Source organism: Oncorhynchus nerka, linkage group LG9b (genome assembly GCF_034236695.1).
Source record: "Oncorhynchus nerka isolate Pitt River linkage group LG9b, Oner_Uvic_2.0, whole genome shotgun sequence".
Classification (NCBI taxonomy): Eukaryota; Metazoa; Chordata; class Actinopteri; order Salmoniformes; family Salmonidae; genus Oncorhynchus; species Oncorhynchus nerka.
Window position 1 is genome coordinate 14,640,138 of NC_088424.1, and position 120,144 is coordinate 14,760,281.

General features: G+C 44.2%; 5 protein-coding genes, 1 long non-coding RNA gene, 1 other non-coding gene and 1 pseudogene across 9 annotated transcripts in view; 5 read left to right on the top strand and 3 right to left on the bottom strand.

Moving 5' to 3' along the window:
- The window catches only part of LOC115114321 (5'-3' exoribonuclease 1-like), a 26,492-nt gene extending 13,660 nt beyond the window's left edge, over nt 1-12,832 (bottom strand). Inside the window, 29 exon segments of the mRNA XM_029642458.2 lie at nt 117-186; nt 1,961-2,093; nt 2,261-2,317; nt 2,573-2,708; nt 3,152-3,241; nt 3,388-3,534; nt 3,642-3,757; nt 3,871-3,969; nt 4,303-4,416; nt 4,563-4,725; nt 4,893-5,024; nt 5,236-5,339; nt 5,446-5,538; nt 6,831-6,948; nt 7,046-7,215; nt 7,310-7,429; nt 8,254-8,410; nt 8,514-8,603; nt 8,804-8,961; nt 9,054-9,191; nt 9,362-9,429; nt 9,538-9,706; nt 9,897-9,984; nt 10,136-10,221; nt 10,695-10,805; nt 10,921-11,030; nt 11,184-11,281; nt 11,409-11,641; nt 12,410-12,832. Of these exon segments, the coding sequence (XP_029498318.2) occupies nt 117-186; nt 1,961-2,093; nt 2,261-2,317; nt 2,573-2,708; nt 3,152-3,241; nt 3,388-3,534; nt 3,642-3,757; nt 3,871-3,969; nt 4,303-4,416; nt 4,563-4,725; nt 4,893-5,024; nt 5,236-5,339; nt 5,446-5,538; nt 6,831-6,948; nt 7,046-7,215; nt 7,310-7,429; nt 8,254-8,410; nt 8,514-8,603; nt 8,804-8,961; nt 9,054-9,191; nt 9,362-9,429; nt 9,538-9,706; nt 9,897-9,984; nt 10,136-10,221; nt 10,695-10,805; nt 10,921-11,030; nt 11,184-11,281; nt 11,409-11,641; nt 12,410-12,484 (3,443 nt within the window). The 5' untranslated portion in view covers nt 12,485-12,832.
- Nucleotides 12,833-14,989: 2,157 nt separating this feature from the next.
- On the bottom strand, nt 14,990-29,486 carry LOC115114322 (uncharacterized). 2 transcript variants are annotated; one of them, XM_029642460.2, is made up of 6 exons: nt 29,188-29,486; nt 28,842-29,036; nt 24,691-24,843; nt 24,308-24,400; nt 22,467-22,493; nt 14,990-16,348 (listed from the first exon to the last, which is right to left on the bottom strand). In XM_029642460.2, the coding sequence occupies exons 1-6, from the start codon at nt 29,243-29,245 to the stop codon at nt 16,239-16,241; spliced, it is 636 nt and encodes a 211-aa protein (XP_029498320.1). In that variant the 5' UTR covers nt 29,246-29,486; the 3' UTR covers nt 14,990-16,238. The 2 variants fall into 2 exon arrangements, with proteins under 2 accessions (XP_029498320.1, XP_029498319.1); XM_029642459.2 differs by having other exon boundaries at nt 24,691-24,966.
- An 8,982-nt stretch (nt 29,487-38,468) lies between these two features.
- LOC115114323 (uncharacterized) lies at nt 38,469-43,734 on the bottom strand. Of its 2 annotated transcripts, XR_003861223.2 has the most exons (4): nt 43,535-43,734; nt 43,254-43,392; nt 41,638-43,171; nt 38,469-38,557 (listed from the first exon to the last, which is right to left on the bottom strand). It is a non-coding gene; the product is annotated as an uncharacterized LOC115114323 (long non-coding RNA). The 2 variants fall into 2 exon arrangements; XR_003861222.2 differs by having other exon boundaries at nt 41,638-43,392.
- Nucleotides 43,735-57,253: 13,519 nt separating this feature from the next.
- LOC115114324 (protein phosphatase 1 regulatory subunit 7) lies at nt 57,254-72,491 on the top strand. Its single transcript, XM_029642461.2, has 10 exons — nt 57,254-57,826; nt 58,609-58,704; nt 61,536-61,591; nt 61,684-61,749; nt 61,918-62,048; nt 63,585-63,747; nt 67,636-67,752; nt 67,938-68,042; nt 70,206-70,292; nt 70,452-72,491. Exons 1-10 carry the CDS (start codon nt 57,724-57,726, stop codon nt 70,626-70,628), a joined length of 1,101 nt encoding a protein of 366 aa, XP_029498321.1. The 5' UTR covers nt 57,254-57,723; the 3' UTR covers nt 70,629-72,491.
- A 311-nt stretch (nt 72,492-72,802) lies between these two features.
- LOC115114325 (UBX domain-containing protein 7-like) lies at nt 72,803-80,380 on the top strand. The gene is given in 12 exon segments (XM_029642462.2): nt 72,803-72,909; nt 73,935-74,091; nt 74,281-74,348; nt 74,478-74,543; nt 74,682-74,794; nt 74,996-75,142; nt 76,625-76,715; nt 76,810-76,943; nt 77,104-77,446; nt 77,449-77,640; nt 77,923-78,002; nt 79,519-80,380. Coding segments are annotated over 12 exon segments (1,653 nt in total). The 5' UTR covers nt 72,803-72,809; the 3' UTR covers nt 79,681-80,380.
- A 12,191-nt stretch (nt 80,381-92,571) lies between these two features.
- LOC115114326 (eukaryotic translation initiation factor 4 gamma 1-like) lies at nt 92,572-118,989 on the top strand. Its single transcript, XM_029642463.2, is given in 34 exon segments — nt 92,572-92,620; nt 94,870-94,988; nt 95,216-95,302; nt 95,495-95,527; nt 96,167-96,187; nt 96,916-97,095; nt 97,330-97,429; nt 103,897-103,995; nt 103,998-104,050; nt 104,880-104,969; nt 105,569-105,647; nt 105,821-106,270; nt 106,273-106,854; nt 107,003-107,091; nt 107,541-107,721; nt 107,992-108,125; nt 108,330-108,482; nt 109,222-109,614; nt 110,712-110,858; nt 111,148-111,381; nt 111,536-111,640; nt 111,916-112,275; nt 112,586-112,715; nt 113,123-113,225; nt 113,358-113,617; nt 113,747-113,871; nt 113,990-114,162; nt 114,346-114,471; nt 114,704-114,785; nt 114,897-114,995; nt 116,021-116,158; nt 116,299-116,380; nt 116,792-116,932; nt 117,441-118,989. Coding segments are annotated over 34 exon segments (5,364 nt in total). The 5' UTR covers nt 92,572-92,586; the 3' UTR covers nt 117,623-118,989.
- LOC115114905 (small nucleolar RNA SNORA57) lies at nt 116,443-116,561 on the top strand (annotated as a pseudogene).
- LOC115114893 (small nucleolar RNA SNORA3/SNORA45 family) lies at nt 117,000-117,130 on the top strand. The gene has a single exon (XR_003861289.1). It is a non-coding gene; the product is annotated as a small nucleolar RNA SNORA3/SNORA45 family (small nucleolar RNA).
- Nucleotides 118,990-120,144: the final 1,155 nt, after the last annotated feature.

Consider the following 120,144-nt stretch of genomic DNA (forward strand, 5'->3'; position numbering starts at 1 on the left):
AAAAACTCCGGTGCTTAACGTAAAAAATAAATAAACTATGTAATAGGAAACATGCGATTGATCGAGGATTGAAACACTTGACATAGGCCTATATGAAAACAGACACGAGGCTGTACCTGATCGTAAGTCCACCAGCAAACTCTTCATCGAAAACAACCTCATACAACACCTCGGCCTCCCGATCAGCTGCCACGGGAGAGAGGTTAAACATCAGTTTAGAGACTGTTCAAAGATGAGGCTGACCGCATGTGTGTTACACAGTGCATTCGGAAAGTATTCCACCCCTTGACTTTTTCCACATTTTGTTACAGCCCTATTCTAATATGGATTAGAGATGGCCTCAAAGGGGTGGAATGAAGAGGGTTAAACTACGGCCTTAAACCCTTTAAAGGGTTAATAAGTGATGCTATGATAAGCTGTAAGGTCTCCTCGGTGTGTGTGTTAACCTTTTATGGCTGGGGGGGCAGTATTGAGTAGCTTGGATGAATAAGGTGCCTAAAGTAAACGGCCTGCTCCTCAGTCTCAGTTTCTAATATATGCATTTTATTATTAGTATTGGATAGAAAACACTAAAGTTTCTAAAATTGTTTGAATGATGTCTGTGAGTATAACAGAACTCATATTGGCAGGCAAAATCCTGAGTTGAAATCAAAACAGGAAGTCCGAAATCTGAGCTTTGTCTGTATTCACCAGAGTCCCCAATGAAATCCCCTTGAGATATTAATGATGTTGCACTGCCTAGGGGTTCCACCATCAATAGAAATTATAATGAGACTTCTATGATGTTGGGGGAGTGAATGATAGCAGAATCAGTCAGGTGTCTGGCAGTCAGCCATTTTCTGATCACGCACATTCCTCATGGTATCCACTTGCGTTCCGTTGCTCATCAAGACACAAAGGAATACTCCGGTTGGAACTTTATTGAAGCGATATGTTAAAAATATCCTAATGATTGATTCTGTACTTAGTTTGAAATGTTTCTTCGACCTGTAATAGAACTTTGAAGTTTTTGTCTGAAGTCATGCTGGACCTGCACAAGCGTTTGGATATGTGTACCTAACGCTCTAACATAAGTACCTACGTGGACATAAATAATGGACATTTTCGAACAAATCAAACATTTATTGTGGAACTGGGATTCCTGGTAGTGCATGCTGATGAAGATCATCAAAGCGTAAGGGAATATTTATAATGTGATTTCTGGTTTCTGTTGACTCCAACATGGCGGATAATTTTATTTATTTTCTGAGCACCGTCTCAGATTATTGCATGGTTTGCTTTTTCCGTAAAGTTTTTTTAAAATCTGACATAGCGGTTGCATTAAGGAGAGTGTCTAGTTTGAGAAACAGACGCCTCAAGTCCTCAACTGGCAGCTTCATTAAATAGTACCCACAAAACACCAGTCTCAACGTCAACAGTGAAGAGGTGACTCCGGGATGCTGGCCTTCTAAGCAGTGTTCCTCTGTCCAGTGTCTGTTATTTTGCCCATCTTAATCTTTTCTTTTTATTGGCTAGTCTGAGATATGGCTTTTTCTTTGCAACTCTGCCTAGAAGGCCAGCATCCCGGGGTCGCTTCTTCACTGTTGCCGTTGAGACTGGTGCTTTGCGGGTACTACTTAATGAAGCTGCCAGTTAAGGACTTGTGAGGCGTCTGTTTCTCAAACTAGACAGTAATGTACTTGTCCTCTTGCTCAATGCTTTTCATTCAAAAACAATGACATTTCTAAGTGACCTCATACTTTTAATAAGGTAGCTTTTTAAAATTTGTAATAAATTAGCAAACATTTAAAAAATAAAATATTTTCGCTATGTCATCATGGGGTATTGTGTGTAGAATAATCAGGGGGGCGGATAATTTAATCAATTTTAGAATAAGGCTGTAGCATAACAAAATGTGGAAAAAGTCAAGGGGTCTGAATACTTTCCGAGTGTACGTTTGGGTGCGCGTGCGACCACTAACCTGCCTTGATGCCGATGACGGTTCCCCTGAGGCCGAGGGGGACAGAGAAGCTCTCTCTGACGTTGACCACTCGGTCAAACAGGTGGTACTCTGCATCCGGGTCAGGGACCACACCGTGCTGCTGCTCTAAGGGCTGGAGGGAGGGACACGCACACACACACACACACACACAGGTTAGAGAGGTGTGGAGTTGGAATTGTTGGAACTCTGAACCCTTGCGCTGTTTGGAGCCAATGTCATTTTCACTCACTCTCTAGAAAAACACACGCAACAACAAAAACCGGAAAGTGACGAACTCACCCTGAAGAGCAAACGTGGCTTCACAGTAACACGTACTTTCTCGCTGCTCTTCTTCACCTGAGAAACAGACAGAGGTAAGAGTCACTACATGAACATTAAAAAAGGAAAGTAGATTAGTTACTGACAGTAAAGGAAGGGCTGGTTGAGTAGTAGTCTGCATATGCAACCATCTATATTATTGATTGACATAAAAACGAGGTTAGAGGGGATTTCATGATAGAAAAGAAAGCGAGTAGGAGTAAATAAATGATCGACAGAGAGATGATTAACGGACAGAACAGCTAAATGATTGACCCCCCCCCACCGAGTTACCTTAGCCTTCACCACCTCCTCCTCGATCCGCTCCACGATGGCCTTGTCCAGGATCTGCAGGTCACATGACGCGCGGGCGACGTCGGCGACTGGGTGGGTCTTCAACCAGGAAGTGATCTCCTTCACCTTCTCCGCGCTGCCCGTAAAACCATCCCCATCACAACTACCATCACCACCATCTTCAGTATTCCTACAACTGTTATGATCTACCTCTGCCTTGTTACATATATTAAAACGTCCTCCAAGTGTTTTACATGAGCGTTTAAAGGCCCAATGCAGCCGTTTTCATCTCAATATCAAACCATTTCTAGGTAACATTTCAGTACCTTATGGTAATAGATTTCCATTTTTTTTTTTAAATGGTCAAACAGAAACAAACATTTCTCAAGCAAGTATTTTGGTAGGACAGTCGGAGTGGTCAGACAGGAAAAAAAATAAGTCATTGTGACTGCACTGGGCCTTCGAGATAACTGAACTTGAGTAAGTGTTACAAGCATACAGGTTTAACTGTTATGAGTGTATGAGTGTAAATTATGATTGTCGAGTGCAAATCTTAAAATGTGAGTGCATGAATGTTACCCGTTCTCGTACTCCGCAGGCCAGATGTCGTCCTCGTAGAAGACATCGTCGTGACTGTTCCTGGACACCAGGCCAAACACTTCAGAGAACCTACAGGAGGAGACACAATTGCAGGTTACACACGCACACAAATAAGAACACATGTACACTTTCGCAGTTTCACACATACAGACAACACAGTTTCATAAATGCAGAGAAAAACACACAAGGACACACACACACACACACACACACACCTATCCAGGTACTCAGACATCAGCTCCTCCACAGCGTCAGAGTAGAGCCACTCCTTCTCAGTTCTCTTGGTGTAACCTGGCACCTCCTCATTCTTCTTATTGAACTTCAGGTTCAGACCAACGTTAGCCTTCTGCTCCCCATGGGGACTGAGAGAGGGAGAGCGCGTCACATGGTTTATTCAACCTACACGGCTCTGGTCAAAAGTAGTACACTAAATGGGAAATAGACGTCCATTTGAGAGGTGTTCACTCACTTCTTCTTGGATCCTCTGCCGACGAAGATGCTGCCGGAGAATCTGGAGACGAGATAGCTGGTGATGCCGAGGCGAGAGGCCAGAACGTAGCCGGGACTGTACTTCACACAGTATTTCTACCAGGGAAGGGAGGGAGGGAGTAAGCTTAGCAACGGCGCACACGTTTGGTCATGTGGTGGGGCAGGGCGAGGAGGAGTGTGAAAGATGTGTCGTTTTGAGATTGACTTACATGCTGGTTCTGTATTAAGGCTTCCATCGGTGGTTCACAGGGCACCGTGAACACTACCCACACTCGTCCCTCTTCGATGACGTCACTAGACTCCTGCACCTATGTGTCCAAGAGCAAATCATGTTATTGAAAAGGCAAAGATATGCAATTCAACAGATTAAGCCCCCCAAAAATGTCCAATAAATCACATTAAATATTATTTCTCTTTATCACATCTAAAAGTGCATACATTTTACGTTTTGTTTTGACAAATATTTATTTGCAAGACTAGATATTCAAATTCAAGGTCACAAAAAGCAGCAAGCCTAAACCAGTACTCTTCAGCAGCAAGTGTACCAGTACTCTTCAAGAGTCCCCATTACTGATGATTCCAAGTCAATAAGGAAGTGTGTAAAGCTCAAACAGGAAGTAGAGACCGGAAGCGGTACAGACCTCTCCCATGGCTCCGTAGTAGGGGTTCCCCACCATGAACACTGTGGTCGTCGGGGGAAACAGCTCCTCCAGGGTCTGGAAGCGAGTCGACGACGAGTCAAAGGCCTTGATATCCTGAGAGAGACAGACAGAGAGAGAGAGCAAAGGAGGAGAGAGCGCAGGAGAGAAGAGAGCGAGCGAAGGAGGAGAGAGAGGAATGTGAGGTATGCGTGTGTAGTATGTGTGTCTTCCTATGTACATCTCTGTATGCGTGTGCCTACCTTGACAATGGTCTGGTAGGCGAAGGGCATTATCTGCTTGGACCACTGTTTCTCCAGGTGCACCTGTCCGCTCTGCCCAGGTACATACTTCCTGCCTGTCAGCAGCTGGGCATACAACACCACCGCCGTCTCATTCACCACGATGCCCTTACGCTTACTGAAACTGAGAGGAGAAGAGATTGAGATGTATTTAGGTAAGGAGGAGAGAGGTCTGCCAAAGTCCCCCACGGCCAAGTGGTCTTATCAGCTCTGACCACAATGGGACATCTTGGTTAAATAAATCTTACCCTTTGATAACAAAACGTAGGTTTTTAACAAACGGATCCTTACTGCTCAGTGATGCCCTGGACATCCTTCACCCAGTCCTTCTGCTCCTTGTCACTGAGGTAGGTGACCTTGGTGGGGGGGGGTGAGTCCTGGTCATACAGCTTCTGCACTCCCGCCGGCTCCTCCAGGAAGAACCTGAGCGGGAGGGGTGTGATGTAGAAGAAGTAAGGGAAAGGAGTGTTTGAGGTAGACCGATGAATTTCAACGACTCGGTGTTCTTCAAAGTAACGGTCGAAAGAGAAGTGAATGAACGGCAGAGCCAGAGGCATAAAGGGTTTTGAGTGACGGTCCGGGTATAATACTGCCATCTATTTTAGGCACGAGTAGAACTCAGCGTGATTCTTACTTGCTCTCCCCGTCAGACACCGCTGTCACCCTGGCCTCCTCTAGGTGGGGCCAGTTGACAAACAGAGAGCAACCCAGGACCAGGGCCGCCACATCGCCACACACCTGAGAGAGAGAGAAACAACATCTACCGTTTCTGCTCCAGACATAGACCCAACACAGTCGTCGGCTCTTCATAGAATCAAGACCGTGTGCACGCATCTACACTCACAGGTTCCTCTTTGCTACGTGTGATCTCCAGCATCATGTTCTCTCCTCGGCTGCTCTGCTGGAACACCACCACTCCGTGCTTCTTCTTATAGAACTATAAAGACGACGGGGGGGGCAAATCTACATATGAAACATAAACAGAAGTATTCCGATGCCAAGACGGCCAATACACAATCAATACTGGGGGTGTAAATGCAGCCACATTAAACAAATTAAAAAAAGGAATCTCCTGGTTTCAATGAGACCTCAGTTCAGAGGGGTTTGTACTACGGCGTGAGATTGAAGAGCGAGCTAAACGTTGGTCGACTCTCGTGGTTCAAATCGAGATAGCTGTTGACATGACCTGGGCTCACCTTTTTAGCCGTTGACGTGACCTGGGCTCACCTTTTTAGCCGTTGACGTGACCTGGGCTCACCTTTTTAGCCGTTGACGTGACCTGGGCTCACCTTTTTAGCCGTTGACGTGACCTGGGCTCACCTTTTTAGCCGTTGACGTGACCTGGGCTCACCTTTTTAGCCTGTTGACATGACCTGGGCTCACCTTTTTAGCCGTTGACATGACCTGGGCTCACCTTTTTAGGCAGGTACATTTCTATGGCAACGAACCCTTCAGAACCCTTCCACAGAGCTAACCTGCTCTGTGGCAGGCTATTTATTCTGAATGAAGTGTTTGGGCCGCGAGGCGAGGACCAATCAAATTAGGCTCCCTCGTCATTCTCCGGACCATATCGTTCTACACATTTAGTAACGAATGGGATTCATTTGAAACTCCACGCGATAAGTGTTTTGGGGGGGGGGGGGGGGGGGGTATAAAAGGCCCGTACATTGATAAACACAGTGAAGACCATAAACAATACCATAAACAATAGCCCATTTCCCAACATAGCCTGCTTAATTTGCAGGGTAACTTCTCTTTCATTGTGATTTTCGGGCAAAATGAAAATGTGACACCGACTCGCCAACGGATTGATGTTCTAGCCTCGTCTCAATAAAGAGTTCATCGTTCGACTAGCCGCGTGCGACATAATGGAACGTGAAGCTAACTGAAGCTGGCTAGCTTTAGAAAATCCTCAAAACAGATCTAGCTTGTATACCTCTCCGGCCACACTGCGAGGGCCTGGATTATTGAGTGACCGTTTACGTAACTAGATCTTGAGCTTGAAGCATCTTTATTGACAAATCATCTTGGGACTGTTGGCCACCTGTGCCTTGTGTGAAGACTGACTGTGGGGTGTGACGAGTGGCAGAACGCTGTCAGCGTGTTTCCTGAACAGAGACAGCACATGATATTATAGTGTTCCATTTTATTATACGTTTTGTGTTGCTCTCAGATCACGTGTTCCCGATTCACACTCCGTCTCATTGTCTGTCGGCCCGTCTATTGTACCTTGTGTCTGATGTGCTGCAGGGTGGGGAAGCCGAGGAAGTAGAGCTGGCTGCTGTTGTCGCTGCGCCCCACGTGGCTCAACGACACGTGCCACGCGTCCATGGGAACCGATGTCACCCTGGAAACCACCAATCACGTTACAGTATCTTAGCCTCGTGGAAGTAGTGTGTTCAGTGTGTGTGTGTGTGTGTGCGTACGTTCAGCGTGTGTCTCACCTGACATGGCAGTGCATGATGCTGGGGAACAGTTCAGGCAGGGTGGAGGTGTAAGGGTAGTCTAGCTCAGCGTGGTAGCTGTACACAGCACACTCGGTGTGGCGGTTACGGGCCTTCTCAGCCTTGGTCATGTGATCGTTATAAGGCTCCATCGCAGCGAGCAAACATCTCTGGAAAGGAAAACATGCAAATAAATAAGTAACGTCAGAATTTTTAAAAGACACACGGAGATGAAGTAGGTCACCGAATGACATCTGTGTGCACCTCGTCGATGAAGGGGATGAGCACCACAGCCTCCCACTCCTGCTGTTTCCCGTTGAGGTCCGTCTTGAAGTCCAAAGGGTAATACTCAATGATGCTAGAATTCTCTGATGTCATCAGGTGCTGTGGACAGAACAAAACGGAGGTATCGGAATGCGGGTGTGTTATAAGAAAGTGTACATGTCATAGGTCGCCACAATGCTGCTAAGCAGGTCTGCATGTGTGCGTTACCCTGTAGCTCTGGGGAAGCAGGTCTGTATGAGTGCGTTACCCTGTAGCTCTGGGGAAGCAGGTCTGCATGTGTGCGTTACCCTGTAGCTCTGGGGAAGCAGGTCTGTATGTGTGCGTTACCCTGTAGCTCTGGAAGCAGGTCTGTATGTGTGCGTTACCCTGTAGCTCTGGGGAAGCAGGTCTGCATGTGTGCGTTACCCTGTAGCTCTGGGGAAGCAGGTCTGTATGTGTGCGTTACCCTGTAGCTCTGGAAGCAGGTCTGTATGTTTGCGTTACCCTGTAGCTCTGGGGAAGCAGGTCTGCATGTGTGCGTTACCCTGTAGCTCTGGGGAAGCAGGTCTGCATGTGTGCGTTACCCTGTAGCTATGGGGAAGCAGGTCTGCATGTGTGCGTTACCCTGTAGCTCTGGGGAAGCAGGTCTGCATGTGTGCGTTACCCTGTAGCTCTGGGGAAGCAGGTCTGCATGTGTGCGTTACCCTGTAGCTCTGGGGAAGCAGGTCTGCATGTGTGCGTTACCCTGTAGCTCTGGGGAAGCAGGTCTGCATGTGTGCGTTACCCTGTAGCTCTGGGGAAGCAGGTCTGTATGAGTGCGTTACCCTGTAGCTCTGGGGAAGCAGGTCTGTATGTGTGCGTTACCCTGTAGCTCTGGGGAAGCAGGTCTGTATGAGTGCGTTACCCTGTAGCTCTGGGGAAGCAGGTCTGTATGTGTGCGTTACCCTGTAGCTCTGGGGAAGCAGGTCTTTGCTGGCAGCGGGCAGGACTCCCAGTAGTTGCTGGAAGGGCATGAAAGGCTTGCCCATGTCAAAGGTCAACTTCAGATGGGCTATGTTCCTCACATCTGACAGGAACGGGGCGTAGTGGTGAGGGTAATACCTAGGACAGAGGGAGGTTTTAGTACACGCGTGCACAGAAAGACAGTGGGACATGGAGACAAACAGAGGGACATACATAGGGACAGACAGAGAGAGACACTCACCAGCTCCAGGACTGGACTCCATGGTAATAGTAATGCAGGATCCACTGGATTCCCTCCACATAGCACAACGCCTGATTTGCTAGAAACTCACTGAAGACAATACAAACAACAAAAGTTTAAACGAGCGTCGTGCTCTACAATGCCATTGTCTTAAGTTATTAACTAGAAGAATCATACAAGTTCAGCTCCGTTTGGGGAAACAAACTTTTCTAAGAGCATTTCAGGATCGTTCGAGGTTGTGGGAAAATATTTTGAGTATTTTGGGGGAGACACTGGTGAGGTATACTAACTCTGAGACCACCTCCACTCCCATCTTGGTCATGTAGTAGGTGCGTTTGTACTGTCTGAACTCTGCCTCAAACATGTCCTCTTCTTCACCATCCTCCTCAAAACCTCGACCAGGGACTCGGTCCTTCCCGCCATCCAGAGTAGTTAGACGCAGAGAGTCCTGCACACACACAGAGACATTGAATATGGATTTCAAGACACGCATCTGCATTTGAAGGATCTCTGCGTGTGCATTGCAGGCGCATGTCTCACCGGGTCTTTCCTCCTGGCGTCCTTGCTGTGAGCCTCCTCTGCTGCCAGTCCCGCGGCCTCGTTCAGGTACTTGTTGCCCACCTTACTCTCAAACCACTTGAGATCCACAAACACCTCGTTGAAGTGCTCCCTGTCAAACTGGGGCAGAGGAAGAGAGCGGGAAAAGGGGATAAAGAGGAAGGGATGAAGAGAGAGATTGCAAAACAGGTATCAAGAGAGAGAAAGAGAGCAAGACTGGCGTCACAATCAGAAATGCATTGTAATTAAATAATTCCACTGATTTGTGGATGTTTACTGGTCTCTCCCACCTCGGACAGTTTCTCCAGGTACTTCTCAAAGTTGCCCAGGTTCAGGTGGCCATTCTCATTCAAGTACCCTGCATGGGTCAAATATAAAGAAGCGAATCAATTTCTCCAGCCGGTACGCAAATAAAACGTATGTGTGGATTGTGTGTTGTCCGAGTACGGTGTGTGAGTGTTCTCACCTCCCAGCGTTGGCAGCACACTGATGTAGGTGCGGTAAAGGAGAGGCAGGGCGTCTTGGTTGATGTGAAGATGAGGAAGGTGAGGGATGAAGTCATTCCCCACCAGGAAGCCCATTAGGATCCAGTCGTCGATGATTCGCTCCAGGTCGTACTCAAACGAGATCTTGTTCTGTTAAACAACCAATCATCAGACATCTTACTGTGAGGACCAACCAATCATATGACATTGTTATTCAAACCATTCATAGAGAATTGATACTGTGTGTTAGTCACTTATCAGTAAGCAAGTAGATATGCATCTACTGTATTTGTCACACTGAAGCAGAATTTTATTCTGTGGGAGTATGCGTTTGTCTTACCTTAACTTCAGAGAACTCGTAGTCTATGTACTCCCTAAATAGTGACAGGTGCAGTAGATGGAAGGTTGTCTCCTCTGGAGCTGTTATTCTGCAGGAGGGGAATACATACATATAACTCTGTCTCACACACACACACACACCAGACACACACACACAAACCAGACACACACACAAACCAGACACACACACACAAACACACAAACCAGACACACACACACAAACACACAAACCAGACACACCTCTTCTGGTTTTTCTTTCCTCCAAAGCGGACCTCTTCTCTGAGTAGGGAGAAGTGTGGCTCGTGGCTGGTCAGACCTAACATCATCTGTAGTAGAGAAAGAGACTGTAGTTAATACAACACACCTTCATTAATACGTATGAAACAACAGTAGAATTCTGTCACGGTAATTGACTGATTACAGCAAAGGGCGTCAAACTAATTTTGCCCCAGTGACCGCATTCTGACTTCAATTTGGTCTTCATTTCTATACAATTTCGATCTGGTTTTAGTCACTTAAAGTATATTAAGTTCATCCCCCTCCCCAAAATATAAAAATATTAGTATTTTAGTATATTAGTAACTCAACCCATCTGCAGGCCGGATTGGAGCACGCTTGCGGGCCAGATCTGATTTGCTAGCCATATGTTGGACACCCCTGGATTACAGACATACATAGACATTCACATCTGCCACCATATACATTCACATCTGCCACCATATACACATCTCCCTAATGTCACACACACACTTCCCGACACACATTGATGCCGTATCTCCCAAACCCGCGGGCCACCCACCAGGTCAGCATCCAGGCCATAGAGACAGTGGCGTGTGTTTGGGTCGTGGCCTGGCTCTGAGTTTTCACTGCGGATAAACTCCATGATCTTGTGTTCTCCTTCTCCTGGAGTCTGGGAGGGAAACAGAGGGTCACAGACACAGACAGTTACAACGCATGTACAGTCAATGTCACTCATTCACATATGACATCTAATCAAACAAAATGTGCACACTGCCCGTCCTCACCTCATGTCCGGAAAGGTAGACGTTAACTCCTTTCCAGGCATTATCTGTGGATAGTTTGCTGTTGACAAAATACTTGAGCTGCTCCTGTAGCCTGGCCATGAAGTCCGTCCCTACAGGAGAGACATGATGGATCGTATTCAGTAGGCACAAAACTGAAGAACAGACTAAAACAGGAAGGACAACCTGAACCCCTAGGAATTGGATGAGAGGTATGAGTGGACAGATTGGTGGAGAAGTGATGGATCGTGTAGGAGGCTACATACCAGGTGTGATGCAGTTGGAGTCAAAGCGGGCCTCAGAGGGTAGGACCTCTCCTTTCTCAAGGGCTTTCTTTATCTTGTCCTCTGCTTCTTTGGCCGACCTTCACAAGAAACATGTAAGTGACTGATTGGTTGATTGAGTTATGACATTGCGTGATCCATCGCTATGCCACTCGGTCACAGACACAGCACATAAAGTACAAAGGCAGTTGTTATCATGATCTTTACCGGAATCTCCTGCCTCTCTGCTGGTTCATCTTGGCCCGGGGAGCCACTCCGTCCACGGCCATGAAGAACACCTTCCTGGGCTTGATGATCCTGAACAGCACCTCCAGGTAGTGGAAGATGTCCGCAAAGATCTTCTCCTCCGAGATACGGAAGTGGACGTCCTCATCGTTGGGGTGGGAGCACTGGTGGATGATGCCATTCATATCCAGGTAGAGGTTGTCAAACTCTGGGATCTTTAAGAGAGAGGTAAAGGGGTGTGTCAGACAGATGGGCCGACTGCTCTGTCTACTATCCATATAAGAAGGCAATAGCATCAATACTTTAATAATGGAGGGAGTGTATTTATGAGTTGAGGATAAAAAAATAAAAAAGATCTAGTGGGATTGATTGGAAACAGATATGGACTCTTGGTCAATATTCCACTAATGCATCTTGCACACCTGCCAACAAATGTGGGCTAATCTGGCACTGGTGATCTCGGTAGTAAAACTGTTACATCTGGTCGACGACTACAGTATTTGTTATTCAGAATAACGTTATATTTACTTGACAAACCAAACAAAGCATAAAATCAACTCCGCCTCGATAAAGAGAACAGAATTGAGCGTTCCTCAGCTAAACTAATATAGGCCTGCCTTATTCACTAGGCTATTTGTTATGACATCTAACTGGAGCTGATAGCAAGTAGTAGTAGCACGCAAACTAGCTAACTAATTAGCTACCTAGAAGGTAAATTGAGTCAAACACGTAGCTAAATGAGTTGGTAAATATTAATGTACCGTCAGTTAGCTAACTGCAGGTGTAATTGTAAATACAATACGTTGGTTTATTAATAATAAATCATAGCTATGAGTAGCGCGTAAGGGCAGAGTGGAGACATCGATACGTGAAGGTGAAACTGTTATGGGCCTGCTATATTTAGCTTGATAGCTTGACTAGTTACCTGCAACAGTAATATTCGCTTACTAGGTAGCAAAAAAAGTAGGCTACGGATATCATACCTGATGTTCCTTGACAACTTCACTCAGGCAAGGGTATCTTTCAGAAATCCATCGGTAGAATTTCGGCACTCCCATCTTGACCACAAACTCTTAATTTGGGGTTAAATTAATACAAATGCAAGGGTATGAGAGATGCGTAAAGTAACATGAGAAGTTGCTTCTGCTTACTGGGGGTTCCGTTCGATAGAATGGAACTGTACAGCCAGTAAAACAGTCCGGGTGGAATCAATGACGAAATAACCAAAATGCCAGCTCTCAAACAGAAAATAGTAACACAGGCCTACTCTGTGACTGATTCGCTAGTATTTTAACAACTATTAATAAAACACGCTTTATAAAAATAAATAAAAATTCTAACAAATATGGCCTTTGTTTTTCTTTTCGTTTGACGCGTTCATTCCTGTGCAATCATTTTAAAAATTCCGTCGAGACTGGCAGTTAGTATTTATTGGTTCCACGTCAGCACAAGGAAAGAGCCCATCTCCAATCATTTAAATATACACTAGATGTCTAACAGGGGGTGCTGTTTTGAAGTCTTCGCGCCTCCATCTTGGCACTCGCCCACCAATGTAATGTTGTGGGAGCTTTAGAAATGCATTTATTTTTGTCTACATTTGTTAATGTCCACGTTTATTCTATTACATACACCTTTGAAAGTACTCATGTTACTTTCCCCATTACATCAAAAACATACTTAAATGCATATAATTTTGTCCCATAAACATTTAAATGAAATACTGTAGAATTCCATTCATTCCTTCTGAACGCGATTATGGCTGAGTGGTCGCTTCAAAGCCTGTCATTGACCAATACATAACATTAGCAATCCAGGGTTATATACAGAATTGGATAGTGCTCTCTCTGAATATTATTGAGGGGATTGCGCAGCAAGAGCCCCAGTTTAGATATTCGACATACTTCTTCTTCCACACTCTACTCATCCTACACCGTTTAAGCTAGAAACACCGTTCAAATGTCAAAACGTGCAGAATGGTCTCGCTCGAGTATACAACGTTTTGATATATGTTATACTTTTTACGTTATTAAACTTTTCGGCATTTTTTTCCCCCAAATACGCTAACATGTTATTTCTCACTATTCTAAGGCTCCCCATTGTGTCATCATCACTTCCAACTAACATTTTCTAAGGTATGAAATCTTCATCTACTTCTCCGTTTCGGATTCGGAATCATGCGTGCCAATGTGTAACTAGAGCCGTTTTAGTAACCCATCGCCTGTCTCTTTCTAGCTGCTGTTATTCATGTCAGAAGCTAGCAGATGTATTATTTTCCAGACAACTACCGTTTTTACCACTAACCCAACAATTAGACAAAAATATTTTGGAATGAAATCTTCCTACACTTCTCTGCTTGTCAAATCCTAAAAACGGTTTAGAAATCGTGTGTACTAATCTCTTGGTAGAGCAATTTTAGTAACTCATCGCCTGCTCGTTTCTAACAGCTCTGTGTTGTTATTGAGATTCCATAACGGAACCGTTGCTAGGACACGTGGGCCAAAATGATGAGAGAGAAGTGACCACAACCACACAACTTTTGACCTCAACCTCACAACTTCTGACCACATCTAGTATCCACAACCATACAATTACATACCACAACCACACAAATGCTTACCATATCTAGTGACCACAACCACCCAATTATATTCCACAACCACACAACTTCTGATCACACATTTAACTATTGACCACAACTACAGAACCACATAACATCTGACATCAACCGCACAACTTCTAACCGCAACCACACAACTTCTTACCACATCTAGTGACCACAACCACACAACTATTGACCACAACCACACAACTTCTAAGCGCAACCACACAACTGCTTACCACATCTAGTGACCACAACTACACAACTATTGACCACAACCACACAACTTCTGAACATAACCACACAACTGCTTACCACATCTATTAACCACAACCACACAACTATTGAGCACAACCACACAACTTCTGACATCTAGGGACCACAAACACAATTTCTGACCAAACAAACTTTTGACACAACTATTGAACCACATAACTACTGACCACAACTTCTGACCAAATCTGACTGTCGATGGGAATTTAAAATAATTTCATAATTGGAATAATCAATAGTGCAACTTTTTTAAACTTCTTTCATTACAACAAAAAAATATTTAAGAGCTTTAGCAAGCCCTGCAACTTTACTTGTAAAGTTACCATCTTAGTTCACCCTTCCCCATCTCACCCATTGAAGTTGCACAATTTTCACAAAGCAAGCCAACCTACAAAGCTTGCTGACATGACTGAGGAACAATGAAAACATTAAGGCCCTGGCGATCTCTTCCACTGTTAAAAAAAAGGATGTTTTAAAACCCATTGTATTTCAGAAAAGGTATTAATGGGATGCTATGTAGAATGCCTCTAGCCAAGTAATAATGATACCTCAGCATTTCAAGTAGGCTTACCCCAATACCTAGCCTCCTGAGCTTGTCGCAATTCTTGTTCTTTTGAGTTGATCGGGGTGTACTATCCATCTATTTGGCATCCAGGTCAATTTTCCATTTAAAGATACTCCAATACAAAAGTTGCATTTAAATAGCTTTAATAAAGTGACAAACATACAAAGTAAAGTGATTAACAAGTGATAAAAATCATTCATACATATCCGGTTCAATGTACAATTCTGTCCCCTCAAATCATAATACAGTAGCTTTATATACACAAAAGTGCACAAAGTGAACACATTTCCTCACTGTACACATTTATTTTACCGTATTCCACCCAGAATGTGTAACTGGATCAAAATAACATTTATTCAAAACAGATGGACCAAAGTGAAAACTTTTCACATCGTTTCACCTGGCTAGCGTGCACTGCGCCCGGCCCGCCACTGGAGACGCTGGTGAGCTATGAGACAAGGATTTCCCTACCCGGGAGACCCAGTTACAGTAGTTTTGAGCTATCGAGCGTGAACACAGTGTGTCTGTGTGTGTTCATGCGTGTTACTCTGTCTGTTTTGACATAGGCTGAAAAGCAAAGCCTGAAAGGCATAGGCACTGGTAGATAAGTGAGGAAATACAAAGGTGAGGAAATACACAATCATAAAGTGCATAAAACTGTCTTCATATTATTTTCTTGTGGTTAACTAGGAACTACTTCAGGAGTTCAATTCACACACACAACAGTAAGTTATACAAATTGGAATGTCACAGTTCCTTTCATATTATAAATATTTGGTAGGCTACAATCCTCCTGGGTCTATAGGTATGGGGCCTGTTGGAAGAAGGCCCAGGGAGAAAGGGGGACCAGAGAGTTGGACGGACAAGGGTACAAAAGTTTGGGGCCACTTAAGAAATATCCTTGTTTTTGATAAATTTGCTTTTTCTTTTGTCCCTTAAAATAACATCAAATTGATCAGAAATGCAGTGTAGACATTCTTAATGTTGTAAATGACTATTGTTTTTTAATGGAATATCTACATAGGCACACAGAGGACCATTATCAGCAACCATTACTCCTGTGTTCCAATGGCACGTTGTGTTAGCTAATCAAAATTCATCATTTTAAAAGGCTAATTTATCATTAGAAAACCCTTTTGCAATTATGTTAGCACAGCTGAAAACTGTTGTGCTTATTAAAGATGCAATAGAACTGGCCTTCTTTAGTCTGGCTGAGTATCTGGAGCATCAGCATTTTAAATTCGATTACAGGCTCAAAATGGCCAGAAACACTTTATTCTTGTTCTGAGAAATGAAGGCTATTCCATGTGAGAAATTGCCAAGAAACTGAAGATCTCGTACAACGCTGTGTACTACTCCCTTCACAGAGCAGTCATCAGAGGTGGATGAGCGGAGGTGGGTTGAGTTTTAGAGGGCCTTGGTAGTCTTTTCCTGATTGTGTTTCTGTGACATTCTGATAGTAGTGGACAATGGAGCCAAGTACACCTGCAGGGAGGAAAAAGAAAACACAATTTAGGAAGATGTAAAACACACCTGAAACATACACACACAGCTAACTCCTGATGTTTACCTCAGCAGACACTACGCCAAACACCGTAAAAACAAAAGACAAAACAAAGGAACTAAGGTCAGAACGTGACACGGGTAGGCTAGTTGAGAACACGTTCTCATTTGCAACTGCGATCTGGCCAAAATAAAGCATAGCAATTCGACACATACAACAAAACATGGCCAATAATACAGTAGAACAAACGAAAACAAAAAGTCTATATACAGTGAGTGCAAATGAGGTGAGTTAAGGCAATAAATAGGCCATAGTGGCAAAGTAATTACAATATAGCAATTAAACACTGGAATGGTAGATGTGCAGAAGATGAATGTGCAAGTAGAGATACTGGGGTGCAAAGGAGCAAGATAAATAAATACAGTATGGGGATGAGGTAGGTCGATAGATGGGCTTACAGATGGGGTATGTACAGGTGCAGTGATCTGTGAGCTGCTCTGACAGCTGGCGCTTAAAGTTAGTGAGGGAGATATGAGTCTCCAGCTTCAGAGATTTTTGCAGTTCGTTCCAGTCATTGGCAGCAGAGAACTGGAAGGAAAGACGACCAAAGGAGGAATTGGCTTTGGGGGTGACCAGTGAGATATACCTGCTGGAGCGCGTGCTACGAGTGGGTGCTGCTATGGTGACCAGTGAGCTGAGATAAGGTGGGGCTTTACTTAGCAAAGACTTATAAATGACCTGGAGCCAGTGGGTTTGGGTACGAATATGAAGCGAGGGCCAACCAACGAGAGCATACAGGTCGCAATAGTGGGTATTGTATGGGGCTTTGGTGACAAAACGGGTGGCACTGTGATAGACTGCATCCAGTTCGTTGAGCAGAGTGTTGGAGGCTATTTTATAGATGGCATCACTGAAGTCGAGGATCGGTAGGATGGTCAGTTTTACGAGGGTATGTTTGGCAGCATGAGTGAAGGATGCTTTGTTGCAATATAGGAAGCCGATTTTAGATTTAATTTTGAATTGGAGATCCTTAATGTGAGTCTGGAAGGAGAGTTTACAGTTTAACCAGACACCTAGGTATTTGTAGTTGTCCACGTATTCTAAGTCAGAGCCGTCCAGAATAGTGATGCTGGACGGGCGAGCAGTGATCGGTTGAATTGCATGAATTTAGTTTTACTTGCATTAAAGAGCAGTTGGAGGCCACGAAAGGAGAGTTGTATGGCATTGAAGCTTGTCTGGAGGTTCGTTAACACAGTGTCCAAAGAGGGGCCAGAAGTATACAGAATGTTGTCGTCTTTGTAGAGGTGTATCAGATAATCACCAGTAGCAAGAGCAACATCATTGATGTATACAGAGAAGAGAGTCGGCCCAAGGGTTGAACCCTGTGGCACCCCCATAGAGACTGCCAGAGATCTGGACAACAGGCTCTCCGATTTGACACACTGATCTCTGTCTGAGAAGTAGTCGGTAAACCAGGCGAGGCAATCACTTGAGAAACCAAGGCTTTCGCGTCTGCCAATAAGAATGTGGTGATTGACAGAGTCGAAAGCCTTGGCCAGGTCGATGAATACGGCTGCACAGTAATGTCTCTTATCGATGGCGGTTATGATGTCGTTTAGAACCTTGAGCGTGGCTGAGGTGCACCCATGACCAGCTCTGAAAACAGATAGCATAGCGGAGAAGGTACGGTGGGATTCGAAATGGTCGGTAATCTGTTTGTTAACTTGGCTTTCAAAGACCTTAAAAAGACAGGGTAGGATAGATATAGGTCTGTAGCAGTTTGGGTCAAGAGTGTCCCCCCCTTTGAAGAGGGGGATGACTGCAGCTGCTTTCCAATCTTTGGGAATCTCAGACGATACAAAAGAGAGATTGAACAGGCTAGTAACAGGGGTTGCAACCATTTCGGCAGATAATTTTAGAAAGAGAGGGTCCAGATTTTGCAGCTCTTTCAGAATATCAGTTATCTGGATTTGGGTGAAGGAGAAATGGTGGGGGCTTTGGAGGATTGCTGTGGAGGGTGCGGGGCAGTTGACCGGGGTAGGGGTAGCCAGGTGGAAAGCAAATACTTATTGAAATTCTCAATTATAGTGGATTTATCGGTGGTAACAGTGTTTCCTAGCCTCAGAGCAGTAGGCAGCTGGGAGGAGGTGCTCTTATTCTCCATGGACTTTACAGTATCCCAGAACTTTTTTGAGTTAGTACTACAGGATGCAAATTTCTGAATGAAAAAACTAGCCTTAACTTTCCTAACTGCCTGTGTATATTTGTTCCTAACTTCCCTGAAAAGTTGCATATCACGGGGGCTATTCGACGCTAATGCAGAACTTCACAGAATGTTTTTGTGCTGGTCAAGGGCAGACAGGTCTGGAGTGAACCAAGGACTATATCTATTCCCAGTTCTACATTTTTTTGAACGGGGCATGCTTATTTAAGATGGTGAGGAATGCACTTTTAAAGAATAGCCAGGCATCATCTACTGACAGGATGAGGTCAATGTCATTTCAGGATATCCAGGCCAGGTTCAATAGAAAGGCCTGCTTGCTGAAGTGTTTTAGGGAGTGTTTGACAGTGATGAGGAATGGACGTTTGACCGCAGACCCATTACCGATGCAGGCAATGAGGCAGTGATCGCTGAGATCTTGATTGAAAACAGCAGAGGTGTATTTGGAGTGCGAGTTAGTTAGGATGACATCTATGAGGGTGCCCGTGTTTACGGATTTGGAGGTGTACCTGGTAGGATCATTGATAATTTGTGTGAGATTGAAGGCATCAAGCTTGGATTGTTGAGTTAAGCATGTCCCAGTTTAGGTCACCTAGTAGCACGAGCTCAGAAGATAGATGTGGGGCAATCAATTCACAAAGAGTATCGAGGGCACAGCTCGGGGCACAGGGGGGTCTATAGCAAGCAGCAACAGTGAGAGACTTGTTTTTTGGAAAGGTGAATTTTTAGAAGTAGAAGCTTGAATTGTTTGGGTACAGACTTGGATAGTAATACAGAACTCTGCAGGCTATCTTTGCAGTAGATTGCAACACAGCACCCTTTGGCAGTTCTATCGTGGCGGAAAATGTTATAGTTCGCAATGGAGATTTCAGGGTTTTTGGTGGTTTTCCTAAGCCAGGATTCAGACACGGCTAAGACATCCGGGTTGGCAGAGTGTGCTAAAGCAGTGAGTAAAACAAACTTAGGGAGTAGGCTTCTAATGTTAACATGCATGAAACCAAGGCTTTTACGGTTACAGAAGTCAACAAATGAGAGCAGCTGGGGAGTGGGAGTGGAGCTAGGCACTGCAGGACCTGGATTAACCTCTACATCACCAGAGGAACAGAGGAGAAGTAGGATAAGGTTACGGCTAAATGCTATTCGAACTGGCTGTCTAGCACGTTCGGAACAGAGTAAAAGGAGCAGGTTTCTGGGCACGATAGCATAGATTCAAGGCATAGTGTACAGACAAAGGTGAGGTAGGATGTGAGTACATTGGAGGTAAACCTAGGCATTAAGTAATGATGAGAGAGATATGGTCTCGAGAGACGTTTAATAACCTCTTGGTGTTAGGGGGCAGTATTTTCATTTTTGGAGGAAAAAAAGTTCCCGTTTTAAACGGGATATTTTGTCAGGAAAAGATGCTAGAATATGCATATAATTGACAGCTTTGGATAGAAAACACTCTAACGTTTCCAAAACTGTAAAGATATTGTCTTTGAGTATAACAGAACTGATGTTGCAGGCGAAAGCCTGAGAAAAATCCAATCCGGAATTGCCCCAGGTTTTGAAAGCGCTGCGTTCCAATGACTCCCTATATGGCTGTGAATTTACCATCAACGAGCTTACGCTTTCTGCGTATTCCCCAAGGTGACTACAGCATTGTGACATAGTTTTACGCATTTCTGTTGAAGAATAGCCGTATATGGGGGCACATTGCGTAAGTGGTCACATGGTGGCTCCGAGATTGATTCTCGCGTAAAGTGCAGAGGTAGCCATTACTCCAATCGGTCCTAGAGAAAAAGGAATTGTCCTGACGGATATATTATCAAATAGATATGAGAAAAACACCTTGAGGATGGATTCTAAACAACGTTTGCCATGTTTCTGTCGATATTATGGAGCTAATATGGAATATTTTTTGGCGTTGTGGTGACCGCAATTTCCAGGCAATTTCTCAGCCAAACGTGAAGAACAAACGGCGCTATTTCGCCTTCAAAAATAATATTTTGGGAAAAAATGAACTTTGGCTGTCTACCTGGGAATCTTGTGAGTGAAAACATCCGAAGTTCATCAAAGGTAAACGATTTAATTTGATTTGCTTTTCTGATTTCCGTGACAAGTTTGCCTGCTGCTAGCAAGGCATAATGCTATGCTAGGCTATGATAAACTTACACAAATGCTTGTCTAGCGTTGGCTGTAAAGCATATTTTGAAAATCTGAGATGACAGGGTGATTAACAAAAGGCTAAGCTGTGTTCCAATATATTTCACTTGTGATTTTCATGAATAGGAAGATTTTCATAGCGTTATGCTAATTAGTGCCAGATGATGATAACGGTCCCGTTCACGGGCTGGGCGTCACTACAGGTTAAACCAGGTGATGTCATCGCATATGTAGGAGGTGGAACAACATGGTTGGTTAAGGCATATTGAGCAGGGCTAGAGGCTCTACAGTGAAATAAGACAGTAATCACTAACCAGGACAGTAATGAACGAGGCATATTGATATTAGAGAAAGGCATGCGTAGCCAAGTGAACATATGGGGCCAATGAGTGGTTGGGCTGACTGGGGACACGGCGACTCAGACAGTTAGCAGGCCGATGCTAACACGCTAACAGTTAGTAGGCCGGGGCTAAACAAGCTATCAGTTAGCAGACCAGGTTAGCAAGCAAGCAGTTAGCAGACCGGGGGTTCCAAGTAGCTCTAGGTAGCTAGCAGGCCTAGCAGAATGGTCCTTCAGCGGACATCGCGCCTGAGGAGCCAGTTGGAATCCTTGGGCAGATTATGTCGGTATTCCAATCGTTGAGGATAGGCGGGGTTCCGTGCCCCGTACCGGTAGTAGAAGGAGTCCGGATATTGTAGCCCAGGAGTGAGCCGGGAGATAGGTCTAGCATGGGCTAGCCCCAGGCTAGTTGGTGCTAGCTCCAGGACGGAAACATTAGCCAGGAGTAGTAAAACCGGGTTGCGGTTAGCTAGCTGTGATGATCCAGATGAAAAGGTTCAGAGTTTGTGGGAGGAATTCAGGGATATGGAGAGAAAAATAGGTCCGACATGCTCTGGTTTGAAACGCGTTGTACGAACTGGCGAGAGCTTTCCAGCTAAAGGTTAGCTGATGACCGCTAGCAGTGGTTAGCTGACTGATAGCTGGTAGCTAGTTAGCTAGCTAGCTTCAGTTGAGGTATTCCAGTTTGGGAGTAAATAGAAATACTTTAGGAAAAAAAAACAGATCCACACCACATTGGGTGCCTCACGAGAGTATTTTGAAGTTGAGGTTTAGGAAAAATATTAAAAAGAACATGAAGAAAAATATATATACACATGGGACGAGACAAAGACATCTGACTGCTACGCCATCTTGGAAGTCAGGAGGACTTCGAGTTTCGTGTCAATCAGACTAAGTCTGTTGTGCAATGTACATAGAGTACATGCAAATATACATCACTCGTGTTAAAGGCACAAGTGACAGACCTACAACTGGGACACAATCAGTATTTACCAAAACAACTGTTCACAATGTTGTTCAACATGTTTGAACAGCAGCTTTCTAAATGTAGGAATGTCCAGGAAGCATGGAATCTATATAAATCACAGTCAACATAAGCATTGACACCAAACCCTGTGATCCTGAATACTACCCTCGGCCCTAGGAGTCACACATTTGACAAAAAGGGAACTACCTGTGAAAGACAAACATACACACCACTGACAGAAGCACACAGAAAGCCAGTAGCATCAGAAGATAAGGACAATGTGCCCAGTCCTGTTTACAAGGTGTGGTTTAGGAGACAGCAGTTCCCAGTCAACATACTGAACCATCTGTTAATATTGAATGTTCTATACTCCTGTTAACCAAGAAACCGATGGGGGACAATGAGATGGAAGTAAAAATATTTTACCTCCGGGGTGTCTGGAAACTCTGGGATCTGAAGAAAGAGAAACAAAACATTCTGTTGGCTCGGTTGTAGACTAGCTACATATGGTCATTGGGAATATAACGTTCAGAATTACACAATAACGTTAGGAATCAAGACGCAAAAGGAAAATATAGAATTGTATATAGAGCTTCTAAAGATGTCATTGCATGCAGTAAACGTTCTACATAGCTGACACACTGATTTAAATGTGTCATTTAAATAGAGATCATGAAAGCCATTCAGTAAATATCCCAGACTGGGCAGCAAGAGAACAACCAGTATGACATAAACTCAGCAAAAAAAGAAACGTCCCCTCACTGTCAACTGCGTTTATTTTCAGCAAACTTAACATATGGCCATAGAAATATTTACTGAGACATAAACTGAACAAGTTCCACAGACATGTGACTAACATAAATGGAATAACGTGTCCCTGAAAAAAGGGAGAGGGTCCAAATCAAAAGTAACAGTCAGTATCTGGTGTGGCCACCAGCTGCATTAAGTACTGCCGTGCATCTCCTCCTCATGAACTGCACCAGATTTGCCAGTTCTTGTTCTTACACCAAGGCACCTGCAAGTTCCCTAACATTTCTGGGGGGAATGGCCCTAGCCCTCACCCGTCAATCCAACAGGTCCCAGACGTGCTCAATGGGATTGAGATCCGGGCTCTTTGCTGGCCATGGCAGAACACTGACATTCCTGTCTTGCAGGAAATCATGCACAGAACGAGCAGTATGGCTGGTGGGATTGTCATGCTGGAGGGTCCTGTCAGGGTAAGCCTGCAGGAAGGGTACCACATGAGGGAGGAGGATGTCTTCCCTGTAACGCACAGCGTTGAGATTGCCTGCAATGACAACAAGCTCAGTCCGCTGACGCTGTGACACACCGCCCCAGACCAAGACGGACCCCTCCACCAAATCGATCCCGCTCCAGAGTACAGGCCTCGGTGTAACGCTCATTCCTTCGACGATAAACGCGAATCCGACAATCACCCCTGGTGAGACAAAACTGTGACTCGTCAGTGAGGAGCACTTTTTGCTAGTCCTGTCTGGTCCAGCTATGGTAGGTTTGTGCCCATAGGCAACATTGTTGCCGGTGATGTCTGGTGAGGATCTGCCTTACAACAGGCCTACAAGCCCTCAGTCCAGCCCCTCTCAGCCTATTGCAGACAGTCTGAGCACTGATGGAGAGATTGTGCATTCCTGGTGTAACTCGGGCAGTTGTTGATCCTGTACCTGTCCCGCAGGTGTGATGTTCGGATGTACCGATCCTGTGCAGGTGTTGTTACACATGGTCTGCCACTGCGAGGACGATCAGCTGTCCGTTCTGTCTCCCTATAGCGCTGTCTTAGGCGTCTCACAGTACAGACATTGCAATTTATTGCCCTGGTCACATCTGCAGTCCTCATGCCTCTTTGCAGCATGCCTAAAGCATATTCACGCAGATGGGCATCTTTCTTTTGGTGTTTTTCAGAGTAAGTAGAAAGGCCTCTATAGTGTCCTAAGTTTTCATAACTGTGACCTTACTTGCCTACCGTCTGTAAGCTGTTAGTGTCTTAACGACCGTTCCACAGGTGCATGTTCATTAATTGTTTATGGTTCATTGAACAAGCATGGGAAACAGTGTTTAAACCGTTTACAATGAAGATCTGTGAAGTTATTTGGATGTTTACTAATTATCTTTAAAAGACAGGGTCCTGAAAAAGGGACGTTTCTTTTTTTTGCTGAGTTTAGAACAGGATGAAGTTTAATATCCAAGAGGGGGAAAATGTATTCGACATACAGTACTGGTGCATACAAAATATGCTTTATAATGTCACTCACCTTGTTGTTTAGAGATGAGGAAGCTTGCAATAACCATGACAACAAAGGTCAGGCATGCAAACAGTGGAGCCAGGACAGTCAGCAGGGACGTTCCTGTTGAAACATACAACAGGAATTCACTGGATTCACCTGCATGACCTACTGTACTTCATAACTAGTTAAAACAAGTGACCAAAGAATGGGAACATTCTGTTGATCTTGTGGCGTGTAGTCTGACAGTGTTGTTACACCTTTTATTAAACCCAACACAAGCTTGACATACACACACGCTGTACATAAAACAGATGCACGCATGCATACACACTTGCCTTCTAATCTATACAATGCTCTTTCAGTGTACACTAAAGCAGTGGCACCAAGTAGGCCTCCTCCCGTACACTTACCTCTATTGGTGGTGGGCTCGGATTGTCTGAGCTCCTTCATCAGTTCGGTACAGATCTCATGGAGTTGCATCTTCTCCCTCCTCGTGAACTCAGTGTCCCAGTCCCAAAGCTGTTTGAGTGAGAGGGCCTGTGGTACCTCAGCTGTCCAGGTGTCTGTGGATTGGTCCAAAGTCAGGAAGTCATTCTCATTGACAAGGAGCTGGTCGGTCGAATGCACCACTCGAAATCCATTCAGTTTGCATTCACGCACACGCAGGTACTGGTAAGTAGGTTTTTCTGGTCATTGAAGGAAAAAGGGAAAGGAATGGTTAAGGATGAATGTATCCTTTATACAGAATATATATCTGATTGTATTCCTTGTCAGTCAAGGAGGTAGATTTGTCCTGCCCCATCTCAGGTAACTGCTATTGTGCCCTTGAGCAAGGCACCTGTACAGAGGTAAATTTTGTTTTATACTGGATATTCAGTGAATATTTAGTAACCTCGTCAATAGCTATTGAACCATGGCTATGAAGATGGTATTTTCTTAAATCAGGGGTGGATGGAGAACAATCCACACTTAAAAATAGATTTAGGATTTCAAATCGCTCTTACATGACTATAACAATTATATATTCTCAGGGGAGGGGGAGGATGGACAAAAATCCACTGTTGATGTATTTATTTTTAATTGAGATATTTCTTCCTTTCAATCTTCAATAGCTCTTACACCCCAACAACAAAAAAACGGTGTATTTGTCCATCCTCCCTCGATTCAGAATATATAATTGTCATAGTTAGTTGATTCAATATTGACGCGAGAATTTCAGAATATTTTGTAATTGATCAAACCATTGAATTATATTTTACGATTTCCAACGAACAAGCTAGCCATCGAAAAGTTTCAGCGTGTGTAGTTTAGTTAGCCTGCTAACGTCTTCATAGCTAGTAGCGTGGAATCAGGACATGACCAAACTGTTGCTGAGATAATGGATGTTGAAACTGCCAGGGAGAAAAGAGAGGCATTGTTGAAACTCACTCATATGCTTGCAGTGTAAAAATAGGGGGCGAATGTGATTCATACCCGAATACCCCAACCAAGGAGCAACTTCCAAAGAAGCTGAGAAGTGAACCATCAATGAGCAAGCTACAGGAGAACATCGTCCGCAGCCTCACAGCTAAAAATCAAAGAGAGCGCAGATGGATTTGGATTTGGTAAAAAAGAACACCATCAGTATCGTTAACCTGAAGAAAGCGATTGATTTCAATGCTGAGGAAGTAAAAACTCGGAAGCAGCAGAACGCAACATTGAAAATGCAGGTTGCAAAGCAGAAGAAACTCCCGAGAATGACCGGTATCGTCGGAGATGTAATCTTCGAATTTATGGAATAGCAGAAAAATCTGACGATAACATCAAAAGCAAGAGTGAAGGACATTTGCAGGGGCAATAGTCCCAGAGGAGGAGCGACATGTTGCAGGTTCTCTGGATGTAGTGCACCGCCTAGGTAGGCTGAGAGATAGGGAAAACAATCAGCCACCACGACCAGTGTTCATGAGATTCATCTCCAGGACAACGAGGGATAGGACATGGAAAAGTGCAAAGGAAAATTACTATTTAATGAAGAACAACCTGCGTATATTTTAAAAGGCAACTTTAAGGGTCATATATTGAGTCATAAGGCAGATAATACAGGGAGATTGATTATACTATTGGTAGATGTCAACCACATTCAATTCATTGTTGTAAATACTTATGCTTCCAATAACAAGTCAAGTAACTATTTTATTTTGTATTTATTTATTTTATTTACATACTACATTTCCATTGGGGTGGAGATTTTAATACAGTATTACATGATAATCTAGATAGATGGCCTCCTAAGGATAGCAATTCTGTTTGTGAGATAAGGAATATATATGTCTAAGGTTAGGTGTCCCAGATATTTGGAGACATAAGAAACCCAGATAAGATTATGTTTACATGGAGTACCAAAGATTTATCTATACAATCCTGTATTGATTTCTGGCTGATATCTGAAGATATGGCTGTACAGGTTGATAGTCTCGATTGAACCATCGATTTTAACAGACCACAAAGGGATCTCAATAAAGATAAATATGCATGGTTTGTCAACAACAAAACAGTAAAAGTTACTGGGAAATGAACAAGACTTTACTAGAGAATTAAGTATTTAAGAAGGAAGTAACAGGAATTATTGATAAATACTAGAATTGTGCCTGTGTTATGAATACATTTGGAAGTTACTGGGAGCTAATGAAATTTGATTTAAGGCATTTGGCTATTTCAATGGGGAAAGAAATTGCTCGTGCCAAGAGAAAGAAAGAATGGCATCTTAAAGGGAATAATGGATTATACTAAAAAAACGTAACTACCTAATCAGGAATTACTGGAGCTATCATCATTGCAAATGCAGTTAGACTGTATCTACGAGGAGAAGGCCCGGGGAGCGTTTGTAAGATAAAGACAAAAATGGATGGAATAGGGAGAGAAAGTTACAAAATATTTATTTAATTTAGAAAAAAGGGCAGGCGAACAGACTTCCATATGTAAATTAATGATTAATAATACTCCCAATGAAAATCCAAAAGAAATCACTCAGCATGTTGCCCAGTTTTATCAGAATCTGTATACATCAGCACTGGCAACATCCAATATGGATCTTTTCTTAGACAATATACCAAACATTGCTAAGATGATAATGATTTCAGGGATTTTTGTGATGAGTTATCTGAAATTGAGATAAGGCTTTTAATACAAATACAGTCTTAAGGACAATAGGTCCCCTGGAAATTATGGTTTAATCAGCTTTTTATTTTAAAAAAATTGTTTAAAGCATTCAATGATAAATTGATTCCTTTCATTCTTGCTATGTTCCAAGAATCAATAGAAAAAGGGGAGTTACCGGCTTCGTTAAAGCAAGGTGTAAATACTTTGATTCCCAAAACTAATAAGGATAGTCTTTATATAGACAACGGGAGACCCATTAGCCTGTTGAATAATGAGAAATTATTTGCCCTTGTATTTGCTAAGAGGTTGAAACAAGGCTTGCATCATATAATTGATGAAGAACAATGTGGTTTTATGCATGGTCGACACATTAGTAATATAACATCAGGTTGATCTTAGATATGATTGACTATAATGACCTCATCATTGATGATAGTTTTCTTATGTTTGTTGATTTTTATCAAGCTTTTGACACTGTAGAACATCAGTTTATGTTCAAAGCAATACGTTTTGGGGGGGGTTTGGTGACTTTTTTTAAAAAGCAGTCCAAACTTTATATAGTGGTTGTACTAGCTCTGTAAAATTGGGGGTTGTATCTCTTTTAAATTCCTCTGAGGTTGATGTAAGTAACAGATTTACATGAAAATATATTCATTGGCAATATTAACATCAAAGATAAATGTAGTAATAAACAGATTAGGAATATTGTTTGTGATACTACAATTCCCTCGGTCAGATATCTATGGTGATATACAATGGGGAAATTGCTAACAAATATTGTAACAAGGTAAAGGATGTTTCATTTAAAATGTTACATAGTATTTATCCTGTGAAACATGTTTTGGAAAGATTCAAGATGAATATTGACTATAAATGCAATTTCTGAGGAATGTAGAAGGAGACCATTTTGCATTTGTTTTTTGCCTGTATTTATAGTCAAATATTTGGAATTGACGTATAGAATTTTGTTAAGAAAAAAAGGGACCGGTTGTAGTATTTAATGGTTTTGATATAATGATTTATTTCAGAAATTCTGACATAGATACAGATGTAGTATATTGAATATAACTACTAATAATACTAGGTAAATTTCATATTCACAAATGCAAATGGTCTAATTCAAAACCTAACTTTTTTCACTTTATAAATTAACTTGAACTAAAATTAAAAACAAAAAGGCAATTCAAACTTGTGGTATTATTAATGAATATGGTTTGTTTAAGATTCCTGGCAATGTAAATAGTTTGTATGTATGCTTGTTTGCATGTGACTATTCCTCTTTTGTTTGTTGATATTTGTTGATATTTTTTTAAATCAAGAATATCCACCGAATATCCAATATAGAACACATTTTACGGTGACAACTGTGTGTTTGTGTACTTATTAGTGTGTTGCAGTAGGTTCAGGCATGCATTAGGCCTACTTGTCATGGTGTTGGTGACATTTTCTTCGATCTCGAACGCCTGGTGAAAAGACTCGTAGTTGCCCATCAATACAGCACGGAGAATGCCACTGACGTTTTTCCCGCTGCTGGAGGGAGGTGCTCCGTTGACCAAGACCTGCTCGACGGTCTCCATCTCGCCGACCACTCCCGACCGCTGGAACAGAATGACCGTGTCTGCAACAAAACACATCAACAAATCTAATTTTGTTTGTTATTAGTAGCCTAAGATTCATAACACAATGGTGTAGAATTTTGTGCGTAAAATGAACAAATTGTACATGGCAATGGGAATGAAAAAAGTAAGCAATGAAAAAAAAAACCATACCAATTGGAAGACCCCAACTTAAATTGAAAAACAGAATGAATGTAAGTGGAAGTAGCATTTTTGCACTATGCGAGGACTGGCTTTGGAAATTATGTACTGTAGTCTAAAATAACCTCCAAGACGCAAACCAATTATAGATTATATATCAATAGAAAGGACTCGCTCGTGTTCTCCTTTCCAATATCAAACAAGTGGAATGATGAAGGGCAGAGCGCTTATCAACCAAACGTCCATAGCTAAGTGCGTAGCCTCTGGATTTGTGGCTATGTAGTAGTCTGTCCTTATGTTGTCTTTTAAATGCGTAGCTAGCCTACTAAGATTTTCAGTAGTGTTGATGTGATTGGCTGGTGGTAGCTGGTTCCGTTAGGGGAGGAGCTTCAAGGCGTGCAACTGCAACAACCTGTACTGCCCTGCCAAGCAAAAGAGCAGGAACAGCATTTGGTCCCCCAAAAAATGATTTACTTTTTTTCATACATTAAATACATGCTTTATCATTTGGACAAATATCCCGCCTCCATTGTGTTGTGGTATGGAGAAAATGGGGGGGTCATTTTTAAGGTGTTAAGTTATCACACGTCAGTTACTGCCTTTTACCATGATGTCACTGAGCTTTGTGCTGCAGTGTCTACGGTTGACCTTGGTATTAGTTATTGTTCTTCGCTGATACAAGTGTCAAACTATATGACACTGACAGCCGCATACAAATAAACATATTAACACCAGTTTGTGTCAAAAACAATCGTCATGGAAATGTATTCCAGTGGGTGTACCAAGCAAGAAGGCAGTAACTGCCGTCCAGGGACAAAGGTCATGTCAGAGGTCAGGGCCAATATGAATAAAAAATTACCTCATAGTAAGACAAGAGATAACCATATCTCCCATGATCTGCCTACAATTCATTTGTCTGGACAATAAAATAACTTTGAAGTAATTTTTCTCGGTTTCACTTTATGAGCAGTTACTGCTCTTTTGCTTTGTAGGGCAGTGTAGGTGTTACATAACACAATCTCATCAGATTAAAAGGATGGCTACCTCATAGGAGTGAGGGCATAGGGACGATCAGATTACAGTTATAAATTACCCTGAATTGTTTTCCTCTTGTTTTCAGTTAGTTTTGAGATATTCTAGATACTGTAGGTTATAGAAAGTACATTTTGACATCCAGTTGGTGTCTAAAAGAGGAATAGTGGAACATTTTCTAACAAATGTCTCTAATTTGAATGATGAAAAATGGGCATATTTATTAAGTAACCATAGCTCCTCTTAGGCTACTAACAGTACAGAATAGTTTGTTTCCGGATGTTCTTGTCATTGTTACCAGATATTAGACATACAACAGCAAAGGACTATGAATGCTATGTCCATATATGTATCTTTCTCTGTTACAGAGGTGGATGTTTTCAAACATCCGGACTCTATGAGTACAGCAACACTAGAGCAGAGACTCTATGAGTGCAAACAACATTAGAGAAGAGAGGAGATGTGTAGAGTTCAGTCTATCTGTGTCTGACTCAGATGAACACAACAAGGAAGATAGAGGAAGTCACAGACACTATGAAACCACCACAGTAGCTACAGTTTGTGTGTGTGTGTGTGGATGTTCTTGTGGTTGTTCCAGATATTAGTCAGATATTGTTACCAGATAGGCATTTGGCAGGACAGGAGTATGAATGCTAAGTCCATATACTGTACATGATGTACCTTTGTCTGTTCCAGAGGTGGATGTTTCGAAACAGCATGACTCTATGGGTACAAACAGAACTAGAGCACATTGGGTCAACAAGAATGAAAAAGGAGGACACACATTATTTTTTATTTTATATATACACTGCTCAAAAAAATAAAGGGAACACTTAAACAACACAATGTAACTCCAAGTCAATCGCACTTCTGTGAAATCAAACTGTCCACTTAGGAAGCAACACTGAATGACAATAAATATCACATGCTGTTGTGCAAATGGAATAGACAACAGGTGGAAATTATAGGCAATTAGCAAGACACCCCCAATAAAGGAGTGGTTCTGCAGTGGTGACCACAGACCACTTCTCAGTTCCTATGCTTCCTGGCTGATGTTTTGATCACTTTGGAATGCTGGCGGTGCTTTCACTCTAGTGGTAGCATGAGACGGAGTCTACAACCCACACAAGTGGCTCAGGTAGTGCAGCTCATCCAGGATGGCACATCAATGCGAGCTGTGGCAAGAAGGTTTGCTGTGTCTGTCAGCGTAGTGTCCAGAGCATGGAGGCGCTACCAGGAGACAGGCCAGTACATCAGGAGACGTGGAGGAGGCCGTATGAGGTCAACAATCCAGCAGCAGGACCGCTACCTCCGCCTTTGTGCAAGGAGGAGCAGGACGAGCACTGCCAAAGCCCTGCAAAATGACCTCCAGCAGGCCACAAATGTGCATGTGTCTGCTCAAACGGTCAGAAACAGACTCCATGAGGGTGGTATGAGGGCCCGACGTCCACAGGTGGGGGTTGTGCTTACAGCCCAACACCGTGCAGGACGTTTGGCATTTGCCAGAGAACACCAAGATTGGCAAATTCGCCACTGGCGCCCTGAGCTCTTCACTGATGAAAGCAGGTTCACACTGAGCACATGTGACAGACCCGACAGAGTCTGGAGACGCCGTGGAGAACGTTCTGCTGCCTGCAACATCCTCCAGCATGACCGGTTTGGTGGTGGGTCAGTCATGGTGTGGGGTGGCATTTCGTTGGGGGGCCGCACAGCCTTCCATGTGCTCGCCAGAGGTAGCCTGACTGCCATTAGGTACCGAGATGAGATCCTCAGACCCCTTGTGAGACCACATGCTGGTGCGGTTGGCCCTGGGTTCCTCCTAATGCAAGACAATGCTAGACCTCATGTGGCTGGAGTGTGTCAGCAGTTCATGCAAGAGGAAGGCATTGATGCTATGGACTGGCCCGCCCGTTCCCCAGACCTGAATCCAATTGAGCACATCTGGGACATCATGTCTCGCTCCATCCACCAACGCCACGTTGCACCACAGACTGTCCAGGAGTTGGCGGATGCTTTAATCCAGGTCTGGGAGGAGATCCCTCAGGAGATCCCTCAGGAGACCATCCGCCACCTCATCAGGAGCATGCCCAGGCATTGTAGGGAGGTCATACAGGCACGTGGAGGCCACACACACTACTGAGCCTCATTTTGACTTGTTTTAAGGACATTACATCAAAGTTGAATCAGCCTGTAGTGTGGTTTTCCACTTTAATTTAGAGTGTGACTCCAAATCCAGACCTCCATGGGTTGATAAATTTGATTTCCATTGATAATTTGTGTGTGATTTTGTTGTCAGCACATTCAACTATGTAAAGAAAAAAGTATTTAATAAGAATATTTCATTCATTCAGATCTAGGATGTGTTATTTTAGTGTTCCCTTTATTTTTTTGAGCAGTGTATATATGTTTTAAATTGAACCTTTATTTAACTAGGCAAATTAGTTTAGAACAAATTCTTATTTACAATAACGGCCAAACACGGATGGCGCTAGGCCAATTGCGCGCTGCCCTATGGGACTCCCAGTCATAGCCGGATGTGATGCAGCCTGGATTCAAACCTGGTACTGCAGTGACAACTCTTGCAATGAGATCCAGTGTCTTAGACCACTGCGCAACTCCGGAGCCAGATGAGACAGTTACTGACTTTACTGACTTAAAATGCTAATTAAGTGTCCCAAACATAAAGGGGTGAAAAGACATGGAAGAGAAGTCAGCAACACATCTGACTGTAAGGACATGAAGCAGATGATGCAGCTGTAGGTCTTCCCTACATGACTGCATAGTGCCCTAGTCTTTACCCCTCTGATGCACAGAATGTCTCTGTCTTTTCTCCAGTGAGGAAAAGCTACTTAAAGAAGTGTAAACGCACGTTGTAACCCTTGAGGGGATAGTGTCCTTTTCTATCACTCTATGTCTTTCAAATAAGAGGACATTTTGTAATTATTTTGTAATTATTTACAAAATGTCCTCTTATTTGAAAGACATCGAGTGGCACAGAGTTTAAAACACGCCCCTTGTGATTGGTTGCCAGTGTGTGTAGGCCTATATCCTTTGTGAATGGTCGCCAGTGACTCATGTGTCTCAGGTTTTGTTGACTGTGAAGTACAGCCTCCGAAGCACTGTTTGGATGATTGACTATAGATTAGGCGGGGCTTTGACCAAAGTTCACAGTGGCGTAGTCAGCAAAAGAAGTGTCCTCTTTAGCGATGGCGGTGGTGGCTTCGGTGGGGCAGACGGGGTTCTTCTGGAAGTTGACACTGGCGTAGTGAAGAGAGTCAGAGGCGTAGATGGTGGTCGCCGGACCTGAGTCTGGCTGAAGGCAGCGCTCCTTTATATCTTCAGAGTCAACAATACCATGACCACCCTGGAGAGGAGGAGGACGAGGAGAGACTAGGATGAAGGGGGGGAGGGAGAGGATAGGGAGGACGACGACAGAGGGAGTGGGAGAGAAAGAGGAGTAGGGAGAGGAAGAGGAAAAAAGAGGAGGATGTCGTGAAGGGGAGGAACGAATTGTTTGACACACACTTACGTAAACACACATACACTCACTCTCACACACACACACACACACACTGACCTTTTCATTATACCCTGCATCTGCGCTCATCCTGTGTGTTGAGGAGGCAGCTCCAGTGGTACACAAAGCACACATCACTCATATGGAGAGTTACACTGGAAGGACTTGAAGCAGACCAGAGGAGCTCATTGGATGTGGTCTGCTCTGTGTGTGTGTTTGTGTGTAATGTCTGGAATGGAAGGGTATCAAACATATCAAAACCATGTGTTTGATCAATTCTATTGACTATTCTGACTTTTCTGGCCGTTATTATTAGCCGTCCTCCCCTCAGCAGCTTCCACTGGAGTCTGTGTGTGTGTGTTAAAAAAAACGAACCTTTCTGTTTGTTGCGTTTACAACTGTAGACAATGACCAGGATGACAGCAAACACCAACCCACCCAGACTCACAGATACAATGATGACCACAGAGATCCTTTGAAGACACACACACCCACACATAAATACCCACACACAGAGAGAGTAGACCACAAGCAATAAGCTCTTCTTTGTTGCTTACATACAGTCCTTCCAGTGCGTCATTGCTTTGCAGAGGAAATTGCAGTGCGTTTTGTGTGGTGCATAAGTTGGATGTATCCTACATAATGGGAAAAGTTGGTGTAAAAAAGGCTGTCCTGCTCCTTTCCTCTCTATCTAACTTCCCCTCGCAGTCCCTTCAGTTTCCTCACCCACTTTCCTCACCCATCAAAGCCCTGCCATGCCCAACCAATCAGAGTGCTTGGAAATGCGCATCTAGCTACTGCACCCGCCCACTCAGGTCAGAGTGTAATTGTCGTCAGAAGGGAGAAGACGCATGTTTCTGAGGACTTTTTGTTGTCGACAGTAACATGAATGTCTGAGTGTTGTGCATGTATTGAAATAACCACAACATTAAGATTCCAAGTTATTCGGATCACCAAAATCACAGTGGTGGAAAAAGTACCCAATTGTCATACTTGAGTAAAAGTAAAGATACCTTAACAGGAAATTACTCAAGTAAAAGTCACCCAGTAAAATACTACTTGAGTAAAAGTCTAAAAGTATTTGGTTTTACATACATTTATTTTGATACTTAAGTATAATTGCTCAAATATAAAATGAAAAGTAAAAGTATAAATAATTTCAAAGTGCTTATATTAAGCAAACCAGACAGCACCATTTTCTTCTTCTTATTATTATTTTTTTAAGATATCAAGGGGCACACACCAACACAGACATAATTTACAAACAAAGCATTTGTGTTTAGTGAGTCCACCAGATCAGATGCAGTAGGGATGACCAGGGATGTTCTCTTGATAAGTGCATGAATTTGACAATTTTCCTGTCCTGCTAGCCATTCAAAATTTACCGAGTACTTGTGGTTGTCAGGGAAAATGTATGGAGTAAAAAGTACATGATTTTCTTTAGGAATGTACTGAAGAAAATATAAATCGGAAAGTAAAGTACAGATACCCCAAAAAACTACTTAAGTAGTACTTTAAAGCATTTTTACTTAAGTACTTTACACCACTGCAAAATCATATAAACATCTTCAAAGGAAACAGCTGTGTCTGTGTGTGTGGTGGTGACTATCTAGAGTACAGGGATGGGACACAACATCATTGTTATAACCGGACAGCACTATAGAGGACAGAACCAAACCAAACAGTTATACAGTGCATTCGGAAAGTATTCAGACCCCTTGACATTTACATTACATTTAAGTCATTTAGCAGACGCTCTTATCCAGAGCGACTTACAAATTGGTGCGTTCACCTTAAGACATCCAGTGGAACAGCCACTTTACAATAGTGCATCTAAATCTTTTAAGGGGGGTGAGAAGGATTACTTTATCCTATCCTAGGTATTCCTGAAAGAGGTGGGGTTTCAGGTGTCTCCGGAAGGTGGTGATTGACTCCGCTGTCCTGGCGTCGTGAGGGAGTTTGTTCCACCATTGGGGGGCCAGAGCAGCGAACAGTTTTGACTGGGCTGCGCGGGAACTGTACTTCCTCAGTGGTAGGGAGGCGAGCAGGCCAGAGGTGGATGAACGCAGTGCCCTTGTTTGGGTGTAGGGCCTGATCAGAGCCTGGAGGTACTGAGGTGCCGTTCCCCTCACAGCTCCGTAGGCAAGCACCATGGTCTTGTAGCGGATGCGAGCTTCAACTGGAAGCCAGTGGAGAGAGCGGAGGAGCGGGGTGACGTGAGAGAACTTGGGAAGGTTGAACACCAGACGGGCTGCGGCGTTCTGGATGAGTTGTAGGGGTTTAATGGCACAGGCAGGGAGCCCAGCCAACAGCGAGTTGCAGTAATCCAGACGGGAGATGACAAGTGCCTGGATTAGGACCTGCGCTGCTTCCTGTGTGAGGCAGGGTCGTACTCTGCGGATGTTGTAGAGCATGAACCTACAAGAACGGGCCACCGCCTTGATGTTAGTTGAGAACGACCTTTTCTTCTTTTCTTTCTTTTTTTTGACCTTTTCTACATTTTGCTATATTACAGCCTTATTCTAAAATTGATTAAATAGTTTTACCCCCTCAACAAACTACACAAAATACCCCATAATAGCAAAGCCAAAACAGGATTGCAAATGTATTGAACATAAAAAAAACTGAAATATCACATTGACATAAGTATTCATACCCTTATCTCAGGAAGGACATGCTTTCTGTCTCCTAGAGATTAACATACTTTGGTGAGAAAAGTGCAAATCCACCCCAGAACAGACCCCAGACCTTGTGAAGATGCTGGAGGAAACGGGTACAAAAGTATCTATATCCACAGTAAAACAAGTCCTATATCGACATAACCTGAAAAGGTTCACCTGAAAAAGACAGACTACGGTTTGCAACTGCACATGGGGAAAAAGACTGAACTTTTTGGAGAAATGTCCTCTGGTCTGATGAAACGAAAATAGAACTGTTTGGCCATAATGACCATCGTTATGTTTGGAGGAAAACGGGGGAGGCTTGCAAGCTGAAGAACACCATCCCAACCGTGAAGCATGGCAGCATCATGTTGTGGGGGTGCTTTGCTGCAGGAAGGACTGGTGCACTTCACAAAATAGATGGCAACATGAGGCAGGAAAATTATATGGATATATTGAAGCAACATCTCAAGACATCAGTTAAAGCTTGGTCGCAAATGGGTCTTCCAAATGGACATTGCTTCCAAAGGTGTGGCAAAATGGCTTAAGGAAAACAAAGTCAAGGTATTGGAGTGGCCATCACAAAGCCCTGACCTCAATCCCATAGAACATTTGTGGGCAGAACTGAAAAAGTGTGTGCGAGCAAGGAGGTCAATAAACCTGACTCAGTTATTATTGTGGGAAGCCTGTGGAAGGCTACCCGAAATGTTTGACCCAAGTTAAACAATTTTAAAGGCAATGCTACCAAATACTAATTGAGTGCATGTAAAATTCTGACCCACTGGGAATGTGATGAAAGAAATAAAAGCTGAAATAACTAATTCTCTCTACTATTATTCTGATATTTCACATTCTTAAAATAAAGTGATGATCCTAACTGACCCAGACAGGGAATTTTTACTAGGATTAAATGTCAGGAATTGTGAAAAACTGAGTTGAAATGTATTTGGCTAAGGTGTATGTAAACTTCTAAATTCAACTGTAAATACACAGGGGATAATGAGGGGAGATGGGAGACACCTGGTGAGTGGTGGAGACAAGCACAAAGACGAGTGAAAATGATTAGTGTGTGACACTCCAGACCAAAGGACATATTACCACCGGTCTAATGTCCATTGCTTGTGTGTCTTCGACCATGAAGGCCTGATTCACACAGTCTCCTCTAAACAGTTGATGTTGAGATGTGTCTGTTACTTGAACTCATTGAAGCATTTATTTGAGCTGCAATTTCTGAGGCTGGTAATGAACTTATCCTCTGCAGCAGAGGTAACTCTGGGTCTTCCATTCCTGTGGCAGTCTTCATGAGAGCCAGTTTCATGATAGCGCTTTATGGTTTTTGCGACTGCACTTAAAACTTTTCCATATTGATTGATCTTCATGTCTTAAAGTAATGATGGACTGTTGTTTATCTTTGCTTATTTAAGCTGTTCTTGCCATAATATGGACTTGGTCTGTTACCAAATAGGGCTATCTACTGTATACCACCCCTACCCTGTCACAACACAACTGATTGGCTCTGTTAATTGAAATGCATTCCAGGTGATTAGATCATGAAGCTGGTTGAGAGAATCCCAAGAGTGTGCAAAGCTGTCATCAAGGCAAAGGGTGGCTATTTGAAGAATCTCAAATATAAAATATATTTTGATTTGTTTTACACTGTTTTAGTTACTGCATGATTCCATATGTGCTATTTCACAGTTTTGATTTCTTCACTATTATTCTACATGGTAGAAAATAGTCAAAATAAAGAAACTGAATGAGTAGGTGTTCTAAACCGGTAGTGTATGTAAATGTGATATTTATTTTTAATACATTTTGCAAAAATATTTTTGCTTTGTCATCATGGGGTGAAGATTGAGAAATGAAAAAACGATTTAATCAATTTTAGAGTAAGGCTGTAATGTAACATAATGTGGGAAAAGTCAAGGGGTCTGAATACTTTCCGAATGCCCGAAATAAATATATATGGGGGATTGGAAATTATGCAGGCAATTACATTGATAGACACCACAATCTATCTGCAATATTAAATCTGATCTACCCCCTAAAAAAAAGACAAACGAAAATAACCCAATTTTCATATCAAGGTTTGATTGACCATTTAGTGGTGATGGTGGTGACCTGGATGAAGATGCAGGAGACATGGTTGTCACCGTGGTGGTCTTGGGTGGTGCTAATGGTTAGAGACACAAAAAGGGGAAATGTTTTCACTGCTTGCCACAATTACAGCCTCACAAATATTTCGTTTATAAGGATCCCCATTGCCCTGCTCTTCCTGGTGTTCACACAAAACATATAAAAATAAATGACAGAGTACAGAACAGTTGTAGACAAGAACAACCTAAGATAATAGTACATTTATTTTAAAATAAGATAAGAGAGTCATATATTGTCAAGAGACTACACCAAAAAACACAAATCGTTTGTATACAATATTCATATAGACATATTCACATATACAGTCAAATTCACAATTAAATTAGATTGTTTTTTGTCTGTTTTTTTTTTTTTTAGCTAAACCTGTGGCGAAATCCTGCACGGAGCCTTCACCGTGCGCTGCCACTTTAAGAGCGCATCAGCCGTCAGGAAGGAGGAAATAAAGACAGCTCTTTGGGGAGGAGCTCTTGGTTGGCGCGACAGTTTGACTGTGCTGTGCTGTGCTGTGCTGTGCTGTGCTGTGCTGTGCTGTGCTGTGCTGTGCTGTGCTGTGCTGTGCTGTGCTGTGCTGTGCTGTGCTGTGCTGTGCTGTGCTGTGCTGTGCTGCAGAAGTTTGGTTTATTTTCAGCCTGTGTAGTTTATAAAGTATTTAACTCTATCATCGGTGTGAAAGTTCTAGCTCGTGGTTGTTATTGTTTGGGACCGCACCGGTAATGGATCGCATGGATTAGTAACAACATTGTTGCGAGAAGCTTTGACATACAAACCAACAAACCATCGAACGGTCAGACAGTACACCGGCAAGCCTGAAGATCACAGCTAAGATCTCTCTTGTTCTCTTTCTCTTCCCTCTATCGTTCCAGTGCTTTACCCTGCAACCAGACTTTCTATTTTTCAAATGCACTTCCCATTGAAGTTCATTAGAGCTGGACTATTATTGCCCTGCCAGAAGTATTTGGGTGGACATTTGAGTTAAAAGTGAGGTTGCTTGTAAGTTGTGTATTGTTATTTGAACTGTATTGAGGTGGGGTGTACTAATGACATGTTGGCCGAGAAGATTGTGGACATTCATACCCTCTGCTCTCCTCCCCTGGAAGATAATACATATTGCAAATCCTCTGTTGATGACAGGGTTCTTTCTTGTATGAAGTTGCTGTTCAATTGCTCCATTTAATATTAATATTATTATAATATGAGGTATTCTTGGGGTTTCCCCTGTGCTGTGATGTGGGTTTTATAGGCTACACTCTGGGCAGTCTTTTCTGCTAGTAGTGGTACTCTCTCCTATTCTACTCTTTTCCTTTTGGCATGGCTAATACCTGCCTGGCACCTGAACAAAGTCTTTATCTTTACCCCTCTCTAATAAATACCGCTACAAACTTGCGGTTTGCCTCAGTAACCTACAGTGGGCCCACATCCAATAGTGGAATATTATAGGTGCAATACATAACATCCTCATATGCAAATAGTACTTGATTTCTTTTTCAAATTTGTAGTGCGCACAAACTTGACAGTGTTTATTTGAGTCTATTTTATTTTTACAGGGACAGTGAACATTAATCAACGTTTTAGTAAAAGTGCTGGTTTTAGCCAGCCAGCTAAATTTCAACCGCAGTCCCTGGGCAGGTTATTAAAAACAATTACACTATAGACAATCATTGAGCAGTGAGCACATTCAGAGCAACATAGGACAAGCAAGACATAGCATACAGACAGAGCAACATAGGACAAGCAAGACATAGCATACAGACAGAGCAACATAGGACAAGCAAGACATAGCATACAGACAGAGCAACATAGGACAAGCAAGACGTAGCATACAGACAGAGCAACATAGAACAAAAAGCAGCAAGACAAAATTCATAAAAGCAACAAAGTGTTTCCACACCTCACAAGCTACAGACAACAGACAACATGGAAAGCGGCAATACACAGCTAGGGACCATGTTCACAAATCTGATTGACCTTTAGCCATGTCTTCATGCATTTTGTGTAAGTGTGATATGTGGTGCAGTTATGTGTGTCTGATGGCAGTGTATTCCAGACATGGGAAGCTCTGTGAGTTTACTAAAGGTGCTTTTCCTTAAGGGAACTATACAGCCACCTCTCATGGCAGACCTTGTGGATCTGCTGCCATATGTTTGGGTTTTCTGTTTAACAAAAATACTGAGTGGAGGGGGTGCCAGGTCATTTTAGGATCTTGAATACAAGACATGCGTCGGTGTATTGCACAAGATTTTCCCAACTCAGGAGCTCATGCTTTCTGAGGATGTAACAGTAATGATGGCTATTGGGCTTCCTATCAAGCACTTTGAGAGCCTGTTTGTAGACAGACTGAGTAGGTTTTAATGTTGTACAGCAAACATTATTTGTTCATGACGTCTCCTATGAGAACAAACTATAAACAGTGGAGTAATAGGCCCACAGTTCCCTTCACTCTTAGAAAAAAAGGTGCTATCTAGAACCAATACAGGTTCTTCGGTTGTCCCCATAGGAGAACCCTTTGAAGAACCCTTTTTGGTTCCAGGTAGAATCCTTCTGGGTTCCATGTAGAACCGTTTCCATAGAGGGTTCTGCCTGGAACCAAAAAGGGTTCTGCCTGGAACAAAAAAGGGTTCTGCCTGGAACCAAAAACGGGTTATCCTATGGGGACAGCCGAAGAACCCTTTTGCAACCCTTTTTTCTAAGTGTACTATTGTAAGACAGTTCATAAATCGAAATGACCAGTAGGCTTAGTAGCTGGAAGTGTGTGCTTTGATAGTAAGTCGTTGGCATCATAGAGCAAAGACTACAAGCTAATTGTAAAGTGGACTGTCAAAATCACCAAATCCTTCACGGACCACTATCTCATGACTAAGCATGCCCAGATCTCACAGCTAGCTCACCACATAGAAACACAACACAGGAAGTGACAAAAGGAAGTGCTCTTTCCCAATTGGTCTTTCCTTGATTCCTTGCATTCTCTGTGAACAAGATACCAGTAGGCCTTGCTACATAAGCTGGATGGTATTACTATTTCTCTTTTGTCTAAAAATAAAATAATTTGGGGAAAAACTGTTCTTTGGAGTAGATATGAATAACAATGATTACACTCACCATTAACTGTGAGTTCTACTTCAGTGATCAGGGTGGTGTAGACATTAGTTTCCCACCACACCTGTATACACCTGTATCCTCCACAGTCACGTTGGTGAAAGTCACAGTGAAGACTCTCGACCTTCTGTTATCAGACACAAATAATCAACCATGTTTGTTTGATAGTTTTTCAGATTCTAAAGTGACATTGTCTTTGCAGATGAAGTGATCTTCTTGTTTACATAAATACTTGGGGCGATTCTCATGGTCCTCTGGATACTGGCAGGTGATGGTAGCGTTTCCCCCCCAGATAGGCTTTCTCTTTGACTGATTTCTTACAGCAGTCATCAAGGGAAACACAACCTCAGCCTTTATTTCCTGTCTCTCCTTACACCCTCACTTGATGACCACCGTGACTAGCCAAATTTAACTCGATTAAAGGGCAATTCCACTACTTTTCAACTTCACTTTCATCATCTCCAGCATAATACCAGTGTCTACATATGTGAAAAAGGCACATTTTAAAAAGTTGACATCATTCCGATGACATCATCAAAAGTGGTAGCATTTTATAAACAGGGATTTTCTGTGAGATTAACAGTGACGTGGGGAGAAAGAAAATACCCTCCCTCTGGCTAGAAACTCGTTGCAGGTCTTAAAAAGTCTGGGGCTGCAGATCCAACTTCTCTGTGACCTTTTTTCCTGGACTAAAGGTCTCGAAGCTTCTGCGAATGTGAGGCTCAAGTTCTGTACGTTAGCCTTTTTACCTCTACTTTGCACATGTTTAGATCTTCTTGAGTTATGCAGTGTTTGAAGTACTCTACAGTGTTGTTTTGAAGGATGTACAGTGTTGTTTTGAAGGATGTACAGTGCACAAATTGTAGAGCAGATGGTGTTAACAAACTGTAGAATAGCCTACCTGTGTGTTCTGCGTAGTGGCATGCGCGGTTGAGTTTTGGCCAAATGTAGGAGAAAAATGCGGTGGTTTTGTCTTACAGTAACTATTATATGCAGTTCTATTATGTAGAATGCTATCATTATGTAATCTTGCAGACATGGATTCAGCTTTGATCTGACTTTATTCTAACACCATTCGTCAGAGTAACCTGTTCTTTACGAGTAGAGAATATAATAGAGATAAGTAGAGCATAAACATGCGCAGAACGTGATCTGCACGTGCAGAAGCGTCAATCTTTAATTCAGGAAAAAAAGGTCTGGGGAAAGTTGGATCCACAGCCACTCCTTTTTTCAAAAAGTTTCAATCCTACCCTGTGATGTCACAGAGAAGCATTTAAGACCTTGTTATCTTTCTAACCACAGCTCATAGAAATGCGCCGTTTCCCCATATCTAAACACTGGTATGGTGCTGAAGATAATGACTATGAGGTTGAAAAGTAGCGGAATTGCCCTATAAGTTCTATTCATTTTTTGCTAAATGAAAATAAGTATTTCACTTTCCTTTACTTTCAGCTCCACATTAGTAACATGGCCACTTGATGGATCTGATGTGGCCACTTCACATTTGTTGTTCCCTTCATCGCTTTTTTCCAGTTTCCTGATGATCACAGAAAAGAGTTCCCCGTCAGTGTCACAAAGAGAGAATCTATCCTTGTTCTCCCAGGTGTTCTTCATCCCACCTTTTTTTTATCCCCTCACAACTTTGAGTTGACTCCTTGCAGAAATATTTATTGTTGTTTTGATATTTGTCTGGGTATTTACAGGTGAAGATGACAGTTCCTCCTAAGCATCCTTCCACTTCAAGGCAGCTCACACAACCTGAGATGACATTAGAAAACAGTGGTGGCATCATCATATTATCCATCCACACTGGTATTCCAGACTCTAGTGTAGAAGTATTTTAAAGAATACTTACTGGGTGTTATTACATTGCTATAGAGTGTTATAACAAGCGTATTACCTGTCATAAAGGACAGGATGATTAATATCAGTAGATTCCTCATCTTGTGGGTTCTGGGGCTCTCAGCTCTCAGTCAGTGTTGGACTCTGTACTGTCTGGTTCGTCCAGCTGTCTCAAGATGAAGTTCCTGATATAATGCTTTATGTCGACGTCTTGATCCTGTGCTTTCTCTACTACTCCAAACTTAAGTACAAACTTTATGTACTTTCCCCCTCTCTGCCACCCCCCCCTAATTCTCTCACTCTTCACACTCGTACATTCAAACAAACTATTTACTTCCCTTTTTCTCCATCTCCCTCTCTCTCTATTTCGCTGCATGTTGTGTTTATATTTTTGTTCAGTGTTGCAACTTTTCAACTACTTAGCATGTTAACTAACACTTCCCCTAACCCTAACCTTAATGCCTAACCCTAACTCCTTACACTAACTTCAAACTTAACTGTTAACACTAACCTTAACCCCTAACTAACGTTAGCCACCTTGCTAACATTAGCCACAACAAATTGGAATTTGTAACATATACGAAGCAATATTTGTAACGGATTGTACAAATTGTAATTTGTAAAATATCACACGAACTGGAAAATGGATGTCTATAAATGAATACACACCATACGAAATGTAATATATCAAACTAAATGGAGGGAGACAGATTATTTACATTTACTATGTTACGTCTACCCCTGAGTCCAGGTTGTAGCTACCATCTTCCTCCTTACAAGACATGAAGCAGCTTTGGCTGTTGAGCTTGGAGATTGGATATGGTGAGATCACTGGAGACTTCAGTTGAAATCAATCCTATACCATTGTTTCAACTTTTCAATTTCTCAGCAAGGTATCCTTGGTTAACTGTGTGTGGTTTGAAGAGCAATTTCATTTGCTTTTTTTATGTCCATGTGTCATTTCTTTGCCTCAAGCGCAAGAACAGAGGCCTGTTTACTGTACAATGCCACTTTCATTTGTTTTAATAATCGCACTATAGTAGCCTACACACTACTGCCAAAGTTACATCGTATTCCATCATTTTCGACCAGTTTTATATATGAAAGCAGTTACAGTGCCCTTAGGTACCATCTGGAGGAAGTCCAGAATGGTCACGCTCTACCAATCCAAGCAACCGGAGCCCTGTACTCGAGTAAAGACAATAGGTTTCAGACCTTGCCTCCCTCATGTGTCCCTCAGTCTTCTCCTCTTGGCCATTTGGCACTGAGTAATATTGCGCCTCTTGGTCAACAACCACAAGGCTTGGCTTCTCCTCTTGGCCTTTCGGCCCCAATCTCTCCACAGGATGAAGCCAACCCTTTCCGCGGAATACCTTGACAAACTCATTGAGAATTTCCCCACCTCTGGTCAGCCAAACGATACTGAGACGTTCCTAGCCGACATAGAGGACGCATTGGATGGCTACCCGAAGGCTACTGGTTCTGACAGGGTTTACCTGTTGAAGCGAACAACAAATAGACACGTGACAAGGTTAATTCGTCTACAACAGCAACACGTGCTAAATGACTACGCTAAACTTGCCACAGTTTTGAAATTAGAATTCAGTGGTTCTGCGACTCGCAAACACGATAGCTCACTGGCTAACACCGTCAAACAAGCTCGGAACGAACACCCACAAGCTTACTATCATAGGCTTTGTTCAGCTTACTTTGGCCTACTCACTGAAACAGGCATGGAAGACCTGTTACCTTTTAAACAAATGTTCCTGTCGAACATGTATCCTACAGTCATTACCTACTTGGGCCCTGCCGCCCACGTTGGCTTGCCTATCTTACAACTCGGAGAGCTTGCAAGCACAGCTTTTGAGGCATCAAAAGTTCACAACGATGAGAGCCCTGACCACTCGGTTTTGAAGTTTGACCAGGAGCACTCACTCCAGTTGGAGGGTGCATTATCAGGTATTGGAGCGTTGAGAGATGACGCACAACAACAGTTTCTACCACGAAACCATGATTCCAATAACCTCTGCGGTCGAAATAACTGTAAAGTACGTCACCATCAACATGACTACTGCTACAATCGACCTGTTCGCTACGTCCCTGCACCCAACCCACACAGTGTCAGAGCACAAGGGTAACAAAGGTTTGAAGGACGATCAAAACGTAGACCAATGTTCTCCAGAAGTTCCACTACCGGAAAAACTAAAGCGAGAACAATTTGAGAAAAGGGTCAAAGATAAGTCACAAGGACTAGACGGGGCATTACCGGACACCAGATCCGCAGGAATTAACACCCATAGCAAGGACGTTAAAGTTCAAATTTCTCCAGCTCTCATTCAAGACCCTACAGGGCCCGCTCGATCAAGAAACAAGCCCCCGGGATTTGTCTATAGACTCTGATACAAAGGTTGCGAAGAAAAAGGTCAAACGCTTCGTTAAAGCCAAGCCCACTCAAAATCGGAAAAGTCAATCTGCTTCCACCTTGAACAGAAATGGCACATCACGTCGTTGCGAACGACCACTCCACTTTGTGGGGAATATGTCCACTAACCACAAATCTAAATGGCCATACCTGGAAACAGTCCTGGAGGACTGCTTAACTTGTCATGCGCTAATTGATTCGGGTGCGACAATATCACTCATCTCTCAAACATTTGATCTCAAAAGGGCTTTGAAGCCAACTAAACGTTGGTTAAAAGTGGAATGATGCGACACTACACTTCGAGGGGTCACTCAGTCTACCTAGTCTCTCACATTGAGTCATGCTGAAACTACACTTCAAGATCGTATCGCTCGTTCACCCTGTGAATGTTACCAGCCTCGAAACTGTAACCCTGCTACTTGGAGCAGACTTGATGGATCGGTTACTCCCATTGATGGATTGGAAAACACACCAGATATGGTCACAGGCCACCGTGCCTTCTCCACTGACCACACTGTCTTCCCCTAACGCTAGCTGCAACGCAGTCATTCACGAGGGGTATCTGTCGAAAGCACCCCTTGGGAAAAATATGTTTTTAAAACCTCTTGGGGCAGAATCCGATCCCAGGAGATATTACGATATCTTGACACATTCTATCAGCCAACCTGATTGACCATTCTGTTCATGATTTTGAGCCAGCTGTCTCTGTGAATAAGCAACTTCCCTCCTTGCAGTCGTGCAATACGGTAGTTGAGATGAACTCCTCTTGCCCTTCGGACACTCCCGCAAGCACTGCGGCCTTCTCGGCAAGAAAAACATTGATGCGCAGAGTATACTCTGATTCCGATGATACACCTTCCGCTTTGTTGGGGACTGTCACCTCTTACAATGATACTAATGGCGTCAGTCCAGCAACTGACCCGATGATTCCCACTGGTGAAACACTTTGCGATATCACAGACCGATATCCTCATCTCAGTTCGCAGGTACTGAAGAGGTTTACACGCGGCCGCGGTGGTGAATGACATGCCTCGACAGCCACTGAGCGTTTTGAAGCACAAACACCAGGAGATTTGGTTGAAAGGTTACAGCCATTCTCATAACGCAGACGCTGACAACTCGTACATAGGGTCCGACCTTTTCGTTTGCACCTCGGACACCAACACCACCCACTGGTGGGGGGGAGGGGGAATAGTAGCCCAGACCCATGATGAGCCTCATTGAGGCCGGGGGGGGGGGGGGTTGAGGCTACGGACGACACCGTACGAGGCCGCCAGAGCATAAATTAAATCTAGCTAACTCCCATATGAGAACAGTGAGGAGCAGACAGGCCCCTAGACGGAGATTCTTAGAACACATCTAAGATAGTACTGAGGTGTACCACACTGGGCGTAAAGGAAGTCCAGTGGACTTGTCCACCTCCAAAACAAATGGCAACAATAATCATTCCTTGCCATGTGTAGGTTCAACTACAATACAACTAGTAAAATGCTCCAATCATGTGGAGTCCACCAAAATCAGTAGGATAACTGGTCCCTTTGAGCACCAGTACCAATACCAGCGACAGTCAGCCTAGCTACAATCAGTAAGAAGGTTAGAGACCTAACCAATCAAATTACCCATGACAATAGCGACATAGGAGTTACTCAGAGTGCAACACGTGGAAGGGAATCTCCAGTGCACTCTTCCAATGGGCGGCAGGGTAGCCTAGTGGTTAGAGCGTTGGACTAGGAACCGGAAGGTTGCAAGTTCAAACCCCCGAGCTGACAAGGTACAAATCTGTCGTTCTGCCCCTGAACAGGCAGTTAACCCACTGTTCCTAGGCCGTCATTGAAAATAATAATTTGTTCTTAACTGACTTGCCTAGTTAAATAAAGGTAAAAAAATAAAAAATGGTTAACAGACATGTCACAAATAAATAGAATCCTCCATTCAGGAGGAAAATTATTAGAATCATTAACCACGATCACACCACGTACTTAGAGTACTTCCGTCGTGAGGTTAGCTCCTCCGTGGATAACATAGGTATGAAGTCTATTTCATAGCTATCACCACTACAATAGTGGAAGACAGTGACTTGTAGTAAAAAACTACTACAGACTCCCTCGACACCAATTCTGACTGACCTCCAGGCATTGACCTGAAAATTACGTCAGACTCATTCTGAACAAATTGTAATCTGCCAGGATACTTGGTTTTCTTTCCTTGACATGGGCGCTTGTGTAAGCATAAACGCACATGCACAACGGAACATCCAATTAGGATTTGTGCTAGGATCACTTAAGGGTCCAAGCAAAATACCAGCCTTAGTAAAGTTGAACATTTACTTCTAGGCCTTTGACTCTACAGCACTCACCAGTTTCTTCCCGGAAGTCCATAGGTCATCCCTGTAGACTGCCCAAAACTAGTGCCTTACAGCTGTAAACTTATCATATCGTTATCAACTTAGGATAGTGCCTAAGCAGCACACTAAGTAGGAAAACCACAGATATGGCATTAGAGACAATGCCATGATAGTCATTTTGCCAGAATATTGGACGTATATAGAATACAGTCCAATTAGATTATTTTTGTGTGAGAACTATATTTTGTATATATTTTATTTATGCTTTCATTCCTTTTCGGTTCAGTTCCTTTGACACTTAGGAAGTGAGAGCCATAAACAAAGTCCCCATACAACCATCACTTAGTGCCACAGCGCTGCTCATTGGGGAATGAATGTAATTATATATATTTCATGAGTGTGTGTGCGTTGTTAACATCTGCCTAAATTACTGCCCAGATCATCCAGTCTGGACGATGACCAGATGACGGGTCCGGAACGGCGACGCCAAATCCGGACACCCACGGTCCATCCTTGTGGCGGCATTCCCCGCTGTCAGAGAGCCTACCAAGGTAAACCACCACCGGGGGGCGCCCAATGGTGGTCACCAACCAGGACATCCCCTGGCCCTCCCTGGGGTACTTTGCAGCTTCCAGTGAACCATCCAAGGTACATCACTAGAAGGGACCGCAACGTCGATCACCAACCAGACATCAACTGCCATCCTTGTGGTGGACTGCTCCGCTTTCAGAGAAGCCTAACAAGTTCAACCACCAGAGGGACTGCAACGATGATCTACAAACAGGACATCACGTGTTCATGATTTTATGTTGATTTGTAACTTCCAGGACAAACAAGAGCCCCCCCTGGTAGTTTGGATATGTCACGACGTTGGCCTGTTTGGGTATAGCAAGCCCCATCCCCCTCTCCCTGCCTCCTCCTTCAACTAGGTTGCTGTGGTCAGAGAGACGTCGTAAATTCCTGAGGATCTCCTCATAGACACACAGTATAGAGAGTGTACATTTTCATAGAGGACAAAGGAAATCCTTCCACCTCACAGAACTTGAGGTACGAACAAATTTCATGTGCCGGAGAAAGTATAAAAGATCGGTGAAGAATCCAGCTACGAACTGGTCCGTTTGTCACAACTTGGGGAAGCTCATGGGAGACTGTGTGGCCACATTACCATAACGCTGTTTAAAAATCGCCTCAGATAAGAGGTTTACATATAATTGTTGTATAAGATGAATGAGTGAGTATAATTGTGTAATATGACTTTGGACTGTTTACTGAAGAAAAATACAATTCTCTTTTGATTTGAACTACATCAGAGGACCGCCCCTGAGCCCAGTTAGGGTAAGGCCTTCTGGGACAGCCCTTTTTCGGGCCTTCCAAATAAAACCCCCACCTGGGTTTTCGATCAGCAGACCGAGCTTACCTCAATTACGAGATGGCTAAAGGTTGCAGACCATGCTTTTCTCTATTAGGAGGAGACAAAGGTTGTAGACCATTGCTGAATCTTTTAACCATACCACGTGGTTAAACTCTTAGACTATCGATACCGACAGAATAAGAACAAGTCTTTATCAATTACTAGCCTGCAGCTAGGAATTCGTTATCATTGAACGCGAAGAACGACAACCGCCGAAACATCCACTCCAGTGGTTCTTAACCTGGGTTCGATCGATGAGTCAGTCTCAGGGATTCGGCAGAGGTCAAGACACGCATCCCACTCATATGATTCATGATGACACGCCCTGCTTGGCCATCATTGGCTGCAGGTGATCACGCTACATCGCTTGGCCTATCTGTGCTGCAGGGAATTTGGTGCGCTCATTAGTCGACTTGTGATTGTCGTGATGGTACGTCTTGTGATTTCTTTCTCAATATTTTAATCCCTTCATACTTACTATGTCGAGCAAAAAAAGAAAGTGGTCGGACGAATATGTACAATATGGATTCACATGTATAACGGAACGTGATGGGAGTCAGCGTCCTAACTGCATGATTTGCAATGCCAAGTTGAGAAATTCTATTCTAGCACCGGCAAAACTAAGAGAACACTTCCTTAAGCTGCATGGAGATGGAAAATACAAGAACACAACGCTCGCTGAATTCAAGGTGAAGAGAGCCAGATTCGATGAAAAGGCTACTCTGCCTGTTCTCGGCTTTGTACCATCAACAAACCGATCCTCACAGCATCGTACGAAGTTGCTTACCTGATCGCAAAGCAGGGCAAACCACACACCATTGGTGAAACACTCATAAAACCAGCTGTGTTGAAGATGGCAAATATCATGCTGGGAAAAGAGGCTGAAGTTATGTTATCCCAAATTCCTCTTTCAAATGACACCATCAGCGACAGAATAGAGGACATGAGCAAAGACATCTTGGCTCAAGTAGTTGCAGATCTGATTTCAAGCCCGGCAAAATTCAGCCTTCAACTCGAGGAGACCACAGACGTTTCCAATCTAAGCCAGTTTGCTGTATTCGTGCGCTATATGAAAGACAACGTGATAAAGGAAGATTTTTATTTATTTTGTAAGCCTCTTACAACAACAACTAAGGCAGCCGATGTGAAGAAACTTGTGGATGACTTCTTCAAAGACAACACTCTTTCGTGGGATATGGTTTCTGCAGTTTGTTCGGACGGAGCTACAGTCATGCTGGGAAGAAAGTCTGGTAGTGAAAGCCGATGCACCACACATCATTGTTACGCATTGTATTCTGCACAGGCATGCGTTGGCAACAAAAAGCTTGCCTCCAAAACTGGCAGAAGTTTTAAAAATGGTAGTGGAATGTGCGAACTAGTGCTCTGAGGCACCGCATCTTCAGTGAGCTGTGTAAAGAAATGTGCTCTGAATTCGAAGTACTTCTGTACCATATCCCGGGGACAGGTGCTGAATCGTGTCTTTGCCGTGCGTGTGGAATTAGCCCTGTTTTTGCAAGAGCACCAAATGAGTTCATTCTCATTTTAGCGTACATGTCTGATATCTTCGCAGCTCTCAATCATCTCAATCAAAAGATGCTGGGCGGTGGAGTCGACATCATCGAAGCGAAGGAAAACATGCCAAAAAAAGATACCGTTATGGAAACGACAAACAGAGAACGATAATGTCCAGCAGGGGAAAGTTTGCAACGACTGTGTAAGTAAGATCGAAGATGTATCTGGAATCGGAGACATTTCTGTACCCGCGGAACTGAAGCAAGCAATTGCCACGCACTTAGATGAACTTGCAAAGTCTCTCGACGGATACTTCCCTACAAGAGAGTCATATCCAGCAAGGGTGAGACAGCTGTTCACGTTTAGTGTTGAGACAACAGATGTCAATGATGAATACCTCGATGAAATCATTGAAATTTAGCAGAGCCAGGTTCAACGGCAACTCTTCAGAACAACAACGCTTTCAACGTTTTGGTGTCAACAAATGGTAACGTACCCTGTTATTGCTAAGAAAGCTCTGGAGATTTTCATACCGTTTGTTACAACATATCTTTGCGAGCAATCCTTTTCGAGGATGCTGGACATAAAAAAGAAAAGGAACAGACTTTGTTGCGAAAATGACATGAGTGGCACTTGCCAAGGTGAAGCTGTGCATTTCTGAACTGGTCTCTGAAAGGCAACAGCAGAAGTCACACTGATTTGCAGTAAATAATTCATTATTATGTTTTTGTGTGAAAATCATGTTTTGATGATTTTGTTATTTGAACACAGTGATGTTGATGCACGGTTCATTTTGTGCACCAGTAAAATATATACCTATGTTTTGAATTTGAAAAAATCACATTTTATTTTTCCAATTAAGAAGGGTTCGGTGAATGCGCATATGAAACTGGTGGGGTTCAGTACCTCCAAGGTTACGAACCACTGATCCACTCCTATAACGAAACGAATGAATGTCACTCTGAACTATCCACTATAACCACGAGAGGGAGAGAGACGGACAATTCTACAAAATAAACTTTTCACCAGTGGTCAAGACGACACACTGAGCGTAAATATATATATACACTGCTCAAAAAAATAAAGGGAACACTTAAATAACACAATGTAACTCCAAGTCAATCACACTTCTGTGAAATCAAACTGTCCACTTAGAAAGCAACACTGATTGACAATACATTTCACATGCTGTTGTTCAGATGGAATAGACAACAGGTGGAAATTATAGGCAATTAGCAAGACACCCCCAATAAAGGAGTGGTTCTGCAGGTGGTGACCACAGACCACTTATCAGTTCCTGTTTTGGTCACTTTTGAATGCCGGCGGTGCTTTCACTCTAGTGGTAGCATGAGACTGAGTCTACAACCCACACAAGTGGCTCAGGTAGTGCAGCTCATCCAGGATGGCACATCAATGCGAGCTGTAGCAAGAAGGTTTGCTGTGTCTGTCAGCGTAGTGTCCAGAGCATGGAGACGCTACCAGGAGACAGGCCAGTACATCAGGAGACATGGAGAAGGCCGTATGAGGTCAACAATCCAGCAGCAGGACCGCTACCTCCGCCTTTGTGCAAGAAGGAGCACTGCCAGAGCCCTGCAAAATGACCTCCAGCAGGCCACAAATTTGCATGTGTCTGCTCAAACGGTCAGAAACAGACTCCATGAGGGTGGTATGAGGGCCCGACGTCCACAGGTGGGGTTTGCAGGACGTTTGGCATTTGCCAGAGAACACCAAGATTAGCAAATTCGCCACTGTCGCCCTGTGCTCTTCACAGATGAAAGCAGGTTCACACTGAGCACGTGACAGTCTGGAGACTCCATGGAGAACGTTCTGCTGCCTGCAACATCCTCCAGCATGACCGGTTTGGTGGTGGGTCAGTCATGGTGTGTGGTGGCATTTCTTTGGGGGGCCACACAGCCCTCCATGTGCTCGCCAGAGGTAGCCTGACTGTCTGAGATCCTCAGACCCCTTGTGAGACCACATGCTAGTGCGGTTGGCCCTGGGTTCCTCCTAATGCAAGACAATGCTAGACCTCATGTGGCTGGAGTGTGTCAGCAGTTCCTGCAAGAGGAAGGCATTGATGCTATGGACTGGCCCGCCCGTTCCCCAGACCTGAATCCAATTGAGCACATCTGGGACATCATGTCTCGCTCCATCCACCAATGCCACGTTGCACCACACACTATCCAGGAGTTGGCGGATGCTTTAGTCCAGGTCTGGGAGGAGATCCCTCAGGAGACCATCCGCCACCTCATCAGGAGCATGCCCAGGCGTTGTAGGGAGGTCATACAGGCACGTGGAGGCCACACACACTACTGAGCCTCATTTTGACTTGTTTTAAGGACATTACATCAAAGTTGAATTAGCCTGTAGTGTGGTTTTCCACTTGAATTGTGAGTGTGACTCCAAATCCAGACCTCCATGGGTTGTTAAATTTGATTTCCATAGTTGAATGTGCTGACAACAAAATCAACAATGTAAAGAAATAAGAATGTCATTCATTCAGATCTAGGATGTGTTGTTTTAGTGTTCCCTTTATTTTTTTGAGCAGTGTATATTGATTGCAATTGTTCCCGAATGAGTGAGCGTTCATGTGCAAAGGATTAGCATTTCAATTGTTAGAATTATCACTCTGTAGTGACTTCTTAGTCGACCTCCATTTCCCCTTTTTGTCTAACAAACCGCAATGCCGGTTTAGCCCACTAGGGCACATTCTCCTATCATTTCTTGTAACCATATTTACTGTTTATGCATTTCTGTGAATTACTTAGTTAGTAATAAATGATTTAAGACAATTGATGTATGGATGACTCATAGTGAAGACTGGGGTCGTGCAGATAGCCAACAATTTACGACGTTTGGAATAAGACCAACATGAGGTAAATAATTAATCAGGAGACTATGGATCAGATATGAAAATATCTGAAAGGTTATATTAGGAAATTATAACCTTGTAATCTAAATATTTTTCTTTGGTGTCCCGACTTCCTAGTTAATTACATTTACATGATTAATCATTTGATCGCATAATATTAATTACAGAGAATCTTTGATAACTATGTCTTCAAATGAATGATAGTAAAGACATGACACAAAGTAGCTAGCCGCTCATACAAAGAAGTGTTCACAGAGCATGATGCATGATCTAAGCGGAAAATATATTATGGTATCCATGTAATACACAGGGAGGTTAAAAGATTGATTCCACACATGCTTCAGAGAGTTTTGCCACTGTGTGGTTCTGACGGGACTACACTGAGTTTGGAGTAAAGTAGTCCTATTCACCAGCAGTGTGTCTGAAGAGGGCCTATAAAGCCTGGTACGCAGTGGAGGGGAATATTGTTTGGGCAGTCAAGATCTGTGTCAAGATAACAAGAACAGCAGCGTCTCGGTCTCACTCCGTGTACTTTACTTCATATGGAAAACCAGCCTCACACCCTGTTGTAAATTAAAACAGAGGAGATCTAGGGTCTCCCTCTCCAAATTCACAAAGGAATGCACTCTGTCTCTAGAGACGTTTTAAAGTGAATACTGGAACAATATTTCTCACAGCAAATGTGGGGAATGGTTAGAGGCGAGCTATGGAAAACTATTGTTGGTTATTTTGGGATGTCATTAAAAATATTATAGAGGAAATACTGTAATTTAAAGTATATACACTACATGTGCGAAGTCTCCATCCTTTACGTTGTGCATGAAATATGAAAAACGATGAATGTGTTTTTGTTAGGGATGTGGTTTTTGTAGCCATAAGAGATCATTTGTTTTCAAAAACTTTGCACAGTAAGTAGCCACGCCCCGAGTGAGGTCAGAGTGTGTCAGCCTGACGGAACAGTCCCATTTGACCAGAGTGCATAAAAGGATTGGTAAAGAAATTTACATTCAGAACAAAGAGGTGTGTAGCTACAGGTCACGTCCAAAGGGGTTTGAACGCTGAAATCTCAACACGAGGTAGAGACAATATCACTGGTACGGCTGATTAGCTGTCCTAAGTAAAGTGAATTGAAGTGGGACCATTCTACTACTCTTCAAACCATCCATCCTTATACAACTCTTCTCGAATCACCGTATTCTACTACTCAATGGGAACCAACGACACGGCTGGCTAGCCTATCTTCAAAGAAAGGGGGGATCAGAGCATTACAAGCGTGCCGTGGAAAGGCCCAACCAAACCCTTTCCAAGAAGGCTTGGCTTACTCCAAAAGGGAGGCGGTTCATGTGCAAAGTATATGATTACTGTGAGAGTAGTTTATAAATGTACCAAAGTATTATGTCTCAGTCCCTCTCTCTCTCCCCCCCCCCCCCCCCCCCCCCCATGTCTTTTATAAAAAGCCACCATATTGTGTCAGTCCGCTAGGGACCTGTTTCTAATGTATTAAGTGTGTATCTTTATCCTGTGTTATCATTTAGTTAGCTAGTAAATAAATAACTAAACCAATATGTGTAGTGCTGAATCAAATGTAAGGCTGTGTTTTTTTTTTTTGCAGATGCAAGAGATTATGATTGTTCAGAATGATGATATGATACAAGGTTAGGATGAACTGTTTTGACTCTTTGATGGGCGTGATTTAATTCGGGTAACTCTTTAAACAATCGCTCTCGTGGTGCCCCAAATTCCTAATGAGTTAATTGTTACATGATTATTTTAATCTGGTAACAATTAAACATAGTTGATTAGATAAATAACATTCATCCGATTAATGAAAGGAAAGTCACCTACTGGGGAAGTAGATTAAGAAACTCTTGAACGTGCCGTCCTTGGCCAGCTCTCCCGCTATCTCTCTCAGAATGACCTTCTTGATCCAAATCAGTCAGGTTTCAAGACTAGTCATTCAACTGAGACTGCTCTTCTCTGTATCACGGAGGCGCTCCGCACTGCTAAAGCTAACTCTCTCTCCTCTGCTCTCATCCTTCTAGACCTATCGGCTGCCTTCGATACTGTGAACCATCAGATCCTCCTCTCCACCCTCTCCGAGTTGGGCATCTCCGGCGCGGCCCACGCTTGGATTGCGTCCTACCTGACAGGTCGCTTCTACCAGGTGGCGTGGCGAGAATCCGTCTCCTCACCACGTGCTCTCACCACTGGTGTCCCCCAGGGCTCTGTTCTAGGCCCTCTCCTATTCTCGCTATACACCAAGTCACTTGGCTCTGTCATAACCTCACATGGTCTCTCCTATCATTGCTATGCAGACGACACACAATTAATCTTCTCCTTTCCCCCTTCTGACGACCAGGTGGCGAATCGCATCTCTGCATGTCTGGCAGACATATCAGTGTGGATGACGGATCATCACCTCAAGCTGAACCTCGGCAAGACGGAGCTACTCTTCCTCCCGGGGAAGGACTGCCCGTTCCATGATCTCGCCATCACGGTTGACAACTCCATTGTGTCCTCCTCCCAGAGCGCTAAGAACCTTGGCGTGATCCTGGACAACACCCTGTCGTTCTCAAATAACATCAAGGCGGTGGCCCGTTCCTGTAGGTTCATGCTCTACAACATCCGCAGAGTACGACCCTGCCTCACACAGGAAGCGGCGCAGGTCCTAATCCAGGCACTTGTCATCTCCCGTCTGGATTACTGCAACTCGCTGTTGGCTGGGCTCCCTGCCTGTGCCATTAAACCCCTACAACTCATCCAGAACGCCGCAGCCCGTCTGGTGTTCAACCTTCCCAAGTTCTCTCACGTCACCCCGCTCCTCCACTCTCTCCACTGGCTTCCAGTTGAAGCTCGCATCCGCTACAAGACCATGGTGCTTGCCTACGGAGCTGTGAGGGGAACGGCACCTCACTACCTCCAGGCTCTGATCAGGCCCTACACCCAAACAAGGGCACTGCGTTCATCCACCTCTGGCCTGCTCGCCTCCCTACCACTGAGGAAGTACAGTTCCCGCTCAGCCCAGTCAAAACTGTTCGCTGCTCTGGCCCCCCAATGGTGGAACAAACTCCCTCACGACGCCAGGACAGCGGAGTCAATCACCACCTTCCGGAGACACCTGAAACCCCACCTCTTTAAGGAATACCTAGGATAGGATAAAGTAATCCTTCTCCCCCTCCCCCCTTAAAAGACCTAGATGCACTATTGTAAAGTGGCTGTTCCACTGGATGTCATAAGGTGAAAGCACCAATTTGTAAGTCGCTCTGGATAAGAGCGTCTGCTAAATGACTTAAATGTAAATGTAAGTACATCTACTCATTGTTTAAAAAATATACACCATCCACCTATAGTATCTTTCTGGTTATGGATGACCTTCCCTTAAACAGTCTATTCTTATTTGATTTATCTGCCCTTGTTGAAGGGCTATGTATGTCCTCTTGTGCAGGTGTGATTGTGGCATGCTGTTTTGCAGGAATATGTGTGATTGGCACCATCCTGTGGTCAAAAAGTGCAATTAAACTGCTCTTTGTGATAGTGTCGCAGTTCTTATATTTTCCAGTTTAAACATTCATGTTTTGTCTATATTTTCGGGATTCAAATGTGATCTTGAATATCGCTAACAAACGGATAAATGGTCTATTGTGGTCAGTGACGCACCCCTTTTGAAGGCAGAGCCCGCATCAAACATGCAGCCTCCTGATTGGCTGAGGAGATTGTCAATTAAAAAGGGAGAGTTATCGGAAACAAATATGGCTACCCTGTCTGTTGGAGAGCCTCAAGAGATGGAAGGTGAGTGACAATTTAAAAATATTGCATCACAAATAGTTTTTCATGAGGGTGGTTAAATATATATTTAACTATTTATTATTGAACCCCCCCATGCTGCAGGGGATGTTATTTTGTGCTACTTTGCCCTTCCCTCCGTGGACATGCTATCTAGCTAATGTTGTTAGCCACCAGTGGCAGTAGCTAGCTATTTCATTCAATAAGTTGTTTACGTTCGCTAGCATTTATCTAGCTACTAGTACTAGCTAACATGGTTTTCTGTACCTAGGTAAATGTCATCCTCCTATGTTTTTTGTAGTTAGCTAACATTAGATATATAACAAATAATGACCGAATCATCCACTTAAAGCAAGTTAGCCTAGCAACTGAGTGTAGTTGAAATGGGAACATCTCATGGTGATTGGTCTATCAAGCTACTCTAGCTAGCTGGTTGGTCGGCCCTTGCTGGCCAGTCAGCTAGCGTGGAAATGTTGCTTTCAATATTGTCGGATTCTTCCAACATCTAATTCAAACGGTCAGATAGACACATACGAAAATAACCATACTAGCTACTGTATATAGCTAACTTCAAAACAAGGTTTAGCTAAGTATAAATACGTTTCTACGTCTACTGATCAGCTAGCAGTAGTTTGCAGACAGCCATCCATAGAAAAGCGGGTCCGATCATGTGAGCCTGCTACGTGGGCGCTTTAGTTTTCATGACTCATCCATGGCTACAACTGTGATAATGTTCAAACTACATTGAACTGACCCAGGCTGTTCCTTCCCATCTGTTCTGTGTGCAGTGGACCGGAAGGGAGAGTCAGAGGAGTCCGGAGATGATGAGACCAGGAGGAAGAGCATCAATGGGGAGGTAGACCTGAACCAGCCTCCTGCTACAGGTGGGGCCTACCTGTACATGTCAAGGAGGCAGCTTCAATGTCCTAATTTAACTGAGAACCTAGCTATTAATGTTTGATCACTTAATTTGCATAAAGTGTCTTTTGCATTAGTAGGTAATGTATTGATGTATTGTGACTTTTTTTCTACTTGTTTTTTGTTTGCTATCTTATGTGAATTTAATGTGGGAAATGCGCTCTACAAATTAAATATTATGTTATGCAAGTATACAGGGTAAGGTTATACACAAGTAAAGTGTCAAGTCATGCTCAGTTGGCACAAACTGAACAAAAATATTTTGATTTGAATCTGACTGAAAGCAGGAAGCACCAGTGACTAGATCAATAAAAAAGTGGTCAGATGAAGCAGATTCTAAACTACAGGACTGTTTTGCTAGCACAGACTGGAATATGTTCTGGGATTCCTCCAATGGCATTGAGGAGTACACCATATCAGTCATTGGCTTCATTAATAAGTGCATCGACGACATCGTCCCCACAGTGGCCGTACGTACATAGCCCAACCAGAAGCCATGGATTACAGGCAGCATCAGCACTGACCTAAAGACTAGAGCTGCCGCTTTCAAGGAGCGGGACTCTAACCCATTGTGTTATTGACTGTACGTTTGTTTATTCCATGTGTAACTCTGTTGTTTGTGTCGCTTTGCTTTATCTTAGCCAGGTCACAGTTGTAAATGAGAACTTGTTCTCAACTGGCCACCTGGTTAAATAAGGGTGAAATAAAAAAAAATCCCGGAAGTTAATAGGAAATCCCGCTATGCCTTCAGACAAACCATCAAACAGGCAAAGCATCAATACAGGACTAAGATCGTATCGTACTAAACCGGCTCTGACGCTCGTCGGATGTGGCAGGGCTTGCAAACCATTACAGACTACAAAGGGAAGCACAGCCGAGAGCTGCCCAGTGACACGAGCATACCAGACAAGCTAAACTATTTTTTTAAACATTTTTTCACCTTTATTTAACTAGGTAGGCCAGTTGAGAACAACTGCGACCTGCCCAAGATTAACTTCTATGCTCGCTTCGAGGCAAATAACACTGAAACATGCATAAGAGCCCCATCTGTTCCGGACGACTGTGCGATCACACTCTCCGCAGCCGAGTAAAACCTTTAAACAGGTCAACATTCACAAGGCCGCAGGGCCAGGCGGATTACCAGGACGTGTACTCCAAGCATGCACAGACCAACTGGCAAGTTCAACTTCTCCCTGTCTGAGTCTGTAATACCAACATGTTTAAAGCAGACCACCATAGTCCCTGTGACCAAGAACACAAAGGTAACCTGCCTAAATGACTACCGACCCGTAGCACTCATGTCTGTAGCCATGAAGTGCTTTGAAAGGCTGGTCATGGCTCACATCAACACCATTATCCCAGAAACCCTGGACCCACTCCAATTTGTATACCATCAACAGATCCACAGATGATGCAATCTCTATTGCACTCCACACTGCCCTTTCCCATCTGGACAAAAGGAACAACTGTGAGAATGCTATTCATTGACTACAGCTCAGTGTTCAACACTAGTGCCCTCAAAGCTCATCAATAAGCGAAGGACCCTGGGACTAAACACCTCCCTATGCAACTGGATCCTGGACTTCCTGACGGGCGGCCCCCAGGTGGTAAGGGTAGGTAACACATCCTGCCACGCTGATCCTCAACACAGGGGCCCATCAGGTGTGTGTTTTGTCCCCTCCTGTACTCCCTGTTCACTCATGACTGCACGACTCCAACACCATTCAATTTGCAGATGACACAACAGTGGGAGGCCCAAACAACAACGAGACGCCCTATAGGGAGGAGGTCAGAGACCTGGCCTCAATATGATCAAGACAAAGGAGGTGATTGTGGACTACTGGAAAAAAGAGGACAGAACACGCCCCCATTCTCATCGACAGGGCTGTATTGGGGCAGGTTGAGCACTTCAAGTTCCTTCCTTGGTGTCCACTTCACCAACAAACTAACATGGTCCAAGCACACCAAGACAGTCGTGAAGAGGGCACGACAGCACCTCTTCCCCCTCAGGAGACTGAAAAGATTTGGCATGGGTCCTCAGATCCTCAAAAGGTTCTACAGCTACACCATCGAGAACATCCTGACTGGTTGCATCACTGCCTAGTATGGCAACTGCTCGGCCTCCGACCACAAGGCACTACAGAGGGTAGTGCGTACGGCCCAGTACGTCACTGGGGCCAAGCTTCTTGCCATCCAGGATCTCTATACCAGGCGGTGTTGGAGGAAGGCCCTTAAAATTGTCAAAGACTCCAGCCACCCTAGTCGTCATAGACTGTTCTCTCTACTACCGCATGGCAGCGGTACCGGAGCGCAAAGTCTCGGTCCAAGATGCTTCTAAACAGCTTCTACTCTCAAGCCATAAGTCTGCTGAACACCTAATCAAATGGCTACTCAGACTTTTTGCATTGCTCCCCCACCCCCCCTTTACACCGCTTCTACTCTGTTGCATCTATACATAGTCACTTCAATAACTCTACCCACATGTACATACTACCTCAACTAACCGGTGCCACCGCACATTGACTCTGTACTGGTACCCCCTGTATATGGACTCGCTATTGTTTTACTGCTGCACTTTAATTAGTTGTTACTTTCATCCTGATCTTATCTGTATTTTTTTTTAAACTACAAAGTTGGTTGGGGGCTTGTAGGTAAACTGTTGTATTAGGCGCATATGACGAATACAATTTGATTTGAGAACATTTTGTACTGTTGTAGCTAGTACATGCTACTCTAGTTAGGCCTAGATGCTGTGTTACAAATCACTTCTTGAAATGTCTTTTCTCTTTGTACACAGTTAAAGAGGAGTCTCCCGTTGATATGGATACCATAACCTTGGACCCAGAGGAAGAGGTGATGGAGGGATGGGAATTAGTGTTGCCATAACAATTATGAATGGTGTTCCAATTTAGTTCTCTATCTAACACACCTACCTCTCTTCACAGGATGTTGATCTCGTCCACTGTAGGATTGGGAAGATTGAGGGATTGGAGGTGTTGAGGAAGGCTAAGGTCAGTAGGTTGACTACTGTCAGTCCTTCACCCATACAGTGTGATTTCTAAAAACATCATATAGCTATTTATAGAAAACATAGATGACAATCACCCTTGGGTAAAGGAGACTGTCTGCACAAACAGAATGACTAGATTAACTAACGCTGAATGTTTGCGTGTCTCCAGACGCTCTCTCTAAGGCAGAACCTGATCAAAAACATTGAGAACCTGGAGACGTTAGTGACTCTGAAGGAGCTGGATCTCTACGACAACCAAATCCGCAAACTTGAGAACCTGCAGACCCTCACAGAACTGGAGTGAGTCTGACCCATACAGTACCAGTCAAAAGTGTGGACACACCTACTCATTCCAGGGTTTTTCTTTATTTGTACTATTTTCTACCTTGTAGAATAATACTGAAGAAATCAAAATGGCCACCCTTTGCCTTGATGACAGCTTTGCACCCTCTTGGCATTCTCTCAATCAGCTTAATGAGGTAGTCACCTGGAATGCATTTCAATTAACAGTTCCTTGTTAATTTGTCGAATTTCTGTCCTTAATGCGTTTGAGCCAATCGGTTGTGTTGTGACATGGTAGGGGGGGTATACAGAAGATGGTTCTATTTGGTAAAATACCAAGTCTATATTATGCCAAGAACGGCTCAAATAAGCAAAGAGAAAGGACAGTCCATCATTACTTTAAGACATGGTCATTCAATCTTGAAAATTTCAAGAACTTTGACATTTTCTTCAGTTGCAGTCGCAAAAACCATCAAGCGCTATGATGAAGGACCGCCACAGGAAAGGAAGACTCAGAGTTACCTCTGCTGCAGAGGACAAGTTCCTCAGAAATTGAAGCCCTTATAAATGCTTCAGAGTTCAAGTAACAGACAGACTGCGTGAATCAGGCCTTCGTAGTCCAATTGCTGCAAAGAAACCACTACTAAAGGACACCAAGAAGAAGAGACTTGCTTGGGCCAAGAAACATGAGCAATGGACATTAGACCAGTGGAAATCTGTCCTTTGGTCTGATGAGTCCAAATTTGAGATTTTTGGTTCCAACCCCCATGTGAACGGATGATCTTGTGTGGTTCCCACCGTGAAACATCGAGGTGTGATGGTGTGGGGTGATTTTTGTGGAGACACTGTCTGAGATTTATTTAGAATTCAAAGCACACTTAACCAGCATGGCTACCACAGCATTCTGCAGCGATACGCCATCCCATTTGGTTTGCGCTTAGTGAAACAATGACCCAAAATACACCTCCAGGGTGTGTAAGGACTATTTGACCAAAAAGGACAGTGATGGAGTGCTGCATAAGTTGACCTGACCTCAACCCAATTGGGATGAGTTGGACTGCAGAGTGAAGGAAAATAAGCCAACAAGTGCTCAGCATATGTGGGAACTCCTTCAAGACAGTTGGAAAAGCATCCCTCATGAATCTGGTTGAGAGAATACAAAGAGTGTTTTAAAGCTGTCATCAAGGCAAAGGGTGGCTACTTTGAAGAATCTCAAATATATTCTGATTTGTTTAACACTTGTTAGGTTACTACATGATTCAATATGTGTTATTTCATAGTTCTGGTGTCTTCACTATTATTCTACAATGTAGGTTTGTCCAAATTTGACTGGTACTGTACATAAATGCATGCATACACACCAGTGTTTACCTTCCTATCAGCTGACCTTGCGGTTGCCTCGATGACCAGCTTTTACTAACCATTAAGTGTCCTCTCCTCAGTTACACTGACAGAACTGAATTAACTTTGTTACTCCATGTGCTATTTTGCACAAAATGTTTCCTCTCAGTAAATTTTTATTAAACCTGAATGTATTTTGACTCTGCTCTCCAGCCAGCTAGACGTGTCCTTCAATCTTCTGAGGAAGGTGGAGGGTCTGGAGCGTCTGACGGGGCTGAAGAAGCTATTCCTGCTGCACAACAAGATCAGCCACATCGCCAATTTGGACCATCTCACCGGCCTGGAGATGCTGGAGCTGGGCTCTAACCGCATCCGGGTGAGACAGAGGCCAAGGGTCAGGGGTTACAGGGCATGTGCGACCAATTACATATGCTTAGAATTTGTATGCAGAGATGCAAACTCCTTGGCTTTTTGGCGATATTTGCAGTTTTGAAGAAAAAAAAATACTGTTTGTCTCTGTCATATCAAAATCATTGACTAAGCACAGAATGCATCTCTGTGTTCTACAAATATAATATCAAACACAGTGTGATGTCATATCACAATGAGTGCCTCATCCAATAATCATGTGACAGCTGTGATCTTCCCTCCGCTACCAGCCATTACTCACCTGCTTCTCTCTGTCCATTCTTTCTGCAACTGTAACTAGGCCACTCAGGAACATTCAATTTTAGTCATTCAGTGTATATTTGGCCTTGTATTTTAGGTTGTCCTGCTGAAAGGTGAACTCATCTCCCAGTGTCTGTTGGAAAGCAGACTGAAGTTTGCCTGTGCTCAGCCCTATTGTTTATTTTATCATAAACTCCCTAGTCCTTGCCAATGACAAGCATACCCATAACATAATGCAGCCACCACCATGCTTCAAAATATATATTAAAATATATATTTTTATTTGATTGAACCTTTTTATTTAACTAGGCAAGTCCGTGAAGAACTAATTGTTATTTACAATGACTGCCTAGGAACAGTGGGTTAACTGCCTTGTTCAGGGGCAGAACGACAGATTTTTACCTTGTCAGCTCGGGGATTCGATCTAGCAAACTTTTGGTTACTGGCCCAACGCTCTAACCACTAGGCTACCTGCCACCCCAAAACAATTGACAGCGGTGGGATTGAATATGAAGCGTGGTACTCAGTGATGTGTTGTGGATTTGCCCCAACCCAAACATAGCGCTTTGTATTCAGGACATAGTTAATTTTTTTGCCACATTTTTTGCAGTTTTACTTAAGTGCCTTATTGCAAACAGAATGCATGTTTTTGAATGTTTTATTCTGCTTCATTATTTTTACTCTGTCAGTTAGGTTAGTATTGTGGAGTAAGTACAATGTTGTTGATCTGTCCTTCATTTTTCTCTTATCAAAGTCATTCAACTCTGTAACTGTTTTAAAGTGACCATTGGCCTCATGGTGAAATCCCTAAGCGGTTTCCTTCCTCTCCTGCAACTGAGTTAGGAAGGACACCTGTATCTTTGTAGTGACTGGGTGTATTGATTCACCATCCAAAGTGTAATGAATAACTTCAACATGCTGAACGTGTGCAATGTTGTGAGTCATTGGAAAACCTCTTTGGTTGAATTTCACTGCTCGACTGAGAGACCTTAAAATTATCTGTATGTGTGGGGTACAGAGATGAGGTTGTCAAATCAAGTAAAACACTTATTGCACACAGTCCATGCTACTTATTATGTGACTTGTTAAGCAAAAAAAAAGCATGTAAGTTATTAATTACACTTCGGATGGCATCCTTCCTAACTCAGTTGCCGGAACGGAAGGAAACTGCTCAGGGATTTCACCATGAGGCCAAAACAGAGTTTAATGGCTGTGATAGGACAAAACTGATGATGGTTCAACAACATTGTAGTTACTCCACAATACTAACCTAAATGAGTAAAAAGAATGAAGCCTGTACAGAATAAAAAATATTCTAAAACATGCATCCTTTTTACAGTAAGGCACTAAACTGCAAGGAATGTGGCAAAGAAATTAACTTCATGTCCTGAATACAAAGCGTCATGTTTGGGATAAATCCCTTAGCTCCACTCTTAATGTTAAATCGTGGTGGCTGCATCATGTTATGGGTATGCATGTCATCGGCAAGGATTGGGGAGTGTTTTATGATAAAAAGCAATGGAATAGAGCTAAGCACAGGCAAAATCCTAGAGGAAAACCTTAGTTCAGTCTGCTTTCCAACAGACACTGGGCGATTAATTCACCTTTTCAGCAGGACAATATTCTAAAACACATGGCCAAATTTACAATGTGGCCTGTTTTTATTCGGTACACCACCTTGTTCACGAAAATTGATTGCTTCTATAGTCACGTGGCCATGGCTTGCAATCGAACGTTAGAATTGGCAAAACGAATGACCTAAGCGACTTTGAACGTGGTATGATCATCTGTGCCAGGCCCGCCGGATCCAGTATCTCAAACGGCCGCCCTCCTGGGTTTTTCATGCACGACAATGTCGAGGGTTTGCCGAGAATAGTGCAACGCAAACATTCAGTCAGCGGCAGTCCTGTGGGCAAACACAGCTCAACAGTGGTGTGTAGAACGGCATCTCGGCTTGCACAACTTGTTGAACCTTGTCATGGATGGGCTGTTACGACCACACCAAGTTCAACTCCTGTCAGCTAAAAACAAGAAGAAGCGGCTCCAGTGGGTGCGCGATCACCAACATTGGACAATTTGAGTGGAAAAACATCTCCTGGTCTGACAAATCCCGGTTTGTTTTGCGACATGCAGATGCGAGAGTCAAGTTTTGGCGTAAGCAGCATGAGTCCATGGACCCATCCTGCCTGTTGTCAACGGTACAGGCTCGTGGCTGTGGTGAATTTGTGTGTGGAATGTTTTCCTGGCACAAGTTAAGTCCCTTGATACCAATTAAGCAATGATTTGAACGCCGTGTCCCGACGTATTCCGGGCTGATCTGGCGGCAAAGGGTCCGACACAGTACTAAATGTGTGTACCTAATAAATTGGAGTTGCTTCCCAAAACAACATTGAATGTTCCTGAGTGGCCTAGTTAAAATGTTGACTTAAACCGGCTTAAATCTATGGCAAGACTTCAACAACCAACTTGACAGACCTTGAAGAATTGTAAAAATAATAATCTGCAAATATTGTACAATGCAGGTGTGCAACGCTTTAAGACTTACCCAGAAAGACTCGCAGCTGTAATCGCTGCCCAATGTGATTCCATGTATTGACTCAGGGTTGAATACTTATCTAATCAAGATATTTGGATTTTTCATTCCACTTTTATTTTAATTTTATAAATCTTTCACTTTGACAGAGTATTTTGTAGATAATTTAATCCTACTTTGATAAGTTACAATGTGGAAAAAATCTCTAGGGGTGTCACTTATTAAATCCCCTTCCATCAGTGTAGATGAAGGGGAGGAGATGGGTTGAAGAAGGATTTTTAAGCCTTGTGACAATTGAGACATGAATTGTTTGTGTACAATTCGGAGGGTGAATGGGCAAAACCACAAGAGAGGTGCCTTTACATTTACATTTACATTTAAGTCATTTAGCAGACGCTCTTATCCAGAGCGACTTACAAATTGGTGCGTTCACCTTAAGACATCCAGTGGAACAGCCACTTTACAATAGTGCATCTAAATCTTTTAGGGGGGTGAGAAGGATTACTTTATCCTATCCTAGGTATTCCTGAAAGAGGTGGGGTTTCAGGTGTCTCCGGAAGGTGGTGATTGACTCCGCTGTCCTGGCGTCGTGAGGGAGTTTGTTCCACCATTGGGGGGCCAGAGCAGCGAACAGTTTTGACTGGGCTGCGCGTCTTTGAATGGGGTATGGTAGTAGGTGCCCTGTGCACCAGTTTGTGTCTAGATCTGCAATGCTGTTGGGTTTCTCACTCAACAGTTTGCCGTGTGTATCAAGAATGGTCCAACACCTAAAGGACATTTAGCCAACTTGACACAATTGTGGGAAGCATTTGGAGTCAACATGTGCCAGCGTCCCTGTGGGACACTTTCGACACCTTGTAGAGTCCATACCCAGATGAATTGAGGCTTTTCTGAGGTGGTGTGCAGCTCAATATTAGGAAGGTGTTAATGTTTTTTACACTTATGCTCTGCTTACTCCAAGTCTACACGGCTCTCAATTGGCAGCCACTTGGAACAGAAAGTCATTGTTGCCGCAAAGACTTGATTGATCTAACGTGTGTGTGGCTTTTTGCGTGTTTCCAGGTAATTGAGAATTTGGACTCTCTGTCCTCCTTGACGAGTCTGTTTCTGGGCACCAACAAGATCACGCAGTTTCAGCATCTGGAGGGCCTACACAATCTGACAGTCCTTAGCATCCAGGTACACACACACAAACTGGCTTAATAGTGTCTGCCACTTCCTCAGTCTTCAGTTTTGTGTTCATTGGGACAACGAGTCATAGACTGCAGCATTTCTAACACGCAAATGCTTGTGTTTAGTGACCCTATTCAGTAGCGGTACAATATTGAAGACAAGTGGATGTTGTGTTGTCGTCTTTCCTCCAGAGTAACCGCATCACCAAGATGGAGGGTCTGCAGGGTCTGGTCAACCTGAAGGAGCTCTACCTGAGTCACAATGGCATCGAGGTCATAGAGGGCCTGGAGAACAACGTGAGTCAACTGCAACCTGCACAACTGTAGGGCCATGCACGTTGCCATGGCGACCAATAAAATTAGAGCAGGAATGCAATATTTATGGATCCCTAATGAAGTAATGTGGTGGGAGTCTGCTAGATGACTTGATGTAAATGTTTAGCGGCTTCACTGCATGTAGATCATACAATGTATTTAAAAAAATGTTTTATCTAAAAAAGAAACATGTGCGATTTACATGGGTTGTCTAAGGGACTGCGTCTCAGTGCTAGAGGCGTCATTATAGACACCCTGGTTTGAATCCAGGCTGAATTGCAAATGGCCGTGATTGTGCGCCGCCCTATGGGACACCCAATTGGCCCAGGGCTGTCTGTTTGGCCGTTGTAGGCGTCATTGTAAATAAGAATGTGTTCTTTACTCACTTGCCTAGTTAAAGAAAAATAAAGGAACATGTTGAAGTCGGAAGTTTACATACATTTAGGTTGGAGTCATTAAAACTCGTTTTAACCACTCCACGCGTTTCTTGTTAACAAACTATAGTTTTGGCAAGTCGGTTAGGACATCTACTTTGTGCATGACACAAGTCATTTTTACAACAATTGTTTACAGACAGATTATTTCATTTATAATCCACTGTATAACAATTCCAGTGGGTCAGTAGTTAACATACATCAAGTTGACTATCTTTAAACAGCTTGGAAAATTCCAGAAAATGTCATGGCTTTAGAAGCTTCTGATAGGCTAATTGACATCATTTGAGTCCCTTGGAGGTGTACCTGTGGATGTATTTCAAGACCTACCTTCAAACTCAGTGCCTCTTTCCTTGACATCATGTGAAAATCTAAAGAAATCAGCCAAGACCTCAGAAAAAAATGGTAGACCTCCACAAGTCTGGTTCATCCTTGGGAGCAATTTCCAAATGCCTGAAGGTACCACATTCATCTGTACAAACAATAGTACGCAAGTATAAACACCATGGGACCACGCAGCCGTCATACCGCTCAGGAAGGAGATGCGATCTGTCTCCTAGAGATGAACGTACTTGGTGCGAAAAGTGCAAATCAATCCCAGAACAAGAGCAAAGGACCTTGTGAAGATGCTGGAGGAAACGGGTACAAAAGTGTAAAACGAGTCCAATATCGACATAACCTGAAATGCCGCTCAACAAGGAAGAAGCCACTGCTCCAAAACCACCATTTAAAAAAAAAAAAGCCAGACTATGGTTTGCAACTGCGCATGGGGACAAAGATTGTACTTTTTGGAGAAATGTCCTCTGGTCTGATGAAACAAAAATAGAACTGTTTGGCCATAATGACCATCGTTATGTTTGGAGGAAAAAGGGGGAGGCTTACAAGCCGAAAAACACCATCCCAACCGTGAAGAACAGGGGTGGCAGCTTCATGTTGTGGGGGTGCTTTGCTGCAGGAGGGACTGGTGCACTTCACAAAATAGATGGCAACATGAGGAAGGAAAATGTTGTGGATATGTTGAAGCAACATCTCGACATCAGTCAGGAAGTTGAAGCTTGGTCGCAAATGGGTCTTCCAAATGGACAATAACCCCAAGCATACTTCCAAAGTTGTGGCAAACTGGCTAAGGACAACAAGGTCAAGGTATTGGAGTGGCCATCACAAAGCCCTGACTTCAATCCCATATATTTTTGGGGGGTAGAACTGAAAAAGTGTGTGCGAGCGAGGCCTACAAACCTGACTCCGTTACACCAGCTCTGTCAGGAGGAATGGGCCAAAATTCACCCAACTTATTGTGGGAAGCTTGTGGGAGGCTACCCAAAACATTTGACCCAAGTTAAACAATTTAAAGGCAATGCTACCAAATATAGTAATTGAGTGTATGTATAAACTTCTGACCCACTGGGAATGTGACGAAATAAATAAAAGCTCAAATAACTCATTCTCTCTACCATTTATTCTGACATTTCACATTCTTAAAATAAAGTGCTGATCCTAACTGACCTAAGACAGGGAATTTTTACTAGGATTTAATGTCAGGAATTGTGAAAAACTGAGTTTACATACACCTTAGCCAAATACATTTAAACTTCCGGCTTCAACTGTAGTTATTGTAAAATTATGACTTAACATGTCTGCACACTAGTTTAATAGCAACTATTTGAAAATATTTAAAGTGGTGGCTCAATTTATGCTGTTTGTCCACATACAGAAAAAGCTGACAACTCTGGACATCGCAGCCAACCGGGTGAAGAAAATTGAAAACATCAGCCATTTAACAGACCTACAGGAATTCTGGGTAAGAGGGAAGGAGAGATTGAAAGGAGGGATGTAGCATGGATGAGTCATTTTTTAATGTAGATCACTGTCAGTTGTTTGAGAAATAGATATGTCCAAGGCTGCAGATAAAGAAGTTAAGCCATATATGAAATCTCTAACACCCCCCCCCCCCTCCCAGATGAATGATAATCAGATAGAGAACTGGTCAGATCTGGATGAGCTGAAGAGCTCCAAGGCCCTGGAGACGGTGTACCTGGAGAGGAACCCCTTACAGAAGGACCCCCAATACCGCAGGAAGATCATGCTGGCGCTGCCCACCGTACGCCAGATCGATGCCACCTTCATCCGCTTCTAACCGGCCCGCGCCCGCCGTGCCACATCTCGTACCCCCACCTCAGTGTCCCCCACCTCCCACTCACCGTCCTTCCCCTGCCACTGCAAAATGGATCTCCGCTCACTGCACTAATTCACCACAGACACATACTGATACACACAGACAAGGGTTCCCTTTGTATAACATGTCTACTTAAATACACACATTCTGACCATCACTTTTCTCCTTAACGTCTCACGCACAAACACGTGCACGCATGTACACACTCACACTCACCACCTGACCGATGCTATTGTGTGACCGCTTATTAATTTATTCCCAGAATTGGACTGGAAATGGGCTGGTAGGAGTGGGGGCTGCAGGGATGTCAAAAAGACCCCATCTTTCCCCACTGTCCTCCCTCCCTCTTTTCTCCTTCTCTCCTCCCTTTTCCTTTTGCATGTGGAGTAGGGAACGATTGCCCTGCCTGATTGGCCTTTGTCTGGATGATAAAAAAAAGAAGGCAGGCTGTTTTCTCTTTGTTATTGAAATTGCATTGCACTTGGCAGAGAGGGAGGTGAGTGGTTTTTTAGGAAGGTCTACTACACTCAACAGATATCAAAGTCTTATTTTTTTTTTATATTAAAGAATTTAAAATGATCAAATGTGTTTAAAAAAAATCAAAATAATGTGGCCGTATGATACTTAGTTTGCCATAGGGATATTTAGAGCATCACAATGTTGGACTGCTTGCATACTGCAGCTGCATTACAGACACTGCCTCGTGCACGTGGTATCTTGTTCAAAGTGAAGGCTTGAACTTAATTCACGCCCTGTCACATCAAAGAAGCGCACTCTTTGTGCTCTCTGAAACTGGTCTGCCTCAGGCCAATAAGGCAAATGTTCTGAATACATTGTCACCCGAAGGAACAGACCAGGGTTTTTTTCCATTGATTTCTTATAAAACATATTTGTTTTGAATGGTAATCCTTCGGTAAACATCCCCAGGAGATCGTCTGCTTTTGATTGTAAATAATCTAATTCTCTTAGACTGACTCAACATCCTAATTCAAATGAATCTGCAGTCTGAGCTGTTAATCCATATGTCAATCTTGCTGCTGTGAAATGCAACTAACGTTCAGTGATGGTGGTATTCAGCGCTTCTTTCTTTTCAGGCCATGACCCTCAAATGTTTTAAGATAATGTAAAGACAAATATGACAATCTGTTATGATATTTCTAAGTCAATAGCCCATGCATATACATGTATGGAGTCACCTACAGTTGAACACTTACAGGGAAAGTTTAACAGAAGTGAACTGTGTTTGTGAACAGAAATGGGCTCCTATGACCTATTAACCTGGATCAGTGGAGTGTGTCTGAGTTAAGGCATGTGGAAGGGAAGGAGTGTTTGTGGTGTAAACTACTTTTAACCACATTGCTCAGGACCTTACTATTGCCAATCAATGGACCAACGGGCTCAGAATTTGCCCCTAACCACAGATCTAGGATCAGTTAACCCTTCTGTACCCCCAATCAGATTTGAACTTTAATAGTGTAATGACCCCCCCTATCAGTGGTTAGGGGAAAATGAATATTCCCACCTGCAGAGTGAAGGGTGACTCATACAACTGGGGCTTATTCAAGAGGGTGCAACATTTTAGAATGTTACAGATAAAAGTGCAATGTATAGAATTTCAACTATTGACTCCCTTTGCCAGACAAGTTGGCAGTTCTATACATGACTTTTGTATCTGCCCCACTAGTCCCAGTCCCTCATATGGGTTCATAAAACAATGCCACACAACTCACTTGTATTTTTTGCCTTGTTTTTAGTCAAGCTTGGTAGACTGTTCTTGAACTGAATGTATTATAAAAGACTAAATAATAAAGTTACTTAAATTTACATGTCTCCCCCCACAAATGCTTACACCACTAAACTGACATTAGTAAAGAGATTGAAAGCTACTATTGCATGCACTGTATAAATTAGATTACATGTATTGACTAAAACTGCTGAACCATTGTGAAAACTGTGAAGAGAAGATAACTGTTTCACTTGAAAGGATGCCATTGAGCTGTGGTAGGTGCGGCCTGCTACTCAGCCAACGTAGTCAAACCAGAGATAGGGTAATGAAATACATTACCCACAATCCAACACAAGTCTGTGTGACGCAGCCATCCAGGCAAAGCTCGCGAGTACAGAACGGCAGTACGCACGCGCATGATTTGTGTTGTTGTTGGTGGCGGTAAGATGGCGGCGCTCGGGGACGCATCAACTCCGGGGGTGAATGGGTTAATACAACAGTTCACATCTATTACAGGTAAAATGTGTTACGTTTTATTGTTACAATGTACATTTTTCATGAGTTAGCTTCCGAAAACAATCATGTCGCCCCAGCATCACAGAACGCTGCGCAGGAAAATCAGACGGGGCATCAGTGCTTACTTACTGCCCCCTCTTGTCACACAAGGGGAAAAAATAACTGGAGATAGCTACGACCGTCAAGTGTGTGGTCACCAGAATGGAACATATAACTTTTAAACATAAAATTACCCCCAGGAAAGACTACTTAGAATTGTCTTGGGATGATGTCTGACACAAAATGGCTTTCTAGAGTTTCCCCAAAAGTCATTTTGAGTATCTAGAGGTGCAATAACTCGCCTTATTTCCTCTCATTTCTGTGGAATGGACGTTGGGTGCAACATTTTCCTCTTGTCGAGCTAACCTAGCCTAGGCTCCACCTTACAATGGCTGAAACATCTCCCGCCTGTCATGTTCAAGCGATCGGAACGGAAGCACCACACCAGCCTCCCTCTGCTAACGTTACTGTTACACAAAGTTTGCATTAAAATTGTAATTTAACGATGCTACGTTTAATGTTATATATATGTAGATGGCAATTTGGCCGAATCATCCCATTTTTTTGTGTGATCGTATCATATTCTGTCGAGAAGACATGAAAAGTGAAACAGACATGCGCAGTAAACATGACAAACTCTAACCATCTATATATGCAGATATTTTTGCATGCAAGTTTAGATTGCTTGTAAATTGCACATGTCACACAGTTCTTGATTACCATGCATGGAGATAAAACGTATACATAGTGAAAGTGCCATTATCCTTCTGCCAGTGCGTTCAGCTCAAACAAGAACCGCGCATGCGCATCACTCCGTTTTATAAAAAGCTTGATCCTAGTTGGTGTACAGATCTCGTGAAACATTTAATAACATGGATTATGTCAACCAATTAAGAAATGATTCAATGCAACAAAATATATTTCAGATGTAATACATTCGGTCACGTGTGTGTGTGTCATCCATGCTATTTGTTACATTTCCCCAGGTGCCACAGAGAGTGTGGGGAAGCATATGCTAGAAGCATGCAACAACAATCTAGAAATGGCAGTGACCATGTTCCTGGACGGAGGGGGGATCGCAGAGGAGCCCAGCACCAGCTCCAGTTCAGCAGGGGCATCCAGCAGCAAAGCTCCCCCCGCAGAGTAAGTCAATGGCCTGTTCCACCACACCAACAACTGCAGGGTCATAAGAGATGAGGCCTGTAATGAAACAAACCCAAACTTCGAGAGATCGCCAATCCTGGTCTTGTTGTTTTTCATTTAAAGCACGTTCATGAGAAAAAGATCTGCGCTCCTGGAATTAAAGTTGAATATTGTCTGTCTGTTTTGCAGTGACGAAGTGCGGGCGCCCATCCCTCAGAAGCAGGACATACTGGTTGAGCCAGAGCCTATGTTTGGAGGTACAGTACTGCAGAGCAACCCCATAATTTAGCCTACCTCACTACAACTTGAAGCTCCCTCTGTCTCCCCCTCTCTGTCTCAGTCCATCTAACAGTCTCTCACTCTCTCTACATCTATCACTCTCGCAGCGCCAAAGCGACGAAGACCTGCCCGCTCCATATTTGACGGTTTTAGGGACTTCCAAACAGAAACCAGTAAGTTGCCCACATGTGTATGTGTTTGCATATCAAATAGTGCCACCCAGCCTTCAGGCATCTGGCAAAGCACTACTTGTGTTGTGATCTTGGTCAGGTTGTGGTATATACGCTAAAGGCTTCTCTGCCCTCTTTAAGTCCGCCAGGAGCAGGAGCTGAGGAACGGTAGTGCGGCGGACAAAAAACTCAGCACCCTGGCGGATCTGTTCCGGCCCCCCGTCGAGCTCATGCACAAAGGCAGCTTTGAGACGGTGAGGATCCCCCTCCCCCTGGACACCCAAGCTCCCTTGACCCGGAGGACTGTCAGTCGACCCTCATCCAAACCATTCTTAGCTGAAAGGATTGAATAGGCCTCTAAGCAATATGGTAACAATTCCACCTAGCCTGCCAGAGGGCAAGGTGGAGCTATTACCATATTGCTTAATAGCTATCTGGCTCCTTTCTCTCTCTAGGCGAAGGACTGTGGTCAGCTGGAGAACAAGTGGCTGATGATCAACATCCAGAATGTGCAGGACTTTGCCTGCCAGTGTCTCAACAGAGACGTGTGGAGCAACGACGCGGTCCGGACCATCATCAGGGAGCACTTCATATTCTGGCAGGTACGAATGTGCACTCACACATGAAATGTCACCTTCCCATTCAGAAATAAATACTTTGTTTCAGTAGCTAGGTTTCCATCCAGTTTGCAGCAGATATTCATGCAAATATGATCAAATCTGCATAAAACATTTTTCCCACCAGAGATGTTTTATATCAGACTTTTTGAGGATAAAAGGTTGTGTGTGATGATATAGTTCACATTTAAAAAATAAAAAAAACATATATTCCCATGTACCGAATGAAAAATTCAAGTTAAATGGGTTTCAGCTCATTTTCAACTCTACTGATGGTTTTGTCATGAAAACTGTTTTATAGCAAATGTGCCCATTCTGGTCTTGGTACATGTGCTCTGGCCAACAGCTCACAGTTACTGTGTGGGTAGTCTACTTACATTATGTGATTATTATGGACAAGAGCAATATTATTTGTAGTTGTAAAACGGCAGCCAAGCATCGATCATCACCAGACTAAGACCCTCTATATTTATTGGAAATGAGCGTCAAGCTTTTTACCGAGTACTTTCACCACCTTGAAGTTCATTATGACTTATCTGTAGCCTAACAAACTGCATGTTTATTAGGACCACACAACATATCTTGGCACGACTCCCAAGTTTACTTGGATATGAAGGCTATTCTATAAATATCTGCGCATAAAGTAGTGTCCACCGCCATTTAGCTCATCATTTTATTTTACAGACACAAAAAGATTCCACCATGTCGAATGAACATTTTGTCTGTCGGGCATTTCTAAAATTGTACCTCCATTTCATGTTTCCATCAGCCCGGTTGTGATTTTTTTATTCATGTGTCAGGTAATTAATCTGCATGAAATGGTCGGATGGAAATGTGGTTACTGTGACAATTTTTCTCCTTGTTATAAAATCAAATCAAAGTTTATTTGTCACGTGCGCCAAATACAGCCTTATAGTGAAATGCTTACTTACAGGCTCTAACCAATAGTGCAAAAAATGTATTAGGTGAACAGTAGGTAGGTAAAGAAATAAAACAACAGTAAAAAGACAGGCTATATACAGTAGCGAGGCTATAACAGTAGCGAGGCTACATACAGACACCGGTTAGTCAGGCTTATTGAGGTAGTATGTACATGTAGGTATGGTTAAAGTGACTTTGCATATATGATGAACAGATAGTAGCAGCAGCGTAAAAGAGGGGTTGGTGGGTGGTGGGACACAATGCAGATAGCCCGGTTAGCCAATGTGCGGGAGCGCTGGTTGGTCGGCCCAATTGAGGTAGTATGAACATTAATTTATGGTGGTCTGCTTGAAACATGTTGGTATTACAGACTCAATCAGGGACACGTTGAAAATGTCAGTGAAGACACCTGCCAGTTGGTCTGTCATGCATACACAGTACATACGCTGTCACTTCCACACACACACACACACACACACACACACTGTGTGCCATAGAGGCTTGTTGAGGGGAGCTGACCTGCTGTGTGTGTGTTTGCGTTGACAGGTTTACCACGACAGTGAAGAGGGACAGAGGTATATCCAGTTCTACAAGCTCAACAAGTTTCCCTATATCTCCATTTTGGACCCCCGGACTGGTGAGGCCTGCTCTGGGTTTCTGAGTGCTTGATCAGTTACTAACACTAAAAAGGTTTTGGAAAGTCTTACTGACGATGTTTGACCGTTCTGCAGGTCAGAAGATGGTGGAGTGGAACCAGTTGGACGTGGCTTCGTTTCTTGAACAGGTGACGGGCTTCCTGACGGAACATGGCCAGCTAGACGGCCCGGCATCCAGCCACCCGCCACCTGCCAAACGCGCCCGCTCTGTGAGTCACCTCCTACTCTCTTTTTTCAGCTTTCTCTTTGTGTTTTCTTAAATAAGATCCATATTGCTAATTCCAGTCACATTGTAACTCTTTCTCTCTTCACCACTTCTATCTCTCTTTCACACCTCTGTTTGATTTATTCTCCCCATCTCTCTCTCAGGAGAGTCTGATAGACGCCAGTGAGGACAGCCAGTTGGAGGCAGCCATCCGAGCCTCTCTCCAGGAGACCCATTATGAGTCGTCCTCCGCCCCCGACCTCCCTGACTCCCCCCACTCTGCAGATGCAGACTCGGATGGAGACTCCGAAGCAGAACCCTTCTCTGACAGCGAGGGCCTAATCTCTGTTGACGGCTCAGACAACGAGACAACAGAACCCCGGGAGGGCAGCTCCTACTCCATGGGCGGACACACCCCTCCAGGACCAGCCCCTCCCACTTCTGCAGCCGCAGCCCCCCAGCCCCCGCCACGGCCGGACAGTCCCCCCGCCCGTCACAGGAAGTCCCCCACAAAGAGAACAGCCACAGGAAAGAGGAGAGCAAAAAGAACCACTTGGAGCCTCCGGCGGCCACCCCAGCCCGCTCCCAAGCCGACCCAGACTCAGAGCATCGTTCTGGGGAGAACCATCGCACCTCAGCTGGCCAAAGCTCCAGATCTGTTAAGACGGAAACCTCCGACCTCGACTGCCTTGATGACAATGGTATTAAAACTACTGTGTTATTGCGCATCATGTTTAAGTGTGTGGCTGTGACTGTTACTCTGAGATTGTATGTAGTCTAGCAGTTAAGAGCATTGGGCCAGTAACAAAAGGTCGCTGGTTCGACTAGGTGAAAAATCAGTCAATGGGCCCTTGAGCAAAACACCTAACCCTAATTGCTCCTGTAAATCGCTCTGGATATTTACAATGTAAATTGTGTGTATCTACGTCTACGTCTTCCTCCATCTCTACCCTGACTGCATTCTTCCTGTATTGTATCGTCAGGTCCCAAGGCCAGACTGATGCTGCGCTATCCAGATGGCCAGAGAGAGCAGATCGCCCTATCGTTCAAGGCTAAGCTTATGGTGAGACTGGACTCTTGTGTTAGGTCTTCGGTTCAATTCATGAGCTGAATTAAGTCCACGTAGAACGTCCTGGTTAGTTTTCAGTTCAATAATTGATTTTCAATTAATCCTGAGTTGAAATGCAACTGACCCAAACTCCCTGGGACATTAACATATAGGACATTATAAAGGATCTTCCATGCCTATAACTACAGTGGCAACAAAAAGTATGTGAACCCTGTGGAATTACCTGGACTTCTGCATAAATTGGTCATACAATTTGATCTGATCTTCATCTAAGTCACAACAAAAGACATGCACAGTTTGCTTGAACTAATAACACAAATGTATTGTATTCAATATAGACAAAAAAAATGGAGAAATTTCAGCACTGTTGCTACTCTCCCTAGGAGTGGCCGACCTGCAAAGATGACTGCAAGAGCACAGCGCAGAATGCTCAATGAAGTTAAGAAGAATCCCAGAGTGTCAGCTAAAGACTTACAGAAATCTCTGGAACATGTTAACATCTCTGTTGACGAGTCTACGATAGGTAAAACACTAAATAAGAATGGTGTTCATGGGAGGACAACACGGAAGAAGCCACTGCTGTCCCCCAAAAATATTGCTGCATGTTTGAAGTTCGCAAAAGACCACCTGGATGTTCCACAGCGCTACTGGCAAAATATTCCGTAGACAGATGGAACTACAGTTGAGCTGTTTGGAAGGAACACACAACACTACATGTGGAGAAAATAAGGCACAGCACACCAACATCAAAACCTCATCCCAACTGTAAAGTATGGTGGAGGGAGCATCATGGTTTGAAGCTGCTTTGCTGCCTCAGGGCCTGGACAGCCAGGCTATCATTCCCAAGTTTATCAAGACATTTTGCAGAAGAATTGAAGGCTATCTGTCGGCCAATTGAAGCTCAACAGAAGTTGGGTGACGCAACAAGACAACCCAAAACACAGAAGTAAATCAACAGAATGGCTTCAATAGAAGAAAATACGACTTCTGGAGTGGCCCGGTCAGAGTCCTGACCTCAACCCGATTGAGATGCTGTGGCAGGACCTCGAGAGAACGGTTAACACCAGACATCCCAAGAATATTGCTGAACTGAAACAGTTTTGTAAAGAGGAATGGTCCAAAATTCCTCCTGACCGTTGTGCAGGTCTGATCCGCAACTACAGAAAACGTCTGGTTGAGGTAGCCAAAGGAAGGTCAACCAGTTATTAAATCCAAGAGTTCATATACTTTTTCCACACTGCACTGTGAATGTTTACTCGGTGTGTTCAATAAAGACCATGAAAAGGTATAATTGTTTGTGTTATTAGTTTTAAGCAGACTGTGTTTGTCTATTGTTGTGACTTAGATGAAGATCAGATCAAATTTTATGACCAATTTATGCAGAAATCCAGGTAATTCTAAGGGGTTCACATACTTTTTCTTGCCACTGTAGTTATCAAGCCGTTATTTAGTAAGCTGTTACCATGACTTGTTACTTACCTTCTTCCTCTGTGTCCTCCACCCCATCCAGGCTCTGGTGAGACACGTCCAGTCGAAGGGTTACCCCAATGAACGCTTCGAGCTCGTCACAAACTTCCCCCGGCGGAAGCTGGCCCACTTGGACTATGACATCACACTGCAGGAGGCGGGGCTATGTCCACAGGAGACTGTATTTGTGCAGGAGAGGAACTAAGCCCTGTCTTTTCTATCTCTTCAGGCCACACCCATATCACCAATTCCCCAGGAGGACGTTACAGACTGCAACCTTTTTGTTCTTTTGGAACAGTGGATGGACTCCATTATCCATCATTCGACTGGGACGAAGCTGCTGGCTGTGTACTTTGTTAGAGGGCATTTTGTTCATCGTCAATTACCGAAGGCATTCTATTCTGATTTTAGTTTTATTCTGAGGTAATAAACCAATCGGAGTAGAATACATTAGAGATACAGTTAGAAATAAGCTGAGGGCCCGGATAATGATCAGAGCTGGCATCAGAGTTAGCAGACAAAATACTTTTATCCCCTGAGTTGTTAATACTTATTTTTTTGAGTCATGGACACCTACAGCCAGGTAAAGGAGGGGCTTGAACTCTGACCCTGAGCGCCGATGGGTCCCAAATTTGCTCTTCTCCACGTTGTTTGAGCGAGGAGCTTTTGCAGTAGTGACCGTGAGAAAGGGGGTGACTTTGAATATGGGAATCAATGAGGGGGGGAGGTGAGGGATTTTTGGGGAGGGGGTGAGGTGTCCTTAACTGTCAACCTGCACTGTACAGGGGTGGTGTAGCGATTGACATGTAGTCTAGTTTGTTTCTTATTTCATTCATTTTTTTATATGCTGCCCCATTTCCAAGAAAAGATGCTGATGCTTAAATATAATCATCAAAACAAAGGGATCTTTGGCTTGCTTGTTCTATTCAATTTCTACCATGTTGTGTATCTGCAATCTGTCTAAATTGTGACCACGAGCACAGAAGTATAGTTTTGGTGATGATGCATTGAAAATGGCCACAAAGAACCCCAAAATGACCCCTTGAATCTACAATATCACTCAGGTATTTCTTGGTACCCCCGCCCCAATGACCTGAAGGATCTTGTGTAAACAATGGGATGTGGTATTATCACTCTTTCTAGCCCAGAGCTGTTAATTGTTGGTCCTGGAGGGCCAAAACACTTCTGCTTTTCATCCTCTCCTTCTAATCAGGGACTAATTCAGACCTGGGACACCAGAGTGGTATACTTAAGCAATAAGGCACCTCGGGGGTTTGTGATATATGGCAATATACCACGGCTAAGAGTTGTTCTCTGTCCGACACAACGCTGTGTGCCAGGACACAGCCCTTAGCCGTGGTATATTGGCCATATACCACATATCCCGGAGGTGCCTTATTGGTATTATAAACTGGTTACCAACGTGATTAGAGCAGTAAAAATACATGTTTTGTCATACCCGTTGTATATGTCTGATATTCCACTGCTGTCAGCCAGTCAGCATTCAGGGCTCAAACCACCCAGTTTATAGTACAAAGCAAGCTAGATCTACTCAGGCTTTTTAAAAGCTAGCCAGCTTCACATTCAAGGTCAGGCTTTATCCGTACTGCGAAGGTGGATATTTCTCGTCAGCCTCGCACGTGGATAGTCGAACGCTGAACTCTTCATTGAGACAATGTTGAAACATCGATCCATCGGCGAGTCAGTGCCACATTTTACATTTTGTGGCGCAATGAAAGAAAAGTCATCTTGTGAATTCAGCAGGCTATGGTGTGAAATAGGCTTTTAGAAGTGACGTCTTTATTTTATGGACATCTTTGGTGTGCTTATCAATGCACGAGCACCTTTTCCCCACTCCAATCGCTCCTTCTATCTGTGGAACAGCTTGTTGCATTGTGGCCATAGACATATAATCCATAGAAGGGTTTTTGAACCTCTAACCCTGCCAGTTTGACTGTTAAACCCATGGGTACACTAGCAATGGCTGCCAGTCTTGACTTGAATGGGTACTGCCATCCTATGGATTTTATGTCTATGGTTAGTTGTGGCTTTGGCAAATTTTTAAATCCAATCGGGCAGAAAAACGTACAGTTTGGAAACCAAATGCTGTCATTACTAAATGTGTAATGTGATAGGTATTTTAATATTACAATTTTTTTTTAACACAACATTTGATTAATAAAATATTTAATCAGTTGTCTTTCTCAAAAGAAAGGGATGATGACACAATATTTGCGCGAGGGAGGGTATCTAATTTCATTGGTACTCAAGTTATGGCTCAGACACTATTAAGGATCGATTGAGTTAGCCTGCCCCAGAACAGGTTGGTTCTAAAAGGTTTGTTGCCTTTGAAATTTACCTGGCTAAAACGTGAGGCACTTTCCTGGTATCGGTTATCCCGAGTTGAACTTAGAATTGACCAAAGTTATCTGGCTAACTCCTCTAACCTGATTCATAGTATAGGACTCAGTTGCACTCACCTATCTACCAGGTAGTATGATCTAGCCCAGCGGATGGTTAGCGAGGGGGAGCTGTTACAACAACTAATATCTATGTAGTCTAGTCAGATATTAGAGGGAGAGATAACAAGTAGTTTGGGATTGGGACCATGTACAATATTGCTAATCTAACTTTGACCCCTATTCATAGTTTGAATTTGTCTGTCACAGGGTTCCTCAACTTTGCAGTAAGCTAAGAATCTTAACAGTGGGGGAGATATCAATCTGTTGAGTTCTGATCTGAGTCAGTAGTTCAACATGGGGTCTTGTTGCATACGACTGTCATGAATAAATGTTGGCGTATTTGTATGGTGATTTCTAGATTCCCAAAACCAATGAATCCATTTAATTTCATCCAAATCGTCTGGAGCTTCATGAAATGGGTTTCCATGGCAGAGCAGCCGCCGACAACATAAGATCACCATACGCAATGCCAAGCGTCGGCTGGAGTGGTGTAAAGCTTTCCGCCATTGGACTCAAGCAGCGAAAAGGCATTCTCTGGAGTGATGCATCACACTTCTCCATCTGGCAGTCTGTCAGACTAATCTGGGTTTGGCGGATGCCAGGAGAACGCTACCTGCCCCAATACATAGTGCCTGTAAAGTTTGGTGGATGGGGAATAATGGTCTGCGGCTGTTTTCATGGTTCAGGCCCCTTAGTTCTAGTGAAGGGAAATATTAACGCTACAGCCTACAATGACATTCTAGACGATTCTGTGCTTCCAACTTTGTGGCAACAGTTTGGGGAAGGCCCTTTCCTGTTTCAGCATGACAATGCCCCATGCACAAAGCGTGGTCTAAACAGAAATGGTTTGTTGAGATTGGTGTGGAAGAACTTGACTTGCCTGCACAGAGCCCTGACCTCGACCCCATCGAACACCTTTGGGATGAATTGGAACGTCGACTGCGAGCCAGGCCTAATTGCTCAAAATCAATGCCCGACCTCACTAATGCTCGTGGCTGAATGGAAGCAAGTCCCTGCAGCAATGTTCCGACATCTAGTGGAAAACCTTCCCAGAAGAGTGGAGACTGTTTTAGCAGCAAAGGGGGGACCAACTCCAAATGATTGCCCATGATGTTCGAGGTGCAAGTGTCAACATACTTTTGGTCATGTAGTGTATATATACAGTGGGCTCTAAAATTACTGGCACCCCTGACTGGCAATGCACAAACAATACTTAAAAAAATATATAAACAATATAATTATAGAGAAACTCAGAATACAAACATGTGAGAAATACTGTACTTTCAATGTTTCGATGGAACCAACCAAAATGATTTAATTAAAAATCAATGTCCTCTAAATCAAGGTTTCACAAGTAATGGCACCCTTAAAGGTTATTGTAAATAACATTCCAAAATTAAACCAGGAATTAAATTCCACTTATTTAAGTTTATCTAAGTCTTAAGGAACTATATTGAGCCATTACATCACTGTTTCACTAGTGTATAAAAATGAGGTAACACGCATGCAATATCCCTTTGTCATTCAACACCATGAAGAAAACAAAAGAACTGGCAGTTCAAAAGAGACAGATGGTCGTAGACCTTCATAAATCTGGTAATGGCTACAAGAAGATCCACAAACGATTGAATATACCACTGAGCACTGTCAGGGCAATTATTAAAACATTAAAAAGATATTGAACAGTTGAAAACCTCACGGGCAGCGAAAGCAAATGCATTTTGCACCCCAGGATAGGGAGGAGGATGGTGAGAGAAGCAACCACATCCCCAAGAATCACTGAAGGAATTGCAGGCCACATCCACGGGCTCTTTTGAAGGGTTGCCAGAAGAAAACCCTTTCAGACCCCAAGACACAGACGCAAGCGCTTGGAGTTTGCCAAACGTCATTTAAATTATGACTGGTAGAAGGTTCTCTGGTCAGATGAGACACAAATGGAACGTTTTGGTCAGGTACAGCGTCGAAACAGATGCATACAAGGAGAGGCAGAGGTGGTTGCACTAAGTACTAAATGAGGAGTGCCAATAATTATGAAACCTTTATTTTGGTGAAATGTATTTTGTATTAAATGATTTTGGTTGGTTCCATCCTAACCTTAACCGTTAGGGGGATAGTATTCCACATCAGCGGCAAGTCACATCTTATTGGTGTCCTGTAGTGGTTTCTTTGCAGCAATTCGACCATGAAGGCCTGATTCATGCAGGCTCCTCTGAACAGTTGATGTTGAGATGTGTCTGTTACTTGGGCTGCAATTTCTGAGGCTGGTAACTCTAATGAACTTCTGCAGCAGAACTAACTCTGCGTCTTCATTTCTTGTGGCGGCCCTCATGAGAGCCAGTTTCATCCTAGCGCTTGATTGTTTTTGAGACTGCTTTTGAAGAAACTTTCAAAGTTCTTGAAATTTTCCACATTGAATGACCTTCATATGTCTTGAAGTAATGGACTGATGTTTCTCTTTGCTTATTTGAGCTGTTCTTACCAAATAGGGCCATTTTCTGTATACCATCCCCACCTTCTCACAATATAACTGATTGGCTCAAACGCATTGAGGAAAGAAATTATACAAATGAACTTTTAACAGGCACACCTGTTAATTGAAATGGTTTCCAGGTGACTACCTCATGAAGCTGGTTGAGAGAATGCCAAGAGTGTGCAAAGCTGTCATCAAGGCAAAGGGTGGCTGTAAAGTAGACACTGGGAGTCAAGAAGCAGCTGGTACGTTTAATGTAACAAGTACCATGGACCAATACAACGTAGGAGTAGAGTCTAGACATGAACAACAGAAAAATGACTGTCTGGGAAAGGAACATAAGGGAGTGCCAGATAAAGGGGAGGTAATGGAGTCCAGGTGTGCTTAATGATGAAGCGCAGGTGCACGTAATGATGAAATCCAGGTGCACGTAAGGATTGGTCCCAGGACCCGAGATTAGTAAACCAGCGGCGTTAAACGTCGGCGGGGAGGAGCGGGAGTACACATGAAAGTGGCTGCTTTGAAGAATCGCAAATATATATAACACATTTTTGGTCACTACATGATTCCATGGGTTTTATTTAATAGTTTTTATGTCTTCATTATTATTCTACAATAGTCAAAATAATGAAAAACCCTGGAATAAGTAGGTGTCAACTTTTGACTGGTACTGGATATTTATCAAGTAATATTTTGTTATTCAGACATGGTACCCAGCTATGGTTTCTCATTATTAATTTAGTCTATTGCCATGATTCATTTAATTTTATACACGTGACCAAAGACTCATAACAAAATGCACATTTAAAGTTGCCCTAACTAGGGATGCTTCTACATTAATATCGTAATACTTTTTTACCTTGGTTTCATCTGGCTGTGAACACATTGGACAATATTGCATACAGAGTCATTGTGCCTTGGATGTTTTTCAACTACTGCCAACCTCACTTGGATTTACTCTTTTGGAATCTCCCGCGACCCATTGTAACACTTGCCACCCACCCTACATCCCCTCCAAGGTTCTTCTCTCTTGGCTGTCATACTGGTTATACAGCCTCCGCTGTTTTGATGGGCCTCTGCATTTCAATGCATCGAGTAAGTCACCGCCCTCTCCTTTGCTGTTATGCTGGTGAGTTTTGTGCTTTGGTTGAGTTTGTGTCCTAGTGCTGGCTGGATTCTATTCTGTGGTTTTGTTCTGCCTTGCTGCCAATAACTGGTGAGCCTACAAACGGTGACTAACTATCACACTGTGTGCATTGATTGACTTGTCTGATTCCTCGCCAACTTATTTTATTTGCGTGGATTTTAACAAAAAAAGAAAATGCTGTCTACCAATTTCCACCATAATGACTCGTTGTGTAATATTCGGAGACAATTGCAGGAATAGTTTTTTTTTATTACTCCACCCAAAAATACATGTCATGGAAAAGGCATGGGGACGATGCCCAAAACAAACACGTATATATATAATACACAGGAATGTATTATATATACCCCCCCCAAAAGAGCGAGGTTTAAACCTCTAATAATTACACGGGACGAGACCCGTAATAACGAGTACACAATACACGCAGCACGAAAGCCGAAACAAAGCACAGGTGCTCACAAGACCAACGGACATGGGAACAATAACCGACAATGGGGAACAGAGGGTACATATATAACATACTAATCAGGGGGGAATGGGAATCAGGTGTGCATAATGAGACAAGACAGCCCGGGGATGGTGGTAATGAATCCAGCTCAGTGACGCCTAGAAAGCCGGTGAAGCAGACCTCCAGAGATGGTGATTGGAATGAGCAGCAGTACGGGGATCCGTGACACATAAGGTGAAACTGTCTTCTTCCAGATTGGCAGCAATGGGTCCTCTGTCCTCCATCTCTCGTTGGCCCTCAAGTAGGCTCAGAAAAAGCCAGACGTCCACAGCCACTCACCTTCCTCCAGCCATCACCATTGGTAGTTCCATGGTGAGCCACATCTTGGTCCCTGGAGCAAATACCCTGTGCAACCCGGGGGCTACGGTGAAGGATATCACAGTGCTTTTAGTTCAAGTTTCAAGTTTTAATGTCATATGCACAAGTACAGTGAAATGCATTTCTTGCAAACTCAAAACCCAACAATTCCATAATCAACAACAATGTAATACTAGGGAAAATAACATGAGAAATATGAAGAACGCAGTAAGTAAGCATACCGGTACTATATACAGGGTCAGTTCCAAAACCATATTTACAGTGTGCAGGGATACTGGAGTGACAGAGGTAGTGATGTAAGGTGACTAGGCAACAGGATATAAGATAAACAGAGTACCAGCAGCTTGTATGTGAGTGGGTGTGTGTAGAGTCAGTATACATGTATGTGAGTGGGTGTGTGTAGAGTCAGTATACATGTATGTGAGTGGGTGTGTGTAGAGTCAGTATACAAGTATGTGCATATAATGTGTGAGTAAGCAGATGATGGTGTGAGGTTGTGTGTATGAGTGTGTAGGGCCCTATGAGTGTGTAGGGCCCTATGAGTGTGCATAGACACAGTGCAAAATCAATAAAGATACAAGATTACCTCAGTCCGTGTAGCTATTTTTTTGTAGCTATTTATCAGTCTTATTGCTAACTATTTATCAGTCTTATTGCTTGGGGATAGAAGCTGTTCAAGAGTCTGTTGGTGCCAGGCTTGATGCACGGGTACCGCTTGCCGTGCAGAAGCAGAGGGAGTAGTCTATGGCGTGGGTGGTTAGAGTCTTCAATGATTTTTCGGGCCATTCTACCACACCGCCTGATATAAATGTCCTGGATGGCAGGGAGCTTGGCCCCAGTGATGTACTGTGCTGTCCACACCACCATCTGTAACGCCATGCGATCGAGAGCGGTGCTATTACCATACCAGGCAGTGATGCAGAATATCGAAATTCTCTCAATGGTACAGCTGTCAAACTTTTTGAGGATTTGAGGGCCAATGCCAAACAATTTCAACCTCCTGAGGGGGAAGAGGCACTGTTGTGCCTTCTTCACGACTGTGCGCCTGTGTTGGGACCCACTTAAGTATTTTTTGATTTGGACACAGAGGAACTTGAAGCTTTTGACCTGTCGATGTGGATGGGGGCGTGCTCTCCCCCTGTTTCCTGTAGTCCACGATCAGCTCCTTGCTCTTATTAATGTTGAGGGAGAGGTTGTGAATTCCAAAACCCCCTCGGTTTTCAAATCACGTAGATGGATTGTGCTGTTGCACGATAGCAACCAAAGCCCATGCAAGTAAATGTATAGCATTCCATCATTGGTTACTCTGAAAGTTCCTCATATTGACATTGGCTGCGGCCTCAGGCCCTATGGTGCTAACCTTGGAAAAGTAATTCCATTTTCTTCTCCTTCCTTTATTACTAATAGAGATGGACCAAAAGGTGCAGCTCTATGCAATCTTATAGCCATACCAACTAGATGGATATCAACCATCAGACAGGGCCTGCAACCACCTATTGAACGAACGGAACTCCTTTGAGTTTCCATGTGACTTTGAAAATCATAAAGATCTTGGGTTGATGCATTTGCACGTTAGGAGCTTACTTTCTAAACTGGATTACATCAAGATCTGGGCTATGCAGATGAATCCGGATATTCTGGTATCGACTGAAACTTGGCTCTCTGGGGACGTTCTGGACTCTGATATTAATATTGAGGGCTATCATGTGTTCAGAGCTGACAGACAGGGTAGAGGTGGTGGAGTGGCTATATTTATTTAAAATAATTTCTCTATCTCTTTACTGAAATCCATTTCTCTTGCCCCCAAAAATATATAACTACTATTTTTAAGCTTTTCTCTGGGGAAACATTTATCCATAACTGTTACAGGGGTCTTACCATCCTCCATCGGCTAACCTTTTATGCACTCAAGGAGTTAACTAGCTTGTTGTCTTCTTTTACTAAATCAGAAGTTATTATCCTGGGTGACCTAAATTATGATTGGGAAATGCAGGCTCCAGACAATCTTAAATACATGTGTAAGGATCTAAACCTAAGCCAGCTGGTGACTAAGCCTACATGGCCCAACCCTAGAGATCCTTAAATGTAATCTCTGATTGAACTTATTTTAACGAATAAACCAGAGAAATATGTTTCTGCCGGTGTCTTCGCCCAAGATATTAGTGACCATTGCCCAGTTGTTTGCGTTGGAGATGTGAGAATACAAAAATCGAAGCCTCTTGTCATCACAAAGATGATCTTTTATTTTAGTGACCCTGATTTGTATTTCAGTTATCCCTGAACCTGATTTATCTTTGACCCTTTTTACAGATGTCTTGAATACTATTGTGGATAAACACGCTCCCTTTAAAAAATTAAGGGTTAAATGTAGATTGAATGCTTGGTACACTCCGGAATGATCAGAAGTCATTCACCAAAGAGATGATGCACTGGTCAAGGCCAGGAACACAGACTTAGGCCCAGACTCTGGCAAGCTTTTAAGCAACTGAGGAAACATTGTAAAACAAATGAGAGGCTAAATCTGCTAATTATGTAACTGCTCTTTCAGATTGTAATGATAACCTGGCTAAATTCTGGAAAACTGTGAAATCCTTGAAGGGTTCGACTTCCTCCTCTCTGTCACAACAAATGAATTCAGACACTGGCATCATTGATGCATTTAATCACCATTTTATTTCTGCAGGCTATCTCTTTGAAATAACTTCTAAGCCTATTCACAATGATATTGGGCTGGATGCTGACACGGGAAACTTGATGAATGATCAGAGAAATTATAGTCCAAGCTTTTCTTTAAGGCTATTTACAGAAAAATAAGTCCTGGATGCTTGGCTAGCAATAGACAATAAGGGGCCAACAAATTGCATCCTGGTCTGCTTAAGTGTTCCGCGCCTATCATTGATGCCTCAATAACCCATATTTTTTATTTAACATTGTTATCAGGAAATATTCCAAAAGTATGGAAATCATCTGCCTGCCACTCCTTAAGGACGGGGATAGTAGACATCTTGTCACATTCTGACCTTAGTTCCTTTGTTTTGTCTTTTGTTTTAGTATGGTCAGGGCGTGAGTTGGGTGGGTTGTCTATGTTAGTTTTTCTGATTTTCTACTTCTGTGTTTGGCCTGGTCTGGTTCTCAAATCAGAGGCAGCTGTCAATCGTTGTCCCTGATTGAGAAGCATATTTAGGTAGCCTGTTTTCGATTGTGTTTTGTGGGTGGTTGTTTTCAGTCTTTGTGTGTCTACACCAGACAGAACGTTGTTGTTTTGTTATTCAGTGGTCAGTTTTCATTAAATAAGATGGACACTTACCACGCTGCGCTTTGGTCCTCACCTTCTTCCCACGATAGCTGTTACAGCTCTTAATAACGATAGTCCCATTTCAAGGTTTCATTGTTTAGCTAGGCTTCTTGAATCCTTGGTAAATGTACAAATTTGCTCTTATTTTTTGTGTGAATCAATCAGGGTTTATGCCTGGGCATACCACTATTTCAGAAACCCCTTCAGTTGTTAATGATCTCGTCAATGCTTTAGACACTAAAATGAAATGTGCTGCTCTGTTTGTGGACCTGTCCAAAGCTTTTGATACTGTTGATGATGCTATTTTATTGATTAAGTTGTCCTCGATAGGCCTGAGTTCTAACACCTGTTCATGGTTTCATGATTATCTTTGTGACAGAACTCAGGCCATCATGATGGATGGGGTTAAGTCTGAATTTCTTGAAGTACATAAAGGTGTACCACAGGGGTCAATTTTGGGACCTGCTCTCTTCACTATTTATATAAACACCATTGGTCAATCTGTTAAATTAAAAAAAATGTCATCTGTATTTGGATGATACTATTATGTATGCTATTGCCCTGACTGTTGATCTGGCTGTGTCAAAACTACAGTCAGATTTTAGAGCAATGCAGGAATCCCTTGCTGATTTAAAACTTGTGCTTAATACAGGCTAAACGAAAGACATGTTTTTAAACTCTTGTAAGAATGTTTCCGATGAATTACATGTTCACTCATTAGATGGTTCTCCAATATAACGTGTTCCCGCATATAAATACTTCAGCATTTGGATTGATATGGATTTGATGTTTAAAAAATATATTGATGAGCTGGTTAAGAAGGTAAGCTTTAAAGTTAGCTTTTTCTACAGAAACAGATTGTGCCTTTTCTCAAATCAGTAGGAAGCAGATTATTCAGTCAACCTTTTTATCTGCTCTTGATTATGGCGATATTATTCATCAAAGTGCAGCTGCTACTACTCTTAAACCTTTGGTTCCCCTCTACCATAGTGCCCTTGGTTTTGTTTCCGGTTACAATTTTGATACTCATCACTGTATCCTATATCAAAAGCCTGGCTGGACTTCGCTAAAGACCCGCAGATCTCTACATTACTCCCCTTTTTTTTTCACGGTCCGACTCCATAACCTTCCGTCTTATCTAACTTTGCTGTGGAAGTGAAAACACCGGACATGCCTAACCCGTTCACAGGATTGGTTAACTCTTGAGGCTCCTAGGGTCTCCACTGAGCTAGGTAACTCTGCTTTTAGTTTTAATGCACGGTATTGCTGGAACAAAATTCGAAATACATTTCTTCTTGGTGTTCTGGTGCCGTTTGGGCAATTTATATTATTGATTGGGGATTTATTTGTGAATGAATGTAACAGTTTTTCTGGGTAATTTGTGATGTTTTATTTGTGCTTACCATGACTGTGTTTTTGTATTCTAATGTGTATATATATTTGTATTTACTTATTTTGTGTTTAATGTGTATTTTATATTGTATTATACAGGGCACATTTGGAAAAGAGACCTAGGTCTCAATATGTCTTCCCTGTCAAAATAAATAATACCAATCTGACTCATAATCTCTGAACGTTGAACAAGTTCCTCTGAAGATGATGAATGTGATTGTGACTGAAGAACCACACCTGTATGGGTGTCTCAAGAACTGTTGTGTGTGCTCTGGGGCCATATTTATCAAGCCTGTCAACGAAGGAATGCCTTTTAGATTCATCCACAATTAATAAGATTACATGGACAAGGGGATACATGATCCTAGATCAGTGCTCCTATTCTGAGATACTTTGATACATACAGCTTCTGGTGTTTCTCACCTGTTTCAAGCACCATGCTCCAATCCACTGAGCCATTCGAGAGCACAGTATGAGATGAAATCATTTTAAAATATTCAGGTCAAAAGCAACTAGGCAAGTGCTACTTATTTTGTTCTCCAGAGGCTACGTGGGTACATTCAAGTTAAATGACCTTTATTATTTCAATACTGCAGTTGGAAATCCATTTGGCTTCACAGGTTTGTGTGACCCCTGAGAAAGATTGAAGGATATACATCAACCACCATTCATTGACACATTCTTATCACTATTTACTTCTGCATTGTGCCACCTCTTCATTGAAAAACTCCTGTATTATATCAATTAATAACGTATTGACTAAATGACATATTCTTATAGAATGTATCAGACATGTCAAGTTATTGGCCTTGATCAATTACAAACAAATGTCTACTATTGAGATGTCATTTCCTTGTTTTCTCACAATCTAGGGGGTGTAAGTGACAAAAGAATACAACATTATGCAATAATAGCTCTTAAAAATAATTTATACAACACGCATATGAAGTTTGTGTACAGAAGCGGAAAAACGCTCATGTTAGCGTCCACTGTCACATGACGGAGGATGCGTCATCAAATAATGATTTTCCCGGAAGTACCCATGCGACTTACCAGGCGCACGGTCCGGCCGGCTCCAGCGGACGAGAATGCATCGCAACATGGCCTCGCTGTAAACCGAACGAAACCCCAGTAGATTGTGTATTTGACCGGCAATCCGTCACCATCGGCGCCTTGATCATGGACCTCCGGTCCAGAGGCTTTTTCCGGAGGCATTGGAGTTGTGAATAATAATCTTCAAGTGCTATATTAATACATTTTATGCCCAGTCACTTTTGCACGCTCCATGGATTTAAAGAACAAGTGACAGCAATAGCACTCACCCCAATAAGGGCACCACTTTCCATTTGGAGGAGAGGACAAGAAACTACACTACAATTTTTAAGTAACGGACGATCGGGTGTAATATATATTTTCCACTGTTGATTCCAGTCTTCGCTCATATCCCTCACAGACACAATTCATAACCGGTAAGAATCCAGTGTGCGATACCTGCTATCGATCTTTGAAAGACAATTGGATGAAGGCCCTGCTCTTGTCAGTCCATTTACAAGGTTAGCTAACCTAGCTAGCTAGTTTAGAAGAGTAGCTAATGTTAGCTAGCTACATGTAAAACCGCTGGCTAGCTAAAATTTAATATTGGCTTTGGCTGTCTGCTCGTCAAAACGAGCTTGATAAGCTAACCTTTTGAGTTTAAACTAATGCCAGTTCATATCGGTGTTTTAAGTGGGTGAAGGTATTGGTCAATTAGTTAGTGAGCTAACGCTAGCCTGGAATGTTTCTAGCTTTCTAATCTTCCCTCTTGTGAACGTTCAATATGACAGTTCCCATCGAAACAAATTGACTATCTAAACCATTTCGTTAACCTGTGTTTTACTTCAATGCCGGTCTGGCGATTTACTCTTGAGTTTCTTAAATCACACTTTTAAAATATCTAACGTTGGTTAATCCGACCTGTCAACATAGCTAAATCTAGGTAAGGCAATTGTCATGCTGGTTTTTCTATGTGTGAGGCTTGGTTGGGCCTACAACGAATTAATTCTGATCGCAAGACTAGCATACCAATTAACATATGAAAGTGTATCAACTATTTCAATTGGATACCAATAAAGTAATGTCTTTAATATTGCGATGCACAAATGATGTGTCGACATGTCACTGCAGAATGTATCAGTCACTCGACATTAATATGAGAGACACGTAGAACTACCACACAGGCTGGCTAGCTAGCTAGCGCGCGTTAGCTAGTGGGGTGTGCAGGCCTTCCCTGCAATTTGACCCATCAGTAATGTTAGTTGTACCGAATCAAACCACAAACCGATCGTGTTATCATAGGGTTATTTCATGGTCTTTATTTGTATTTAGTGCCTAAAATGTGTTTACCAAATAATGAGCTAGCCACAGATGGGATAACATGGCTAACACCGGGTACTTGCTAGCTAGTAGTTAGCTAGCCATATGACACGTCTTCCTAATGTGGGATCGCCTCTTTAGACCATGTGATAACAGTTTGACACTACTTCTTTTCATGCTTGAATTAATGGCAACACTGTAGCAATAAGTAATGGGAATTTGCGGAACCTCTTACATGTCTCAGTAGACCCATGCCTGTCTACAACCCACACCACTCAAATGTGGAATATATTGCTTAACAGTAAAAGTATACAGAAAATATAGAGAATCTCAAACATTGTAACCACTAACCAGCACATATCTCTAAAAAAATGGGGAAAATCTGTAACAGAGGCTACTGGCAAGTGAACTTTGACCAGAAACAATACATTCTCTGAAACTAGCTAACCAGTTAGTTCAATTGAGCGTGAGTGAATGTACCAGCTCAGGCCAGCGTGAGCCTAATCCCCAAGAACGGATGCAGAGAAGTGAATATATATTTTAGATTTTTATTTAACCTTTATTTAACAAGGCACGTTTAAGAACAAATTCTTATTTCACAATGACGGCCTACCCCGGCTAAACCCTTCCCGAACCCGGACGACGCTGGGCTAATTGTGTACCGCCCAATGGGACTCCCGATCACGTCCTCTAGTACTGAGATGCAGTGCCTTAGACCGCTGCGTCACTCGGACCCCATGACCCCATTAACTGTTTTTTCGCCATTTCTAATCCGCATCCATGTGTCATGTCAAATTCATCTCCCCATCATTAGTTGACGATAGTCATGGTGCAACGTGTTTTTTTATCATCTGCCAGGAGGATCAATAGATGGTTCAACTGCCCCTAAAGTGGAGATATGGTAATTACCCATAACCCAATTCAACCCCAGGAGGGATGTGATCTCTCTTGTTTCAGGCCTAAATAGCGGTTAAGAGGTATATGCAACTTTCCCCAGCTGAAATAGGCTAAACCTAGAAGACTAAGTGGAAAGTGAAGGAGAGATATAGGGAGGTGAAAATAAGTGTGTATTGGCGCAAGGGTACAGGGAGGAGGCATTACTGTTATCAGGGCAGGGTCAGTAAACACCACCCTTGCTGCTTGGCGGGACAACCTTTCTATAGCGCAGACCAACCCACTAACCCATTTCCAATTTTGGAACTTGCCTCAACAACAATGCTGTCACAAGTTCTGACATCCCTGTTAGTGGAAGCCCATGAACTTCATAGGGAGTTAACTTGAGGCTGCTCGATCATCGGTCAGTGGGCATGGTGTCCAGGTTATTATTGTATATCTAGTCTACTCACCTTAGTCTGACCTACCCAGTATCAAAATGTAGATTGTAGTCTTCCATGTTTTTTGTTGATTTAGATTTTTTGTTGTTTTGCTAACTCTTCCTCCTTCTCCTCAGATCGGCTGGCAAGTCAGCGCCACCCTAATGCAGAACCAAGTGAAATGAACAAACCACCGCAGCCTATAACGGGACCCACCTCTGTCCCACACCCCTCCCCCTCCCCTGGACTGACACAGGTGAGAGCCATTGACAAGACCCAGTGTGTGCTGACTGGTCAGGGTAGCGTTCATTAGGACAAAAACACGTGAGAACGTTTTGAAACTGGGACATTGCTACCTGAACTTGTCCAATAAGGATGCACATTTTTGTTTTATTACATTGTACCCTATTGAACACAACCCATCTCTGGCAGGAAATTATCTAACTAACACAGTTGTGTTTCTCTCCCTCCCTTCTCTCCCAGGCTGCCTATGCCCCAGGTCAGCCCCCTTCTCTCGTCTTTGCCACCCCACCACCTCAACAAATGAACTCTTCACCGCAACCGCGACAGGTATTGCCCTCTCCATCGCTCTCATTCTATTTCCTGCTCTTTTGCTCACGCTCTCTAAATGTCCAAGCTTCTGTTACGCTGTTAACTCCAACTCTTGCTCAACTGTAACGCTTTGGTCCAACCTGTTTGTGTTTAAGTGTCTCTGGCTACCAACCTTGATCTCTTGCTCTCTTTTGCTGTCCTCCCTCCCAGTTCGCCGCAGGGCCTCGTGCTTTACACCAACAGGTACTAACTCCCCTCACCTTCCCCAAAATGTCTGTCATCTCGACCTGAAAGTAGACCGCTGTGCGTGAATGCAATTTAACTTCAGAGAAAGATGAGGCTAAACAGCCATTCTAGTTCTGATCAGACCCAGCTGTAACTAGATGTAAAACCACCTGATTTTGAGTGAAATATTTCAAAAAGTTTCAATTCAGGCCATGAGTAGAGTGCCGTGCTATAATCCTCAGTCCTTTTGTGGCTCTCCAGGACCAAGGATTCCAGTAGTGATGTGTTCAGGCTGCTAATTACATAGGTTGCCCTTGGTTACACCTGATTCCACCCACTGTAGGGCTATACGGTAAACTTCCTAGGCACCAGGGTCCATCGGTTTTTACATTTCACCTGTTCATGTATAAATGAGTTTCCCTAATCAGGCAAAGTGCCAGCCAGGCCTACGATCAACGGTATTTCCTTGTGGATTTAACTCTAGCTTTATTTTTCCTTGATTGCTTCATATTTTCTGGTAGTCAGCAGAAAACTGTTAGTGGCTGAGTGATATACTGCTTCTTCTCATTCTCTCGTTCCTTCTGCTCTCTCTTCTCTTGTCCTCCTCCTCTCACCCCCCCCCCTCTTGCTCTCTGCCCGTGTGTTGTGCGGCTGAAGGGCGGATACAGGGCACTGCAGGTAACAGCTTATTTTCCTTCTCACCCTCCTCTCGGTCCGTTGAACCTAGCCGTAGTTTAGTCTGAGTCTATAGAACTAATGTCCAAAAGTTTACTCTCGACCCTTGCCCGAGGGCTGACAATAATCAGTGATCATTGGCAAAATACTTTTGTTGGGTAGATGCTAGCTATGATCATTGTCGAAACTTGTAGCTGATCCTGCTTCAGTTTAATCCTGCTCCGTCCTATTATAGCCTAGTTCCCAGTTTGACCACCTTTTGAAATACTAACCAGAGCCTGTGTCCACAAAGTGTCTTTTGACTAGGAGTCCTGATCTAGGATTTGTCCATAGAATCGTATTCAATATTATTGAAAAAGCCAAACAGATCCTAGATCAGCACTCTTACTCTGAGACGCTTTGTAAATACTGGGCCAGGATGGATATAGTGCCTCCCTGTTAGTCATGGGGGATTCTCATACTCGCTACTCTATGAACATGCACCCATGAGGTGTCCAGTAACTCACAACACAGGCTTGTAAATCCCAAACTAAACCCCCCCCCCCATGGCAGTGATCGTGTGTGCAGTGTGTTCAGCTCTCTGGAGTCTCGACCGACCTCCACCATCTGACAGTTTCAACATGTGACATTTTAACACCGCAGTACACACAGCTCACAATTTCACTCATACACACACTCAAATATACTGTAAAAATATACTGACCGTTTCTCTCTCCCCTCCATCTCTCTAGCCCTACTATGCCAACAGGGCCACCATGTCCACCAGTGCCCCCCGGGTCCAGACCAGCAGCGGGCCTCGTCCGGTGGGTCCCACCCATGTCTACCAGCCCAGCTCCCAGATGATGATGATCCCTGGGCAGCAGCTGTCCTTTGCTGGCTCCCCTCAGGGCTACTTCATCCCCCCTGGACAGGTGCCACAACCGGTCATGATGACTTTATGTTAATGGTTAACTTCACTTGAATATAGGGTTGTTCTCGTACAGTATTCCAGCACCAAAAAGTCTAAAATCAACATAGTGTTGTAGCTATACCGAAACTCAGCAAACAAGAAGCTTGACCCCTTTAGGACAGGTAACTCACAGTCCTATACCTTTAAACAGTTCTAAGTGTCCAGTCTGCCCCCCCCCCTCTCTCTCTCTCTGTAGTACCGGGCTCCCTACATGCCACCCAGTCCACAATACCCCGTGACCAGTGGCACAGCAGGCTTCTACCCAGGAACCAGCCCGGCTGAATACCCCACCTATGGTAAGGGGCTCCACTCTGGGCCAAGGCCCAACAGCCAAGCACAACCATGACCACAACCACAATCTGGATTTGAACCACAGGCACGACTGGATCAGCAGCTGGAACTCGAACCAAAACCTAGTGTTGAACTGCAATCAGATGCTCTTTGTCAGGGCATAAATGTAACTTTTTGGTCCACCAGCCACTGTGGCAGGTAGATAAAAAACAATAGATTTTTACCAGCCAAAATATTTTTGGGCCTGCTAAAATTACACCAGCAAAACACAAAAACGAACAAGCATGCTTTGTAATGTTTCTAGAACAATACATACAACAATACATTACTAGTGGGGATGCAACGGACAGTGGGCCCACGGTTTCAGTATCTTTATAAGAAACATAACGCAGCACCGTTTAAACAATGAACTCTTTATTTTGCCTATAGAGAAATAGAACTTTCTATTCGGAAGAATGGCAGCATGACTGACTAGGCCTGGTTTCTGTCTCTACTGTATGAAGTCAAGGGGAGAAAAACCTTCAAATTAAAATGGCTTCTTAGCTTAGACAACCTGTAGGTTCTTTGCCTTCTCTATTTTAAATAAACAGGGTACATACTTGTATAGGCAATATTTAAAAGTAAAAATAACAAAAGTGCAACATCAATGTGGTACCCTGTATGAGATATCTATTCCTTTATGTTGAGGTTCTTTTATGGTTCTTCTGTGAAAAGATAAGCACGTCCAACATTCTCTGAAGCAAGACGAGAACGGCTTGTACTGACAATGTCCCCTGCGGTGGAGAAAACGCTCTCACTTACAACAGAGGTTCCCGGACACCGAGACTGTTGTGCAAGTTTTGTAACATGGGGGAACTTTGACTGGTTTGTTTTCCACCACACAAAAGGATCAGCATCCACATGAAGGAAATCTGCTGCCTTGTATGAGGTTACCACCTCAATAATTTTGGGAAAGGGCTTGGTCTGTTCCTCTGCTTTGAAAAGCTCCCCAGATAACTCTGCCCTGGCGATCTTTTTTTGAGGAGGGGATAATGATGGATGTTCTTCCTCTGTGGATGGCCCTGCTTGAAACTGCAAGAAAAATGGCTAGTAATAATAATACAATTATTATTAAGTGAAACATATCTCATCACATGATAAAAGCAATATCATGAGAAATCGTTTAAAAGTCACAATTTCTTTGAGGTCCTTGTCGACTCTGTCGCAGCAGGCTGGGCAGGGGTTTAAACCTTGCATCAAGGGCTGTAGATCTTTGAAGGTAGTCCAGAGGATCCCGGTCTGTGTATCTTCTCTCCAAGTCCTGAGTGATGGCTGCCTTGGTCCTCCCAGATGGTTGCACTGTCCTCAGGACCCGGTGCCATGGATTTGATAATCATTGTCTTTAGAGGGATCATTGATGAGGTTTCACTGCTCATGAGAGTTGTCATTGTTTTCAGGGGGTTGAGTAGCCAAAATGAGTTCTTCTGCCAGCTTCAGTTCACTGTTAGTCAGCATGGTTCACTGTCAGTCAGTTCTTGACCGACTTCTTCACCGCCTACTCCAATACAGCAGAGTAGCTGGCCGGTTGCTGTTCCACAACGTTCCAGCATGTCATGAATGGTATTCCAACGGGTTGTGATGGATTGGGTGTCATGGATTCATTTGTGCTTTGGTATATCTAGCATCTCTTGCTTGACTGTCAACTTGGTGAGCGGTGGTGTTTTTGTGACCTTCCCCAGGAGGCGGGACACTGCCTTGGGAGAGAGAGAGACTGCCCTCTTGGCTGCAAGGTTCAGGATGTGTGCAAAACATCCAATGTGGGGGCCCAAACCCATCAGCTTCATGGATGGCATTCACTATCTTTTGTGCGTTATCTGTAGTGGCTGGGATTGTGCTATTTGGTCTTTCTTGCTTTCCACTCTGTCACAGCGTTCAGTAGTTCAAGGGCTACCCCTTCGTCAACCCAATCCAGTACATAGTGAACCGTTACCGTGAGGTAGCCTTGAGTTGCTCTGGAAGTCCAACTATCAGTGGAGAGAGTTAAGATAGGGTGTCTGTCAATTCCTATCCAAATTCTCTCTGATGATTCATGGAGTTTGGGAATTACTTTGCTGCTGAAAAACGTGTGGGAGGGGACATTTTTCATCAGGTGACGAAATCTCGAGTCAGTAACCACAAAATAGGGCTGCAAATCTTTGGCTGTCAATACTCCCACTGCTTTCGTTATTTCTTTATTTTTCTGAATTTGTCGCAAATTGTTGTTGGAAGGCAGCAGCAAGAGGTTGTTGTGTTTTTGCTAACGAGTGGACTCTCCTTGCTCCAGCTCCACCTGCAAGGGATACGGCCGGGTGATGGCGACTTAAATTACACATGTTATAAGTGTTTCCACTCGAGTCGCCGACAGTGGCAAGGCAATGCTTGCGGATTGTACTTTGTTTACGGTCTTCTTACCCTCATCATTGTATTGAACGCCAAAATGTTCCCACACAGCGGATTTGAAAGACTGCTGTGCCTCTTCAAATTTGCTTCTCTCTGTTTCGCTAGCGCTCGCCATTGTCACATTGGAGCTGAGAGAATATTTGTTTCCTCTCTCTTCATGGGGAGGTTTCCTACTGAGATGTCATTGCAAATCATCCATTGGTTGTTTTAAGGGGGAGGGGGTTGCGGTCACTACGGTTGCCACATTTTAAGCCATTTCTGTGAGGTAAAGTTTGTCAGCCCTCAGGGGTCCCCTAATGTCCTGTGGCCCCAAGCAGTTGCCTGCCAAGCCTGTTCTCAAGTTGTGCGTCTGGTTCTGTGGATCTAAATGTACAACGTGCATGTAGTCTGCAGCGCAATAATTACATTTGGAAATGATAGGAAAATGACAGGCATATCGTAATTCTGCGGTTCACATGTGCGTATTGAACTGTAGGGGGCGTACTGAACGGTTCGACAAAATACTGTCTCATTGCATCCCTAATTACTAGTAAAAAGTAACTAATGTGGTGTATATTAAATCATATTTTTTGTCACCTGAGCCCTTAATTTTTCCCCTGGAACATGACCCGTCAAACCGCCCTTGTTAACACCCGCTTGCTTGACCCGGAAGCCAGCAGCACCAATAATGTGTCGGAGGAAACACCTTTCAACTGGTGACCGAGGTCAGCTTGCAGGCGCCCGGCCTGCCACAAGGAGTCGCTAGAGCGTCTTGAGCCAAGTAAAGCCAAACACTCCCCTAACCCAGACGATGGTGAGCCAATTGTGTGCCACCCTATGGGACTTCAGGTCACAGCCGGTAATGACACAGCCTGGGATCGAACCCCAGGCTGTAGTGATGCCGCAACACTGCAATGCGGTGCATTAGACTGCTGTGCCACTCTGGAGCCTGTGACCTGAGTCTTTTAACCAAAATACTGTATCACAGATGAGACAAATGCTCACCTGCCCCTTTAAGGGCGGGAGGTTACCGTGGTAGCGCAACTCGTCATGTTTGTGCCTGTGAGATTGAGTCTGACTAGTAGAAGTGTTTTCTCTTTCCTAGCAGTTGAAACTCAAAGAGAGAAACAACTTAGCTTGTGAACAAAACAATGTAAATAGTGAAGAAAGAAACAAGGGCAGTCTCACTTCAGTGGACTTTAGTTTCAAGTAAATTAGACCAATTTTTATGCCTGTGGGTAGGCATCTAAAAATCTTTGACTCAGATCTTCACATGCAAGGGCCACAGGGCCACAAGGGCCACAGCAAGGCAAATTTTCTATAGGATTGAGGTCAGGGCTTTGTGATGGCCACTCCAATACCTTGACTTTGTTGTCCTTAAGCCATTTTGCAACAACTTTGGAAGTATGGTTGTGGTCATTGTTCATTTGGAAGACCCATTTGCGACCAAGCTTTAACTTCCTGACTGATGTCTTGAGTTGTTGCTTCAATATATCCACATAATTTCCCTTCCTTATGATGCTATCTATTTTGTGAAGTGCACCAGTCCCTCCTGCAGCAAAGCACCCCCACAACATGATGCTTCCACCCCCATGCTTCACGGTTGGGGTGGTTTTCTTCTGCTTGCAAGCATCCCCCTTTTTCCTCCAAACATAACAATGGTCATTATGGCCAAACAGTTCTATTTTTGTTTCATCAGACCAGAGGACATTTCTCCAAAAAGCACGATCTTTGTCCCCATGTGCAGTTGCAAACCGTAGTCTGGCTTTTTTTAATGGCGGTTTTGGAGCAGTGGCTTCTTCCTTGCTGAGTGGTTCAGGTTCTATCGACATAGGACTTGTGGATATAGATAGTTTTGTATCGGTTTCCTCCAGCATCTTCACAAGGTCCTTCGCTGTTGTTCTGGGATTGATTTGCACTTTTTGCACCAAAGTACGTTCATTTCTAGGAGACGGAACGTGTCTCCTTTCTGAGCGGTATGACGGCTGCATGGTCCCATGGTGTTTATTTGCATACAGATGAACGTGGTACCTTCAGGCATTTGGAAATTGCTCCCAAGGATGAACCAGACTTGTGGAGGTCTACCATTTTTTTCCGAGGTCTTGGCTGATTTCTTTTGATTTTCACATGATGCCAAGCAAAGAGGCACTGAGTTTGAAGAGGCTTTGAAATACATCCACAGGTACACCTCCAATTGACTCAAATGATGTCAATTAGCCAATCAGAAGCTTCTAAAGTCATGACATTTTCTGGAATTTCCCAAGCTGTTTAAAGGGACAGTCAACTTAGTCTATGTAAACTTCTGACCCACTGGAATTGTGATACAGTGAATGATAAGGGAAATAATCTGTCTGTAAACAATTGTTGGAACAATTACTTGTCATGCACAAAGTAGATGTCCTAACAGACTTGCCAAAACTATAGTTTGTTAACAAGAAATTTGTGGAGTGGTTGAAAAACGAGTTTTAATGACTACTACCTAAGTGTATGTAAACTTCCGACTTCAACTGTTTATAGGCTTCGTCGTTCTTTGACTTTGTGCGATTACATTTTCCAGCTATAGTTTGAAAACAGCTACAAGCAGAATTAATTTTGCTTAAAAAGTTTTCACACTTGACTATGTTTCTTAACAAATGCGAGTGAAATGCTTGCCCTGTTGAGCCCTGACCAACGTGGCTGGTGGAGTCTTACCTGCCAATGCCCAAATCTACCCGCAGGTGGCGGGTGTTAATTTTAGGGCCTGATCTTAGTTGATCTTACAGTTGGTCAGTCAGTTGATCTTAGGTTCTTTACCGTATGGCTTTGCTGGTTGTTTGTAGTGGTTTTGCCTGGCAGGTGTTTGTGTGTATGGTGGTCTTTGTTTCTCTTAGGACCAAGGCTGTGTGTGTGTGTTTTTCTTTTTTTTTTTTGGCTTTGGTTCGGCTCTATCAGTCTGTTCTGTCTTCTCACCTGCTGCCTCTTACTGCCTTAACACCCTGCTTACCTCTGGTTCCCTTCTCATTCACTCACTCTGCATCTCTCTTCCTGTCCTCTCTCTCCTTTTTCTCTCTTCCCTTCCCTCGCTTCCTTCCTCTCCTCCCCCTGTCGTGTTCAGAGCCCTCTCTGGCTGCGAGGGAAAGGCGGGGGGGGGGGAGAGGGGGGCGGGCGAGAGAACGGGCGTCTCTCTCTCCACGGCGCTCCTCTCACCTCCCAGCGCTACCCCGGTGAGTAAGTGTGTGTTGCACGGTGTGTGCGGGGCTGCATCTTTATCTGCATGTTTGGTTTGTAGTTTTGTGTGTTTGTTTGGTTTGTAGCTGTCCCCCCCCCCGCCACCCTTAGTTTTATTTTGCTCCGGGTGCATGTGGGTCGGGGCTTGAAACAAACCTTTTGGTCTCCCAGCCACTCCCCCCACCTCCCCCAAACCTGGAGGAGCATGCTTTGTAATGTTTCTCAAACAAATGTATTACTAGTAATCAGTGATGTGGTATATTGCTCAATGCTATTTCATTATTTGTGACATCAGCTACATCTTAAAATATCTCAGGTCTAACTAGCAGTTGAGGCAGACATATATTGGAAACAACCTGGCTTGTGAACATTGAACAAAACATTGTAATAGCCAAGGAACACAGTCTCACTGTAGTAGACTTTTAAGAGTGAATTAGACCAATATTTATGCCTGTGCTCAGCGCTTCTAAAATCAGTCTTACTTCAGCACTTCAATCCCAGTGCGCACAGCTCCCCAGCCAGGCAGTGTGGGAGCTGGCATGTTTTAGGGTTGGTCGTTCTTTGTGCGATTTAGCTGCCAGCTCTTTATATTGCTGTAAATGTGCTCGTTCTTCACTTCTAACTCTTCTTATTCGTAAATGCGAGTGCTTGCACTGCCAACGTGGCTGGGGAAATAGACGTCTTACCAATGCCAATCTACTTTTTAAAATTTTCGGCCCTGTTGTGGTTATTTTAACGTGTTCTATTTCAGTGTGTGGTTATTTCAATGCTTGTTTAGTCTGTATGGTAAGTTTGTGGTCATTTTAGTGTGTGATTGTGTGTTGCTTTTCGTGCTGTGTTTGACTTGCCCCCCCCCCCCCCCCTACAGCAGGTGCCTACTACCCGGCCCAGCCCCAGTACAGCCACACACCCCCTGTCCAAACCGCGCCTGTCATGATAAGCCCCGCCCAGCCCCAGCAACAGGCCCTGCCCCTCAGCCGCCGCCGAGCCAACCACTGGCACCCAAGAGGGAGCGCAAAGCGGTACTGTACCACAAACTAATCTTGCTTTTCCACTAAGACTGTACCCCTGGTGTTTGGCCTGGAGACGCAGGCTTTTGACCCTGACATGGGGCCAGACTGGGACTTTTCTGGGTGCGTGAACATGGCAAAGGTTGACTGTTATCATATCAATTGGGCCTTTTCCTTATAAAAAGCAACTGTTCAGGGGATTCAAAAGTTGTTGATGCTGCTTTTAACCAGTCGTTAGTGTCAGCCCACACTGTTGAGAACACTTTCTCTAGTATAATACCAGGGTATATATTTGGAGTGGAAAAGCCCTATAAAGGTCAGAGGGCAGCTGGTATACTATGACCTCGCTGCTGAGGTCAATGCAGTGCAGGAGTAGTACATCTTGCCCCTTACCGCTTATACGGGGTCAGACACGGATACCCTCTCTCCCTCCCCCTTATGGTTAAAGATAGAATCGGGGGGATGGTAATCTGTTCCTATATCAGAATTGGCCTCAGGGTAATGTGACCCTAGATATGTGATTAAAGGCAACTCACCTCATGACACAGATGGAGATTGAACAGCGGGCAAGAAGTATAGATTAGTTTAGACTGTAGGAGTGATGACTGGAGAAGAGAAAAGGGCACTATCATTTATTTAGGCCTATTTAACTAGGGTTGTATTCATCAGTATATACCGTAGCAAAAGGGTTCGCAATGGGGAAAAGAAAACGGATAGCCAGTCCCTCCCGGTTTCTGTGCGTTTTTCATCTGTTGACGTCTAGTGAATACTGCCCAGGCTAGTCGATTTTTAATATGAAGTAGTCTGACTGTCGGTTGTTCAACTTCCTCCTTCTCTTCAGATCAGAATACGAGACCCCAACCAGGGGGGCCGCGATATCACAGAGGAAATCATGTCCGGGGGAAGGGCCACCTCCACCCCCCCATCACAGGTATGCCTCGCTACCCACTGGGGCCTGCCTGTTCAGGACAATGTAACCTCACAGACCATTCAGAACGTTGTTGTCCAATGATTAAAACTCTATTGCTGTTCACATCCTGAAACTTTGTGATTGGTATTTATCATATGAGGACATCAAATAAACTATGGGGGGGGGGCAGAAATGTATAATGTAGAACCGATTCGAATGTTTCAGACAGAGCAGTGTCAGCTCTATACATTCTAGTTCTATACATTCAACTCTAAATGTTTCACATCCCTCAATACATCCCCTGGTTTCACCACCTCCTTGGGATCATTCCCAGTGATGAGCTCACAATGCAAGTTTGTAATCTTGTGTCTTTGAGATGACTCCACAGAGATGATGTCATAGAGGAGACCAGGAAGTATGGAATGGAAGCCAACTGTTCCAGAACGGTTCCATTCAGTTAGTGTTTACTTTTAGGTTGTTGTGTCTCGTCTCCAACTCGATTGGTTTTGATCAAGGCAATAGGATAGCGTTAGAAAACACTGTGCAACATATTTGTGATTATTATTTTTTAAATCTAGTGTACTCTAGTTTTTACGGTGCTCCTCGTTTTCTGCCACTAGTCCTCCACTACAGAGGGAGAAGGTCCTTCCCAGACCAACGGAGAAGTTACAAAGCCCGTCACCATGATGACGAGAACAGGTGAGCGTCCTCCCAGGTCTTGTGGTACTAAAATGTCTTTACATGGTGATATTTGCCACATTACATAGAGTAGAACAGCATGAAGTAAACGATGAACTTGATCTTCAATGATTGAATGATATTACGTAATAGTTCCAAAACGGTTCTGAACTGATTATTATGTATTTTTTCAGATGACAACACGGAACCTGCAGAAACAATGGTCGCCATGACCCCGCCTCCTGCGTTGGTGACCCCAGAGCCTGCCACCGCCACCGCCTCAACTGAGGCCAAGCAGGAAAAAGATAGCCAGGCAGCCCCACCTACCGAACAGGTCGTCAGCCAATCGGCTGTCCCCACGGCTGCGGGGAAGGCCGAGGAGGCCATTCCGCCAGAGGAAGACCAGGCCCCTCCCCCATCCCCCTCGCCCCCGGCAGCTCCTACCTCCCCTCCCCCTGCAGAGGTGCAGACATCACCCCCCATCACCACCATCGCTCAGGTCAGTGACACGGTGGATGCCGGTGTGACCCTGGCGGGAAAGGCAGTGACTCCTGAAGCTCCTCCCATTGAGGAAGAGCCTTCGGCCGCCCTAGCAGCCGTCGAGAAGCCTCCTGCTCTGGTAGCGGAGAAAGAGGAGGCAGAGAATAAAAGGAAGAAGAAGTAGTGGTGGTGGAGGAGGAGATTGTAGAGAAGGTAAAGGAGGAGCCTGTGCTTACCACCAAGCCAGAGGTAGTGGCGCCTGTTACGGTGGCGGTCGCTAAAGAACACACTAAGCCCGCTCCACGACCTTTGACTCCCGTTGCCACAGCAACGATCAAACACTCTGCCCCGGCCGTGAAGCCGGTGGTGTCTGTGGAAGCTCCCACTAAAACTGAGAGCGTGGTCGAGCCGACAGCGCCGAAACAGGAAACTGCTGCTGCTGTGCCCGTGTCTGCCCCCGTTCCTGCCGTCACCCCCTCTGTCCCGGAGGCAGAGCCCGCCATGGCCCAGAAGAGCGAGGCGCAGACGCCCCTGTCCAACGGCCTCCCCCAGGAGTACCCCGACGAGGTAGACTCCCCCGTGCCCGCACAAGAGCGAACTGCAATGCCCAACACCGAGCCTGCCGTTCCCACACCTCAGGAAACTGCTACCCTTGCAGATGCTGCCGTGGCAGAGGAGGGGGAGAAAGAGGAAGATGCAGCCACGGTGCCCTTGGCCAGTAGCCCTTCAGAGGACACGTCTATGCAAGGTGAGAGGGGAAGGTTTTTACTGGTCGGGATCACTTGGTCAGGAAGTACTGTGTGCACCAAGGGTTTGGCTGGTGCAGACGGGTTCTGGATGGTGTGGCTTCAGGTTTTGACGTAACAACTTCTGGATGTAACCCTCCTCTCTCCTAGCTGCTGTGTCTGTGCCAAAGAAGAAGAGGAACATGAAGGAGCTGAACAAGAAGGAGGCCATAGGAGACATGCTGGATGCCTTCAAAGAGGTGCGTTTGTATCTACTTATGTGCCTGCTTGCATAGAGCAGAGCAGCCTTCTAAAGTCATGAGCTATTCTGAACAGTTGTCCGTGACCACTTGAAGGTGGACCAGTGGTAAACCTTGAAAAACGTGTAAGATTGTTACTCCCAGCACTGCAGTCCAGCTGCTACTCCGGTTTGGTCAGTGCAAGAGCAACTTGGCATATGGCACCGTTGGTCTTTGTGCCTGGAGTCCTGGTATATCTGTCGAGACAATCATTTCACTTCCCAGCAAGTTTTTGTCAAACTTCCCGTATGCGAATTTGAAACTTGTATTCTCTCACAACAACAAAATAAAATGTATCAAAAAAGATTGTCACCCCAAATCCTGACGGCATTGTAGGGGTCTCAAATTCATTCTATTCCGTCTTACCCCTCCAATTGTCCTGTCCCTTCTCCCAACTCTCATCCATACAGGAGAAGGAGGCGGCGGCTGCCCCCGAGCCCTTGTCCACTCTGGCGGAGCCCAGCCCTGTGGCCCCTCTCCCTTTGGTGACAGCCGACGCGCCAGACGAGACGTGGGAGGAGAAGGAGGACAAGCAGAACGCCGACACGCCCCCGCTCAAACCAGGCGACCTCAAGTACCAGTACAAAGGAGGTGGGTGGCCCCCTAGAAATAAATGTGTCTGTAGGTGACCCAATTCATCTTTGTTGACGCCGACTATCTCTTATGTGAAATGTCTCATCGTGAATGGTCAACGACCCCATTATGCAGGTGTATGGCCAGCGTTATCCCTCCCGGGATGCATGTCTCTTCAGGAGCAGTCTGATAGATTTGGTTGAATGTGTCCCAGCAACGGTTAAGCAGTATGAAAGAGTCCGTCGCCCGTTCAAACTCTCCCACTCCTCCACCCTTTCCTCCCAACAGAGCAATGGAAGCCTATCGACCCGGAGGATAAGAAGAGGTACGACAGGGAGTTCCTGCTGGGCTTCCGGTACATTGGTGCCAGCATGAACAAGCCCGAGGGCCTGCCTCTTATCTGCGATGTGGTGTTGGATAAGGTAAACTATGTCATTGAAGGAAAGAAATAACAATTTAATGAGCCAATATATTTTTATTTTTATAGGCATCCAGTTTGAATTGTATTATTCACAACTAAGTGACGTGATTATGCCCCCGTAGTTCATTCGTGTGCTTTTCGAGTCTGTCCCGAACACTAATTTCAATGTCAAATTCATAGGTTCTTAATCCTCTCCTCTCTGTAGGCCAATAAGACCCCCATGCGCCCAGCGGAGCCGGGTCGCAACATGATGAACGCCGGGCCAGACTTCACCCCCGCCTTCATGGGTAACCTGGGCAGACAGTCCTCCGGAGGTGGGGGAGGGGGACCACGGGGCCCTGGAAGGGACCATATGGGAGTGAGTATCGCAGTGTGGGTCCGTGTATGGAGTTATATAGTGGACGCTTCAAAAAATATATATATATTTTTTTTTTATGGGGTAGATCATATTTAATATGGCAGATGGATGGAGGCTTAAGTGAAAAAATTGGTCCCCATTTCCAATCCCCCATGTTTTTTTCTTTGTAAATATATATATTATTTTTAATACTATATATACATACATACATACATACATACATACATACATACACAGAAGTATGTGGATTCGGCTATTTCAGCCACACCCATTGCTGACAGGTGTATAAAACCGAGCACACATCTTTGCTAAAACGGGTTATATCCATCCAGATGCCTCTGTTGTAAGTGCGTAGAGATCCTATAATTCAAGACCAAGATCGACCATTTTTTTTGGTCACGTGTGGGCTGTCGTCACAGTTCAAAGCATTAGTCACAGTTCAAAGTATGTCATTACCTCACTCTCCACATGATAGAAATCAATCATTTGTCACACATTGCTTGAAAACAAATGGATGAATTGGTCAACAACCAGTAATTTATTGTGAGCATTTAAAGATGACCATTGAATAGTGTTCTAAGACTGCCATTGACTGGAACTGGTGCTGCTCTCTACCTTGTTTATGTCTAAAGCTGGACTCAAGTTGTAAATAGTTTGATGTTCTTTCTCTCTGTTTTATCCCTCTACCCCTCACCCATCTTGCTATCCCCCTTTGCTCTCTCTCCTCTCCCCTCCCCAGCCCCCAGGACCCCGGCGCTCCCAGCAGGGCCAGCGCAAGGAGCCCCGCAAGATCATCATCTCCTCATCGCTAGGCGGCGACGTGGAGCTCAACAAGGCAGAGAAAGCCTGGAAGCCCGCGATGAAGATGGCGGGGAGCCGCGGGACCGGCCCCGAGGAGGAGGAGAGCGACGACCCCGAGCAGGCCAAGACCCAGGAGCTGTTCAAGAGGGTCCGCTCCATCCTCAACAAGCTGACCCCTCAGATGTTCCAGCAACTGATGAAACAGGTCACCGAGCTGACCATCGACACGGAGGAGCGGCTGAAGGGAGTGATCGACCTGATCTTTGAGAAGGCCATCTCCGAGCCCAACTTCTCCGTGGCCTACGCCAACATGTGCCGCTGCCTTATGGGGGTGAGTGACGTGACTGACGACGTTTGGGAATTTTGTGTTTGTCTTTTTTTTCTTTCATTCTCTCTGCCTCTACTTTGAGCCATGTGTTTGGATTCTGCCTTCTGAAAATACCTCATAGTTTGACAACCGAGTTGTGCTGTTCATTGCTCAATGTCATCGCTCATTTTGTAAACGATAACTATTGATACATCACTAGCTCAAACAGTTAATGTGCAAAAAATACATGACAAGTTCTTGTAGTGGGGTGTTAGATGCCTTATCTCCTTTATGGCTCAGATCAGGTGCCTACGTACATCATTACACACACACACACACACAGAAGTCAGCTCAGACAGGTCCAGTTGAGAGAGGCCCAGCTCATGAGCTCCATCAGCAGCAGACTTTTACGTCCTCCGAAACATGACCCGCCTAGCCGCTCTTCTTAACACCCTCGTGCTTCACCCGAAAGCCAGCTGCACCAATGTGCCTTAGGAAACACCGTTCAACTGATTACCGAAGTCAGCCTGCAGGCGCTCGGGCCCGCAGCAAGGAGTCGCCAGAGCGCTATGAGCCAAGTAAAGCCCCCCGGCCAAACACTCCCCTAACACGGACAACACCGGGCCAATTGTATGCTGCCCTATGGGACTCCCGGTCACGGTCGGTTGTGTGACAGCCTGGCATCAAAGCCGGGTCTGTAGTGACACCTCAAGCACTATGATGCATTTCCTTCCACCGCTGCGCCACTTGGGAGGCCCTAGCAGATTTGAATTTAGAATGGAAAATTTATGTTTCTATTGCAACAAATGTTAGTGCATCACACTGAGTCACACCGAATCGTTTCAAACTAAAATGTATCATTTCGGGGCCCGTGTGTCTAGGTGTGTATGGTGTCGTCTTGAAAGGGAAAGCTGCACATCCGTACACTGCAGTATAGGGATGGAAATGAAGAACTCGAGGAGCTGAGAAGCCCTCTTTCGTTCGTTTTCTTCTCCCCTCTGTTTTAATTCTGTCTTCATCCATTTGTTTGAGTGTACTTTTCTAAGCCACTGAACATAAACGAAACTGACCTTGAACTAAACATGACTTGTTCCTTGTTTCCTTTCCTTGTGTCCTCCCAGTTGAAAGTGCCCACCACAGACAAGCCGGGAGTGACTGTGAACTTCCGTAAGCTGCTGCTGAACCGCTGTCAGAAGGAGTTTGAGAAGGACCAGGACGACGACGTGATCTTTGAGGCCAAACAGAAGGAGATGGAGGCCGCAAAAGAGGTACGACATCACATCCTGTCTACACAACAGATGCGTTCTGTTATATTCATATCCAACCCTTGTTCATATTGCCAATATCACAAGATTGGTCTCTATCCTCATAAATTCTAAATCCATGTATTTGACTATTCATTTGACTTGCTGTTTTTCACTTTTGCCGAGGTCTGTGGTTGAACTAGCAAAGATAGAATCACATTCTGTTCTGTCCCGAACCCTCAAAGAGCGGGTGCATTTTGGGCAATACAGCTTTCTTTACTTTCAAATGACCTTTTGACCTCTCACCTCCCAGGAGGAGAAAGCCGGTCTGAAGGCGGAGCTGGAGGAGGCGAAGGACAAGGCGCGCCGGCGGTCGCTGGGCAACATCAAGTTCATCGGCGAGCTGTTCAAGCTGAAGATGCTGACGGAGGCCATCATGCACGACTGCATCGTCAAGCTGCTGAAGAACCACGACGAGGAGTCGCTGGAGTGCCTCTGTAGACTGCTGTCCACCATCGGCAAGGACCTGGACTTTGAGAAGGCCAAGGTATGCAGAGAGAGAGATACAGACACATAAAGGCATGTACGCATGCCAATGCACAGGGACACACACACATACTGATACCTGACATATTTCCTCTGCAGAAATGTGAATGGCCACACACACACCAGTCTTAGTGTCCCTCTGTTTGTCCCTACAGCCCCGTATGGACCAGTACTTTGCCCAGATGGACAAGATCATCAAGGAGAAGAAGACCTCGTCCAGGATCCGCTTCATGCTGCAGGACGTCATCGACCTCAGACGGGTACAACTACACCTCCCTCCATCCCTCTCTGTGCAATGTTCTCTCCATTTCTCATTTTCTCTCCATCTTTCTGTATCTTCCTCTCTCTTTCTGTCCTTCACGCCCTCCTCTTTCTCCTCTTCAGCGCTCTCTTTCACTTCTTCTTTCCTCTGTCTTCTCTGCAATAGTATCATTACAGTCATGGCGTCACAGCAATGACCATACTCTAATTCATCATATGGCTCTAAAGCCTTTGGGAATTCTTAGACTTTAAAAGAGTTCTCTCCCTCCACCAGAGTGGCTGGGTGCCCCGGCGAGGGGAACAAGGCCCGAAGACCATAGACCAGATCCACAAGGACGCTGAGCGAGAGGAGCAAATGCAGCTGGTCAAGGTCCAACAGCAGCTTATGTCAAGGAATGACAGTGGTGGTGGAGGAGGAGGAGGTGGTGGTGGAAGAGGAGGAGGTGGTGGTGGAGGAAGAGACGGCAGGGGGGGAGACCGAGACAGAGGAGGAAGGGATCAGGGGGGCCGTGGGGGCCAGCACGGCGGCCAGGGGGCTAGGGGCAGCCAGCCCCAGGACGAAGGCTGGAACACAGTGCCCATCTCCACCAAGAACAGACCCATCGATACCAGCCGGCTCAGCAAGATCACCAAGGTGAGCGGTGGTTTTAAAGTTCGCAACTAATAAAGGAACGTGTTTTTAATTACTAAACCAACACAAATCAGGTTCCTAATTATGAGGGGGAAGGTAAGCAATCGTGTGTATTGATTGTATTTCAGTAGCTCATAAGGATGCTTTTTTGCGATCACATGACCAGGTGAAGAGTTTGTGTTCTCAGGGATTTCACTTGTCACTTAAGTAGCCATTTTTCGTCATTTTGTTTTACCAAGTCGAGTCCCCATTGAGATGGATATACTTATGTCATCACCTCTGCTCTCAACCTTTTGACCTCTCCCCCCACTAGCCTGGTGCTCTGGACTTCAACAACCAGCTCCTTGCGCCCCAGCTCGGGGGTAAGGGCATGTGGGGCAGCTGGGGCAAGGGCAGCAGTGGAGGCACCACGGGAGCCAAGCCTGCTGCCGGAGCTGAACCGGGTAGGGCCACATATGGGCGCGTGCCGAACACAGAGAGTCGGGTAGAAGCCTACTTCATACAAACACACACCGACATCCCTCACACAAGTGCAAAATACCCAACAAATGTGTCACACTGTACTATACACTCTTATAGTGCACACTGTACTATACACTCTTATAGTGCACACTGTACTATACACTCTTATAGTGCACACTGTACTATACACTCTTATAGTGCACACTGTACTATACACACTTATAGTGCACACTGTACTATACACACTTATAGTGCACACTGTACTATACACACTTATAGTGCACACTGTACTATACACACTTATAGTGCACACTGTACTATACACACTTGGCATTTGTGTGATATGCGTGTATTGATCTCTCGCTCATTCCTTCCTTTTGTTCTGTAGCAGCGGAGACTGGCCGTCCGGCCACTGGCAACCGTTTCTCTGCCTTGCAGCAGTCTGCTCCACCAGCGTCGTCCTCGGACGCTGACCGCAGGGTACCCCAGAGGTCAGTACCTCTGTTGCTGTTTTGCTTTCCGTTTCCCCTCATTCTTCCTGATCTTTCTCTCTGCCCCCCGACTCTCGCTTACACACCATAATTTTCTACTCCGCTCTCCAATATCTCTCTCCTTCTCCGTAGGTCCAGCTCCAGTCGTGACCGCGGCGGGGACCGGGACAGGTTCGACCGCTTCGAGCGGCGCGACAGTAGTCGCGACGCCCGCCCGCCTGTCACCAAGCGCAGCTTCAGCCGCGAGACAGAGGAGCGTAGGAGCGATAGTCGTACCCCTACGGAACCCCCCGTCCGGCGCGTAGCCAGCATGTCTGACGACCGGAACAGAGGCAGCCGTGACCGGGGAGGCAGTGGTAGCCGGGACAGGGCTCCTAGCAAGGAGGCTGTTGGTAAGAGACTATACACACACACACACACTGCCAACACATACATCATTCACACACACACACGCTGGATACATGTGCACACACCGTAGTGTAATATATGTTTTTGTGTGTAACTGTGTTGTATCTGTACAGTGAAGCGTGAGACAGGCCCCACCCTTCCCCCCGCTGCTCCGGCCAAACCGGCCATGACCGAGGAGGAGCTGGACAAGAAGTCCAGCGCCATCATCGAGGAGTATCTCCATCTCAACGATATGAAGGTACACACACACACACACCATCAGTTTTGTGTCCATGACAAAGGTACACACACAGAGGCGATTGCATAGCTGACTGCTGTAATACTAAACCCCTGTCCTTCCCCGTCCGGCCCTGTAGGAGGCGCTGCAGTGTGTAGGGGAGCTGAACAGCGCCCCGCTGCTCTTTGTGTTTGTGCGGAACGGCCTGGAGGACACTCTGGAGCGCAGCGCCATCGCCAGGGAACGGATGGGCCTGCTACTGCACCAACTCCTCAAGGCCGGCACCCTGCCCACAACACAGTACTACAAGGGGTGAGAGGCAGAGAGAGTAGTGCCCTAAAGACCAGGTTGTGTGCGTTTCTCAAATGGTGAAAGAAAGTATGTGTGTTTTGAGGAAGCACGCAATCCTGTCCACAAGATAGTGATTACTTTGCCTTGTTTTGTGGGTGAGAGAGCACTGAATAAGGTCTTTACCTGGTTATGTTTTAATCAAAGGCTCCAGGAGATCCTGGAGGTGGCTGAGGATATGGCCATAGACATCCCCCACATCTGGCAATACCTGGCTGAGCTCATCACCCCCATGCTCCATGACGGAGGCATCCCCATGGGACAGCTCTTCAGGTGAGGCCCAGGCTCTATATAGGTTGCATAGGCCCCAACTCCCGGCAGTCACTTGCATGTAACAGCGTTGGTTCCAGAAAGGCTTTGACTGACGCTTCACTTTGTGGATGAATAGTGAAGAAGTGCTAGTCAAGAAAATATACAGTTTGAGACGGATGTAAAGAATGAATGAGAAGTTTAAAGGAACGCTCGGTAACCTTTTGCTACTGTGTGTGTGTGTGTGTTTCTCCAGGGAGATCTCCAAGCCCCTGGTTCCCCTGGGTAAGGCTGGTCTGCTGCTGGTGCAGATTCTCAACTTACTCTGCAAAGGAATGGTAAGTGTCTCTGTGAAAGCAGCTCTGTGGGGTTTGTGTATGTCCATAAAATATTTTGTGTGTGTAAATTAATTGTGTATTAATGATTTGTAAAAAATAAATGATTTTCAGACCCATAAGAAGGTGGGTGGTCTGTGGACGGAAGCAGGGCTCAACTGGAGAGACTTCTTGCCAGAGGATGAGGACGTCAATAAGTTTGTGACTGAACAGGTCAGTGTGGGAGAAGGGGTTAAACTTCACAAAAAATAATAATAATATTTTTTTTAGTGCCACTCGTTCTGAATGCCATTTAAGATTTAAGATCGGTGGACTGAACATGCGACTGCCCTAAATAAATTAGAGGATTTTTGTTGTTTTGGTTAAGGGGGTTTGCCTTCTCGTTCTATAGGTGTGTTTAGCAACGAAACCGATGTGTGCAAAACGGACCTTGTTGGCTTAGAATCGAAGGATCATTGACAACAGCGTGAACTATATTTTGTCTCCAAATGTTTATTGAAAACATAAAAAAAGATTGCACAATAAGCATTGGTTGACTCCAATTGCGTTGTCACAGTTGTTGGTTAGTTAGCTAGCCAATTTTAGCCATATTTGCATAGACATAAGTCCAAACACCTCGAGACGCGATCTCAAGAACAAGACACAACTAACTGAAACAAGCCACCTACGGTTCCCCACACGGCCGCTTCTTATCATTGTAGATGGCTATTTGACCTTTCAGAACCGTAACACGCTGCCGCGCTGGCCCGTAACACGCTGCCGTGCTGGCCCGTAACACGCTGGCCCGTAACACGCTGCCGCGCTGGCCGTAACACGCTACCGCGCTGGCCTGTAACACGCTGCCGCGCTGGCCCGTAACACGCTGCCGCGCTGGCCCGTAACACGCTGCCGCGCTGGCCGTAACACGCTGCCGCGCTGGCCCGTAACACGCTGCCGCGCTGGCCCGTAACACGCTGGCCCGTAACACGCTGCCGCGCTGGCCCGTAACACGCTGCCGCGCTGGCCCGTAACACGCTGCCGCGCTGGCCGTAACACGCTGCCGCGCTGGCCCGTAACACGCGGCCCGTAACACGCTGCCGCGCTGGCCGTAACACGCTGCCGCGCTGGCCCGTAACACGCTGCCGCGCTGGCCCGTAACACGCGCGTATCAATTTTCGTGACGTGGTCAGGCAACCTGAGGGATCGGAGTGTGCCTTAGAGTTCCTAATGTAATTCTATGGTGTGTTCGCGCTTTCCAGAAAATTGAGTTTACCCTGGGGGAGGAGTCAGATGAGACCAATCAGAAGAAGCCCATGAGCGGGGAGGAGCTTAGCAAACATCTGGACAGACTGATCCAGGACAGGGCTAACAACCAGCGCATCAGAGACTGGGTCGAGGTGTGTGTGATGTGCATATGCATATGCAACTTTGTGTATCAGCCGGTCAATTGAAAGTTTAAACACGCTATCTACATGTAACTTTTGGGAAAGCAGGCTCTGTGTGGTAACTACTTATTTATTTACCCTCTCATTTACAGGCCAACCTGGACGAACAGCAGGCGGCTGCCAACCAGTTTGTGCGCGCTCTGATGACCTCCATTTGCCAGTCAGCTGTTATATGTGAGTACCGCGAAGCCCATATATCTGGCCCTTCTGTTTGCATACCTTAAAGATGCTTCCAACCTCCTTTCTGCTGTTGCCCTGTGTGTGTGTGTGATGGAGAGAAACCAAGGACAGTGCTATGTATTCGGTGCCAGAATGTTCCCGACTTCTGGTTCTATGCCCAATCGCTGGTACATTCTGATATCTGTCTGATTGGCAATGGGGGCATCAAGTTGGGTGTAGAATGAGTGTTGGTTGTTTGGTGCTACTCTCGGTTTATGGGTCTGGGTTAATTTTCCTATGAATCGGGTTGACTGGTTGGAGACTACGTTGTAAGAAGAATGGGGGTGGAACATGCATCCATCCTTTCTCCCTGTCTCTCCGCCTTCACTCACTCTTAACACGCTCTCCCTCCTTCCCTCCGTCCAGGTGAGAACCCGTACAAGGTGGACGTGGAGCAGATTACCCAGAGGGCCAAGCTGCTGCAGCGGTACCTGAGTGACGAGCATAGGGAGCTGCAGGCCCTTTACGCCCTCCAGGCCCTCATGGTGCACATGGAGCAACCGGCCAGTGAGTACAGTACTGTGGTGTGTGTGTGTTTCGCCTCAGTTCTGTGAGGTTGTGTATGATTGTGGGTAGCGAGGCTAGAGTCACGCCTTTACAACCTCATTGTCCTGGTGTGCTAGAGTGCTCGCAGAGTAAACCTCTTTGCCTATTCATTGGCTGTAGTCTCTTGTGGCCCAGCCAATCACCAGCTCAGATACAGAACCTCCGTTTTGATGTTTCTTTTTGTCGTGAACATGCACAGCACTGCAGGTGCTTCCCATTCCGTGTAGATTTTGTGATTGTCGTTCACATTCTGCCCCACTGGCATTGTCTTCTGTTTCGCAATTTTTTTTATTTTTATGTAAGATGAACTTTGATTGTTTGTGTGAATTAAAATGTTTGCTGAAGGCGTATGTATTTATCCACATTTCTCTATCAGATGGTGTTGTGGCTAGATTCATAGTTCAGGAATCATGATTATGGCTGTGTATCTTAACTACCCTCTCTGACTGTGGCATCCTCCCTTCGCCAGATCTGCTGCGGATGTTCTTTGACGCGCTGTACGACGAGGACGTGATCAAAGAGGAGGCCTTCTACAGGTGGGAGTCCAGCAAAGACCCCGCAGAGCAGACCGGCAAGGGCGTGGCCCTTAAGTCGGTCACCGCTTTCTTCACCTGGCTCCGCGAGGCCGAAGAGGAGTCCGACAAGGACTAAATGGCCTCTCTAAAACCACCACTGCCCTCTATGGCTAGGGAGGTGTATTGCAAGGGGAGCCCGAGGAGAGAATTGGACTCTGTGGCCCTTTTTTTTAATGTGGCGGACTGATATCGATCCTCAACAAGGCTTTTTAGAGAGGGACCTGACATGCAATCACTTTCTCTCTTCTCTCTCTCGCTCACTTCCTCATTCTCTTTTCCCTCTTTTGTGATGGCGTGTGTCCGCCGGAAATGAAATAAATGATTGAGACGGATTTTGCTTGTGTAAACGCGTGGAATAACTACTACGGTCACTGCGTATAAAACCCTTTTGACTTGTTGTTCATGAGAAAACAATGACAAACCAACACGCTGCTCTTTGTGGTTGTAGACAAAATTATATTATGCAACATACTATATGACACGCAAACGCATAGAGACAATGGTAGAGGTGTCATGTAGCATGTTTTTCCCTTGGAGTGGGGTATCATGCCATGCGTGTGTGTGTGACGTCCGATCGAACACAGAGCTCTGTCTTCTCTTTTTTTGTGTGTGTGTGCGCAGCATGGTTGAAGTGTTTCTTTTTAATGATGTAGACGAGGTATGTTTGCTGATCAGCTGACATCAAGCGTATGTTGCCGACTATAGAGGCTCTGAATGGCTTTCTGAGCGACGGTTCTTTTCCTTTTTTTCCACTTCCTGTTTACCGCAGTACTGGGACTTTGAGGACAGAGAAACAAGATGGGGGGATGGATTGTGACCTTTGACCATTAGCCTCTGACCTTGGCTACTGGAGGACGGTGGGGGTCTTCTATATGCTTCCTTAAAGCCTACCTTTCACTTCCTCCCCCAGTAGTCAATCCTGACTGAGATACTGCGTCTTTTACCTCTCCTGTAGTTACATGATGAACTGTTGGGTGCGTTCTCTCTCGACCCCTGTCGAATGAGAAAACAAACCCCATAACTAGAGGACTCCTTAATGACAAAAATCACCATTAAAACTTGAAACCTACAGAAATCAACTTGATGAAATAAGAAAAACAGAAATGATCCGAAAGCCTTTCCTACTCTAAGTGGAATCACATTTCAGGAGCGTTCTGTACATATATATTAAAGTTTTTTTTCTCAGTTTTATTTTTCAGAAATAATAAAAATAAATTACTGATGTAATGTAAACTATAAAATGCTGTATCATTTTCCAACAGAAGTGGCAGTTTGTCCAGATGCAGAGAGGGGTGCTTTAGGTCATCCATTGATTCGTTTTATTGGACTTTTGTAAATATTTTGTTGCTTTCTTTATTATTTAAGGAATTACTGCTTCTTTTTGCATCATAAACTGGAAAAGATGAGGAAACCGAAAATTGCAAATAAAAGACTTCTCAAGTTGCTGAGCGGAGTTTGTACATGCATGTCCCAGGTCTTGTGTTAAGGGTACTGTAGTGCAGGGCTTTTCAAACTTTTCTTGCCCTGGTAAAGTCGGCAACCCAGGGACCCCCATCATATGATAGCAACCAAAATAATGACTTGTATTATCAGGGGAATGGGAATGGCAGGTAGAAGTAAATCCATTTCAAAATGAATAGATTTGATAGACCGTTTCATTATTTTCGCCTTCTCACAGTTCATTGGAAGAGGAAGTGTTAACTCTAACAGCCTGTTAGCTAGAAGGGTATATTGGTGGTGAAGATAATTTTGCTGTTGTAAATCAAATTTTCAGCAATGAAAGATTGAGCTGAGAGAAGTTTGCAGTTTTGAAGCAAGTTATCTGCAATTCTATACATGTTGTCATGTTGGTGCCTGTATACAGGCTTTATTACACCTACAACCCTTATGACATCCTTATGTCACATGAACATTTATGAATTTAAACAGGTGTCCATGTGCAATTCAGGCACTGTGTTTGAATGAGGATTTCTACTTTTAATGAGACGGACATACTGCTCATCCCGGACCAGGCACAAAGCCTTGACACACGAAAAGGGAAGAGGCCGGCGTGTAGAATACCGGACAGAGTGGATAAACCGCCTCTACCCTCCGTTCTATTGGTGGACGTGCAATCACTGGAGAATAAACGGGACAATCTCTGTCCAAGACTATCCTAACAATGTGATCATGGAAAATGTAAATCTAGCTCTGTTTTTCTATACATCGGGCAGGACAGAACGAACGGTAGTGTCGGATAAACTCAAGGAGGGGTGGTGTGTCTGCGCACCAGCTATTAACAATCTCTAATATTAAGGAAGTCTCGAGGTTCTGCTTGCCTGAGTTAGAATACCTCATGATAAGCTGAAGACCGTACTATTTACCAAGAGGGTTTTCATCTATGATTTTTGTAGCTGTCTATAGAACCCCACAGTGGAGGTGTCATAACACCCATACAACTTAGCGGTCAAACGGAAATGATTCCAATCATTTTTCCACCATACATTTTTCCCTTGGAATTTTAGATACACTTAAATAAGGGTTATATTTCGTGCAAGCTTACCCTGGGGTGATGTTTTGTTAACCATGTAAATCTCTCAGACAATGACTTTTAGTTAA

Bases quoted from the DNA above. Each gene is read 5' to 3' on its own strand.
- LOC115114322 (XM_029642459.2), bottom strand. From the start codon at position 29,245: ATGCTACTTCCACTTACATTCATTCTGTTTTTCAATTTAAGTTGGGGT. The intron at 29,037-29,187 runs GTATGGTTTTTT...GTTTTGTTGCAG, and splicing joins AAGTTGGGGTCTTCCAATTG to ACACGGTCATTCTGTTCCAG. The intron at 22,494-24,307 runs GTGAGTGACATT...CTCTTTCTTCAG, and splicing joins CCTCATCTCTAAACAACAAG to ATCCCAGAGTTTCCAGACAC.
- LOC115114324 (XM_029642461.2), top strand. From the start codon at position 57,724: ATGCAGCCTCCTGATTGGCTGAGGAGATTGTCAATTAAAAAGGGAGAG. The intron at 57,827-58,608 runs GTGAGTGACAAT...TTCTGTGTGCAG, and splicing joins AGAGCCTCAAGAGATGGAAG to TGGACCGGAAGGGAGAGTCA. The intron at 61,750-61,917 runs GTCAGTAGGTTG...GCGTGTCTCCAG, and splicing joins AGGTGTTGAGGAAGGCTAAG to ACGCTCTCTCTAAGGCAGAA.